The sequence below is a fragment of the Acipenser ruthenus genome, chromosome 59 (genome assembly GCF_902713425.1).
Source record: "Acipenser ruthenus chromosome 59, fAciRut3.2 maternal haplotype, whole genome shotgun sequence".
Lineage (NCBI taxonomy): Eukaryota > Metazoa > Chordata > Actinopteri > Acipenseriformes > Acipenseridae > Acipenser > Acipenser ruthenus.
In genome coordinates this window covers 780,043-912,301 of record NC_081247.1, presented here as the reverse complement: position 1 = coordinate 912,301, position 132,259 = coordinate 780,043, and the positions used below count along the sequence as shown (strand labels likewise).

Here is a 132,259-nt window from a genome sequence, read left to right as displayed (position 1 = left end):
GAAGAGGGAGAAGAGAGAGTGAGGAGGAGAAGAGGAGAGGAGTGAGGAGGGAGAAGAGGGAGAGTGAGGAGGAAAGAGGGAGAGTGAGGAGGAGAAGAGGGAGAGTGAGGAGGAGAAGAGAGGAGAAGAGAGAGTGAGGAGGAGAAGAGGGAGAGTGAGGAGGGAGAAGAGGGAGATGTGAGGAGGAGAAGAGGGAGAGTGAGGAGGAGAAGAGGGAGAGTGAGGAGGAGAAGAGGGAGAAGAGAGAGTGAGGAGGAGAAGAGGGAGAAGAGAGAGTGAGGAGGAGGAGAGGGAGAGTGAGGAGGAGAAGAGGGAGAAGAGAGAGTGAGAGGAGAAGAGGAGAAGAGAGAGTGAGGAGGAGAAGAGGGAGAAGAGAGAGTGAGGAGGAGAAGAGGGAGAGTGAGGAGGAGAAGAGGGAGAGTGAGGAGGAGAAGAGGGAGAGTGAGGAGTAGAAGAGGTGAGAGTGAGGAGGAGAAGAGGGAGAAGTGAGGAGGAGAAGAGGGAGAAGAGAGAGTGAGGAGGAGAAGAGGAGAGAGAGAGTGAGGAGGAGAAGAGGGAGAAGAGAGAGTGAGGAGGAGAAGAGGGAGAGTGAGGAGGAGAGAGGAGAGTGAGGAGGAGAAGAGGGAGAGTGAGGAGGAGAAGAGGGAGAGAGAGAGTGAGGAGGAGAAGAGGGAGAGTGAGGAGGAGAAGAGGGAGAGTGAGGAGGAGAAGAGGGAGAGTGAGGAGGAGAAGAGGGAGAGTGAGGAGGAGAAGAGGGAGAAGAGAGAGTGAGGAGGAGAAGAGGGAGAGTGAGGAGGAGAAGAGGGAGAAGAGAGAGTGAGGAGGAGAAGAGGGAGAGTGAGGAGGAGAAGAGGGAGAGTGAGGAGGAGAAGAGGGAGTGAGGAGGAGAAGGAGAGAGAGAGTGAGGAGGAGAAGAGGGAGAAGAGAGAGTGAGGAGGGAGAAGAGGGAGAGAGAGTGAGGAGGAGAAGAGGGAGAGTGAGGAGAGAAGAGGGAGAGAGAGAGTGAGGAGGAGAAGAGGAGAGTGAGGAGGAGAAGGGAGAGTGAGGGAGAAGAGGAGAGTGAGGAGGAGAAGAGGGAGAAGAGAGAGTGAGGAGGAGTGAGGAGGAGAAGAGGGAGGAGTGAGGAGGAGAAGAGGGAGAGTGAGGAGGAGAAGAGGGGAGTGAGAGAGGAGAAGAGGGAGAGTGAGGAGGAGAAGAGGGAGAGAGAGAGAGAGAGAGGAGGAGGAAGAGAGGGAGAAGAGAGAGTGAGGAGGAGAAGAGGGAGAAGAGAGAGTGAGGAGGAGAGAGGGGGGATGGAATTGGAAAGGAAGGGAGAGGGAGAAAGGGAGGAGGAGTAGGGAAAGAAGAAGCAGAGGACGGGGAGGAGAGGGAAGAAGAGAGGCGGGAGACGTGAGGGGGAGAGGGGGGAGTGGGTTGGAAAGGTAGGGAGGGGAGAAGGAGATATGAGTGAGAAAGAGATGTTGGTTAAAGGGGGAGGGGAAAGGAGGGAGGAGGAAGGGATAAACAACAAGAGGGGAGAAGTGGAAGAAACAGGTGAATGTGGTATTAAGAAAAGGTGAGAGGGGAGAAGGAAAGAAAGAAGGGAGGAAGTGAAAAGATAGATAGATACAATCGTGGCCTTTTTCTCTGTATCTTATTTTTCATACACTGTAAATATTTTGCCTCTGTGTTATTGCCAAGTTCCTGCAACCCAGACCACGCCCACATCCCAACCAGGGACCGCCCCTTTCTGTAATCCACACCCACAAATCCTTAAACTCACTCCAGTGGACCATGTGACCTACAGCAAAGGGACCAGGATGCAGCAGTTTATCAATAGTGTTGTATTTAAAATGAAACACCAGCCATGCAGATATTTCAAATACATACATAGTATTTAAAGAGAATAACCGCAATATTCTCAGCACAATAAAGGGGTCCTGTGTAAGTGGAAATAAATATATTTTAAAGGCTGGTTAAAGCTCATTTAAATTGGTGAGCAGTGATCATGTTATTTAAGCTAATAAGAGGTGAGAGAATGGATTTTAAAGATGGTCAGCGCTCCTTTAAAGGGAGGGGCCAGTGATCATGCTAATAAAGCTAATGATAAGTGAGAGAATGGATTTTAAAGATGGTCAGCGCTCCTTTAAAGGGAGGGGCCGGTGATCATGTTAATAAAGCTAATGATAAGTGAGAGAATGGATTTTAAAGTCTTAAGTTAGAACTTCTTTAAATACATCACTATAGATTTAAGAATTAGTAGCTTCAAATGTTCTTTGATTGCTTTTATTATCCCTGTGACTTTCGAGGTGTTTGCAATCAGTCAGAGTGCTTGTGCTGCTTCAGTATTGAAAGCATGTGACATTATGACCTTTCACCTGCTCTCTCTGTCTGTGTACCTGCAGAGTGGGCGGGGCTGGCAGAGGTGAGAGGTCGCACTGTCACATGATTTGAAAGGCATGAGGAAGGCTTAGTTTTGTGGTTTCGAATTCTCCAGACAAGCTCAAAGCAGATTTAAAGAAAGATTCTGATAACTTTACTGGAGCAACAGAACCACTGTGAATGATCCCAAACACCACAGTAAGGGAAAGGTACTGAATCAAAGCAATGACAGTTAATATTGAAGAGGATTAAACCGCTGCTCCCTGCTAAACCTGCCAAGCTGCCTATCCAGTATTTTTAATTGCACAGCAGTGGCTAAAAGTTTTGTGTCAACTAGAATTTTTGGATTGAGACATAATTTATATATATAGGAAGATCATTTATATATATATAGGAAGATAATATAGGAACATCATTTATATATTTTATTTAACATCATGTAACTACAAAATGATATCACAAAAGTCTACCAGAAGCCATAATAGTAGTACTTTTATTACTATTTGTTTATTTAGCAGACACCTTTATCCAAGGCGACTTACAGAGACTCGGGTGTGTGAACTATGCATCAGCTGCACAGTCACTTACAATTACGTCTCACCCGAAAGACGGAGCACAAGGAGGTGAAGTGACTTGCTCAGGGTCACACAATGAGTCAGTGGCTGAGGTGGGATTTGAACCGGGGACCTCCTGGTTACAAGCCATTTTCTTTAACCACTGGACCACACAGCCTCCTATGTCATAAGTACAGTAGTATTTCATGTTAGATGTCGAAATGTCACATTTCTCTGTTTTCAGTTTTTCATTAAGCATGTGGAAAACTACAAAGTGCTGTGTGATTCAGTATGTTAACGTGACATTATTCAGCTATTTTTATTCGACTTTATGATGCAGAACGAGTTCATTCTATAGGGTGGTGCAAAACTTTTGGCCAGAGCTGTAGTTTCAGTTTCATGTTTTGTATTAAAAAAAGTGTAACGTTCCAGTGATGTTAAAGCTGTAAAGCACCATAAGTATAACAAATATGTTTGTGTCGGTTGCTGTTTTACTTGCTGATCCTCAGAGAAACCACCTGCAAGGAGCTGTATCAGTCGTGTGCACGTGTATTAAAACAACTCAATGGGTTTTGCACACAAAACATCTTTCATTTACTGCAAACTCATCTGACATGAAGCTAATTCAAAACTAAAACCACAGCGATGTCTGAAGGTATCTTACATTCTAATATTTAGCATGGCCACCTTTGGCATCAGTAACAGTTTGGCATCTTTTTGGCATTGTGGTGTAATTTGATTCCATTGTTCCTGAAGTTGTATCCACAGACTTTCTTTTTGTACAGTTGGCAAGCTTGGAGTCCAATAAGCTACAGAAGCAATGAGGTGTTCTAGGAAATCTGCACATTACTGTGTATGCGTTTAATGATATAGAGAGTCAGAGCTGTGTGGTTACTCAGATCTTCCAAGTAATGCCTTTCAGCAGCTTTTAAGTCAGCAGGTATTCATTCAAATAGAAAGAAACCTGTTAAAATGGCGACACATTGCTAATGCTTTTCCCATGCTGTGCAATCTGCAATGTCAGTCCTTGATAATAAGACAGTGGGCTGGAGGCTCAAAGCTGTTCACTTGTTGCCACTGGCACAGCTTGCAATCATTCTGAGTTCTTCTTATTGCAGCTTCTCAAATATCAAGCCTTGTACGGTGCTTTGACCAGGCGCTCCTAGTTTCCTGCCATTGACATAAGCGAGGTAGGCTGGGTCAGCCAACCTTTATATTAAGCGCCAGCACCATCTAGTGCACAGCTAGAGTATTGCCCGCAAAACATTAGGAAATCCAAAGTGACAGATCACTAGGTGGCGCTGGCTTCAATAAGACGGTTTGTGATGTCATAATGTGATGTCCTGTCTGATGTCATAATGAACCTTCCACCTTTTTGCCTTTTTTGAGTTTAGTCTACAGCCCTGTCGCTCCTTCCTTCCTAGATTGTGTTTACTTTCCTAAACAGCGAAACTCGTTCATGTGTTCAACAAGACGGACAGCAGCATGGACACGAAGACTGTATTAATAAATATATGAATCAGTAAATATAAACAAGAATTGCCTTGTGAAATAAAGTGTTGCTGTTTTGTAAGAAACTGTGTCTGGGGTGCTGCTTCAGTGTCTGTAAAATATAGATAAACTACAACCACCTGTACACAAACAAGTGCAATCCACAATCCATTTACTAGTCTGGTATACAATGCCGTTGCAGTTCATGTATTGGAGCTTGTCTAGGGAATCCTAATCGCCTGCACTATACAGGCACCCTTGTTCCATTCCAGTCATTATTATTATTTGTTTATTTAGCAGACATCTTTATCCAAGGCGACTTACAGAGACTAGGGTGCGTAAACTATGCATCAGCTGCAGAGTCACTTACAACTACGTCTCACCTGAAAGACGGAGCACAAGGAGGTTAAGTGACTTGCTCAGGGTCACACAATGAGTCAGTGGCTGAGGTGGGATTTGAACCGGGGACCTCCTGGTTACAAGCCCTTTTCTTTTACCACTGGACCACACAGCCTCCTACAATGAAGGAATAATTTGATTTGGGGAATTCATTTTGAATGTTTTAGTTTGTTTCATTTGTTTGTCTTTTCACAGGTAAGCTAGACGAGTATTGCCCATGACCTGCAACACGAGGGACACACAATCAGGCCGCACCGCCATGATAAATGTACATATGCAGTCTATCTTTTCATATTTATGTTTATTACATTGTAGATTCTAGGAGGCTGTGTGGTCCCGTGGTTAAAGAAAAGGGCTTGTAACCAGGAGGTCCCCGGTTCAAATCCCACCTCAGCCACTGACGCATTGTGTGACCCTGAGCAAGTCACTTCACCTCCTTGTGCTCCGTCTTTCGGGTGAGACGTAGTTGTAAGTGACTCTGCAGCTGATGCATAGTTCATAATGGAAATTAATCACGTGTAAAACATGCCTTAAAGACTTCATTCATCCTCTCTGTCTGTGCTTTAAAGAATTACAAACAGTTTATTCACAGAGCAGACTGTTTTGGGCTCGCAATCCAAATGGGCTTTAAAGGGTTAAAAACGACATATTTTCTGGTATCATGTTGAGGACATTAATGAAGCCGCAGATAATCACGATGGATCCTCACACCCCACACAGATAGCAGAGTTAAGAAAAGGGTTTGAACCTCTGAACAGTTTGAGGGATTGGCAACTTATATACAATTAACCATTCGATTTATCAGCATCGTTATTGTAAGGATATTGTTAAAGAACAAATAAATATGTTTACAAAACGTATATAACAAAAAATAGCTAGCTAAACGTTGTAAGGCTACTCAAATTAACTTAATGTCAACTCAAAAATCTCAAAATGATCAATTCTAACCGTATTTGCATTAAATGGTGACGTAGGGTAACACACTACAACTCAAAATAACATATAATTACATTTAGGTCAATATATAATATCACGTATAAAACCAAATGTACATAATAAAGTATAAGTTAATCAACTTACACAAAATTGATGCTTTGCACCGAAAATGGCAGGTCAAATCCTGTGGGCGTGTCACAAAAAAAACCTGCATCGCGCATGCGCAGTTTGTGCAAATAATTCCGATTTCTATGTTTCTATGTAGCACAGATTTTCAGAACACAGCCGCTGCTTTTGATACTTCTGTCAGAATCTATTTAATTCGCAAAGGCGAGGCGATGTTAAAATTGAAAGGCTTAGTAATGTTTAGGTAAAACATCTCCGATCTCATAGTTTCCTTTGCGGTCTATATTGGATGAATTGTCAAACCGCACTGAACAGTTTGGCTGCGTTCACCGAAGTAACCTTTGTGCTCCACCAGCTTCATAATTTACAGCATGATCAGAAAATGTATAGTAGAAACAGTCCCTGCTATAAAGAGATCATATAAACGTATGTTTTGTGATGTGAGACACATTGATGAGTATTATAACGGGCAGGATTCCCCCCCTCCCCCCGCCCTCTCAGGAGCCCCCGCCCTCTCACAAAGGGGTTGTTAGACAGTACTGTATTTTGATCTGGGACAAAACATAGTTCAAATACTTGCACATGTGGTCACATATCTCACTTCAACTACCTGTTATTAAAGCTGATTTATTCTCCTTAATTCAAAGTAGGTTATTCCCTGTCCCTGATATTTTTTCATCAATAACCAATTACACCTGCTGAAAATAACAGAGTGGTTTAGGTTCATTTCAACCGTTTAGCATTATTTTATATATTTAAACCTTTAGAATAAATATCTGAATATTTGAAAAGTATAATAACTGTGAGGAAAAAGAGTCAAATCATTTTAATTTGTATTATAAATCATTCATAAGATAATTAATGGCATGACTCGAAGGCGAGGCACTCTGTATATATACAGATGGAGCCAAGGATCCAAAAACAGGAAGAGTGGCAATGGCATATTATATCCCAGAATTAGATATCTGTAAAATAGCGAGGATATCTGACCATTTATAGGTATATGTTGCAGAAATGGTAGCTATATTATTTGCAATAGTTAAAATAGCTGAAATAAAGCCTAAAAAACGGTCATATTTTCAGATTCATTGAGTGTTCTTATTGCATTAAAAGGGGAGTTTAATGATAGAAGAGATATCATGTTTGAAATAATGCAACAATATAAGGAATGCTCAATAATGGGGATCAAAGTGATTTTAGTTTGGATTCCTGGTCACTCTGGCATTCTGGGCAACGAGATGGTAGATCTGGCAGCAAAAAATGGGTTAAAAAGAGAGGAAATTGATGTGGTGATTTCTCTGGGATCGCAGGAAATGGGAGGCTATGTGAAAAAAAAATGATAGTAAAAGAATGGCAGGAGAGATGGGATGAAAGCATAAAAGGAAGGTTTTATCATAATATCCAGAAAGAGGTGAACAACAGCTGGGTGAACAAGAGAGTTGGTAAGGAAAGAGTAAAGAGCGTTGGATAGGTTAAGGATCGGGCAGAGTTCATTAAATGAACATCTTTTAAGACTGGAGAAACATGAAGATGGAAAGTGTGAACATTGTAAAGTAGCTGAAACAGAAGAACATTATTAATTAAAGTGTAAGAAATATGAGGAGCAGGGAAGGAAAATGGAGAGGAGGCTGAGAGAAATGGAGGTACATGAAGTCAATATAAAGAACTTGCTGGGAAAAGAGGAAGGGAGACTGAATAGAGAAAAGATACTGATGAAATATATAAAGGAAACAGGACAAGAAGGGAAGTTATAATAAATAAAGATGACAGAGAAATAAAACAATGACAAAGGACTACAGATAGAGGGCGCTAATCATCTAAAATAATAGATGGAATGCGCCCTACAGATTAACCAGAAGAAGAAGACTCGAAGGCGATTCACACCCCCTGACTCGGTGGCAGTCGCACATGGAGTGAGGATTGGATCTGCTTGTCTACACACTTCTTTATCAGCCAGCTCTCCTCTCTTGTTTTGAGCCCCGGCTGCTCCAGCGCAGGACCTCTTGAGAAGCTGCGCGGCTCTGCAGACTTTTAAACCCGTGGATGCGTGACCTGGTGACGTCTTTTCCGGGTGAGTTCACACAGGCGATGAATTTGGAAGAACAGGTTTTCTGCAAAATCTGCGCAGACTTAGCAAAGTCTGCGTATCGTGAACGCAGCACACTGTATTCTGCGATTGGTATATTCCTCGTCCCGCAGCGCCTCCCCAGTCCTGTGGAAGGCAGACCCGTTCAGACACTGAGGGAGAGGAGACAGGAGGTAAGCGAGTGTGCATTGAGTTGTACAATGTGTTTTAAAACTACAGAAACGTGTCTTGTGGTTTTGCTCGGAAAAGGTCGTGTTGTTGTGGGGTAGGAGCGCACTGTTTTGATATGTGTTGTATTTCTGAAGCGGCGTGGCAGTTTGTATTCACATGCCCCCCTCAGTTGCAGTCTCTGCGGGTCAATTGCAACGAACTTGCAGAGTTAGTACGGAGCTGCGTATACTAGCTAGTACGGTACCATCTCGGGATCATCATCCCCTGCTGCTTACTAAGTTAGTACCGATTGCTTTTTAAACACAAGCGGAACAAAGTTGGAGACTAGCTGATCCCCAGATTTAGTACGGTAGTAAGGATCAAACGTTGTTGTTGTTACCAAACAGGAACTGAAGGGAGCTCTGAATCATTCTTTCATTATCAGAATCGCTTCAGCCTTTTACACGGAGCCAGACACGGAGCAAGGCGGGGTGGCTCTGAATCAGAACATTTGAAATATTTGTAACAGTAATGTATGTATTTTACGATATTATGAGGTAATAATCATTTTTTACAATGTTACAAATAGGCCGATATTTATACATAACTATTAATTCGTCTCTAACATTTATATGTGTGCACGTAGTAATTTATTTATTTATTTAAGATATGTATGCATGGTAAAATACTCCCTATCAGGGCACACGGACTGGCTATAAAATACTCAGCCAAGTGCAACGCCATGAAATAAACTAGCAAAGCTGGTTTTTGACACTCAACACACACGGGCTGTTTCAACACCGCTCTCATTGGACCAGAACAAGTACAAAACAGGGAGGGGTGGTATTCCGAGTATCATAGATAATCACTTCTAAAAACACCCTGAGGAGAGCACTGTTTATTTTATTTTTCATTGTGCCCCCAGGTCCTATTACGTAAAATAACACTTAACTCACATTCTACCCACTGTGTCCCTACTACTCAATATCCCTGCTCGCCCCGAAGAACCACCAGTGTCGAGTCCCCTCAAATTAAAGGAATGAAGAGACTGGCTGCCCCCTGCTTATTTGTATCTATTTTCGAGTTTTATGTAAATCGTTTTTTTTTCGGGGCTTTCGTTTTTGATATACTGTATGAAATTAGTGTTATCGGTTACTTTTCAAAATGCTTGAGCGTTTTTGTTTTTTTTCTGTTAAAATATGTATCGTAACTCGACAGTACTTGCACACTTAAGTTGTCCCTTCTTTCCTTTGCTGTCTTCCACAGTGAAATCCCTCTGGTCACGGCACATTCTTCTGGGGTTTTTGTGTGGAGTCATTTTTGTACATTTCTCCACAATTCTGTTTTAAATCCTCTGTGTCTTAACTGTAATACAGCTTGAAATCCCGCTAACAAGCCTCCATCCTGATTGTAATCTCGTTTTAAATCTCGCAAGCGCAGTGTCCAATAGAAATGCAGGAATGTGCTGTCACTCAGTAGTTGGGGCGGGTTTAAAGTATTCAGAACGAATCAATGATAGATACAAGACAGGAAGGCGGGACATTGCCCAGCAGCACTGGGAAATGTATTTATTATTATTTTTGTAGTAGGTTTTATTTTTTTAAATGTGAAAAGGGGTTAAAGTCAACGTGAATTGATGAATCATTTCCACAGTTTTTTCCAGTGTTTTCCAGTGTTTATTAGATATCCACCGTTTTTTTTTTTTTCTTTGTATCGGGTGTTTTAGCGGTTTTTATCGGCTAAAACAGAAAATCAGAAGCCCTATACTGTACAGTCATGCTTGTTTAGCACAAATACAGGAGTCAGGACCCAGCGTATTTTTTTATCTGTACTTATGATCAATTTCCTCATTAAAAAAAGAGACAGATAGACATTACACTGCAAAAAAAATAGTCAAATATAGGCATTTAACATGCTAATGGAAACTTTACACATGTGTACATGTTTGAGTAAATTTACAAGTTGCAGCTTGATTTCTTTGACACAGTCGCCTTGGATAAAGGAGTCTGATAGTTGTGTGCGAGCAACAAAACCTCTGATTAAAGCTTCGTAAGGAATACCTTGGACTTATCATATTTGACTGTTTTTCATAATAAAATGTAAATAAATAAGTCATGCACACAATTTTCTATATGTATATGTGTATTCATGACCAGTATGGCCGCATTGAAACCATGGCAAAAAGTTTGTCTGGAGCCCTGCCTTTCAGGCACATCGATTTCTTCCGTGCGTAATAATGCAGTTTCAGAAACAGTCCAGAAGAAAAACCAGAAAGCCTTGCACAGTCTGCAAAAGAATTGCAAAACTTGATCATTTTTCAGTAGTTTTCGTTCATTAATAAGTTTTAGTTAAGGGGAATGGCCTGCTCCCACACTCATAACATTACCTGCTAACCAATCAGAAGATTTTAAATAAACCGCACACTGTCCACTCCCTATGGGTTCATTGATTTACATCCTGCCAAATCGCCACCCTTTTTTCTTTTCAACTGCCCCTTGGTTAAATCACATGGTGTTCTATCACCTCGTCCACATGTATCAAACTCCATAATCATAAATTTAAGTATCACTTCTCAAATTCGGTGTCATGTTGGATTGTCCAGAACTTCTGAACTTGAGGGAGAAAATGACAGAGAGAATAATTATTCACACTTTATTCTTACAGGTCCGGCACTGCTTTGGAGGCACCACAAAGAAACTTCATGCAAGGCAAGGATCAAAGATGCAGTCTGATAGAATTAAAGAGGAGGGGCTGGATGTGATACCTGTCCAAATTAAAGAGGAGGCCTCTGAACTGGAGCCTGTCCAAATTAAAGAGGAGGCCCCTGAAGTGGAGGCTGTCCACGTTAAAGAGATCTCTGAACTGGAGCCTGTCCACATTAAAGAGATCTCTGAACTGGAGCCTGTCCACATTAAAGAGATCTCTGAACTGGAGCCTGTCCACATTAAAGAGATCTCTGAACTGGAGCCTGTCCACATTAAAGAGATCTCTGAACTGGAGCCTGTCCACATTAAAGAGATCTCTGAACTGGGCTGGGTGCCAGTTACAGAACCGTACACAGATTACAGTCCCCCAACGTTTGATTTTGCCCCGGAGCATCCAGATATACACCCTGCCGTGGAAAGTTTGAGTTCGTCACTGGAATGCTTCCAAGCGTTTCTGCCTGAGAAAGTGATCTCCTTCCTTTGCACTTGCACCAACAAACGCGCAGCTGAGTACTTCACAAGCAAGCCAGATAAACAGAGAAAGGCCTTCGGACTGAAGTGGCGTGATGTGCTACCTGATGAGATGTACGTTTTTCTTGCTCTTGTGTTCTTGATGGGCATAAACCAGCTACCATGCATGGCCGCCTACTGGTCACAGAGCATTTTAATGCGAGGCCCCCCTGTCTTCTGTAAAGAAGTCATGAGCAGAAACCGCTTTCTGAGCATCATGAAGTTTTTGCGTTTCTCTGAACCGGATCAGGTACGAAAGGGCCAGCCGCGTACCAGACTGGAGCCGTTCCTGTCCATGATCAGAAAGACGTCAATGGAATCGATCGACCCGGGACAGCATGTCGCCATTAATGAGGTGCTCGCCCTGCGGAAATATATCAAAATGAAAAGGACTCGATCCGGAATGAAACTGTTCTGCCTGTGTCCCGGTGATCAGAGGCTAAGGGGTTACACATGGGATTTTCAAATACGCATCGACCGGGATGAAGACGACGTTGTCTCGCGTTACCCAGGGGCAAGCGAACTGTGCGCACCCGAGAGGATTGTTGTGTGTCTGGCAGATCGTGTGCTAAATCAAGGGCGTCACATTGTTGTCGGCAGTTGGCACATGTCCGACAGGCTCGCTTCATTCCTGCTTACCCAGAAGACACACGTCACTGGGAGTGTTCGATCAGATGTGGGGGTGCCAAAGGAAGCTGTAGAAGAAAAACTCGACAAAGGAGAGACGCGTTTTGTTAGAAACCGTGACTTGCTGCTGGTTAGGTGGCGGGATAAGGCAGATGTAAATATTCTGACTACCAAGTATGCAGCTGGATTTGTTCAAAAGACCCGTGTCCTAACCGGGGGAGCAAGGGTGGGTTACAGCAAGCCATTCCACATCGAAAAATACAGTGCGCTGCTGGGAGCGGTGGGTGCCTGCGATCAGCATTTGGAGACGTATGACCCTTGCAGAAAATCTCTGGTCTGGTTCAAAAAGCTAGGCATCCACTTCATCGCACGGATGATGCTGAATGGTCGAGTGTTGTACCAGCTGCGCATGGGGAAGGGGAAGAAGCCCTACTTGGAGTACCTCTTGCAGTGCTGCGATGAAATGCTTATGAAGCACTGCGCCGGATACGCGGGCTTGAAGCAGCTTTCCACCGCAAGAGAACGTCCCGCGACGCCTGCAGCGGACGCTCCCCTACACGCGTTCGTTTCGATTCCTCCCACGCAGGCTAAACGGAGGCCACAGAAAAGGTGCCGGGTCTGCTATGAAAACCAAACCCGAAAGGATACGAGGAAAATGTGCAGCGGCTGCCGTGGCAACCCCGGATTCTGCTGCATCGATCATTTCAATGATTGGCACAGAGTGACTCGGTGATCATGAACGCAAACGTTTTGTTCTGTGAATGCAAACAAGATTCCCAGTGGGCAGATTCCCAGGAGGGGGCTTCTATGATCTATGATTATTTGTTGTAAGTAAGAGTGTTGGGATTGTATAAATAAGAATGGGGTTGGTTTTAATGGGGAACCTGATGCTCTGTGTGTAGCAGCCTGCCTGCTGTGTTTGGTTGTGGGAACGAGCTGTGCGTGTGTGTGTTAACCAGCTGCGCGCTCCTAATCAGCAGGTGGGCGTGGCCCAGCAGAGCGTCAGGATTAAAAGGGTCCTGATTATACAGATTACGGCTGCTGAAAAGCCGTAGGGCGCAGAGCGCTGCTGCTGTCAAGGGACAAGGAGCTAGTTTCGGGATAGCAGACACGTGTAGCAGCGGGACCTCCATTTGTTAGCGGAGCAGCCCGAGCCATCTGCACGGCACCATTTTGTTTTTATAGTTTTTGTACAGTGTTCATTTTGCCTTTTGTACGCCGGGCCGTATGTCCCACGTGAGCCACCATTACTGGCAGTGTGACGTGGGGTTGTGTATGTACTGTATGTAAATAAACCTGCGCGCCTGCGGGGCGTGTCAGTCCCAACCTTCCAGTCTCGGTCTCCTGTCAATCACGCATCCACATCATCATCACAGCAGTCCCCTGTTGACACACACATTATATCGCAACCATAGCAACAGGAAAGAAGATCACTGATTGGCTAGAGAGGATGACAAGGCATACCAATCCCCCACTAGCAAAAGACAATGTGAGAGTGACGTTTCCTTTTCTGTTTGCTTATTTTTCAGCATTATTTTACAACGAAATTACATAACAGTAATAGAAACATTGTAGTCACGTTAAAAGTTGTGGCAACTATAAAAAGTTGTGGTTTGTGTTAAAAGTTGCAGTTTCCGCTACACATTCACGGACCGTGATTATCTTACACAGTATATATGTATACACAGTAGTTTGCAGAAGTATTCACCCCCCTGCAAAGTTTTCACCTTTTGTTGACACCTGAGCGTACTCCACGACGCTTTCAAATTAGACTTTACATGTAGAATCTACACAAACTACTCCACATTGATAAAGTTAAATAAATGCATATAGAATATAAATAAGTAAGATTTACAGAGAAAAGCAGATTAATCTCAGTTGCATAAGTATTCAACCCCTTTGCTACTGCAGCCCTAAATCAGCTCGGGTGCAAATGATTTGTTTGAAAGGTCACAAAATGTTATGGGGAAGCTTGTCAGGATAGAGGGGAGAATGGATGGTGCAAAGTACAGACGAATCCTTGAGGAAAACCTGTTTGAGTCAGCCAAGACTCTGAAACTGGGGAGGAAATTCACATTTCAGCAGGACAATGACCCGAAGCACAAAGCCAAAGACACACTGGAGTGGTTGAACAAGAAGAGAATTAATGTTCTTGAGTGGTCAAGTCCTGACTTGAATCCAATCGAAAATGTATGGTATAAGGGATTACAAGAACGCATGCACTGGTTTCTAGAAGTTTCAGCATTACTATTACTCTGACTCACAGCAACCCACTATACTGAATATTGTATCTAAAAATGAACATACAAAATGTATGGAAGTAAAATTATGGTAATTACACATTAAATAAACTTATTTTATTTATTTAAGATTTGTCTCAATGAAAATGTCAGTTTACATAAAAGGTTCAAACAATGAATGTATTGAAACACAGATTTACAATCTTAGTGACTGTAGCAGAGCAGGGCTCTGCCCTTGTAAATACTGGAGGGGATGGAGTTAAATTCTCCTCCCTGCCCAGGTTGATTGCGTCAGGTGGGAGCAATCAATGAATCAATGAATCAATTAGTCACCAGCCACCTGGCATAAAAGGAGGCCTCAGCCTCCCAGTAGGGTGAGAGTTCCAGAAGGAGGAGAGTAGCTGAGGAAGCAAGAGTGGTTTTCTTTGTGTGCGGGTTTTTGTTCACTGTGTGAGTTCTCTGGTGCCGGCTAAGATTGTGTAACCGATTAGAACTCTTCCCACATTCAGTACAGTGATACGGCTTCTCTCCAGTATGAATTTGTTGGTGTGATTTTAGGTTTCCTGAGTCAATGAAACTCTTCCCACAGTCAGTGCAGAGGTATGGTCGATCTCCAGTGTGAATTCGCTGGTGTATTTTTAGCCTTCCTGAGTCAATGAAACTCTTCCCACATTTAGCGCACAGGTATGGTCTGTCTCCAGTGTGAATTTGCTGGTGTCTCTTTAGGCTTCCTAAAATACTGAAGCTCTTCCCACAGTCAGTACAGTGATGTGGCTTCTCTCCAGTGTGAATCCGTAGGTGTGTCTTTAGTGTTCCTGACTCAATGAAACTCTCCCCACATTCAGTGCAGCAATACAGCTTCTCTCCAGTGTGACTTTGCTGGTGTGTTTTTAGGTTTTCTAACCAACTGAAGCTTTTCTCACATTCAGTACAGTGATATGGTTTCTCTCCAGTGTAAATTAGCAGGTGTGTTTTTAGGTGTCCCAGCACTCTGAAACTCTTCCCACATTCAATGCAGGGGTATGGTCGATCTCCAGTGTGAATTCGCTGGTGTCTTTTTAGGTCTCCTAACTTACTGAAGCTCTTCCCACATTCAGTACAATGATGTGATATCTTTGACTGGCATGAGTTCTTTGAATGTTTTAATAACAAATCAGTAGACTCTTCTTTAATGTGGACAGGTTCCAGTTCAGTCTCTTTAATGTTGACAGGCTCCAGTTCAGGCATCTCCTGTTTAATGAAGATAGGTACCAATTCCAGAACCTCCTCCTGTTGTAAACAGACTCCATCTTTGTTGCTTGGCTTTCACCAAGATAAGGCAGTCCTGAAAACAGAAAATAAAATAGTTTTACTGTCTGTTCTTTGTCTCCTTCAGTCTCAAGAACATACTTCCGTCAGTTGCTTTTGCACTATCAACCAAACACCCAAGTAATGATGGCGGATGAATACTTTGTAACTTTTTGGTTTTAATTAACTCATTGTTAATTAATTGCTTTGTTAATTGGTGCTTGTTCATTTCAATAATGTATATAATGTAATTTACCTAACTTTGAAATCAGTACAATTATTCTGTTAAGGAGCCCAAAAACCTTCTGGAGGGGCACCAGGAGTAAAACTGTCAATTGATAAACTCTACATGCCACAAAAGAAGGAATGTGAGCTGCAAGTCTACCTCCCGACCAGAAAGGACACTCTGTAAGGCTGGTGGTACACTTTCTCAGAGACAGCTTGACTCGATGGTAGGTTGGAACCGGAAGTTAGCCATTTTGGAGAAAGCATGAGACTGCTAAACAAATCCATTGTGATCAGCTGTGGGACACGCAATGATTGGATAGAGAGCAGCACCGGGCTGGTCACAGGGAGGAGTTGGGCAGTACCAAGGGGGCGCAGCTACCTGAGTACAGCCCCTTACGCTGAAGTACTAAACCGCCGGAGCGCTGTATTAGTGTTTTGTTTTTGTGTGAGTATAGAATAGTGGAGCACCACTACCCCTGCACAGCACACACACCCGGAGCACCACTACCCCATGCACAGCACACACACACCCAGAGCACCACTACCCCTGCACAGCACACACACACCCAGAGCACCACTACCCCTGCACAGCACACACACCCAGAGCACCACTACCCCTGCACAGCACACACACCCAGAGCACCACTACCCCTGCACAGCACACACACACCCAGAGCACCACTACCCCTGCACAGCACACACACACCCAGAGCACCACTACCCCTGCACAGCACACACACACCCAGAGCACCACTACCCCTGCACAGCACACACCCCCAGAGCACCACTACCCCTGCACAGCACACACCCCCAGAGCACCACTACCCCTGCACAGCACACACCCCCAGAGCACCACTACCCCTGCACAGCACACACACCCCCAGAGCACCACTACCCCTGCACAGCACACACCCCCAGAGCACCACTACTCCTGCACAGCACACACCCCCAGAGCACCACTACCCCTGCACAGCACACACCCCCAGAGCACCACTACCCCTGCACAGCACACACCCAGAGCACCACTACCCCTGCACAGCACACACCCCCAGAGCACCACTACCCCTGCACAGCACACACCCCCAGAGCACCACTACCCCATGCACAGCACACACACCCCCAGAGCACCACTACCCCTGCACAGCACACACACCCCCAGAGCACCACTACCCCTGCACAGCACACACACCCCCAGAGCACCACTACCCCTGCACAGCACACACCCCCAGAGCACCACTACCCCTGCACAGCACACACCCCCAGAGCACCACTACTCCTGCACAGCACACACCCCCAGAGCACCACTACCCCATGCACAGCACACACACCCCCAGAGCACCACTACCCCTGCACAGCACACACACCCCCAGAGCACCACTACCCCTGCACAGCACACACACCCCCAGAGCACCACTACCCCTGCACAGCACACACCCCCAGAGCACCACTACCCCTGCACAGCACACACCCCCAGAGCACCACTACTCCTGCACAGCACACACCCCCAGAGCACCACTACCCCATGCACAGCACACACACCCCCAGAGCACCACTACCCCTGCACAGCACACACACCCCCAGAGCACCACTACCCCTGCACAGCACACACACCCCCAGAGCACCACTACCCCTGCACAGCACACACCCCCAGAGCACCACTACCCCTGCACAGCATACACCCCCAGAGCACCACTACTCCTGCACAGCACACACCCCCAGAGCACCACTACCCCATGCACAGCACACACACCCCCAGAGCACCACTACCCCTGCACAGCACACACACCCCCAGAGCACCACTACCCCTGCACAGCACACACCCCCAGAGCACCACTACCCCTGCACAGCACACCCCCAGAGCACCACTACCCCTGCACAGCACACACCCCCAGAGCACCACTACCCCTGCACAGCACACACCCCCAGAGCACCACTACCCCATGCACAGCACACACACCCCCAGAGCACCACTACCCCTGCACAGCACACGCACCCCCAGAGCACCACTACCCCTGCACAGCACACACACCCCCAGAGCACCACTACCCCTGCACAGCACACACCCCCAGAGCACCACTACCCCTGCACAGCACACACCCCCAGAGCACCACTACCCCATGCACAGCACACACACCCCCAGAGCACCACTACCCCTGCACAGCACACACACCCCCAGAGCACCACTACCCCTGCACAGCACACACACCCCCAGAGCACCACTACCCCTGCACAGCACACACCCCCAGAGCACCACTACCCCTGCACAGCACACACCCCCAGAGCACCACTACCCCATGCACAGCACACACACCCCCAGAGCACCACTACCCCTGCACAGCACACACACCCCCAGAGCACCACTACCCCTGCACAGCACACACACCCCCAGAGCACCACTACCCCTGCACAGCACACACACCCCCAGAGCACCACTACCCCTGCACAGCACACACCCCCAGAGCACCACTACCCCTGCACAGCACACACACCCAGAGCACCACTACTCCTGCACAGCACACACCCCCAGAGCACCACTACCCCATGCACAGCACACACACCCCCAGAGCACCACTACCCCTGCACAGCACACACACCACTCAGAGCACCACTACCCCTGCACAGCCTTGTTCACCTGGTAGAGTTAACAGTGCCATGGGAGGATGCTGTAGATGAGGCGTATGAGAGGAAGAAACTGCGGTATGCTCAGCTAGCCGCTAAAGCGGAACAGCGAGGATGGAGAGTCTGGGTTTACTCAGGTGATGTTTCATGAAATGGTGACTGGACCAGACTGCACCCAGCTACCTCCAGACCCTCATCTCTCCCTACACCCCCACTCGACCTCTCCGCTCCGCCTGCACTAGAAGACTGGCTCTGCCTCCTCTACGCTCCCCTGCCTCCAGAGCCCGCTCCTTCTCCACCCTTGCTCCGCAGTGGTGGAATGACCTTCCTACAGATGTCAGGACTGCCCAGTCCCTGACCACATTCCGGCGCCTCCTTAAGACTCACCTCTTCAGACAGCACCTGTAGAACTCCTCTGTTTTTCCCCCTGGACACTTATCACCCTTCCTTAAATGCGTTTTATTTGCTCTTATCTGCCCCCTATTTTACTGCATTTAATCCTGTACTTCAGAGTACTGTAATCTGCCAAGTGTTTAATCTGTAGTATTTTATATTTAATCATATCTTGATGTAACTATCACTGACACTGTTATCTGCTGTATTATTGAATTGTATTTTGTCACACTTGTACTTGCTTGAACAAAAATTATTGTATTTCTTGCTCTTATTGTATTACTTGTATTGCAACACTTGAAATGTATTTGCTTACGATTGTAAGTCGCCCTGGATAAGGGCGTCTGCTAAGAAATAAATAATAATAATAATAATAATAATAATAATGTTGCCAATGAGATATTTGCATAAGCTTTTTAAAGAAATGCTTGACCCACATGAAGGTGGGCAGTACTAGTCTGACTTCTCTTCAAATTATGTTTCGCAGAATTGTAAAAATATCAAAAAATTACACTTGGTATGTTTGACTTCATTTTGAAAGAGTTTTAAGTTTATCAATTACTTTTCTTCTTCTATAGAGATATATAGATATACATATACTTATAACATGGCTTGGAAAAATAACAACCTCTGATTGGTTAAACAGCATCACATGACCGTGTGTATATATAGCGTATAGCACGGCTTGCATACTAATGAGCCGCTTCACACTGAATAAATCACTCCGCACCACTGCATTCTAAATTCCATGACAGACTGCCATTTTATTTGTTATTAGTTACAAAACCACTGCCAAAAATGAGTGGCATTTGACCGATTTCCTTTAATATGGAGTTTGTCCGCACTTTTTAAATTGGAAATCAGATTCTTCTCCATGTGTCCATATTCCAACTACGTCATCCACATAGGTGATGCATTCTAAAGGGTTCTTGTCTAGTTTACTCAGTTACATTGCATCCCATTTACCACGTGCTCCTCTTTTTTGAGGGAGTATATTTGGAGTGAGACACTTTTATTAAAGGAGATAATGTGGCTGTTTTTATTCCTCTCTGTGTGAATGCGGAAGCTCGCAGACTGGAACTGAGGGGATGTGAAAAAAAAAATTAAAAAAAAACGCTTCGGCACAGCCACGCCGCTTCGGAAATACAAACACACACATAAAACACCCCGGCCCTTTAACAAAGTGATACAATATAACAGCTTTTACAGCTCAATATAAACTCACTCACCTCTTACCTCCTCTGCCTCAGTGCCTGCTCTGAACCGACCTGCCTTCAGAACAGGGGAGCGGAGGGGCTGCGGAACGAGGAATACACCAATTGCAAAATACAAACTGTTCGGCAGTTCATCAAATATGGACCTCAAGGGGAATTGTCATGTTGTAGACGTTTTACATAAACACAGCTAACACTTTCAATGTTAACATTGCCTCGTCTTTGTGGCTTAAACGTATTATCAAAGTATCAAAAGTAGTATAGGAACCCCTCGCGGTCGAGTTGGTATAGCCCTGTGTTATCAACAGGAACTCCGTGACTGAAGATTGTTTTCCACTGATAGATGTGTTACCCACAGGGAGAGTAAAGAGAGAGACATACTGTACATTCACAGACAGACACACAGGCAGAGTACAGAGAGAGAGACGGATACTGTACATTCACAGACAGACACACAGACAGAGTACAGAGAGAGACACATACTGTACATTCACAGACAGACACACAGACAGAGTACAGAGAGAGAGACACATACTGTACATTCACAGACAGACACACAGACAGAGTACAGAGAGAGAGACATACTGTACATTCACAGACAGACACACAGACAGAGTACAGAGAGAGAGACGGATACTGTACATTCACAGACAGACACACAGACAGAGTACAGAGAGAGACACATACTGTACATTCACAGACAGACACACAGACAGAGTACAGAGAGAGAGACACATACTGTACATTCACAGACAGACACACAGACAGAGTACAGAGAGAGAGACACATACTGTACATTCACAGACAGACACACAGACAGAGTACAGAGAGAGAGACACATACTGTACATTCACAGACAGACACACAGACAGAGTACAGATACACATACTGTACATTCACAGACAGACACACAGGCAGAGTACAGAGAGAGAGACGGATACTGTACATTCACAGACAGACACACAGACAGAGTACAGATACACATACTGTACATTCACAGACAGACACACAGACAGAGTACAGATACACATACTGTACATTCACAGACAGACACACAGGCAGAGTACAGAGAGAGAGACGGATACTGTACATTCACAGACAGACACACAGACAGAGTACAGAGAGAGAGACATACTGTACATTCACAGACAGACACACAGACAGACTACAGAGAGAGAGACACATACTGTACATTCACAGACAGACACACAGACAGAGTACAGATACACATACTGTACATTCACAGACAGACACACAGACAGAGTACAGAGAGAGAGACATACTGTACATTCACAGACAGACACACAGACAGACTACAGAGAGAGAGACACATACTGTACATTCACAGACAGACACACAGACAGAGTACAGATACACATACTGTACATTCACAGACAGACACACAGACAGAGTACAGAGAGAGACACATACTGTACATTCACAGACAGACACACAGACACAGTACAGAGAGAGAGACACATACTGTACATTCACAGACAGACACACAGGCAGAGTACAGAGAGAGAGACGGATACTGTACATTCACAGACAGACACACAGACAGAGTACAGAGAGAGAGACACATACTGTACATTCACAGACAGACACACAGACAGAGTACAGAGAGAGAGAGACATACTGTACATTCACAGACAGACACACAGACAGAGTACAGAGAGAGAGACACATACTGTACATTCACAGACAGACACACAGACAGAGTACAGAGAGAGAGACGGATACTGTACATTCACAGACAGACACACAGACAGAGTACAGAGAGAGAGACGGATACTGTACATTCACAGACAGACACACAGACAGAGTACAGAGAGAGACACATACTGTACATTCACAGACAGACACACAGACAGAGTACAGAGAGAGAGACGGATACTGTACATTCACAGACAGACACACAGACAGAGTACAGAGAGAGAGACGGATATTGTACATTCACAGACAGACACACAGACAGAGTACAGAGAGAGAGACGGATACTGTACATTCACAGACAGACACACAGACAGAGTACAGATACACATACTGTACATTCACAGACAGACACACAGACAGAGTACAGATACACATACTGTACATTCACAGACAGACACACAGACAGAGTACAGAGAGAGAGACGGATACTGTACATTCACAGACAGACACACAGACAGAGTACAGAGAGAGAGACGGATATTGTACATTCACAGACAGACACACAGACAGAGTACAGAGAGAGAGACGGATACTGTACATTCACAGACAGACACACAGACAGAGTACAGATACACATACTGTACATTCACAGACAGACACACAGACAGAGTACAGATACACATACTGTACATTCACAGACAGACACACAGACAGAGTACAGAGAGAGAGACACATACTGTACATTCACAGACAGACACACAGACAGAGTACAGAGAGAGAGACACATACTGTACATTCACAGACAGACACACAGGCAGAATACAGAGAGAGAGACACATACTGTACATTCACAGACAGACACACAGACAGAGTACAGATACACATACTGTACATTCACAGACAGACACACAGACAGAGTACAGAGAGAGAGACGGATACTGTACATTCACAGACAGACACACAGACAGAGTACAGAGAGAGAGACACATACTGTACATTCACAGACAGACACACAGACAGACTACAGAGAGAGAGACGGATACTGTACATTCACAGACAGACACACAGACAGAGTACAGAGAGAGACACATACTGTACATTCACAGACAGACACACAGACACAGTACAGAGAGAGAGACACATACTGTACATTCACAGACAGACACACAGGCAGAGTACAGAGAGAGAGACGGATACTGTACATTCACAGACAGACACACAGACAGAGTACAGAGAGAGAGACACATACTGTACATTCACAGACAGACACACAGACAGAGTACAGAGAGAGAGAGACATACTGTACATTCACAGACAGACACACAGACAGAGTACAGAGAGAGAGACACATACTGTACATTCACAGACAGACACACAGACAGAGTACAGAGAGAGAGACGGATACTGTACATTCACAGACAGACACACAGACAGAGTACAGAGAGAGAGACGGATACTGTACATTCACAGACAGACACACAGACAGAGTACAGAGAGAGAGACGGATATTGTACATTCACAGACAGACACACAGACAGAGTACAGAGAGAGAGACGGATACTGTACATTCACAGACAGACACACAGACAGAGTACAGATACACATACTGTACATTCACAGACAGACACACAGACAGAGTACAGATACACATACTGTACATTCACAGACAGACACACAGACAGAGTACAGAGAGAGAGACACATACTGTACATTCACAGACAGACACACAGACAGAGTACAGAGAGAGAGACGGATACTGTACATTCACAGACAGACACACAGACAGAGTACAGAGAGAGAGACGGATATTGTACATTCACAGACAGACACACAGACAGAGTACAGAGAGAGAGACGGATACTGTACATTCACAGACAGACACACAGACAGAGTACAGATACACATACTGTACATTCACAGACAGACACACAGACAGAGTACAGAGAGAGAGAGACGGATACTGTACATTCACAGACAGACACACAGACAGAGTACAGAGAGAGAGACGGATATTGTACATTCACAGACAGACACACAGGCAGAGTACAGAGAGAGAGAGACACATACTGTACATTCACAGACAGACACACAGACAGAGTACAGATACACATACTGTACATTCACAGACAGACACACAGACAGAGTACAGAGAGAGAGACGGATATTGTACATTCACAGACAGACACACAGACAGAGTACAGATACACATACTGTACATTCACAGACAGACACACAGACAGAGTACAGAGAGAGAGACGGATATTGTACATTCACAGACAGACACACAGGCAGAGTACAGAGAGAGAGACATACTGTACATTCACAGACAGACACACAGACAGAGTACAGATACACATACTGTACATTCACAGACAGACACACAGACAGAGTACAGAGAGAGAGACGGATATTGTACATTCACAGACAGACACACAGGCAGAGTACAGAGAGAGACACATACTGTACATTCACAGACAGACACACAGGCAGAATACAGAGAGAGAGACGGATACTGTACATTCACAGACAGACACACAGACAGAGTACAGAGAGAGAGAGACATACTGTACATTCACAGACAGACACACAGACAGAGTACAGAGAGAGAGAGACATACTGTACATTCACAGACAGACACACAGACAGAGTACAGAGAGAGAGACGGATACCGTACATTCACAGACAGACACACAGACAGAGTACAGAGAGAGAGACGGATACCGTACATTCACAGACAGACACACAGACAGAGTACAGAGAGAGAGACGGATACTGTACATTCACAGACAGACACACAGACAGAGTACAGAGAGAGAGACGGATACTGTACATTCACAGACAGACACACAGACAGAGTACAGATACACATACTGTACATTCACAGACAGACACACAGACAGAGTACAGAGAGAGACACACATACTGTACATTCACAGACAGACACACAGACAGAGTACAGAGAGAGAGACACATACTGTACATTCACAGACAGACACACAGACAGAGTACAGAGAGAGAGACGGATACTGTACATTCACAGACAGACACACAGACAGAGTACAGAGAGAGAGACACATACTGTACATTCACAGACAGACACACAGACAGAGTACAGAGAGAGACGGATACCGTACATTCACAGACAGACACACAGACAGAGTACAGAGAGAGAGACGGATACTGTACATTCACAGACAGACACACAGACAGAGTACAGAGAGAGAGACGGATACCGTACATTCACAGACAGACACACAGACAGAGTACAGAGAGAGAGACGGATACTGTACATTCACAGACAGACACACAGACAGAGTACAGAGAGAGAGACGGATACTGTACATTCACAGACAGACACACAGACAGAGTACAGATACACATACTGTACATTCACAGACAGACACACAGACAGAGTACAGAGAGAGACACACATACTGTACATTCACAGACAGACACACAGACAGAGTACAGAGAGAGAGACACATACTGTACATTCACAGACAGACACACAGACAGAGTACAGAGAGAGAGACGGATACTGTACATTCACAGACAGACACACAGACAGAGTACAGAGAGAGAGACACATACTGTACATTCACAGACAGACACACAGACAGAGTACAGAGAGAGACGGATACTGTACATTCACAGACAGACACACAGACAGAGTACAGAGAGAGAGACATACTGTACATTCACAGACAGACACACAGACAGAGTACAGAGAGAGAGACACATACTGTACATTCACAGACAGACACACAGACAGAGTACAGATACACATACTGTGCATTCACAGACAGACACACAAACAGAGTACAGAGAGAGAGACGGATACTGTACATTCACAGACAGACACACAGACAGAGTACAGATACACATACTGTACATTCACAGACAGACACACAGACAGAGTACAGAGAGAGACACACATACTGTACATTCACAGACAGACACACACACAGGCAGAGACACATACTGTACATTCACAGACAGACACACAGACAGAGTACAGAGAGAGAGACACATACTGTACATTCACAGACAGACACACAGACAGAGTACAGATACACATACTGTACATTCACAGACAGACACACAGACAGAGTACAGAGAGAGACACACATACTGTACATTCACAGACAGACACACACACAGGCAGAGACACATACTGTACATTCACAGACAGACACACAGACAGAGTACAGAGAGAGAGACATACTGTACATTCACAGACAGACACACAGACACAGGCAGATACACATACTGTACAGTCACAGACAGACACACAGACACAGGCAGATACACATACTGTACAGTCACAGACAGACAGACAGACACAGGCAGAGACACATACTGTATATTCACAGACAGACACACAGACAGAGTACAGAGAGAGAGACACATACTGTACATTCACAGACAGACACACAGACAGAGTACAGAGAGAGAGACATACTGTACATTCACAGACAGACACACAGACACAGGCAGATACACATACTGTACAGTCACAGACAGACACACAGACACAGGCAGATACACATACTGTACAGTCACAGACAGACAGACAGACACAGGCAGAGACACATACTGTATATTCACAGACAGACACACAGACAGAGTACAGAGAGAGAGACACATACTGTACATTCACAGACAGACACACAGACAGAGTACAGAGAGAGAGACATACTGTACATTCACAGACAGACACACAGACACAGGCAGATACACATACTGTACAGTCACAGACAGACACACAGACACAGGCAGATACACATACTGTACAGTCACAGACAGACAGACAGACACAGGCAGAGACACATACTGTATATTCACAGACAGACACACAGACAGAGTACAGAGAGAGAGACACATACTGTACATTCACAGACAGACACACAGACAGAGTACAGAGAGAGAGACATACTGTACAGTCACAGACAGACACACAGACACAGGCATACAGATAGCAAACAGACACACCATCCATAACTTCACATCTATCTACCCAAATTGCTACTAACATTATTGTTGTCAGAAAGAACAATATTGTTGTAAATTCTAGAACTATAGGACACCTCTTTGCACTGCACACACGCTCCGGGTTGTTTGTCTCTCATCTAACTTTAATCAGGGGTGTGGTTTTACTATCTGAAAACATCACGCTGATGACATTGTGGGGTAAATATCTTTGAGAATCTATCCTTTCGTTTGTAATGCAACCAAACCCTTTAACTGCCAGTTCAAAAGGACTGAGTTTAGAATGAGAATTGATTATTATTATTTAATAGCCACTTTTATCCCAAGTGACTTACAGAGACTTGGGGGTGAACTGTGCATCACAACTGCTGCTGCAGAGACACGTCCAATAAGGCCTTGTTTGTTTTACATCTCGTCTGAAGGACAGAGTGCAAGGAGGTTAAGTGACTTGCTCAGGGTCACGCAGCCCAGTGACTCAGTGGCTGAGCTGGGATTTGAACCCAGACCTTTCTGGTAAGAAGCTCCTTTCTTTCACCACTGGACCACCAAGCCTCCTTTATTTCAAAAAGGAATTCAAATTGACCTCAACAAAAGCTATAAACACATGTTCTGTGTGCTATATCACTATACTATACATGAGCGACCCATCGTATCGATTTTAAAACACTCTTTATTGTGAGTTTACAGATTTCAACTGAAGGACTCCCAGGTTTTACAAAATCTATAGGTCGGTATATCAGCCAAAATATGGCTGAACTCAAGCACATGAAAATACTGATTTACACCCATGAGATTGCATTCAGTACGTACATTTATGTTAATAAAGATATCGTTTTCGTGTAATAGTTTCAGCGTATCCATTTGTACACACCTGATACAGGTTATCTCCACCTGCTTTACACGGTTTCCATTCAGAGAATAGAAGCAGCTGCTTTTCTGACCTTCCCTGAGTATTACCCCTGATATTTACCTGAAAAACTGAAATGAATTATTTTCACTAATTTTCACCCATTTTTTTTTGATAAACACTCATAAAAACCAAAAATAACAAGTTTGTTAAAACCTGACAAATCAGCCTTCACTTTGAGATTCACCAGTAACGGTCTCTTGGTAATTTCAAGAACTTTAAATTGTATTTTTTAAATTACAATTTGTATTGCAGATAAATTTAATTAAAAAGTTGTTAACTAAATGCTCAGGTAAACAATACCATACAAAAGCTATTACAGAATAAATCAACGATACTTAAGAATATGAAAATAAACGTCATTAATAAATACAAGAGTTATAAATATTAAAACAGAAGTCCTTCATTGAAACAATATATTCAGTTAATGTTTAAATGTACCCTTATAAAAGTTTCCCATAGTAAAAGCATAGCACAGTGAAAGCATTGTAAAGCATGGGTAAGCATTGTAAAGCACAGAGAGGTCTGGTAAAGCATAGGGAAGCATTGTAAAGCACAGAGAGGTCTGGTAAAGCATAGGGAAGCATTGTAAAGCACAGAGAGGTGTGGTAAAGCACAGGGAAGCATTGTAAAGCACAGAGAGGTCTGGTAAAGCATAGGGAAGCATTGTAAAGCACAGAGAGGTGTGGTAAAGCATAGGGAAGCATTGTAAAGCACAGAGAGGTCTGGTAAAGCATAGGGAAGCATTGTAAAGCACAGAGAGGTCTGGTAAAGCATAGGGAAGCATTGTAAAGCACAGAGAGGTATGGTAAAGCCTAGGGAAGCATTGCAAAGCACAGAGAGGTCTGGTAAAGCATAGGGAAGCATTGTAAAGCACAGAGAGGTAAGCCTTATCAATAAAGAAAGCAGGGTAAACTACAGTAAATGCACAGTATTGACATGGGAAAAGACTGTGAAAGCTGCAGGAATGCTGTGTTTTTCTAAGAGTAACACCTCAGATTAATGCAGTGAGTGCAAAGATAAAGTCTCTTATGCATGTGTGTTTGGTCTCGTTAGACTTTAGACACTTGAACTTATATCCGGAATCATATTAACAACATGCTTGAAACTAAACTAGATGAGAAGACTGATGCATTAGATGAAGACACGTTTTCTATAGTACAGCGGAACTCTATGATGCAATTCATTTAGAAACAATTCTGAGAACTTACAGTTATAGCATATAGTGCTGAAACTCACTTCCAGGTTCTATTAGGATTGCTGAGACAGTCAGCACCTCTAGAGCTTAGAACATTTGAAACTTTTCTTAGCAAGCAGTTGAGAGCTGTAGTCGGGTATACTAGTAAAGCGCCCTGGGACGCTTGTTCATAAAGGACGCTACATCCCCTTCGGTCACGACTTTTTTGTATTAGATCTTTAGAAATTATATGACAGTTTCTGTGAACTCTATGGAGTTCGAGATAATGCCCTGCCAAAACTTTGAAATTATAATTATATAAATTAGATAAATAAATAGGAACCCTAACAGTACAGTTATGTATACAGCCGTGACCAGATGGGATATACATACTGACTGACTGACTGACTGACTGACTGACTGACTGACTGACTGACTCACACACACACACACACACACACACACACACACACACAGAGTCAGGTTCACCCAGCATATGGACTTTGTACTAAGTTTACAGTGATCAGAGTCATTTCTGAGAATGTATTTTAAAAGAGACTTCCTGGTGAGAGAGAGAGAGAGAGAGAGAGAGAGAGAGAGAGAGAGAGAGAGAGAGAGAGAGAGAGAGAGCAACTACTGTAGTGATTGAAGACAGATGGGACCAAAAGAGACTGAATAAAAGGGGAAGGGTATTAGGGTAGTATGACAAGGAGACAGATAGGCACAGAGAGACGTTGAGAGAGAGACAGAGAGAAAGAGGAGCCCACGAGACAGAATGGAGTGGAATCTATCAGGGAGGGGCACTGATCGATCATCAGGTAAGGCTAGCAAATCGTAACACTGTCTGTGTGTCGTCTGATTGTGTTAGTCTGTGTGTCTGTCTCTGTGTGTGTCTGGCTGCTTGTGTTAGTCTGTGTGTCTGTCTCTGTGTGTGTCTGGCTGCTTGTGTTAGTCTGTGTGTCTGTCTGTGTGTGTGTCTGGCTGCTTGTGTTAGTCTGTGTGTCTGTCTCTGTGTGTGTCTGTCTGCTTGTGTTAGTCTGTGTGTCTGTCTCTGTGTGTGTCTGGCTGCTTGTGTTAGTCTGTGTGTCTGTCTGCTTGTGTTAGTCTGTGTGTCTGTCTCTGTGTGTGTCTGGCTGATTGTGTTAGTCTGTGTGTCTGTCTCTGTGTGTGTCTGACTGATTGTGTTAGTCTGTGTGTCTGTCTGCTTGTGTTAGTCTGTGTGTCTGTCTCTGTGTGTGTGTGGCTGCTTGTGTTAGTCTGTGTGTCTGTCTCTGTGTGTGTCTGGCTGCTTGTGTTAGTCTGTGTGTCTGTCTGTGTGTGTGTCTGGCTGCTTGTGTTAGTCTGTGTGTCTGTCTCTGTGTGTGTCTGGCTGCTTGTGTTAGTCTGTGTGTCTGGCTGCTTGTGTTAGTCTGTGTGTCTGGCTGCTTGTGTTAGTCTGTGTGTCTGTCTCTGTGTGTGTCTGGCTGCTTGTGTTAGTCTGTGTGTCTGTCTCTGTGTGTGTCTGGCTGCTTGTGTTAGTCTGTGTGTCTGGCTGCTTGTGTTAGTCTGTGTGTCTGTCTCTGTGTGTGTCTGGCTGCTTGTGTTAGTCTGTGTGTCTGTCTCTGTGTGTGTCTGGCTGCTTGTGTTAGTCTGTGTGTCTGTCTCTGTGTGTGTCTGGCTGCTTGTGTTAGTCTGTGTGTCTGTCTGCTTGTGTTAGTCTGTGTGTCTGTCTCTGTGTGTGTCTGGCTGATTGTGTTAGTCTGTGTGTCTGTCTCTGTGTGTGTCTGACTGATTGTGTTAGTCTGTGTGTCTGTCTGCTTGTGTTAGTCTGTGTGTCTGTCTCTGTGTGTGTCTGGCTGCTTGTGTTAGTCTGTGTGTCTGTCTCTGTGTGTGTCTGGCTGCTTGTGTTAGTCTGTGTGTCTGTCTCTGTGTGTGTCTGGCTGCTTGTGTTAGTCTGTGTGTCTGTCTCTGTGTGTGTCTGGCTGCTTGTGTTAGTCTGTGTGTCTGTCTCTGTGTGTGTCTGGCTGCTTGTGTTAGTCTGTGTGTCTGTCTCTGTGTGTGTCTGGCTGCTTGTGTTAGTCTGTGTGTCTGTCTCTGTGTGTGTCTGGCTGCTTGTGTTAGTCTGTGTGTCTGTCTCTGTGTGTGTCTGGCTGCTTGTGTTAGTCTGTGTGTCTGGCTCTGTGTGTGTCTGGCTGATTGTGTTAGTCTGTGTGTCTGGCTGCTTGTGTTAGTCTGTGTGTCTGTCTCTGTGTGTGTCTGGCTGCTTGTGTTAGTCTGTGTGTCTGTCTCTGTGTGTGTCTGGCTGCTTTTGTTAGTCTATGTGTCTGTCTCTGTGTGTCTGGCTGCTTGTGTTAGTCTGTGTGTCTGTCTCTGTGTGTCTGGCTGCTTGTGTTAGTCTGTGTGTCTGTCTCTGTGTGTGTCTGGCTGCTTGTGTTAGTCTGTGTGTCTGTCTCTGTGTGTGTCTGGCTGCTTGTGTTAGTCTGTGTGTCTGTCTCTGTGTGTGTCTGGCTGCTTGTGTTAGTCTGTGTGTCTGGCTGCTTGTGTTAGTCTGTGTGTCTGTCTCTGTGTGTGTCTGGCTGCTTGTGTTAGTCTGTGTGTCTGGCTGCTTGTGTTAGTCTGTGTGTCTGTCTGTGTGTGTGTCTGGCTGCTTGTGTTAGTCTGTGTGTCTGTCTCTGTGTGTGTCTGGCTGCTTGTGTTAGTCTGTGTGTCTGTCTCTGTGTGTGTCTGGCTGCTTGTGTTAGTCTGTGTGTCTGTCTCTGTGTGTGTCTGGCTGCTTGTGTTAGTCTGTGTGTCTGTCTCTGTGTGTGTCTGGCTGCTTGTGTTAGTCTGTGTGTCTGTCTGCTTGTGTTAGTCTGTGTGTCTGTCTCTGTGTGTGTCTGGCTGATTGTGTTAGTCTGTGTGTCTGTCTCTGTGTGTGTCTGACTGATTGTGTTAGTCTGTGTGTCTGTCTGCTTGTGTTAGTCTGTGTGTCTGTCTCTGTGTGTGTCTGGCTGCTTGTGTTAGTCTGTGTGTCTGTCTCTGTGTGTGTCTGGCTGCTTGTGTTAGTCTGTGTGTCTGTCTCTGTGTGTGTCTGGCTGCTTGTGTTAGTCTGTGTGTCTGTCTCTGTGTGTGTCTGGCTGCTTGTGTTAGTCTGTGTGTCTGTCTCTGTGTGTGTCTGGCTGCTTGTGTTAGTCTGTGTGTCTGTCTCTGTGTGTGTCTGGCTGCTTGTGTTAGTCTGTGTGTCTGTCTCTGTGTGTGTCTGGCTGCTTGTGTTAGTCTGTGTGTCTGTCTCTGTGTGTGTCTGGCTGCTTGTGTTAGTCTGTGTGTCTGGCTCTGTGTGTGTCTGGCTGATTGTGTTAGTCTGTGTGTCTGGCTGCTTGTGTTAGTCTGTGTGTCTGTCTGCTTGTGTTAGTCTGTGTGTCTGTCTCTGTGTGTGTCTGGCTGATTGTGTTAGTCTGTGTGTCTGTCTCTGTGTGTGTCTGACTGATTGTGTTAGTCTGTGTGTCTGTCTGCTTGTGTTAGTCTGTGTGTCTGTCTCTGTGTGTGTCTGGCTGCTTGTGTTAGTCTGTGTGTCTGTCTCTGTGTGTGTCTGGCTGCTTGTGTTAGTCTGTGTGTCTGTCTCTGTGTGTGTCTGGCTGCTTGTGTTAGTCTGTGTGTCTGTCTCTGTGTGTGTCTGGCTGCTTGTGTTAGTCTGTGTGTCTGTCTCTGTGTGTGTCTGGCTGCTTGTGTTAGTCTGTGTGTCTGTCTCTGTGTGTGTCTGGCTGCTTGTGTTAGTCTGTGTGTCTGGCTCTGTGTGTGTCTGGCTGATTGTGTTAGTCTGTGTGTCTGGCTGCTTGTGTTAGTCTGTGTGTCTGTCTCTGTGTGTGTCTGGCTGCTTGTGTTAGTCTGTGTGTCTGTCTCTGTGTGTGTCTGGCTGCTTTTGTTAGTCTATGTGTCTGTCTCTGTGTGTCTGGCTGCTTGTGTTAGTCTGTGTGTCTGTCTCTGTGTGTCTGGCTGCTTGTGTTAGTCTGTGTGTCTGTCTCTGTGTGTGTCTGGCTGCTTGTGTTAGTCTGTGTGTCTGTCTCTGTGTGTGTCTGGCTGCTTGTGTTAGTCTGTGTGTCTGTCTCTGTGTGTGTCTGGCTGCTTGTGTTAGTCTGTGTGTCTGGCTGCTTGTGTTAGTCTGTGTGTCTGTCTCTGTGTGTGTCTGGCTGCTTGTGTTAGTCTGTGTGTCTGGCTGCTTGTGTTAGTCTGTGTGTCTGTCTGTGTGTGTGTCTGGCTGCTTGTGTTAGTCTGTGTGTCTGTCTCTGTGTGTGTCTGGCTGCTTGTGTTAGTCTGTGTGTCTGTCTCTGTGTGTGTCTGGCTGCTTGTGTTAGTCTGTGTGTCTGTCTCTGTGTGTGTCTGGCTGCTTGTGTTAGTCTGTGTGTCTGTCTCTGTGTGTGTCTGGCTGCTTGTGTTAGTCTGTGTGTCTGGCTGCTTGTGTTAGTCTGTGTGTCTGTCTCTGTGTGTGTCTGACTGCTTGTGTTAGTCTGTGTGTCTGTCTCTGTGTGTGTCTGGCTGCTTGTGTTAGTCTGTGTGTCTGTCTCTGTGTGTGTCTGGCTGATTGTGTTAGTCTGTGTGTCTGTCTCTGTGTGTCTGGCTGCTTGTGTTAGTCTGTGTGTCTGGCTGCTTGTGTTAGTCTGTGTGTCTGTCTCTGTGTGTGTCTGACTGCTTGTGTTAGTCTGTGTGTCTGTCTCTGTGTGTGTCTGTCTGTCTGGGTCTGTCCTTGTGTGTGTCTGATTGTGTTTGTGTATCTGTCTCTGTAAGGATCTGAGTGTGTTTGTCTGTGTGTTGGTCTCTGTAAGGATCTGTATCTGCGTTTGTCTGTCGTGAGTCCAGTCAGGCGTTGTTCTATCAAGTAAAAGAGGATTCAGGCACAGAGAAACAAACAGAAGGCGTGCAATTAGGGATCTGCCTAATCCGAGATTTTGAAATTTAGAAATCGGAAAATTGAGGGGTCATTCATCTCTTTAGGGGCCAACGCATACCGGACTAGTACTGAGAGAAAAAAATGAATACACCTTATTCAAATGCAGTATTGCACATGGCAAGCGAGCAAACCACTTATCTGAATTCTGTGGACAGGGTTTGTTTATCCCTTCGACGTCATGTGTGCATTGCACTTACTCAGATAAAAAACCGTGTGGACAAATACAATTAAAACAAATACTCCAAAGGGGTTGACTTTCTTGTTTGCTGTTTACATGACAACGATGTTAGACATGACAACGATCTTTAAATCAGCCTATCAGTGCGCATACTGGCTTTCTGTGATCTGTACTTTACAGGTGGGATCGTACAATAGGAAATGGGACAAAGTCAGTGTTGCGTAGTTGTATTGATTTAAGGTTGCTAAAATCTAGTTTTCAGCATTGGAGTTAAAATTCAAAACAATGGACGACAAAGCAAAAAGATCAAAGTCTATTTCGGCTGAGGATCGTGTCAAGAAATCCCCCAAAGAAACTGTACATGCAGATGAAGGTAAATCTTATAATGTGACTGAATTATTTTCAGAAAAAATACGATCGATCGCTATTTAGCTTCAGAATCACACGTTAAACGAAAGAAGCTACTAAACACAACGTAAAACAAACAGCAGCTTTCAGAAAACGTGTTTGAAAGTCAACGCAGACAAACAGTATTACTATCGGGTATAGCCAAGTTCTGTACTACAGGTACGATCGAGCACAGCCGCCTCGCTTCAAACAACCTAATGCTTACTTTGCACCAATTCGGTGGATGCAGAACGTCAATGGACAAGCCTCCACACCACAGAGACAGGATCTCGGCGATGCTGGGAGGGTGTTGCATGCTTGCCTCAAACAAATGACATCCCCCCATTTTAGTAAGGAAACAAGTACCACTATTTTCAGGCTTTTATATCCTGTGAAATATTATCTGCTCAGGTTTATTTAATGTTTAAACAGGTCCGCGAAATCCTAATTTTATTCCGCAACCTACCCGAAAAACAGGTAAATTCTCCGCGATTTTCTCGGCTGCAGCCGAGAAAGTTTTAAACAGTAAAAGCACAGCAAAGTGTAATAAATCACAGTGAAAACGTGGTCAAGCATAGTGGAGCATTGTAAAGCGAAGAGAGTTATGATAATGCATATTTAAAAACAAGACATGGTAAATTAACACTGAATCTATTTAGCATCTTAGAAGGAGCTGATGTAAACAGCGTCGATATAAATAGTACTAACCCAGACTGTAGAAAAGTGTTAAATTTGTCCAGTTAATCTAACAATTTGACCAGTTAAGTGATTGAGATCTTGGGTGGAAGGAAAGCCAGAAGACACTGCCGCCCCCCAGGAGCTGAGTGTGACCCCCCTGCTCTGTTTATTCTGCTTTTAAGGAAGTTATCACAGCTCACTGTTGCTTTCCTGTACAGGTTACCAGTATCACTATCCAGACAGTGAGTCTCTCCGCTCCAGAACAAGCTCACACTCCTACAGCAGGCCTCCGTACCCCCCTGGAGCTCAAGGGGAGCACTCTCCCGGAGATGAGACAGGAGAGGGGGTGAAGGCGCTGAGAGAACTGCCCCTCTGCCTGGCCCAAAAACGGATCCTGAGGTAGGAATGCTGCTGGGCCTTCATAGAGCCCTGGACTATATTTCAACTTTGTACTTTATTTGGAGTGGCTGTTATTCTCCCCAGTGAAGGGGGATTTAGCAGAAGTGGTCTTACATGTGACATCTATGCATCTGTCAGACTTCAAACGTTTTCTCCATATATCTGGAGAACCACTTATACAATCGTCATGAAACCTGGTATTATTTAGCAGGCGTTATTTGGAGTATTGGATACATGGTATTATCTCTCTCTCTGTATATCCATCCATTTTTTAGTAAAATCCACTTCGCTGTCAGTGGGTGTCATTTTAGGGTAATAAAGGTGGGGCTTTGGTAATATTTTGGTTGTCAACAGTACCATTGAATGTGTATTGCATTAAAGGGGCTTTACAATGATTTTGCAAGATTTTAGAATGATATTACAGACATGTTGCAATTTTTCTTCCCTCATCATGGCCCTCCGGGTTTACAGCAGATGCAACTGGAGGTTTCTACTTCTGTGTTTTTGTATGTTTTGTTTTCATCTCAGAATGTGGTTGACTGTAATTCTTTGTTAAAAGTCTCTTGTGGAATTCCTAATAATGTACTTTTGACAATCACAGGGAAGCATTGATGTAGCTTTGTGCCCTTTCCCTGGTTGGCCTTATTTTTTGTTGATACCGAGTTTCATTGGCCCTTGTTTTATTTGTTCTGAAGTTGTGTGATAAGCATGTTTTAACACGAAACTTGAAACAAGATTGCTGACTTTATCTATTATTTCTATTGTTCGTTTTCAGTAAGGTCAGTCAGATGAAGATTCCCGTAGTCACTAAATGGCAGTCGTGGAAGCTGAGCAAGTCCAAATCGATGAAGAAGCTTGGAGAGGAAGTCAAAGAGGCTTCCCATTACCTCAAACTGTGGAGGAAAGCCCTGCTGAAAATCGGAGGTGAGGAACTGTTTCAATGGCAGGAGAGAACGGAGGTGAGGGACTGTTTCAATGGCAGGAGAGAACGGAGGTGAGGGACTGTTTCAATGGCAGGAGAGAACGGAGGTGAGGGACTGTTTCAATGGCAGGAGAGAACAGAGGCTGGCTCTATTGGGATTGGGAAGGAGGGAGTATTGCTCTGGTGGTTAGAGCTGAGAGACTGGGAGGGAGAGGAGAAGCTGGCACTAGTGGTTAGGGCTGAGGAACTAGGAGGGAGGAAGGGTGGCTCTGGAAGAGCTAAGGGACTGGGAGGGAGTGGGGAGGCTGGCTCTAGTGGTTAGGGCTGAGCAGAGACTGGGAGGGAGAGAGATTGGTTCTAGTGGTTAGAGCTGAGGAGGGACTGGGAGGGAGGGAGGCTGGCTCTAATGGTTAGAGCTGAGGAGGGACTGGGAGGGAGTGGGGAGGCTGGCTCTAGTGGTTAGAGCTGAGCAGAGACTGGGAGGGAGAGAGATTGGTTCTAGTGGTTAGAGCTGAGAAGGGACTGAGAGGGACGGAGGGAGGCTGGCTCTAGTGGTTAGAGCTCAGGAGGGACTGGGAGGGATGGAGGGAGGCTGGCTCTAGTGGTTAAAGCTGAGGAGGGACTGGGAGGGAGGGAGGGAGGCTGGCTCTAGTGGTTAGAGCTGAGGAGGGACTGGGAGGGAGGGAGGGAGGCTGGCTCTAGTGGTTAGAGCTGAGGAGGGACTGGGAGGGAGGGAGGGAGGCTGGCTCTAAGTGGTTAGAGCTGAGGAGGGACTGGAAGGGAGGGAAGGAGGCTGGCTCTAGTGGTTAGAGCTGAGAAGGGGCTGGGAGGGAGGGAGGGAGGCTCTTGTGGTTATAACTGAGGGACAAAGAGAAGTTTTGTCTGAGTAAATGACTGGTCTTCTCTGCACTAACAGGTAATTTTGGAAGTGGTATCCAATCCTATTTTGCCTTCCTCCGGTTTTTGGTGCTGCTAAATTTCATGACGTTTCTGCTGATCGGAGTTTTCGTGGTGATTCCCAACATCGTGTTCAGAACTCTGAATCTGACCTCTCTCGAGACGGGGAGCAATGCTTCAGGTAAGAAAATACGAGAGAGGAACTCCCTCACACTGTGAAACCAAGGGGGGTACTTTCAAAACATGAACTAATCTTTAATTAATGAGAGAGGAACTCCCTCGCACTGAGAAACCAAGGGGGGTACTTTCAAAACATAAACTAATCTTTAATTAATGAGAGAGGAACTCCCTCGCACTGCGAAACCAAGGGGGGTACTTTCAAAACATTAACTAATCTTTAATTAATGAAAGAGGAACTCCCTCACACTGAGAAACCAAGGGGGGTACTTTCAAAGCGTTAACTAATCTCAAATTAACGAGTCAGAACAGAAAAGCAGCAGGAGGGAGCGTGATCTGGATACTTTAAAACGTTTTCTTCTGTCGAATGCTACGGAGTAAATGTTGATGAATGTGCTGCCCAGTTGAATTATGACCCTGATGTGTGATTAAAAATGAGGCGGGCAATGTGTTTAACGATATAACGCTGAGTAATGCGCAGCGCGGGACACTGTGCAATGGTAAAGCAATGTGTTTAAAGATATAATGCTGAGTAATGCGCAGCGCGGGACACTGTGCAATGGTAAAGCAATGTGTTTAAAGATATCACGCTGAGTAATGCGCAGCGCGGGACACTGTGCAATGGTAAAGCAATGTGTTTGTTGTAAACACCGCAGTACACAGTCCATTATCGTGTACACCCTAGTAAGAGGGTGCATTTTGTTGCTGGCCAGTCAATGCATTCAGTGATATTGTTTCATTTCTACCTGTACGATCAGGATTTTAAAGCCTTGCTTAGCTCTCCTATCTTGGGGCTTTTGTTTTTATTTAAATATCTTCCTTCCTCCTTCCTGGTTCAGTGCCTCAGACACGTCTGGCTTTTGTTTTACCCAATCCCTAATTGTCAATGATTGTCTTAAGTGGTCAGAATTGCCATGTGTTCCAGGTATTTAGTAATTGATGATTAAGAGATCCCTACAAAACCTGCAGGATCTAGGAGACCAAACATGGACCTATGCAACTGCATTACAGGAACTGAAGTATAAGAAATACCTGAAGCTAATATTAAAATAATAATAATAACAATAATAATAATAATAATAATAATAATAATAATAATAATAATAATAATAATAATAATAAAGTATTTTCAAAAAAAAGGATTTGTGTGCTTATTATTATTATTATTATTATTATTATTATTATTATTATTATTATTATTAGACTGGTAGGCCCACAACTACTTTAAGTGTCAAAAAAAATAAAAATAATAAAAAAATTCTGATAAATACATCAACAATGATATTAATTATAGCTCCTTACAACCCCTACTGGAAAAATAAATAATACATACAATAAATAACCCCTTGCAACAAACACTAAAGCATTCAATATGAACCAATTCACCATCTTTAGTTTCACAATGACAGTTCAGATATTTCCAGAAAAATGCAATGTGTTTGTAAAAGCTACAATCCAAGTTAACCTTTGTTACCCTTCCTAGATATAAAGTTAGATAGATAGATAGATAGATCCCCTCCTCTCTAACCCCTCCCCCTCTCTCTCCCCTGCTCTCTAACCCCTCCCCCTCTCTCTCTCTCTCCTGCTCTCTAACCCCTCTCCCTCTCTCTCCCCTGCTCTCTAACCCCTCCCCCTCTCTCTCTCTCTCCTGCTCTCTAACCCCTCTCCCTCTCTCTCCCCTGCTCTCTAACCCCTCCCCCTCTCTCTCTCTCTCCTGCTCTCTAACCCCTCCCCCTCTCTCTCTCCTGCTCTCTAACCCCTCCCCCTCTCTCTCTCTCCTGCTCTCTAACCCCTCCCCCTCTCTCTCCCAGGCCCTGCTCTCTAACCCCTCCCCCTCTCCCAGGCCCTGCTCTCTAACCCCTCCCCCTCTCTCTCTCTCCTGCTCTCTAACCCCTCCCCCTCTCTCTCTCCCCTGCTCTCTAACCCCTCTCCCTCTGTCTCTCCCAGGCCCTGCTCTCTAACCCCTCCCCCTCTCTCTCTCCTGCTCTCTAACCCCTCTCCCTCTCTCTCCCAGGCCCTGCTCTCTAACCCCTCTCCCTCTGTCTCTCCCAGGCCCTGCTCTCTAACCCCTCCCTCTGTCTCTCCCAGGCCCTGCTCTCTAACCCCTCCCCCTCTCTCTCCCCTGCTCTCTAACCCCTCTCCCTCTCTCTCTCCTGCTCTCTAACCCCTCTCCCTCTCTCTCTCCCAGGCCCTGCTCTCTAACCCCTCTCCCTCTGTCTCTCCCAGGCCCTGCTCTCTAACCCCTCTCCCTCCCTCTCCCCTGCTCTCTAACCCCTCTCCCTCTCTCTCTCCCAGGCCCTGCTCTCTAACCCCTCCCTCTGTCTCTCCCAGGCCCTGCTCTCTAACCCCTCTCCCTCTGTCTCTCCCAGGCCCTGCTCTCTAACCCCTCCCTCTGTCTCTCCCAGGCCCTGCTCTCTAACCCCTCTCCCTCTGTCTCTCCCAGGCCCTGCTCTCTAACCCCTCTCCCTCTGTCTCTCCCAGGCCCTGCTCTCTAACCCCTCCCTCTGTCTCTCCCAGGCCCTGCTCTCTAACCCCTCTCCCTCTGTCTCTCCCAGGCCCTGCTCTCTAACCCCTCTCCCTCCCTCTCTCTCAGGCCCTGCTCTCTAACCCCTCTCCCTCTCTCTCTCTCCTGCTCTCTAACCCCTCTCCCTCTGTCTCTCCCAGGCCCTGCTCTCTAACCCCTCTCCCTCTCCCTCTCCCAGGCCCTGCTCTCTAACCCCTCTCCCTCCCTCTCTCTCAGGCCCTGCTCTCTAACCCCTCTCCCTCTCTCTCTCTCCTGCTCTCTAACCCCTCTCCCTCTGTCTCTCCCAGGCCCTGCTCTCTAACCCCTCTCCCTCTCCCTCTCCCAGGCCCTGCTCTCTAACCCCTCTCCCTCCCTCTCTCTCAGGCCCTGCTCTCTAACCCCTCTCCCTCTCTCTCTCTCCTGCTCTCTAACCCCTCTCCCTCTGTCTCTCCCAGGCCCTGCTCTCTAACCCCTCTCCCTCTCCCTCTCCCAGGCCCTGCTCTCTAACCCCTCCCTCCCTCTCTCTCAGGCCCTGCTCTCTAACCCCTCTCCCTCTCTCTCTCTCCTGCTCTCTAACCCCTCTCCCTCTGTCTCTCCCAGGCCCTGCTCTCTAACCCCTCTCCCTCTCCCTCTCCCAGGCCCTGCTCTCTAACCCCTCTCCCTCCCTCTCTCTCAGGCCCTGCTCTCTAACCCCTCTCCCTCTCTCTCTCTCCTGCTCTCTAACCCCTCCCTCTCTCTCTCCCAGGCCCTGCTCTCTAACCCCTCTCCCTCTCCCTCTCCCAGGCCCTGCTCTCTAACCCCTCTCCCTCCCTCTCTCTCAGGCCCTGCTCTCTAACCCCTCTCCCTCTCTCTCTCTCCTGCTCTCTAACCCCTCCCTCTCTCTCTCCCAGGCCCTGCTCTCTAACCCCTCTCCCTCTCCCTCTCCCAGGCCCTGCTCTCTAACCCCTCTCCCTCCCTCTCTCTCAGGCCCTGCTCTCTAACCCCTCTCCCTCTCTCTCTCTCCTGCTCTCTAACCCCTCCCTCTCTCTCTCCCAGGCCCTGCTCTCTAACCCCTCTCCCTCCCTCTCTCTCAGGCCCTGCTCTCTAACCCCTCTCCCTCTCTCTCTCTCCTGCTCTCTAACCCCTCCCTCTCTCTCTCCCAGGCCCTGCTCTCTAACCCCTCTCCCTCTCCCTCTCCCAGGCCCTGCTCTCTAACCCCTCCCCCTCTCCCTCTCCCTCTCCCAGGCCCTGCTCTCTAACCCCTCTCCCTCTCCCTCTCCCAGGCCCTGCTCTCTAACCCCTCTCCCTCCCTCTCTCTCAGGCCCTGCTCTCTAACCCCTCTCCCTCTCTCTCTCTCCTGCTCTCTAACCCCTCCCTCTCTCTCTCCCAGGCCCTGCTCTCTAACCCCTCTCCCTCTCCCTCTCCCAGGCCCTGCTCTCTAACCCCTCTCCCTCCCTCTCTCTCAGGCCCTGCTCTCTAACCCCTCTCCCTCTCTCTCTCTCCTGCTCTCTAACCCCTCCCTCTCTCTCTCCCAGGCCCTGCTCTCTAACCCCTCTCCCTCTCCCTCTCCCAGGCCCTGCTCTCTAACCCCTCTCCCTCTCCCTCTCCCAGGCCCTGCTCTCTAACCCCTCTCCCTCCCTCTCTCTCAGGCCCTGCTCTCTAACCCCTCTCCCTCTCTCTCTCTCCTGCTCTCTAACCCCTCCCTCTCTCTCTCCCAGGCCCTGCTCTCTAACCCCTCTCCCTCTCCCTCTCCCAGGCCCTGCTCTCTAACCCCTCCCTCTCCCTCTCCCAGGCCCTGCTCTCTAACCCCTCTCCCTCTCCCTCTCCCAGGCCCTGCTCTCTAACCCCTCTCCCTCTCCCTCTCCCAGGCCCTGCTCTCTAACCCCTCTCCCTCCCTCTCTCTCAGGCCCTGCTCTCTAACCCCTCTCCCTCTCTCTCTCTCCTGCTCTCTAACCCCTCCCTCTCTCTCTCCCAGGCCCTGCTCTCTAACCCCTCTCCCTCTCCCTCTCCCAGGCCCTGCTCTCTAACCCCTCTCCCTCTCCCTCTCCCAGGCCCTGCTCTCTAACCCCTCTCCCTCTCTCTCCCAGGCCCTGCTCTCTAACCCCTCTCCCTCTCCCTCTCCCAGGCCCTGCTCTCTAACCCCTCTCCCTCCCTCTCTCTCAGGCCCTCCTCTCTAACCCCTCTCCCTCTCCCTCTCCCAGGCCCTGCTCTCTAACCCCTCTCCCTCCCTCTCTCTCAGGCCCTGCTCTCTAACCCCTCTCCCTCTCTCTCTCTCCTGCTCTCTAACCCCTCCCTCTCTCTCTCCCAGGCCCTGCTCTCTAACCCCTCTCCCTCCCTCTCTCTCAGGCCCTGCTCTCTAACCCCTCTCCCTCCCTCTCTCTCAGGCCCTGCTCTCTAACCCCTCTCCCTCTCTCTCTCTCCTGCTCTCTAACCCCTCCCTCTCTCTCTCCCAGGCCCTGCTCTCTAACCCCTCTCCCTCCCTCTCTCTCAGGCCCTGCTCTCTAACCCCTCTCCCTCTCTCTCTCTCCTGCTCTCTAACCCCTCCCTCTCTCTCTCCCAGGCCCTGCTCTCTAACCCCTCTCCCTCCCTCTCTCTCAGGCCCTGCTCTCTAACCCCTCTCCCTCCCTCTCTCTCAGGCCCTGCTCTCTAACCCCTCTCCCTCCCTCTCTCTCAGGCCCTGCTCTCTAACCCCTCTCCCTCCCTCTCTCTCAGGCCCTGCTCTCTAACCCCTCTCCCTCCATCTCTCTCAGGCCCTGCTCTCTAACCCCTCTCCCTCTCTCTCTCTCCTGCTCTCTAACCCCTCCCTCTCTCTCTCCCAGGCCCTGCTCTCTAACCCCTCTCCCTCCCTCTCTCTCAGGCCCTGCTCTCTAACCCCTCTCCCTCCCTCTCTCTCAGGCCCTGCTCTCTAACCCCTCTCCCTCCCTCTCTCTCAGGCCCTCCTCTCTAACCCCTCTCCCTCTCCCTCTCCCAGGCCCTGCTCTCTAACCCCTCTCCCTCTCCCTCTCCCAGGCCCTGCTCTCTAACCCCTCTCCCTCCCTCTCTCTCAGGCCCTGCTCTCTAACCCCTCTCCCTCTCTCTCTCTCCTGCTCTCTAACCCCTCCCTCTCTCTCTCCCAGGCCCTGCTCTCTAACCCCTCTCCCTCCCTCTCTCTCAGGCCCTGCTCTCTAACCCCTCTCCCTCCCTCTCTCTCAGGCCCTGCTCTCTAACCCCTCTCCCTCCCTCTCTCTCAGGCCCTGCTCTCTAACCCCTCTCCCTCTCTCTCTCTCCTGCTCTCTAACCCCTCCCTCTCTCTCTCCCAGGCCCTGCTCTCTAACCCCTCTCCCTCTCCCTCTCCCAGGCCCTGCTCTCTAACCCCTCTCCCTCCCTCTCTCTCAGGCCCTGCTCTCTAACCCCTCTCCCTCTCTCTCTCTCCTGCTCTCTAACCCCTCCCTCTCTCTCTCCCAGGCCCTGCTCTCTAACCCCTCTCCCTCCCTCTCTCTCAGGCCCTGCTCTCTAACCCCTCTCCCTCCCTCTCTCTCAGGCCCTGCTCTCTAACCCCTCTCCCTCTCTCTCTCTCCTGCTCTCTAACCCCTCCCTCTCTCTCTCCCAGGCCCTGCTCTCTAACCCCTCTCCCTCCCTCTCTCTCAGGCCCTGCTCTCTAACCCCTCTCCCTCCCTCTCTCTCAGGCCCTGCTCTCTAACCCCTCTCCCTCTCTCTCTCTCCTGCTCTCTAACCCCTCCCCCTCTCTCTCCCAGGCCCTGCTCTCTAACCCCTCTCCCTCTCTCTCCCAGGCCCTGCTCTCTAACCCCTCTCCCTCCCTCTCTCTCAGGCCCTGCTCTCTAACCCCTCTCCCTCTCTCTCTCTCCTGCTCTCTAACCCCTCTCCCTCTCTCTCCCAGGCCCTGCTCTCTAACCCCTCTCCCTCCCTCTCTCTCAGGCCCTGCTCTCTAACCCCTCTCCCTCTCTCTCTCTCCTGCTCTCTAACCCCTCTCCCTCTCTCTCCCAGGCCCTGCTCTCTAACCCCTCTCCCTCCCTCTCTCTCAGGCCCTGCTCTCTAACCCCTCTCCCTCTCTCTCTCTCCTGCTCTCTAACCCCTCTCCCTCTCTCTCCCAGGCCCTGCTCTCTAACCCCTCTCCCTCCCTCTCTCTCAGGCCCTGCTCTCTAACCCCTCTCCCTCTCTCTCCCCTGCTCTCTAACCCCTCTCCCTCTCTCTCCCCTGCTCTCTAACCCCTCTCCCTCTCTCTCTCTCTCTCCTGCTCTCTAACCCCTCTCCCTCTCTCTCCCAGGCCCTGCTCTCTAACCCCTCTCCCTCCCTCTCTCCCAGGCCCTGCTCTCTAACCCCTCTCCCTCTCTCTCCCCTGCTCTCTAACCCCTCTCCCTCTCTCTCTCTCTCCCCTCCTCTCTAACCCCTCTCCCTCTCTCTCCCCTGCTCTCTAACCCCTCTCCCTCTCTCTCTCTCTCCCCTGCTCTCTAACCCCTCTCCCTCTCTCTCCCCTGCTCTCTAACCCCTCTCCCTCTCTCTCTCTCCTGCTCTCTAACCCCTCTCCCTCTCTCTCCCAGGCCCTGCTCTCTAACCCCTCTCCCTCCCTCTCTCCCAGGCCCTGCTCTCTAACCCCTCTCCCTCCCTCTCTCTCAGGCCCTGCTCTCTAACCCCTCTCCCTCCCTCTCTCTCAGGCCCTGCTCTCTAACCCCTCTCCCTCTCTCTCCCCTGCTCTCTAACCCCTCTCCCTCTCTCTCTCTCTCCCCTGCTCTCTAACCCCTCTCCCTCTCTCTCCCCTGCTCTCTAACCCCTCTCCCTCTCTCTCTCTCCTGCTCTCTAACCCCTCTCCCTCTCTCTCCCAGGCCCTGCTCTCTAACCCCTCTCCCTCTCTCTCTCCCAGGCCCTGCTCTCTAACCCCTCCCCCTCTCTCTCCCCTGCTCTCTAACCCCTCTCCCTCTCTCTCTCCTGCTCTCTAACCCCTCTCCCTCTCTCTCCCAGGCCCTGCTCTCTAACTCTTCTCCCTCTCTCTCTCCCAGGCCCTGCTCTCTAACCCCTCTCCCTCTCTCTCCCCTGCTCTCTAACCCCTCCCCCTCTCTCTCTCCTGCTCTCTAACCCCTCTCCCTCTCTCTCCCCTGCTCTCTAACCCCTCTCCCTCTCCCTCTCTCTCTCTCCTGCTCTCTAACCCCTCTCCCTCTCTCTCCCAGGCCCTGCTCTCTAACCCCTCTCCCTCTCCCTCTCCCAGGCCCTGCTCTCTAACCCCTCTCCCTCTCTCTCTCCCAGGCCCTGCTCTCTAACCCCTCTCCCTCTCTCTCTCCCAGGCCCTGCTCTCTAACCCCTCTCTCTCTCTCTCTCCCAGGCCCTGCTCTCTAACCCCTCTCCCTCTCTCTCCCCTGCTCTCTAACCCCTCCCCCTCTCTCTCTCCTGCTCTCTAACCCCTCTCCCTCTCTCTCTCCCAGGCCCTGCTCTCTAACCCCTCTCTCTCTCTCTCCCCTGCTCTCTAATCCCTCTCCCTCCCTCTCTCTCAGGCCCTGCTCTCTAACCCCTCTCCCTCTCTCTCTCCCCTGCTCTCTAACCCCTCTCCCTCTCTCTCCCCTGCTCTCTAACCCCTCTCCCTCTCTCTCTCTCCCCTGCTCTCTAACCCCTCTCCCTCTCTCTCTCTCTCCTGCTCTCTAACCCCTCTCCATCTCTCTCTCTCCCCTGCTCTCTAACCCCTCTCCCTCTCTCTCTCTCCCAGGCCTGGCTGAGTGTCTGCTCTCTAACCCCTCTCCCTCTCTCTCTCTCCCCTGCTCTCTAACCCCTCTCCCTCTCTCTCTCTCCCCTGCTCTCTAACCCCTCTCCCTCTCTCTCTCTCCCAGGCCTGGCTGAGTGTCTGCTCTCTAACCCCTCTCCCTCTCTCTCTCTCCCCTGCTCTCTAACCCCTCTCCCTCTCTCTCTCTCCCAGGCCTGGCTGAGTGTCTACACTATAACCCCTCTCCCTCTCTCTCTCTCCCCTGCTCTCTAACCCCTCTCCCTCTCTCTCTCTCCCAGGCCTGGCTGAGTGTCTACACTATAACCCCTCTCCCTCTCTCTCTCTCCCAGGCCCGGCTGAGTGTCTGCTCTCTAACCCCTCTCCCTCTCTCTCCCAGGCCCTGCTCTCTAACCCCTCTCCCTCCCTCTCTCTCAGGCCCTGCTCTCTAACCCCTCTCCCTCTCTCTCTCTCTCCCCTGCTCTCTAACCCCTCTCCCTCCCTCTCTCTCAGGCCCTGCTCTCTAACCCCTCTCCCTCTCTCTCTCCCCTGCTCTCTAACCCCTCTCCCTCTCTCTCCCAGGCCCTGCTCTCTAACCCCTCTCCCTCCCTCTCTCTCAGGCCCTGCTCTCTAACCCCTCTCCCTCTCTCTCTCCCCTGCTCTCTAACCCCTCTCCCTCTCTCTCTCCCCTGCTCTCTAACCCCTCTCCCTCTCTCTCTCCCAGGCCCGGCTGAGTGTCTGCTCTCTAACCCCTCTCCCTCTCTCTCTCCCAGGCCCGGCTGAGTGTCTGCTCTCTAACCCCTCTCCCTCTCTCTCTCCCAGGCCCGGCTGAGTGTCTGCTCTCTAACCCCTCTCCCTCTCTCTCTCCCAGGCCAGGCTGAGTGTTTACACTATAACCCCTCTCCTCAGGGACTGGTCTACTTCTACAGCTACCTGCTGGACTTGCTGTCAGGGACGGTAAGTGTCTCTCTGTTTGTATTTAAAGTAATTGTAGCAAAAAAAAAAGACAGTTTCATAAATCTTACCTGTCACTCTCTTAAATTAGCTACAGAGGTATCGGATGTGCAGTTTTGAAAGAAACACATTTTACATGATTTCCGTTTTTAAAAATGTGATATATTTGCTTGTAAATGTTGGATCTAATCATCTACAAAGGAAAAATAGTGGAAGCATTGGGGTGGCTATTAGCATGACTTGCAAAGAGAGATGTTTTAAAACGTTTGATATAACATGTGATTCTTTCGACGCTGCACATTTGAGACCTATATAGCAAATTGAAGTTCGTGACAGGTAAGATTATTTGATTTGCTAAAAATCCCCTTCTGTGTATTTCATCTATCTGTGTCAGTCTGTCTGTCTGGAATGTTAAATCTGTCATTCTAAGATTCCGACTATGCATCTGTTCTTCTGTCTCTCTTTTTGTCTGTGATTCTACTGGTCTATCTGTGTGTGTGTGAGGAAACTAATTTAATGTCTGCAAATGACTGCGCACGTTACCAATGGCTATGTTAGGAAGTTTCCATTTCTTGATTCCAATATTCAGAAGTTACACACATGTAGCTTAAACATTATCGTTAGACACAACAGTGTGGCAGCTAGTTTATAAACAGAAATCAGATCACGAGTGCCTAATGTTCTGAGAGAAACCTACGCTATGGAGCTGGTCTGTCGTCAGGAGAGGATTCAGGTAGCTTGTCTCACTCGCACTCTCTAATATCTTTCTTTTTTTTTATTTATTTTTTTTATAAATTTAGTCGTCGCCAATTATTTTTACCCCGGTTTTCACCCCAGTTTAGCATGCCCAATTATTATCTGTATCCCCGGCTCACCGCTCGCAACCCCCCCACCGACTCAGGAAACGGAGGCTGGAACACGCGTCCTCCGAAACGTGCTCCTTCCAAGCCGTCATTTTTCGCACTGCAGATCCACAGCAATGCTACCAGACCTATAGTGCCGGAGGACAACACAGATCTGGCGGCTCCGCTGCAGAGCCACAGGCGCCCTATCGGCCACAGGGGTCGCTGATGCGCGGTGAGCCGTGGATTCCCCTGCCGACCTAAGCCCTCCCTACCCGGGCAGCGCTCAGCCAATTGTGCGCCGCCCCCTAGGAACTCTCGGTCACGGTCAGCTGTGACATAGCCTGGACTCGAACCTGCGATCTCCAGGCTATAGGGCACATCCTGCGAGGAGCGCCTTTACTGGATGCGCCACTCGGGAGCCCCTCTAATATCTTTCTTAACTGTGTGTGTGTGAAGCTGAACTTTGTGAACTCTGCTTCCTCTCTGTTTTCCTAACAGTATCCAAACACTCTCAATTTCCTGGCGTGGGTTACAATGTTGTTCCAGACACAGAACACACATCTCTTCTACACAAGGTCAAACACACCCCACCTTATCAGTTCCTCGTTCCTGTATCCGGGCCTTAAATCATCAACTGTAAAAGACCTTGAAAAAACACCAAACATGTCCAATTAAACACATAATTCAATCAATGCAGTTACTTGAGAGCTGGGAATAGAAACCAGAAGACCCTGCTGCCCTCGAGGCCTGGCGTTTGACCCCCCTGTCCTGAGCCTTGTCCTTGCTTCTCTTGTGAACGTGCAGGGCTTCATGGAGCTGTCCGTCCTGTTCTACGGATACTATCAGAACTCTGAGGTGGGCGTCTCCTCACAGTTCTCCTACAACGTGCCCCTGGCGTACCTGCTCACCTGCCTCTTCTACATCCTGCTCAGCCTCACCTGGATCGTGCTGAGGTGAGCGCTCAGGGGGGCTCTTATATTTAAAAGCAATTTAGCTACTTTACCAAAATGTCAGGTAAATATTATCTCATGTGTGTTACTGTGACACTGTGTGTGTTACTCTGGCTCTTTTTATACATGTCGCCACGCACCAGTTACCTAACTGGGGAATGGCCACACCTGTGATTGCTGGCAGGGACAGATTTAACCCCATCCCTGCCACTCTTACATTCCCACACACGCACATGTACACATGCAGGCATTCTGCCCTGCCACAATTACCATCACTTCAAAGATCCCACATTTTCTTATAAGAAACAGGCACACATTATGTTAAAGGTGCATTAGATTTTTTTTTCATAGCATTTATAAATGAACATCTCTTGAGCTCTTTTCCGTGCTGCTCCATGGTGAGAGTAAGGAATGGGCTCCCTAGTCCTGTTGTTTAAACGTTAGGAGCTAGTCCTCTAATATAGCTGTAGAAATTACACCTACAAACCAAAGCAGTTTTCAGGGCGATGAATAAAGGCTGAAAGAACTCAATCTATCTATCTGAGAACAAAGAAGAATTGGGGAGGCTTGACTGAAGTCTTTAGAATCTAAAAGGAGCTGACGTAGTTACCCTGACCACTAGTTTAAGCGCAGCACATGCACTAGGACCAGAGGACACAGCTGGAAATGATGTAGACTTAGCAGAAATACAGTATTACTATTATGGCTTCTGGTAGACTTTTGCAATATCATTTTGTAGTTTCTTTGATTACATGCTGTTAAATAAAAGATCTAAAGTATGATGCTAAACTTTTGGCTGTAGCTGCAGATGGGCTGAACGGCTTCCTCTCATTCGAAGATTCTCCTGTGCTCTTAAATATGTGGAAGCTGCACTGTAATGAGGCTGCCATTGGTAGAATGGTATCCCAGTCAGAAGTGCTCCTCTCCCACTTTGCAGGTCTGGCTCTGGGTTCAAGCTTTCCGTGGTCACTGGGGACGGGGATCTGAGCAGCTACAGCATGAGCGTGTTCTGTGGGTGGGACTTCGGACTGGAAGGGGAGCAGGCAGCGAGACTCAAACAAAACAGCATTCGCTACGAGCTGCAGGTAGGATTGGCACAACTGTAAAACCGATGGGGGCCAAGGTTGCCCCAATTGTTTCTAGTAACTTGGCTTGTGTTTTTCATGCAAGTTTGATCCACTTTCATTGTAACGTTTTCATGTTTAGGAAGTAGTACTCAGGGAGACGGTGCTGAATTCTCAAAATGTTTGTTTTATTAGAAACTACAGTTTGTTTTATTTGAAACTACAGAGGGGCTGGAATTCAAGGCACCAAAATAATATCCCTATGTTTTAGTCACTTTCACTGTATGTTCTCTCCGGTCACAGCTCACACGCTCGCTCAGTCGCACCCACAGTTTCTCATTCAAGTTCAGCGCTGGACTGTCTCCAGTCCCCAGGCTCATGCACCTCCTTATATAACCTCCTGTCGTCTCCTGCCGCTGTCGGGCTCATCAGCCAGTCACATCCATGCTCTGCAACCCGCGAAAACAGCAACACACATTCTCCCCACTCATTCACTCAGACCCCTTCCCATAACATGTATAAAAGACAGACGAGACAAACTGAACAGACAACAAGTCCTGCAACAAAGCAATTGTCCAGGTCATTACAATATATTTTTATATTTGAAAGTAAAAATATATGAAGCATGACGACCTTTATGTACAAAAATCTTCACTAATATACAATTGAACAAGAACTGTTGAGTATTTATTTTCATTTCATACAGTATTAACTGGCAGTTTATATCTGATAGTGAAAAATAAATAAATAAAGACAGATAAAGAAAGAAATAAATGTCTTTGTATTGATTTATGTATTCATTTATTTCAATATTTATTAATGTTTTACTTAAATATATAGGCTATCCTTCAGCATAGCTAATTCTCTCTCTCTCCCTCTCTCTCCCCCTCTACCTCTCTCTCTCTTTCCCTCTACCTCTCCTCCTCTCTCTCTCAGGTGGAGCTGGAGGAAGATGCTCTGCGCAGGAACGCTGCTTCTCGCACCCTGGCTCAGAGAGTCTATCTCTACACACTGAGAGGAGTCCTCAACCTGTTAGTGGTGGGGCTCATCCTAGCTGCTTTCTACTGCATCTATAGAGCGTCTGAACAGTCTTCCATACTGCAGGTACCAGCACACTGTTAACTGGCTCACTGGTGGGAGCCTTATTGAGTGGATCAACACAGAATGACTCGCTCAATACAGTTTAATACTCATGCTTGATTAAACATCTAGATCAGCTTGCAATATGAACAAGGCATTTTATTAACATAATTACCAATTTGGGAGACAACAGCATGTGCAGTCTTTATCCAAGGCTGACTTACAGAGACTAGGGTGTGTGAACTATGCATCAGCTGCAGAGTCGCTTACAACAATGTCTCACCTCTCCCTCCCTCCTTCCTCTCCTCTCACACTCGCTCCCTCCCTTCCATTCCTCTCTCACACTCCTCTCCCTCTCTTCTCTCATGCTCTCTCCCCTACCTTCTCTCTCTCTCTGTCTCACAGGAAGACCCCTCAGTGAAGGACAATTTCTTCCTGCTCTTGCTGGTTCAGTACCTCCCCTCCATCGTCATCACAGCCGCCAACTTTTTGGTTCCCACCCTCTGTGACATCATCATCCGCTTCGAGCGCTACTCCATGACAATGCAGATCAAACTGACCCTGATCAGGTAGGAGAATAATGCCTCATTTCCACTGCCTGGTGCTACAGGCTTCAGCTGCCCACGGACAGCTTTTTTTTTCCCAAACCTGGCCAACCTTTGGAAATTCTTGCTGTGCTTCAAAGGTCACTGGGGTATTGTGGGATCGTATTGTGTTTTAAAGAAACCGGAGGTAAATCTGCTCTGGTGACATCATTCCTCAATGACTCTTCCTCATTATCACTGCTCTGGTGACATCATTCCTCAATGACTCTTCCTCATTATCACTGCTCTGGTGACATCATTCCTCAATGACTCTTCCTCATTATCACTGCTCTGGTGACATCATTCCTCAATGACTCTTCCTCATTATCACTGCTCTGGTGACATCATTCCTCAATGACTCTTCCTCATTATCACTGCTTTGGTGACATCATTCCTCAATGACTCTTCCTCATTATCACTGCTCTGGTGACATCATTCCTCAATGACTCTTCCTCATTATCACTGCTCTGGTGACATCATTCCTCAATGACTCTTCCTCATTATCACTGCTTTGGTGACATCATTCCTCAATGACTCTTCCTCATTATCACTGCTCTGGTGACATCATTCCTCAATGACTCTTCCTCATTATCACTGCTCTGGTGACATCATTCCTCAATGACTCTTCCTCATTATCACTGCTCTGGTGACATCATTCCTCAATGACTCTTCCTCATTATCACTGCTCTGGTGACATCATTCCTCAATGACTCTTCCTCATTATCACTGCTCTGGTGACATCATTCCTCAATGACTCTTCCTCATTATCACTGCTTTGGTGACATCATTCCTCAATGACTCTTCCTCATTATCACTGCTCTGGTGACATCATTCCTCAATGACTCTTCCTCATTATCACTGCTCTGGTGACATCATTCCTCAATGACTCTTCCTCATTATCACTGCTCTGGTGACATCATTCCTCAATGACTCTTCCTCATTATCACTGCTCTGGTGACATCATTCCTCAATGACTCTTCCTCATTATCACTGCTCTGGTGACATCATTCCTCAATGACTCTTCCTCATTATCACTGCTCTGGTGACATCATTCCTCAATGACTCTTCCTCATTATCACTGCTTTTCAGGTAACCAGAAATAAGGAATGTCTGTCCTTCTCAGTAACTTTCCACAGACTTATTTTTACATTGTAAAAGGTGACACAGTTCTTACCTTTACCACATCCTAATACAAAGTACACAGACACATTACGCTAGCCTAGCAACAGAGAAAATTGCAACCAGCGTTTCATATCGTAACATGCTTTATTATTTGCTTTTAAATAATAATACTGACTATACACAGCGATGTGTAAAGTCAGTAAAATCACGGGGTTCAGTCCCGAAATAATATCACACACTATACACAGACACGGTCACGAATCCCAACAGTGCGTGCTCCTTGTGTAAGTGGTGAATTATACAGCAACAGTGAAACAGCAGTGCAGTGTAGTCTGGGTGTGATGCTGGCTGAATAGCGACAGCTAATACAATTACAATTATTAATAGACAGACAAAAACAACACAAAAAACACTCACGGCTTAAATCACAGTACGTCCTTTACCGGTCTTTTCCATAACCATAACAAAGGAACAGATTGCTTGGCCACATCCCCTGATATACCTTCAGTCACGCCCCCTTCAGTAGCGAGTGCAATCACGTACCCTCCAATCCATGACTGACACCTCGCCTACCGCATTCGGGTGATGACTTCTGGTATTGTGGCTCCGCCCCCTTCTCAGATGGCCGACTTTCAACTGACCCTGAAATGAAATGTCAAACCATCCAGTCCGGGGCACACTGTTCCTGTTATACCGTGCCCTCACAGGTCGGTAGGGAGATTGTTGACTCGGATTCATTCGCTCTGTCACAGGCACCCACACCGATGTCAGTCAATATGGGAAGCAGCTGATTTGGTTATTGACAGGAAAAAAACAGTGAAGGGGTGGGGGCAATTTCACCTTCCAGGTGACCCAGGAAGTGCAAGACTCTAAAAGCATGGCTCGCAAACGGAGATGTTTCTGTTAACCTGGTGCAGTACCAGAGAGCATGTTTTAAAATCAAAATGAGTTTGGTGTGTTTGTTTCACAACTGCACATTTGAAACCTATATAATGAATTTATATGTGCAGCAGAGAAAATGTTTTGTTAACAGTACTTCCCTATCCCCTTCTCTCTCTCTTACTGTACACTTTACTTCATCTCCATCTCCTTCCCTATATAAATCTATAGTGATGGTGGTTCTCTCCCTCCCTCCTTTCAGGTCAGTGTTTTTGTTAACAGTACTTCCCTATCCCCTTCTCTCTCTCTTACTGTACACTTTACTTCATCTCCATCTCCATCCCTCTATAAATCTATAGTGATGGTGGTTCTCTCCCTCCCTCCTTTCAGGTCAGTGTTTTTGAGGCTCACCAGTTTGGGGGTGCTCCTCTATTCTCTCTGGAATCAGATCACCTGCGGCGGGGAACCCCGTGAATCAGCCTGCACACGCTGTGACTATAACTACGCCCAGTACCCGGCAAGTAGCACACTGCACCCCCATTCAGATCCCCACAATATAAGAGTACCCCGCTCTGTATAGCAGTTATGAAGGATTGTGCGTATAAACGTTTACTATGGAATTTTTGCATAGCATTGTTAGTTTTACAATGTTCATCCCATGGTTATCCTCTGCATGTATCATAGTTTACCCTGGTTTGCCATGATTATTAATATGCTTTACCAGACCTCTCTGTGCTTTACAATGCTTCCCTATGCTTTACCAGACCTCTCTGTGCTTTACAATGCTTCCCTATGCTTTACCACACCTCTCTGTGCTTTACAATGCTTCCCTATGCTTTACCAGACCTCTCTGTGCTTTACAATGCTTCCCTGTGCTTTACCAGACCTCACTGGTCTTTACAATGCTTCCCTATGCTTTACCATGCTGTCACTGACCTTTATTACACTTTGCTGTGCTTTAGCTATGGGAAATTTTTATAAGGGTTAGTTTACCATGGTTTGTTTTTTTAATACGCTTTACCATACCTCTCTCTGCTTTACCATGCTTTCACTGAGTTTTATTACACTTTGCTGTGCTTTTACTATGGGAGACTTTTCTCAGGGACAAGTGGATGATGAGATTTGTACAGTGCATATCCTGAGCAGCTCTCCCTCTTATTGTCAGTGCTTGGAGACCTGGGTGGGTTGGGAGGTGCTGGAGTTGATGCCTCCCTCTCTTCACTCCTCTCCCCTCTTGTTCTCTGTGCTGGGTGGGTTGGGAGATGCTGGAGTTGATGCCTCCCTCTCTTCACTCCTCTCCCCTCTTGTTCTCTGTGCTGGGTGGGTTGGGAGATGCTGGAGTTGATGCCTCCCTCTCTTCACTCCTCTCCCCTCTTGTTCTCTGTGCTGGGTGGGTTGGGAGGTGCTGGAGTTGATGCCTCCCTCTCTTCACTCCTCTCCCCTCTTGTTCTCTGTGCTGGGTGGGTTGGGAGGTGCTGGAGTTGATGCCTCCCTCTCTTCACTCCTCTCCCCTCTTGTTCTCTGTGCTGGGTGGGTTGGGAGATGCTGGAGTTGATGCCTCCCTCTCTTCACTCCTCTCCCCTCTTGTTCTCTGTGCTGGGTGGGTTGGGAGATGCTGGAGTTGATGCCTCCCTCTCTTCACTCCTCTCCCCTCTTGTTCTCTGTGCTGGGTGGGTTGGGAGGTGCTGGAGTTGATGCCTCCCTCTCTTCACTCCTCTCCCCTCTTGTTCTCTGTGCTGGGTGGGTTGGGAGGTGCTGGAGTTGATGCCTCCCTCTCTTCACTCCTCTCCCCTCTTGTTCTCTGTGCTGGGTGGGTTGGGAGGTGCTGGAGTTGATGCCTCCCTCTCTTCACTCCTCTCCCCTCTTGTTCTCTGTGCTGGGTGGGTTGGGAGGTGCTGGAGTTGATGCCTCCCTCTCTTCACTCCTCTCCCCTCTTGTTCTCTGTGCTGGGTGGGTTGGGAGATGCTGGAGTTGATGCCTCCCTCTCTTCACTCCTCTCCCCTCTTGTTCTCTGTGCTGGGTGGGTTGGGAGGTGCTGGAGTTGATGCCTCCCTCTCTTCACTCCTCTCCCCTCTTGTTCTCTGTGCTGGGTGGGTTGGGAGGTGCTGGAGTTGATGCCTCCCTCTCTTCACTCCTCTCCCCTCTTGTTCTCTGTGCTGGGTGGGTTGGGAGGTGCTGGAGTTGATGCCTCCCTCTCTTCACTCCTCTCCCCTCTTGTTCTCTGTGCTGGGTGGGTTGGGAGATGCTGGAGTTGATGCCTCCCTCTCTTCACTCCTCTCCCCTCTTGTTCTCTGTGCTGGGTGGGTTGGGAGGTGCTGGAGTTGATGCCTCCCTCTCTTCACTCCTCTCCCCTCTTGTTCTCTGTGCTGGGTGGGTTGGGAGGTGCTGGAGTTGATGCCTCCCTCTCTTCACTCCTCTCCCCTCTTGTTCTCTGTGCTGGGTGGGTTGGGAGATGCTGGAGTTGATGCCTCCCTCTCTTCACTCCTCTCCCCTCTTGTTCTCTGTGCTGGGTGGGTTGGGAGGTGCTGGAGTTGATGCCTCCCTCTCTTCACTCCTCTCCCCTCTTGTTCTCTGTGCTGGGTGGGTTGGGAGGTGCTGGAGTTGATGCCTCCCTCTCTTCACTCCTCTCCCCTCTTGTTCTCTGTGCTGGGTGGGTTGGGAGATGCTGGAGTTGATGCCTCCCTCTCTTCACTCCTCTCCCCTCTTGTTCTCTGTGCTGGGTGGGTTGGGAGGTGCTGGAGTTGATGCCTCCCTCTCTTCACTCCTCTCCCCTCTTGTTCTCTGTGCTGGGTGGGTTGGGAGATGCTGGAGTTGATGCCTCCCTCTCTTCACTCCTCTCCCCTCTTGTTCTCTGTGCTGGGTGGGTTGGGAGATGCTGCAGTTGATGCCTCCCTCTCTTCACTCCTCTCCCCTCTTGTTCTCTGTGCTGGGTGGGTTGGGAGGTGCTGGAGTTGATGCCTGCCTCCCTCCACTCCTCTCCCCTGCCGTGTCATTCTCTCTCCCTGACAGACTCTCTCCACTCTTGTTCTCAGTGCTGGGAGACTCGGGTTGGACAGGAGATGTACAAGCTGATGATTTTCGATTTCATCACAGGCGTGGTGGTCATCTTGCTGGTAGAGTTCCCTCGCAGGTCAGTCTATATGTGTATATAAAGATGATCTCTATGGATCTCTTATAAAGTCAGTATGTGTATATAGATCTCTATGGACCTCATAAAGTTAATCTCTAATTATCCCCTACAGGGATATAGTGCAGGCATTTGTAGATCGTATTTTTCATATATCTGGAAAACAGCTGATCCAACTGTGATGAAACTTGGTATTAATGTAGCAAAACCTATTTATATAGGGGTGTCTACACCATTCTATACCTACTGCCGTCATCCAATTCTGAATTTACAGTGATGACAGGAGATGTATGTTAGTGTCAGACTTGCTATTTTGGGGCACCAACATTTATTTTAAACGCTGCATAGAGAATGCATCCCATTTATATCAGCAAAAGCCTCAGTGTTTAAAATACTACCCCCCCCCCCAATAGATGGATGAACAAGTGCAAACACAATTCTAATTTATAAGAAAAAAAAAACCACACACACACACACACACACACACTTTTCTCCAAACCTTGGCCAGGTTGCAAAGCTGCACATTAATAGGAGACGTAAACCCCCACTATTATTAATTTCAATTCCCGAAGCCATCTCGTTCCCCAGTAAAACCCTGTATTCTTTCTCTCTCTCCAGGATGCTGGTTGATCACTGCTCCTGTAAGCCCCTGCAGCTCTGGGGTCGTCAGGAGTTTGTGGTCCCTGAGAACGTGCTGGGCCTGGTGTACGCACAGACGGTGGTGTGGACTGGAGCTTTCTTCTGCCCGTTTCTCCCTCTCATCAACACAGTCAAGTTCATACTGCTCTTCTACTTCAAGAAGGTGAGAGAAGCACTGTCTACCTATCCATCATCACCCGACCCGGTCTCTATCACTGTGTTGTGGACCAGAGCCTTCCATTGTCCCCCTCCCTCTCATGAACACAGTCATTCATACTGCTTTCCTACTAAAGAACATAAGAAAGTTTCCAAACGAGAGGAGGCCATTCAGCCCATCTTGCTCGTTTGCTTGTTAGCAGCTTATTGATCCCAGAATCTCATGAAGCAGCTTCTTGAAGGATCCCAGGGTGTCTGCTTCAACAACTTTACTGGGGAGCTGGTTCCAGACTCCCACAATTCTCTGTGTAAAAAGGTGCCTCCTATTTTCTGTTCTGAATGCCCCTTTATCTAATCTTCATTTGTGACCCCTGGTCCTTGTTTCTTTTTTCAGGTTGAAAAAGTCCTTTGGGTCGACATTGTCAATACCTTTTAGAATTGTGAATGCTTGAATCAGATCACCACATAGTCTTCTTTGTTCAAGACTGAATAGATTCAATTATCTTATCTGCATATGACATGCCCTTTAAACCCGGAATAATTCTGGTTGCTCTTCTTCAAGAAATAATAACTGTCTACATGGTTAGAAATACACTAGCCCTGCACCCAGTCCTGGGTTTCCAAACTACCATCAATTAAGTATATTATTTAAACAATTCAAGAGAGAAAACAAATTAAAAAAAAACAAACAACTGCTAAAACTTTATTTGTTTGGCCAACGCGCCTTTTGTTTGTTGTGTTGTTTTGTTGTTGGTTTAAACCTTTTGTTTTGTTTTATTATTTAATAAATACGCAGAGCGCAGTAGCGTTCAGCTTCACCCGCCCATCCATTGTTTTGTTTCTGGTATTTCCTGGTCCGTGACGTCACCACACACGCCACTCAACAGCTGCTCGACCACAAGTACTTATTCAAGCATGAACACTTCAGTGCAGATTTAGCAGGAGCCTGATTGTTCAAACTCCTGGCACCTGTTGATTTCAATAATATACCTAAACAAGGAGAGTACTGAAACCCAGGACTGGATGCAGGGCTAGTGCAAGTTTCTAAACCTAGTCTGTATAACCATTACCATCTGACCCTCTCTCTATCACAGTGTTGTGGTCCAGAGCTCTCTACTGCCCTCTCCTCCCTCTGGTCAACACAGTTCATACTGGAGCCACAGTGGATCCACTTCTATCATTCGCTCCTCAACAGTCAAGTTCATGCTACTCTTACAGCAGGGGTCTCCAACCCTGGTCCTGGAGAGCTGCTGGGTTTAGTTTCATCCGAGTTCTCAGTTACTTAATTGCACCAATTATTGTCTTAATTAGTCAAGATGAACAAGTGTTCCAGATCTTTAGCCACTGATGCTGTGAAGACACCTATAAAACCTGCAGGATAGGGGCTCTCCAGGGTTGGAGATCACCGTCTTACAGGGATTGTCTCTAATAAAATCATTCTCTAAATCATACCCATGTTGCTACAGCAAACATCTTCATTTTAAAACGTGACGTAACGTAAAAAGGAAGTTCTTATTTTTTTGCCTTCCAGGAAGTCTGTTACTGATTTACTTCCTCAGTCATTTCACCCCAGCAGTGTCTTCTGGGTCCTGCTACTGGCTGAAAGCATGTCAGTCAATAGGGGAAGCAGCTGATTGGGTATTGACAGAAAAGAAGCCTGTGAAGGGGTGGGGACAATTAAACCCTCCAGCTGACACAGGAAGTTAAAGATCATTGAAAATAATGAGAAAACAAAATGTAACATCTCTCTTGAATTATAAAGGGCATTTGGTGATTATAAAAGCTGAGGGAACACAAAACCACTTTTTCAGGAACAGTGGCTTGAAACTTGGTTCCAGGAGACCTAGTTTGAGGCAAATTTGCCGTATCAAACCCCAAGTCTCCCCTGGTGTGCCATGCAGTGGCCTGAAACCTAGTCTCCTGAAATCAAGTTCCAAGCCACAAAGTGGGTTTATGTTCCCTCAGCTTAACAGATTCCATCTGTCCATCTCTTCCTCTTCCTCTTTCCCCTCCCTCCTCACAGCTGACATTGTTCCAGAACTGTCGTCCTGCGAGCCGGACGTTTCGCTCCTCCACCTCAAACTTCTTCTTCCTGCTGGTGCTGCTGCTGGGGCTGGGGCTGGCCTGTGTACCCCTGGGGTACAGCGTGGCTGTGTGAGTACAATACAATACCATTCAAAATAATATTGAATTCCATAAATCATACCTGTTATGCACTTCCATTAGCTACATTAGTCTTAAATTTGCACGTAACATACTGGCTGAAAGCATGTCAGACAATCAGGGAAGCAGCTGGTTGGTTATTGACAGGGAAGAAGCCAGTGACGGGGTGGGGACAATTTCCCATCCACGTGACTATTATTATTTGTTTATTTAGCAGACGCCTTTATCCAAGGCGACTCACAGAGACTAGGGTGTGTGAACTATGCATCAGCTGCAGTGTCACTTACAATTACGTCTCACCCGAAAGACGGAGCACAAGGAGGTTAAGTGACTTGCTCAGGGTCACACAGTGAGTCAGTGGCTGAGGTGGGATTTGAACCGGGGACCTCTTGGTTACAAGCCCTTTTCTTTAACCACTCGACCACACAGCCTCTATTTGCAAGCAATTCCACACTAAGGAATTGCTTGCAAATAGATATTTATTTAACCCGGTGCAAGATTACCATTTAACTCCAGGTACACTAGACCAGTTTGGGGCAGTTCAGGTTTTTCAACTCACATCCCAATGCATTCTGGTAAGTGTAGTCCTGCTGTGAAAGGTACCTGAGACAGGTAAAACGTACCAGAATGCACTGCGATGCGAGTTGAAAAGCCTGAACTATCCCAAACAGTCCTAGTGCATATGGAGTCATATGGTAATCCTAACCCAGTGCACCACCAGATGTGTTAAAATGAGAATACATGCTTAATAAAGCATGCTTCTTTCACACTTGGAATGGATGTTCACGGAAGAGAACACGTATAAAACAGTTTTGTTAGCTGCAATGACTTTGAAGCCGAGTGAGAGTGGTATTGATGTCTCTAGCTGGGAGTCCCTGGGTGAGTGTGTGAAGTTCCCTCCTCTGCTCGTCTCTTTCAGGATTCACCCCTCGTTTGGCTGCGGTCCGTTTCGCTCACTCAGTCACATGTGGGATGTTGTCCCCCAGTCCTTGACCTCACTTCCTAAGACGGCACAATCCTTCTTCAACTTCCTGGGGTCACAGGCGTTCGCCGTGCCGCTCTTTCTGCTGAGCTGGTAACCGTGACAACCAAATATATGTTTGTTACTTGCATGCCAAGCCAGGTCCACAGCGAGTCTGCCAGCCAGGGCTGTGTGCATACCTGCAGTCAGGTATCTTCACTGTTGAAAAGAATACATCCACAAGATACTTTTACTTGGAGGTGGTGCTCAGCAAGTACAAGAGGATCTCAACGCAGCTTCGCAAATATGACAGTCAGAGATAAACTAAACACTTTCTCAATACAACTCAACAAATATGACAGAGGCAGTGAGATACTAACTACTTTCATAATAAACCTCCACTAATATGACAGGTCAGTGAGATATAAACACTTTCTCAATGCAACTCAACAAATATGAGTCGGAGAGATACTAACCATTTTCTCAATGCAATATGACAAGGAATCATAAAAATAACCTCCAGCTACATTCCCATGTTTGTTGTGGTGTTCTCCCCTCTCCCCCTCGATGCTATCATACTGTCTCTCGTCGTTTTCACAGCCTGGTGTTCTCCTACATGGCAGCCATGGCATCAGTGTATGGAAACAACGTGGCTCAGCTCAAAGCTCAGCTCAAACTGGTGAGAGAATCCACTGTCTGTTTCTGTGTCTGTTTCTCTGTGTGTATTTCTGTTTCTCTGTGTGTATTTCTGTTTCTCTGTGTGTTTGCGTCTGTTTCTGTGTTTCTGTGTGTGCGTGCGTCTTTTTCGTGTATGTGTGTTTCTGTGTTTGTGCATCTGTTTCTGTCTCACTGTGTGTGCGCGAGTGTCTGTTTCTGTGTTTCTGTCTCTCTGTGTGTGTTTCTGTTTCTGTGTTTGCGCATCTGTTTCTGTCTCAGTGTGTGTGCACGAGTGTCTGTTTCTGTGTGTGCGTGTTTCTGTTTCTCTGTGTGTGTTTCTCTCTCAGTGTGTGTGCACGTGTCTGTTTCTGTTTCTCTGTATGTGTTTCGGTTTCTGTGTGTTTGTGTATCTGTTTCTGTCTCAGTGTGTGCGTGTCTGTTTCTGTGTTTCTGTTTCTGTGTGTGTTTGCGCATGTTTCTGTCTCATTGTGTGTGTGTGCGCGCGCGTGTGTCTGTTTCTGTTTCTAAGTGTGTCTGCTCTGTATGAAATACATGTTTCTTTCAAAGTTGCATATTTGAGAACTATATAATGAATGGATGTGTATGATGGAGAATTGGATGAAATCATTTTGTTAGCTCCAATTTATTTTAACTGCTACACCTCACGAATTATAAGAAATCTGAACCAGGATTGGGTGCAGGAAGTGATGTGCCTAGCCCTGCATACGCTGCCTGATCTTGATCATAATTATAGATATTTATTAAAGGGTTCAAGTGTTCTGTTCACAGGAAGGCCGTGACAAGCAGTTTTTGGTGAAGCGGATTTCGGAGCTGACCCCAGCCAATCAGAAGAAGTCTGCGGGTCCTTCAGGCAGCGTGGTTGACATCTCTGAGACCAGGGAACTCTGGGAATGAGGGGGTGCTGTTTAAAACAGTTCAATATGACTGTGATAGAATTACATTGTAGTTGAGGAACAAGACTATAGTGACTAGAATTACATTGCAAATGCACTTTAAGATCCCTAGACTGCACTGTAGTAATAATATAACTAGAATATGTTTATCATCAAGTTGTACCATGTGTTTCTTTCTGACAGACAGCACAGGCGTCTACGGGGGACTGTTCTAAACAAACAAGGAATTATGTTAAAATCAATTTTATAAACAATCGAGCTCTAGGTGAAAGTATATTGGCTATACTCTCCATAGCCTTTCGAGCATTTTGTCAGAAATCAGGCTTTGTTGCCTTGCCAGTTCATTTACACCCTCTAAATGCAGTTTCAGCTGCAGCTTCCTCTGTGCTGGACGGCTTGCAGCAGCAGCAGGTTATGCTCTTTGCTGTTGTTTTTAATTGCGTATTCGGTGATTTGATTTTTTTTTTCTTCATGATTTAGTTGTGTACCTTTTGATTTCTTCAGAACTTGCATTGCAGATGTAAAAATAAAACTAAGAATATTTTAAAACATAAAATAAATATTTTCTGCCAACTGGGGGTTTTTGTGTGTTGTATAATATATGCTACAGATGTAATTTTGTGGGGGGTTTTTTAAGTCCACAAAAGGTGCCAAACCCACTAACATTTTATATAATTAGAGAAGAACTTACTAATATATGATTTAGTGTGTCTCCCCTCACTCCAGTCCTAAGTTCTTCACCTGGGATAACAGGAATCTTTATAGTCTTTCTGAAAGTTTTTGTATTTGTGGAGGAAATCTAGGAATCCGTCCTTTTGTATTTTGTGTGGCATTACATGAGAATAACTTCCTCTATACAAAACTGTTACGGCATTACAGGGTTAAGGTTAAATGACCTTAATTTAACATATTATTATTATTATTATTATTATTATTATTATTGGCAAGGGGTCTTGTGGACGTTTTTCCTGAAAAAAAAAATCTACCTTACACAGTGTTTGCTCCAGGACTTACAGACTGAGGGTCAATGTGGCCCCCACTCTAAATTTTAGGGGTACATTTTCTTCAGTGATTGGGTCAATGTGTTTGATAATTCAGAACCAACCACCATTTCTTATTTGTGTTTGTTTTTAAATATGCCAGCAGAGTTTACTGACCTTTTGTTTCTGAAGAACAAAAAATAAAACTGTAAAGCTGTCGATACAACCAAGGTGTCTCTACAATACTCACTGTCACTGTTGGGGAAAATATTGGGAAATGTGTCACAGTGATGCTGGTGTATCATGGAGTAGAGGATTGTACCAGATCACATTAGAACAGGGGTTTTCAATCTTTTTAAGCTCCATACCCCTTTCCAAAAAAGTAGTCCACCGCATACCCCCATCAGAGACAGAGTCATAATAAAATGAAAACAGAAAAAAAGGTTTGTACAATAACAAAACACACAAGCCTTGGAGTGTGTGATGGATAAAATTATAAAAGTTACACTATTATAATGGAAAAAAATATTACTTTTGGATAAAAATAGTCCCTCAGACAGGTTTCTAGTTGTCGGAAACATCATTTTATTGTAAATATTAATTAATTAAAATCAACGAAGCCTCCGTGCTAGTCTCATATCACTCAGAAATGACACAGGACTATTCCATGATAGCAAATGGCAATCATGTATTTTTTATTGATAATAAAATTACAGAAAAGAAGGCAAAGAAAAGTTCACTACCCACGCATCTCTACAGCTAACCTCATTACCAAAACATATTATTGGCATTTTTAAATTCTTGGTGACTAAAACGTACAGCACTGATGCTAATTAAAAAAACAATAATGAAACGTTTACCTAGTATGTGATGGATGTCCCTGCTTGTTACCACACAAATCACTGATGAGGGCAGGGAAATTGGAGAGAGCTTCAGTCGCAAGACATTTTTGGCGTTTTTAATCTCTGACGGTATTTCGTCTTGATCGCCCTTTGCTAGTAATGTTCTAGTATTGAGCCAACAATCCATATTTGTTCACTGGATTGAAAACTAAAAACTCTCACACCAGACGTAACGGCTTGTCAAACTAGACCGCATGGCAATACTTTGGTTTCTTATTGGCCATACATTCTGTATTTTGAAATGAACCAATAGTACTTAATAAACTTTAATCGGGTCATTGAAAAAAAAAATATATCGACTTGCAGGCATGAACGCACACAGGAAATAAAATGAGTTAAAGACTAGGCTTTTAGTTTTTTAAAATATGTTTGTTTTTTCACAAAGGCAGACTGCAGTAACTACCCAACTGGTTATATGACATTTAAACAACAGGGTTTATTTATAACGTACATATTTAATATGTAGATTAGTCGTGTGTGCACTGAACGCTGCGTCACAGCACAGCAGTCTGGTGTTAGAGATTAAACGTTGATTAAATGATAAAAGTTTGCAATAGATTGGGAAGTGGTACTAAGTATAATGCGTTGTCTGCCATTTCAGAATTTTTCTCGCGTACCCGAGTTTAAAAAACGCTGCTAGAAGAAACCACATTACCGACAGATACAGTTTAACAGTCGTATTTAAATGACATTGTCCTGACTGGTAAATTCTTACCTTCCAGCTCCCCCTTTATTTTGACAATTGCCATATTAAAAACGGCATTTTTTTTTTGTTTACATTTTTCATTCTTAGCCCCCCCAAGTAAATATTTTGTACAGTTTTCAAAGCAATTGTTGCTTTATTTTTACAACACACGTTGATGTTATTGATATGATAAACGCGTATATCTGCTTCAGGTACTGTGTATTGGATTTTTTTTCAAGGTTAAACGATGGCCCGTGTTACAGAGAACATTAGCAATTAAATGTCAAATATACAATATGTATTTCGTTGGTTTTGTGGATTTGCTATATTTTAATACTGCACATAATGATATGGTTTTGAAAATGCTACTTACCAAAACCATGCTGCACGTGAACTGTATTGCATAATAATTTCCTTTATTCCGATTCCAGTGGTGTTTTCTCAGTGCAGATGTATTATATAAAGTGTTGTATAAAATCACATACTGAATTATTTTGGGACATAATTTTACCATTTTTTTTTGTCATAGAAAAGACACATTTCACATATTTTATAACGTTACCGTAGTCTACTATTTATATATATATATATATATATATATATATATATATATATATATATATATATATATATATATATATATATATATATATATAATTAGCTCAAAGAGCCAGCTGCCCAACGTTTCAATATGTTGTCTGTCTCTTTCTCAAGGGAGCCTGTCTTTGAATCAAAACATTGGAGGTATTTATAGGTTTTTGACGGCATGACAACTACTTGTTATTGTTTACATTCAAATTCATGATTTATTCTTACATGATGTAATGCTGTTCTATATATTGTGACATCATTTTTACTTCTATCTTTGAATCTGTATTAATTCTAGTTAACATTACTTTATATAAACTTATATTTTTATTATATCATGCAATGCTGGCTCTGAGGATCAGTCTAGATTTGGCCTCCCCAGCGCATCAGCATGCACAACTTTTGAATGAATTTTGTTTATTTATTTAAATGTTATATATTTATTGAAGTTAATTATTTCATTCTTTTCTGTTGAGTCCCGCTGGCATAATCGTGTTCAGTCTATTTATCCATTTACTTATATATTATAATATATTATAATATATATATATATATATATATATATATATATATATATATATATATATATATATATATATATATATATATTATTTAACATCATGTAATCAAAGAAACTACAAAATAATATCGTAAAAGTCTACCGGAAAGCATAGTAGTCGTACTTCCTGTGACATTTCACAGTTTTTCCATTTTTGTCAGTTTTTCGTTAAGTATGCGTGAAAACTACAAAGCGGTGTGTAACTCAATATGTTAAGGTAACATTATTGAGCAGGTTTCCTTCGACTTTATGAAGCAACACTAGTTAATTCCAGGGTAATGCTAAACTGTTGTTCATAGCTGTATATTTAAACACTCACCATCCAGCCGCTCGAAGGAGGGGTTGGGTTTAATTTCACATCAGAGAGACGCGCAGCTTATCCAATCATATGACAAGATTACAATATAAGGGCGGGTACTAGCTAATCACCGCTCCAATAACAAACAACAAAAACTGAGATTGGCAGCATTTTAACACCAATCAATCCGAAGAGGGAGGCGGGTCTGAACCGGTTTTTCAGCCAATTGCGGGCTTCCCCCTGATAAACACGGACGCCGAGTGAAAGGAAGTTTACATTCACTCAGCTGTCGTCTTTCTGTTGGATTCGGTTTATTTTCAAGTCGAATTTTTTTTTTAAAAAAGGTTTTAATATCATTTAAAAGATGAATATTCTACCGAAGAAGAGCTGGCACGTCCGCAACAAGGATAACGTCGCGCGCGTGCGGAAGGACGAGGCGCAAGCCGCTGAGGAGGCGCGTGAGAGGCAGCGCAGAGTGGAGCGCGCCGAGCAGGAGGTAACCATGGCGATTTATTTATTTTGTGTTTTTAATTTTAATAAAAGTACATTTTAATAAACGTAATTTTAATAATCTTCGGGTGAGACATAAACCCCAGGTCCTATTGTAAGTGACTCTGCAGTAGCAGTTATGATGTATAGTTCACTCCTATAAGTCGTTTTGGATAAAAGCGTCTATTAAATGATTTTATATATATATATATATATATATAATCATTAAATTCAATGACAAACATTTTAACTATTGAAGACACTTAGTCAAAAACTGTACACGATTCTTTTAATATTTCTAAATATAACTATTTCTATGGATTTTCAAAGTTTATTTTAGTTTTTCTACATGGACCATTATTTACCATTGTGAATAAATAACATATATACATTAGTTGCAACATTATGACTGTAAAGGTTAATAAATAATAGATAACTTTTTTTTTAGTTAATAGTTGTTTTTTTTAGTTAATACTTTTCATAGCATTTACTCCAGTCTTAAATATTTCTTGAAAGGAGAACATTCCATGTAAATGATATAAAACTGAGACGCTAAATGCTTTAATGCATGTAAAAGCCTCTGAATAGTAGTACTTTAGTTGTTTGGTCCCAGTTTTATAAAATTAACAGCTTTATCCTCTGCTCTAAAGTTAAGTAAAGACTGGAGAAAAACCTTTGAAGATACAGCCCCACTAGTCTTGTACAATAGGAGACATGTGGGAGGTTATCTTGGCAGGTTCATTTATATCAGTGTGGATACTTAGTGTACCAAGTGGGTGGAATTACATACAATGTAAAGTTAATCCCAAATTTACCTATCTGTCTGTCTCTCTCTCTGTGTCTCTCTCTCTGTCTGTCTCTCTATCTGTCTGTCTCTCTATCTGTCTGTCTGTCTCTCTGTCTGTCTCTCTATCTGTCTGTCTCTCTATCCGTCTGTCAGGCCCGGACGAATTTCCTGCGCAATAAATCCCGCGCTTCACTTCCCGAGTCCGGGAATGCAGCGCTGGGAGGAGAGGAGGAGGGAGAAAAGGAGGGCGAGAGGCACCTGGACCTGTTTGGAGAGAGGGATCTAGGAGGAGGAGAGAAGAGGGGCAACAAGGAATACGAAGCGGACAAGAAGCAAGAGCAGGCGAGTGACTCTGCGTGTGTGAGAGCGGGAGGGGCTTGAGTGAACTGTCCTGCAAATGGGCGCATGGGCTTACACTCGGGTACACAGTGTTTTGTAAGACAATGCAGTTACTGTTTTGGTTTTATATACAAGTCCTTGCGGCAGACTCCTCGTAGTTTGAAAACTGTAAATATGTTATAGTATGTGATTCAGCAATAAATTATATATGAGAGAGAGAGTTCACAAATAGCAAACAGCTCTCTATCCAAGGATAATCGGGATCCAACAGGATACTCCCTTAAACTAGAAATACTTCATGAAGAAGAAAAGTAACTTAATAAATTGAAAACTCGCTGTTTTTAATACTTAAGCTACAGCGCTTTGAGGTTCGTATCCAGCCCTTGCCTTTCCATTCACACAGTCAGCAGGGCTGCAGATGAACCGGAGGCCTCATTCCTGCTGGAAAGCTTCACCAGAGCAATACATGTTGCCAAGCAACCCGGCTTGTGAAGTCTGTGCCTTAACTTGTCGGGCGTCAGGCCAGTGGGGGTCGCTGAAGGTGGATTATGAGGTGAACTTCCCTCAGCCAGTAGCTCGAAGGTTAATGCAGGGCTCCTTGTGGGCCACCAGCGAAGGTCTTCAAAACAGGATTCAAACCAGGAAGCTCCTGAGTGCCTGTCTGAGTATTTGGGTCTCTGTCCCAACTAAAACAGAATTGACGAGGTCACTGAGTGTCTCCCCTGATAAAAGCACTGCTGTGTGGCGTGCAGGGGGAGTCGTACAGTCAGGGGAGCGCAGGGGTCTCCGGGTGTCTCCCCTGGTAAAAGCACTGCTGTGTGGCATGCAGGGGGAGTCGTACAGTCAGGGGAGCGCAGGGGTCTCAGAGTGTCTCCCCTGGTAAAAGCACTGCTGTGTGGCGTGCAGGGGGAGTCGTACAGTCAGGGGAGCGCAGGGGTCTCAGAGTGTCTCCCCTGGTAAAAGCACTGCTGTGTGGCGTGCAGGGGGAGTCGTACAGTCAGGGGAGCGCAGGGGTCTCCGAGTGTCTCCCCTGGTAAAAGCACTGCTGTGTGGCGTGCAGGGGGAGTCGTAGTCAGGGGAGTGCAGGGGTCTCCGAGTGTCTCCCCTGGTAAAAGCACTGCTGTGTGGCGTGCAGGGGGAGTCGTACAGTCAGGGGAGTGCAGGGGTCTCAGAGTGTCTCCCCTGGTAAAAGCACTGCTGTGTGGTGTGCAGGGGGAGTCGTACAGTCAGGGGAGCGCAGGGGTCTCCGGGTGTCTCCCCTGGTAAAAGCACTGCTGTGTGGCATGCAGGGGGAGTCGCACAGTCAGGGGAGCGCAGGGGTCTCAGAGTGTCTCCCCTGGTAAAAGCACTGCTGTGTGGCATGCAGGGGGAGTCGCACAGTCAGGGGAGCGCAGGGGTCTCAGAGTGTCTCCCCTGGTAAAAGCACTGCTGTGTGGCGTGCAGGGGGAGTCGTACAGTCAGGGGAGCGCAGGGGTCTCCGGGTGTCTCCCCTGGTAAAAGCACTGCTGTGTGGCGTGCAGGGGGAGTCGTACAGTCAGGGGAGCGCAGGGGTCTCCGAGTGTCTCCCCTGTGAAAAGGACTGCTGTGTGGCGTGCAGGGGGAGTCGTACAGTCAGGGGAACGCAGGGGTCTCCGGGTGTCTCCCCTGGTAAAAGCACTGCTGTGTGGCGTGCAGGGGGACTTGTACAGTCAGGGGAGCGCAGGGGTCTCAGAGTGTCTCCCCTGGTAAAAGCACTGCTGTGTGGCGTGCAGGGGGACTTGTACAGTCAGGGGAGCGCAGGGGTCTCAGAGTGTCTCCCCTGGTAAAAGCACTGCTGTGTGGCGTGCAGGGGGAGTCGTACAGTCAGGGGAGCGCAGGGGTCTCCGAGTGTCTCCCCTGGTAAAAGCACTGCTGTGTGGCGTGCAGGGGGAGTCGTAGTCAGGGGAGTGCAGGGGTCTCCGAGTGTCTCCCCTGGTAAAAGCACTGCTGTGTGGCGTGCAGGGGGAGTCGTACAGTCAGGGGAGTGCAGGGGTCTCAGAGTGTCTCCCCTGGTAAAAGCACTGCTGTGTGGTGTGCAGGGGGAGTCGTACAGTCAGGGGAGCGCAGGGGTCTCCGGGTGTCTCCCCTGGTAAAAGCACTGCTGTGTGGCGTGCAGGGGGAGTCGTACAGTCAGGGGAGCGCAGGGGTCTCCGGGTGTCTCCCCTGGTAAAAGCACTGCTGTGTGGCGTGCAGGGGGAGTCGTACAGTCAGGGGAGCGCAGGGGTCTCCGAGTGTCTCCCCTGGTAAAAGCACTGCTGTGTGGCGTGCAGGGGGAGTCGTACAGTCAGGGGAGCGCAGGGGTCTCCGGGTGTCTCCCCTGGTAAAAGCACTGCTGTGTGGCGTGCAGGGGGAGTCGTACAGTCAGGGGAGCGCAGGGGTCTCCGGGTGTCTCCCCTGGTAAAAGCACTGCTGTGTGGCGTGCAGGGGGAGTCGTAGTCAGGGGAGTGCAGGGGTCTCCGGGTGTCTCCCCTGGTAAAAGCACTGCTGTGTGGTGTGCAGGGGGAGTCGTACAGTCAGGGGAGTGCAGGGGTCTCAGAGTGTCTCCCCTGGTAAAAGCACTGCTGTGTGGTGTGCAGGGGGAGTCGTACAGTCAGGGGAGCGCAGGGGTCTCAGAGTGTCTCCCCTGGTAAAAGCACTGCTGTGTGGCGTGCAGGGGGAGTCGTACAGTCAGGGGAGCGCAGGGGTCTCCGGGTGTCTCCCCTGGTAAAAGCACTGCTGTGTGGCGTGCAGGGGGAGTCGTACAGTCAGGGGAGCGCAGGGGTCTCCGAGTGTCTCCCCTGTGAAAAGGACTGCTGTGTGGCGTGCAGGGGGAGTCGTACAGTCAGGGGAACGCAGGGGTCTCCGGGTGTCTCCACTGGTAAAAGCACTGCTGTGTGGTGTGCAGGGGGACTTGTACAGTCAGGGGAGCGCAGGGGTCTCCGAGTGTCTCCCCTGGTAAAAGCACTGCTGTGTGGTGTGCAGGGGGAGTCGTACAGTCAGGGGAGTGCAGGGGTCTCAGAGTGTCTCCCCTGGTAAAAGCACTGCTGTGTGGCGTGCAGGGGGAGTCGTACAGTCAGGGGAGCGCAGGGGTCTCAGAGTGTCTCCCCTGGTAAAAGCACTGCTGTGTGGCGTGCAGGGGGAGTCGTACAGTCAGGGGAGCGCAGGGGTCTCCGGGTGTCTCCCCTGGTAAAAGCACTGCTGTGTGGCGTGCAGGGGGAGTCGTACAGTCAGGGGAGCGCAGGGGTCTCCGAGTGTCTCCCCTGTGAAAAGGACTGCTGTGTGGCGTGCAGGGGGAGTCGTACAGTCAGGGGAACGCAGGGGTCTCCGGGTGTCTCCCCTGGTAAAAGCACTGCTGTGTGGTGTGCAGGGGGACTTGTACAGTCAGGGGAGCGCAGGGGTCTCCGAGTGTCTCCCCTGGTAAAAGCACTGCTGTGTGGTGTGCAGGGGGAGTCGTACAGTCAGGGGAGTGCAGGGGTCTCAGAGTGTCTCCCCTGGTAAAAGCACTGCTGTGTGGCGTGCAGGGGGAGTCGTACAGTCAGGGGAGCGCAGGGGTCTCAGAGTGTCTCCCCTGGTAAAAGCACTGCTGTGTGGCGTGCAGGGGGAGTCGTACAGTCAGGGGAGCGCAGGGGTCTCAGAGTGTCTCCCCTGGTAAAAGCACTGCTGTGTGGCGTGCAGGGGGAGTCGTACAGTCAGGGGAGCGCAGGGGTCTCAGAGTGTCTCCCCTGGTAAAAGCACTGCTGTGTGGCGTGCAGGGGGAGTCGTACAGTCAGGGGAGCGCAGGGGTCTCAGAGTGTCTCCCCTGGTAAAAGCACTGCTGTGTGGTGTGCAGGGGGAGTCGTACAGTCAGGGGAGCGCAGGGGTCTCCGAGTGTCTCCCCTGGTAAAAGCACTGCTGTGTGGCGTGCAGGGGGAGTCGTACAGTCAGGGGAGCGCAGGGGTCTCGGAGTGTCTCCCCTGGTAAAAGCACTGCTGTGTGGCGTGCAGGGGGAGTCGTACAGTCAGGGGAGCGCAGGGGTCTCCGAGTGTCTCCCCTGGTAAAAGCACTGCTGTGTGGCGTGCAGGGGGAGTCGTACAGTCAGGGGAGCGCAGGGGTCTCAGAGTGTCTCCCCTAGTAAAAGCACTGCTGTGTGGCGTGCAGGGGGAGTCGTACAGTCAGGGGAGCGCAGGGGTCTCCGAGTGTCTCCCCTGGTAAAAGCACTGCTGTGTGGCGTGCAGGGGGAGTCATACAGTCAGGGGAGCGCAGGGGTCTCAGAGTGTCTCCCCTGGTAAAAGCACTGCTGTGTGGCGTGCAGGGGGAGTCGTACAGTCAGGGGAGCGCAGGGGTCTCAGAGTGTCTCCCCTGGTAAAAGCACTGCTGTGTGGCGTGCAGGGGGAGTCGTACAGTCAGGGGAGCGCAGGGGTCTCCGAGTGTCTCCCCTGGTAAAAGCACTGCTGTGTGGCGTGCAGGGGGAGTCGTACAGTCAGGGGAGCGCAGGGGTCTCCGAGTGTCTCCCCTGGTAAAAGCACTGCTGTGTGGAGTGCAGGGGGAGTCGTACAGTCAGGGGAGCGCAGGTTCGCATGCTGGCTGTAACAAAGTCGCCAGTCTTCATAGGGGACTCTGGAGGGAGCGTCGCATTGGCTCTGGTGCTCCCGGGGGCTAAGGAGACAAAACCTTCCCTTCACTTCCCCGTGCTACAGTGAACCCTGCTGGCCAGGCGCCCAATGAGCTCAGGCGGATGCTTACAAGGCTGGCAGCTCGCTGACATCTGCTCTCATTCAGTGGGATCGGAGGACGCCCACTGAACCTTCAGTTGTCCTGAGCTGTGTGGCGAATTGCGGCCGTGAGGGAATGTAATTTGACATTTTAAATTGGTGAGAAAATCTGGGTAAAATAATTGGGCAGTCTAAACTGTATAAAATAAATAAATGAATAAAACAGGATTGACAGTGTTTTGTGTTTCTCTCTTGTTCAGGAAAAACGTGAGCGTGCGATTGGTCTGCTGGTGTCTCTAGGCCCCGCCCCTGGCACTGCCACGCCCTGGTACCTAAAGGAGCAAGGGAGTGAGAAGGAGGGAGCGCAAACGACAGGAAAGCAGGAGGAGACAAACAGAGCCAAGAAACAGAGGACAGAGCCCGGTGAGATCGTACTGTTTTTTAGATACAGATCTTTAGTGTACTGAGTGATGAACTGAGGGACAGCCTTTACACCGATTAACCCCACTTGTACACCCAGGCTACCAAACGATGTGAGCTAAACTGCACAAACAGATTATATGATTATTTGGATAAGATCACCTCATGCGATGATCACTGGTGTTAATTTGGATGGTTTACCAATCAGAGTGAAACAAGTAAAGAAACTGCTGCTTGGGTTTGTGTGGATCACTGTTCTTCACAGAGTCTAAGAAAAGCAGCGATCATCACAAACCCAAGCAGCAGTTTCTCCACTCTTCACTCTGAATAGTAAATCCGTCCGATCGACACCAGCGCCCCTCCCCTGATTGTCAGCACCTGATTTCAGTGGAGCGGTCTATCCCAATAAACCAGGTTCATGCAGCAAAACAAATCCTCTGAAATGCTGCCTTTCAACTAGGGGTGTTAGATTCTGATTCACGTCCTAAACTTTTAAACTGTAGGATTAACAATTTAAACTTTATCATATTTGAAATGTTGGTAACCACTCTGCTGACTCATAACAAGAAGCACTCCAGTAGAGTTTAAAATAAATGTAATACAAGATCAATGTGTAGAAAGAGCCCTTGTAAAGGTTACCCATAGTAAAATCACAGCAAAGTGTAAGAAAGCATGGTAAAGCATAGGCAAGCATTGTAAAGCACAGAGAGGGATAGTAAAGCATAGGCAAGCATTGTAAAGCACATAGAGGGATGGTAAAGCATAGGGAAGCATTGTAAAGCACAGAGAGGTGTGGTAAAGCACAGAGAGGTCTGGTAAAGCATAGGGCAGCATTGTAAAGCACAGAGAGGGATGGTAAAGCATAGGGAAGCATTGTAAAGCACAGAGAGGTATGGTAAAGCATAGGGCAGCATTGTAAAGCACAGAGAGGGATGGTAAAGCATAGGGAAGCATTGTAAAGCACAGACAGGTCTGGTAAAGCATAGGGAAGCATTGGAAAGCACAGAGAGGTCTGGTAAAGCATAGGGCAGCATTGTAAAGCACAGAGAGGGATGGTAAAGCATAGGGAAGCATTGTAAAGCACAGAGAGGTGTGGTAAAGCATAGGGCAGCATTGTAAAGCACAGAGAGGTGTGGTAAAGCATAGGGCAGCATTGTAAAGCACAGAGAGGTGTGGTAAAGCATAGGGCAGCATTGTAAAGCACAGAGAGGTGTGGTAAAGCATAGGGAAGCATTGTAAAGCACAGACAGGTCTGGTAAAGCATAGGGAAGCATTGTAAAGCACAGAGAGGTCTGGTAAAGCATAGGGAAGCATTGTAAAGCACAGAGAGGTCTGGTAAAGCATAGGGAAGCATTGTAAAGCACAGAGAGGTCTGGTAAAGCATAGGGAAGCATTGTAAAGCACAGAGAGGTCTGGTAAAGCATAGGGAAGCATTGTAAAGCACAGAGAGGTCTGGTAAAGCATAGGGAAGCATTGTAAAGCACAGGGAGGGATGGTAAAGCATATTAAGAAACAAACCATTGTAAACTAACCCTTATACAAATTTCCCATAGTAAAAGCACAGTGAAAGCATGGTACAGCATAGGCAAGCACTGTAACAGAGAGGTATGATAAAGCATATTAAAAAACAAACCAAAAATGACTATGAATAAATACTAAATAGCAAGTAAATAACCTTACAGTGTATAGTTAGTTACTTGACATTTAGAGAACGTTTACACTTTTAAATTCTACACTATTAACACCCTTAATTTGAACAGGACATTGCCACTTCTTCCATTTAAGAACCTAGAGTCTCAAATCGCATCATTTTTACACTTGAAGCAAACATGCATTTTTACTTTGGAAATCAGTCTTCTCTGTCAGTTCAGCAATCACACCTATTGCATCCTGCCAGCTCCTGTTTGAAGGCACAGGTTGGTTTGTGTTTTCAGTTCTATGTAAGTTCTGTACTGTACAGTAATTCTGTGCGTTTGTGTCCGTCAGAGAGGGGGAGCGAGAAAGAGAAGAAAGACGAGAAACTGAAGGCTCTGCTCGACCCGCTCAGAGACATGGAGAGAATAATGAAGAAAAAGAGGAAGAGCGAGAAAAAAGAGGAAAGGAAAAGCAAGGAGAGGAGGAGAGAGGAAGCAGGGGGGAGGTGAGGAACTGGCTGAATATTGACAGCGTCTGTGTCCGTCTGTCTGTCTGTACAGGGTCATTCATAAACAGTGCAAGGTTTTTAATTTTTTATCCCAAAGTTATAAGCAAATTCTACAGTTTAGAAATGCAAAAAAAGACATTTATACAAACATTTCATACTGTACTTCAGTACATAAAACCTCTCGCATATACATCATCCCCACAATTTCACCTTCCAAGGAAGTGCAAGACTATCTGAAAGCAATGCAGCATAGTAAAGGATGTCGCATTTTAAAATTAAAATCATGTTTACTATAACATGCGTTTCTTTCAAAACTGCACATTTGAAACCTCTGTATCAGGGGTCACCAACCCTGGTCCTGGAGAGCTACTGTGGCTGCTGGTTTTCGTTTCAACCAATCTCTCTGTTACTTAATTGCACCAATTATTGGCTTAATTAGTCAAGATGAACAGGTGTTCCAGATCTTTAGCCACTGATGATGTAAAGACACCTATAAAACCTGCAGGACAGGGGCTCTCCAGGACCAGGGTTGGGACCCCTGCTCTATAGCCATCAAAAGAGCACAGCAGGTAAGACAAAACAAATCTTGTGAAGCACGCTTGGAACCCATAAGTGGCTCAGCACATCTGTAAAGGACGCAGTGGTGATAGGATATTTTCAACTCAACCAACCCAGGATACACAGAAACAAGGAACTGATAAAGTGGGGTGTGTTTGACCTTGTGTAGAAGAGATGTGTGTTCTGTGTCTGGAACAACATTGTAACCCACGCCAGGAAATTGAGAGTGTTTAGATACTGTTAGGAAAACAGAGTGGAAGCAGAGTTCACAAAGTTCAGCTTCACACACACACAGTTAGGCAAGATATGCAAGACAGGCACTCATTAGTGCGAGTGAGAAAAGCTTACCCGAATCCTCTCCTGACGACAGACCATCTCCATACCTGAGCTTTCTCCCAGAACAGGAACAGCAGTGTGGAGTAGTGGTTAGGGCTCTGGACTCTTCACGGGAGGGTTGTGGGTTCAATCCCAGGTGGGGGACACTGCTGCTGTACCCTTGAGCAAGGTACTTTACCTAGATTGCTCCAGTAAAAACCCAACTGTATAAATGGGTAATTGTATGTAAAAATAATGTGATATCTTGTAACAATTGTACGTCGCCCTGGATAAGGGCGTCTGCTAATAAATAAATAAATAAATAAACAACAACAACAACAACAACAACAACAACAACAACAACAACAACAACAACAACAACAACAACAACAACAACAACAACAACAACAACAACAACAACAACAACAACAACAACAACAACAGGCAATCATGATCTGATTTCTGTTTCTGACTAGGTGCCACGTTGTGTCTACCGATAATGTTTAAGCTACATGTGTGTAACTTCTGAATATTGGAATCAAGAAATGGAAACTTACTAACATAGCCATTGGTATTGTGCGCAGTCATTTGCAGACATTACGTTGGTTTCCTTGCAGAATTATTAGGCACAGCCACTTGCAAGTCTGGTAACTGGAGATGCACAGACTCGCAGCGATGGCCTCAGTTTTGACTTTCTCTCTCTTTTTTTGCCCGTTCTGTGCTCTTCAGCTCGTCCCTGGAGCGACTGCGCGAGGAGAGGAGACGGAGGGAGGCGACAGAGCGACTGCGAGCACAGGCCCTGCTGAAGAAAGGGAATGAGGCGGAGGGGAAAGAGAAGGGAGAGGAGGAGGAGGATGACAGGAGCAGACCTTACAGCAGCCAGTACCATCCAGAACTGTCCAGGAAGAGGCAGAGAAGAGACATGGGCAGCGACCCGTACGGCTTTAATATAAAAAAGAAATGAGGGGCTTCCAGAGCCCACGCTGTGTCGCTCCCGGCGCACTGTTCCACTGGAAACAGGTGCATCTCGTCTAGTGTTGAAAGTGTGATTTGGGCCACTGTAGCCCAGTCTGTTGCTTGTTATAATACAATGCTCGAGGACACCTCAGACAGCACAGTGTCGTATCTCATCCCCAACGGGGTCAGACTGCTGTGTGAAGCACGGCAACGAAAGGCGTGTGCTGAACAGACAAGCTGTTTAGAACAATGGCTGCTAGAAGCGAATGCAGCATTGAAAACAAACCCAAGTTTTTTATTTTTCTTATTTCGTGACGAAACCTCATTTAATAAGACATGTTTAATTAATATTTAGTGAATAAGACCACTGGCAGCTGCGTAAAGACCAAAAATAAAAAACAGCCACAAATGTTTGTTCAGCTTCAGCCATCTAAACTTGTTTGCATATATTTAATCAATCCCACAATCCAAGGTGACCTTTGACAGCACTGCAGCTGTGATAGACCAGCATCCTCTGAGCTCACTACATTCAGACCACATAGACAGGAGAATCATTCAGAGCTATTCAAATCAGAAATATATATATGTGAGCGCAGGCCCTGCTGAAGAAAGGGAATGAGGCGGAGGGGAATGAGAAGGAGGGGGAGGGGGAGGAGGATGACAGGATATACAGCTCTGGAAAAAATTAAGAGACCACTGCAAAATTATCAGTTTCTCTGGTTTTACTATTTATAGGTATGTGTTTGGGTAAAATGAACATTTTTGTTTTATTCTATAAACTTCTGACAACATTTCTCCCAAATTCCAAATAAAAATATTGTCATTTAGAGCATTTATTTGCAGAAAATGACAACTGGTCAAAATAACAAAAAAGATGCAGTGTTGTCAGACCTTGAATAATGCAAAGAAAATAAGTTCATATTGATTTTTAAACAACACAATACTAATGTTTTAACTTAGGAAGAGTTCAGAAATCAATATTTGGTGGAATAACCCTGATTTTCAAGCACAGCTTTCATGCGTCTTGGCATGCTCTCCACCAGTCTTTCACATTGATGTTTGGTGACTTTATGCCACTCCTGGCGCAAAAATTTAAGCAGCTCGGCTTTGTTTGATAGCTTGTGACCATCCATCTTCCTCTTGATCACATTCCAGAGGTTTTCAATGGGGTTCAGGTCTGGAGATTGGGCTGGCCATGACAGGGTCTTGATCTGGTGGTCCTCCATCCACACCTTAATTGACCTGGCTGTGTGGCATGGAGCATTGTCCTGCTGGAAAAACCAATCCTCAGAGTTGGGGAACATTGTCAGAGCAGAAGGAAGCAAGTTTTCTTCCAGGACAACCTTGTACTTGGCTTGATTCATGCCAAAGCTGCCCGATTCCAGCCTTGCTGAAGCACCCCCAGATCATCACCGATCCTCCACCACATTTCACAGTGGGTGCGAGACACTGTGGCTTGTAGGCTTCTCCAGGTCTCCGTCTAACCATTAGACGACCAGGTGTTGGGCAAAGCTGAAAATTGGACTCATCTGGGGGTGCTTCAGCAAGGCTGGAATCGGGCAGATTTGTCTTTGTGAAGGATGCATGAATCAAGCCAAGTACAAGGTTGTCCTGGAAGAAAACTTGCTTCCTTCTGCTCTGACAATGTTCCCCAACTCTGAGGATTGGTTTTTCCAGCAGGACAATGCTCCATGCCACACAGCCAGGTCAATCAAGGTGTGGATGGAGGACCACCAGATCAAGACCCTGTCATGGCCAGCCCAATCTCCAGACCTGAACCCCATTGAAAACCTCTGAAATGTGATCAAGAGGAAGATGGATGGTCACAAGCCATCAAACAAAGCTGAGCTGCTTGAATTTTTGCGCCAGGAGTGGCATAAAGTCACCCAACATCAATGTGAAAGACTGGTGGAGAGCATGCCAAGACGCATGAAAGCTGTGCTTGAAAATCAGGGTTATTCCACCAAATATTGATTTCTGAACTCCTCCTAAGTTAAAACATTAGTATTGTGTTGTTTAAAAATGAATATGAACTTATTTTCTTTGCATTATTCGAGGTCTGACAACACTGCATCTTTTTTGTTATTTTGACCAGTTGTCATTTTCTGCAAATAAATGCTCTAAATGACAATATTTTTATTTGGAATTTGGGAGAAATGTTGTCAGAAGTTTATAGAATAAAACAAAAATGTTCATTTTACCCAAACACATACCTATAAATAGTAAAACCAGAGAAACTGATAATTTTGCAGTGGTCTCTTAATTTTTTCCAGAGCTGTGTGTGTGTGTGTATATATATATATATATATATATATATATATATATATATATATATATATATATATATATTTATATATATATATACCGGATTCTGTCGTGTCAACGCCTCTGTTTTTTTATAGACACTGCAAGAGCTTGTAACTCGGGCACCTTTTTTTTTTTGTATTGAACATTTTAATACTATGGTGTTACTTTGGATGTTAATTTATTATTTTGTGTTTCCACACTGGACACTGCAGTTTATTACTTGCAGAGATTATGTAAAGTACTTGATTTTAGTGTAGCGACTTTTATTGCTTTTTGACGATGTGGGTTTGCACTGGACACTGCAGCTTTAGAGTTTAATGTTTGTTTTCTGAAAATATTTGAAATGACAAAACAGCAGACATACTGCAGCAGCTTTGAATTGTATCTCACCAGTCATTAAATATGTTAACTGCACGTCTTGATTCTTCATCGTGACTGTGTGCTGTGCTCTACTTTTTGAATTTTATGTTATTATTATTATTTATTTCTTAGCAGACGCCCTTATCCAGGGCGACTTACAATTGTTACAACATATCACATTATACATTATTTCACATTATTTTTACATACAATTACCCATTTATACAGTTGGGTTATTACTGGAGCAATCTAGGTAAAGTACCTTGCTCAAGGGTACAACAGCAGTGTCCCCCACTGGGGATTGAACCCACGACCCTCCCGTCAAGAGTCCAGAGCCCTAACCACTACTCCACACTGCTGCCCACACTGCTGCAGACATAGATTATGTCTGCACACCTAATTGCAGACATAATCTATCTAACTTCCTCTGCAGTAATGCCCCCCTCTCCCCTACTTTTGCCTTAACAAGTTTACACCTGCTGGTTGTTGAGTAGAGTCCCATCTCTGTCTATCTATATCATGTAATAATATACCCAATGATACATATTTAAAAGAAATTGAAAATACACACTTTGATATGGTAGCAGATCAGTGCCACAGGGATGAATATGGAAATAAAATATTTAAGATAGAGAAAGATGGCAATTGCTTTATTTTAGGTTTTTGAGTAGAGTTTTGTATGAAATACAAGACGATCACAGATTTGTAAGGGAGAATATTACTCAACACATGAGCAGAAGTGAAAGCAGGTACAAAGGATACCTTGATGAGGATTATAAAGAACACATGGAGAAAATGAAACGAAACAGTGGTGGCTTAGAGACCTGGGCTACAGAGCCAGGAAGCTGTTGCTGCTGTACATATTAATAGACCAATACATGTTTACTGAAACATTGTAGGCCAGAAATGCTTTAAATATGAATGGGAGGAAATGCGATTGAGTAAACTAGATAAGAAACCATAAAAATAAAGATATGTGGATGACATGGAAGGAATATAATATGGACACATGGAGAAGAATCTTATATGGTTTCATAAATTAGCAAATTATATCGACCCTAACATTTCGGTGGATTTAAGGTGGACAAAATCTGAAATTGAATTCTTAGACTCCTTGGTTAAACTTGATCGAGGATCTATTAAAACAGATCTTTACTTCAAACCTACTGACATGCATCAGTATTTACATATGTCATCTGCACATCCTATCTATACTAAAAGAGCCATGCCTAAAGGACTGGGTACAAGGATAAAAAGAATCTGTTCTGATGAAAATTACTACAAAAAAACAGAATGGAATTAAAAATAAATCTTAAGAGGATATAAAGAACGAATTATTTCTAACACACTTTCTCTTGACAAATGTATGTTAAATGTTGGCAAGTTGGCTCTGAGCAAAGAAATTGTAATAAAACGATAAACATTTCTACTAAAAGGCTTTCTCTGTGCCAGTGTTTTGAAGACTGAATAAGACTTCTAGTTGAAACATTTGCCATTGAATTTAAGTTTTAGTACACAGAAGGAACCACACATTTGAATATGCAAAGCATAAATAAATAAATAAATAAATAAAGCATGCAATTAATTGGTACCCTTGGGAACACTTGCACTTGGCAGCCAAAACACTCACCTTCCTCTTTACTAACGCGTGTAAATGCTCCCTCAGTAACCGGGCTCTTTGCTTGTTCCGTATCTGCAGGGAGACTCAATTTCCTCTCCGTTGTTGGTTTGCATGGTTTTCAATTCTGCTTAAATGTAGATACTATCGAACAGCCCTCTGGTGGTCAAATGGTGCATCACCGCGTCTGTCACATTTTAATTCACGTATCCTCCACCTTCCCTCTGGTTTTCACGACGCTCAGTCAGCGTGCATGAATTTTTAATCACCTGTGTACACAGCACGACTGAAGCAGGTAGCAGCGTGCCTGTTCTGTTCTATTGGGCTCACAGAGGGACTCATGTCAGCAGGTTTCCAAGGGGGGGGGGGGGGGGGGGGGACCTGTGTCCCTGCAGCTCAAAAACTATACCTTTAAAGTGATGCTACTATGAATAAAGGAAGACATTGGACTATAAAAGTACATGAACACTGGGAATTGTACCAATGTTTGTCTAATATAAATATTCTCAGCACAGATTTGTTTATTTGGTACAAACGGAACAAAATAAAATGAATCTGAACACTTTTTTTTTTTATGGAGTTTTCTATTATATTTAATTTCAGCTACAAGCCTTTCTTAATTGACGATTGACTGAAGACGCCGAGAAAGACTTCTAATGGAAACGTCTGTCCCTCAAATTTCCCTTCTAAAGTTTTAATGTGACTACATTGTATTTCATAGTTATAGACGAAGTTCAATCCTGCACATTATTTTATAAAATCTCAGTACCTAGCCCTGAGCACATTTCCAAATTAAGATATCTGTAAAAAGACAAGGATCTGTAAGTGATACTTTGGAAGTTTCACCTTTAACGGAACAACTATATAAAAAGTTACTTGCAAGAACTTGCCAGCTAATCTTTGCCATGTGCATGGGATCCTCTGTAAACCCACCTGTGGCCTCATTTTGTCTGGCTATTTCTTTCCAAAACAATACATTTAAAAATAAACAAAATAACAAAGTCCATTGTGCTTACTTTGCATCCATACTTGAAACAACTTCTGACTTCCTGAGGTTTTTTTTTTTAGCATTGAGACATGGAGAATATTAAAAGATTGTTTAAAAATGTAAATTAAACAAAATAGATGCAAAGCAGAAACGTTATGAGCAAAATTGCATTTGAATGCAAAGAGTTTCATAGTAAATATTTTTTTGGCTGTCTCCTGTAGACACCTTCCCTTCGTAAGATGGGCTGAATGGTCTCCTCTCGTGTGTAAACTTTATGTTCTTATAAATTCTCAAGCCAATCCAAGTCGCTCATGTAGACCCTATTTTGCTGACTAAAGTGCTGCCTGAAAAAAATTATAACAGCATTAAACTACGTATGGTGTTTATTTATTTTAAATAAAACATATTATAATAAGTAAATATGTACAGCCGAAAAGCTGGTTCTAGTTTCGCACGCTGGGTGACTGGCCCATTCATAGTACGAATGAGAAGACAGGTATACCAGGATACAGGGTTAACCACACGATACACAGGCAACTTGCATACCAATCGAAGCTTATCCAGTTATACCCACATTGAACGTAAAAGGCCTATAAGGAGGCTAAGAATGTATGATAAAAGTTCAGTGAAAATATTCATTGCAGATGAAGTGAGACAGACAGACAGTTCATACATTTAGAATGATAACCCTTACAGAATCAAGGGAGACGGTTGCTGTAAGTCTTTGAAAATTAACTCTTTTATTATGATACAGCCATTTACTTTCAGTTATTTATTTATTTACGTGGTCTTTCTTTAGCCCTCATTTTTTTCGGGCGATCTTTCCAAAACGGAATTTAAAAAAAAAATAAAATAAAAAAACAAAAGAACTGTCAAAAAAACAAAAAGACCATCGTTCTCTTGCTGAATTCCTCGCTATTCATATTTCTTTTTAAAATCGCGTCTCTCAAACAAGGAGGGACGACCCACTTTTGATCCACGGTCCGTTGAGAGGGGGGAAAAAAAAAAAAAAACTGGGAAAAATAATAATAAAAAAAAGGTCAGAATATTCACATTGATATTTTATGGGTTCATGCCCTTTCCCAAAAGTTGCGGTTTTGTACCCAGCTTGTCTGTTTAGCAGTTTTCTGTAGTGCTGCATTTGCACTGGATTTAGGGGAATAAACAGATCACTTCAGAAGACGTTCTTCCATAACACACAAGCCATGTTCCTTTACTTGCAGATAAATCAAAATAAAAGGTTGCCTGAAAACTTGCCCAAGTATTTTACAAAAAAAAAAAAAAAAGGAATTAATGCAATACTCAGTAAGCTGTTCTAGTCTGAGGTTAAAGAAACCAACAGTCTACAAACTTTAATGAAGTATTAAGAGAAATGTACCTAGAACGTTTGAAAGCACAATCAGAGTTTAATAGTCGGCCGCCTCAGCTTTCTGATTCATCAGTTATGAACTCGCAGGTCTCGTATTAGAAGAGGCATCATTGGCATGGTTTGAGCAGACAGCCCAAACTGAGCAAGATCTGTCGTACAGTAAAATACACTCTATAAAACGTGTATATGAAACTGGATTTCATCTCTAAACGTTTTTAACTTGAGTTTAATTTTTGAGTCGAGTCCTATCTTTCATAATTCTCCACCGCAGTGGGACGATCACTCGGTTCCAATTGGAATAATAAAGTAAGCTGGTTTGCTGTAACCTGACGTTTAAGGGTCTTGATAAAGTAGGATGGATATTTAATCAGTCCTCTGCTTAGCTAAATTTGTTGTAAGGGTTTGCTGGTATTGTATGAAGAGAACGTATGCTGCTTTACTTGGTGCTTGTGTCTTTCGATCATTTTCATTACTCATTTGGGTCTTCACTTCCATCTGTATTCAAACTTCTTGGAGCTTCTCATTGAACTTCCTGCATTCCCAGCTAAACCAGCAGCACATTTTGCCAAGCTAAAAAGGGCGTTTACAAAGGAGTGTAATAATGATTGGAATTGCGTTTGAATTGAAAAAGAAGCCATTCTGTGTTTGCCTTGATCTGGTAAATGCAGAGATATTGCAAGAATCTGTTTTGTCATGTTTGTCGAGTGGATGATACAACGCTGTCTATGCAGTCAAAAACAGGAGTACAATTAGCACCAATCTTGGACTACCTAATGTTGGGTAAGGCAGTTTAAGATTCACGCTTAAAAATCAGGCTCTACTCCGAGCAAGAACAACATACAAAAAGAACTACATCAAGTAGTGAAGCATTAGCAGAAAACTACAGAAAAAGACAAGTGTTAAATTACTATTTCTGCAGAAGGGCATAATACAACCACATAAACGTCACGGTAATATTTTGACTTTTTTTGATCTTTTTTTTCCCTCCCGGACACAAACCAAGGAGCAAAAACTGAGCTTTCTCTCCTCCGAATCCTCCTGGTTCATCTTCTGGTAATCCCCTGCGGACAGGCAGGCAGGCAGACAGACAGGACAGGCGGGTGTGGTCTCCCTGCTCAAACGGACTCTGAAGTTGGAGTTCTCTGTTTAGTTCAGTGTAGCTGTGCAGTTATTTCTTTGTTCACTCTCTCTCCCCCCCCCACCCCACCCTCTTGCTCATATTCCCATTGCGATATTCCGGTGCATCTCCTGGTTTTTCCCCGGATTTCTGCGGCTCAGTCATTGTAAATCCCGGTCTTCCAAGTATCGGTATTCGAAGGTGAACCCTTCCTTCTTGCGCTGTCCCCACTTCTCGTAATCGAAGTAAATGTACGTCCCCTGTGGAGGTAAGATGAAGAAAGAGAGGTCAGTAACTCTTAGGTTAAGGGGGCAAAATAATAAACTAGGCAGGGATACTTTTTTGAGAAATAATAAAACACATACGCATTACCAAATTGCTAATGCTAAACACCTATTTGTAACAGACTAAACATTTTATATTTAAAAAAAAAAAACAGAGAAAATCAGGTTGAATATGACAGTGCAGAGATGTTCAAACTTTTAAAAGGAACTGTAGCTGATTGTTTGAAAAAAAAATAAGTTCTATAGTTCTGTATTTATACCTGTGATTATTGCTGGGTTATTTAGCAGACAGAGTAAACATGTTAAAATGTAGCTGTTTGTTACTTTCTGCTGTAATTGCAATTACTGCAGCATAATTGTAATTGAACAAAATTTCATTGTAATGGTAATTCTGCTGTAATTGTAATTACACACAAACCAGAACCACAGGGCAGAGTTGGAAATTACAGAGGGTAGGAGAGTGGAGAGTGTATGGAATGGGCTGCCTAGTCATGCTGGAGGCAGAATCGCTTGACAAAGTTCAGAGATCAATCAGCTACTCTGAACCAGACAAGCTCAGATGGGCCGAATGGCCTCCTCTAAACAGTAGCAACGACACGGCTAGTGTGTTAATACAGGGCACGCTTAGAACAGCACTTCCATTCTGCTGACCTGCTCAAACTCATCCGTGATGGTTTTGGGTTCTTCGTGTCTCTGAAACCACATCATGTACTTGGTGTGGAACCTCCAGGACTGCTTCTTCAGGGCTTTAGCTGCCAGATACTGAGCCTTCGTACCCTGGAGAGGGAGAGACGGAGATTAATGAGGGACAGATACCTCCTTAACAGAGAGACAGGAAGCATTTAATACAGGGCTACCAGTGTCAGATACTCTAGATGAGGCCTTACTAATGCATTGTAGAGTTTTAACATTACCTCCCTTGATTTAAATTCAACACTTCTCACAATATATCCGAGCATCTTGTTGGCCTTTTTTATAGCTTCCCCACATTGTCTAGATGAAGACATTTCTGAGTCAACATAAACTCCTAGGTCTTTTTCATAGATTCCTTCTTCAATTTCAGTATCTCCCATATGATATTTATAATGCACATTTTTATTGCCTGCATGCAGTACTTTACACTATTCTCTATTAAATGTCATTTGCCATGTGTCTGCCCAGTTCTGAATGCTGTCTAGATCATTTTGAATGACCTTTGCTGCTGCAACAGTGTCTGCCACTCCTCCTATTTTTGTGTCGTCTGCAAATTCAACAAGTTTGCTTACTATACCAGAATCCAAGTCATTAATGTAGCAGAGGACCCAATACTGATCCCTGTGGTACACCACTGGTTACCTCGCTCCATTTTGAGGTTTCTCCTCTAATCAGTACTTTCTGTTTTCTACATGTTAACTACTCCCTAATCCATGTGCATGCATTTCCTTGAATCCCTACTGCTTTCAGTTTGAGAATTTATCTTTTATGCGGGACTTTGTCAAAAGCTTTCTGGAAATCTAAATAAACCATGCCATATGCTTTGCAATTATCCATTGTCGATGTTGCATCCTCAAAAAAGTCAAGCAGCTTAGTTTGGACTTAGTCAGCATGGTTTCCTAAAACCATGCTGACTGTCTCCCAGGATACTGTTACCATATAGGTAAATTTTCCATTGTGGATCTTATTATAGTTTCCATAAGCTTACATCTTGTATTTCAGACACCCACACAGTCCTGTGCAGTACAATATAAACAGCATTGGATATGACAGACACACACAGAGTCCTGTGCAGTACAATATAAACAGCATTGGGTATTACAGACACACACAGTCCTGTGCAGTACAATATAAACAGCATTGGGTATTACAGACAGACACACAGTCCTGTGCAGTACAATATAAACAGCATTGGGTATGACAGACACACACAGAGTCCTGTGTCTGCATGCAGTAGTATATAAACAACCTCAGGTATTAGACACATACACAGTACTGTACCTCCAGGTAGTAGAAGATAAAGAAGAGTGTCTCTGTGGACAGGCGCTGGTAGAACTCCACAGAGTCCGAGTGCGGTGGAGGCACTTGGTGATGGTAGGGCGGGGTCGGGCAGGGGTTCCTCATCAGATACTGCCTGGAAGAACCAACGAGAAAACAGGACGGGGGTAAAAACGACAAGAGAACACATCCTTACAACACCTCCCTTCCACCAGGGGGAGTCAACACAGCAAACATCTCTCCATGTCTATGAAATGGCCAAATTAATATACTTAACTCTCCTATTGCACAGCAGATTTTACAAAGTGATTAGTCACAACTGATCAGAGCAAAAACAGTACAAGTCACAATCACAGGTGAGACTGTTCAAGCTTATACTGTAATATTCACAGAAAACTGAATTCTCTGCCATGTGTATCAATACTGTTCTCAAAATGTGCAGTTTTGAAAGAAACACATGTTACAGAAAACATGTATGTCTGGTACTACACCAGGTTAAATAAATCTGTTTGCAAGCCATGCTTTGACAGTCTTGCACTTGATGGTGAGATCGTCCCCACCCCTTCACTGGCTTTTTTCCTGTCAATAACCAAATCAGACTCTTCCCTACTGGCTGACACGCTTTCAGCCAGTAACATGCTTTGACCCAGAAGACAGAGGAGGTGAAATAACCCTGGAAGTGTGCATGCAATCAGACATCCCGAGACTAAGGCACAGAAACACAAACGATAGTACATTTCTGGATTTGTACCTGCTTTTACTGCTGGGTTATTCAGAATAAGCATGTTAATGTGTGCAGCTGTTTGTTAGTTTCCAGTGCAATGGTGTTTACCGTATCCTCTCCGAGTCCGAGGGGTGAGGCATGTGTGTCCAGGCCGACTCCTGCATGGCCTGCTGGTACAGCTGCTCTTTGGACAGGGGCACCGGCCCCAGCGGACACACTCCCAGTGAGGGAGGGATGTTCACCTCCGAGAGCTGGGTCTGCGGGGGCACAGCCGGGCCTCCGGGGGGCGCTGTGGAGCTGGAGAACAGGTCTGGGGACGAAGAGGAGGAGGAGGTCAAGGGCGAGCTCGGGAGGAGAGAGGGGGCTGGGGGCCATCAAGGTTGTACATGCTCTCTTTGTAGAAAAAGAAATTCAGAAATTACTTCTTGCAAATTGTAATTTTACCAGATGGAGCAACCAGATAAAAATGACACATGGAGGATAGTTAAACAGTTTTTGAAATGTTACTCAAACCTTTTACATGGATGCCCAATTCACATAACATAAAATTTAATAAAACCTCAGCTGCAAAAATTATACAATCTGCTTAACTCAATCAGATGTCGTAAATACAGGGTTCATGCAGTTAGGGTACAAAATTTCAAGGACCGTTTTCAAAGACCTAATTTAATGAGTTTGACAATTTTCTATGACAACTAATAACAGAAAGCTTCAGCATTAACAGTTTATTTAACTGTATAATAAATAAACATCTCAATTATCAGTATAGAGAAGCTCTGGACCACTAAACTTTCTTATTCAGTAACAGTCAGTTTTGATATCTATAGGTGTGTGTTTCATTCTAAAAGCAGCACAACAATTCAGTGTGTTAATGTCAGGAGCAATAGTCCAATCACTGTATCTCAGTCGCAGGCGCTTAATTTTGTTAAAGTTGGAGGCAAACTGAAGGACAAACTGCTAAGTGTAAAGTTTTTTATTCGAGATGACATTTTCTAAAGAAACCATATTGAGAGCTCCACTGGGCTACCGAGTCATTTTAAAACACTGCTTTGACTTTTTTATTTATTACATTTTAAACCGTTTAAAGGCAAAATCATCGCAAAAACAGAACAGTGTGTATACACTGAGCAAAAAAAAAGTACAGGGCCAAAATATAGGTTTGCCTCCCCTGTGCCTACGGTCTCAATCAAGTTACAATTCACAGTTTTAAAAAAATAAATAAATAAAACACAAACAACCACCTCTAAAAAGGTCACAAAATCAAGTACATGTGAAAATATTTAAAAGGTTTACCACGATAAATATAAATCCCCCCGTCCCTCGATTCTTTTGGCATTTCTACATGAATCATGGGAATGGACGTAGGAGAGGTCATTCACAGAATTGCATCTCTGGACTGAGAACTTTCACCCATGGCTGCATGTCAGACAGTTCCACTGTACACAAGCTGACAGGGGTAATGGGCAGCAATGCCACCATGGGATGTACACATTCATTACAACTTCAAAAAGGTTTGCTGAAAATTAATGGGAAACACTTAGCTGTTGTAAAAACAATTTGCTAGTAAAAAAAAAAACACTCCACTTTTTCAACTGCTTTTTATAAAGGAAATGATAGATTCATGAGTAAAGCCCAGCCGTGTCACACTCTGGGAACCTTTTTAAAACCCTCATTCCATACAAGGTCACGTACGTCACTCGGAAACTTTAATTGCAAACTACGCATACATGACCGAATTCTGGCTTCCGACTGGCAACACCACAAAACTGGCTCAATTTCAGACCTCTAGCAGTGCTGTCATAAACCAGTTTCCTGTGGGAGTGCCGCACCCACCTTTAGAGACTAGGCTACTTCACCTATACGGTGTCACAAGATTAAGGTTGGAGGGAAATGTAACAGGTTACATACGATTGGCTTTGTTACATGGGATTCCTACTATTCAGGAATGCACGCTGAACCCCTCTGATCGAAGCAGAACCAGGATCTAGGCTGGTTTAATATCCAGCGCTCATCTCCACAAGGCTGGTTTCTTATCCCCCTCCTCCGACAGTGAGACGCTTATTCTACCGCGTGTGGCCAGTTTAAGCCGTGGTTCCTACCTCGGTCTGTGAGGCGCAGTGACGGGATCTGCTCTTCCAGTCCTGACCCCAGTGCTGCTCGTTCAGCCATCGATTTCAAGGAGCTCAGGGGCTCTGGAGGCTAGACAGAGAGGGTTCAAAGTCTTGGTTAATACAAGAGACTGGCAATAAATGAATGATCCTGCGGAAGTCACTTGGTGCTCAGATAGAAACAGAGGCGCAGGTCCCGATAGCTACCTTGATCTCCGGCTGCGTGTAGTTGAGAGGTCCGTTCAGCAGGTTCTGGCTCGGTTTGGTCTCGCTGAAACTGGGACTGGGTGAGCTGGGAGGGTTGATGGGCATCTGGACCAGTAAACTGGAGTTTGAACTGGAACCAGTCACACTGGGTAACTGGGAGCCACCGACACTCTCCTTCCTGATAGGGAACATGGATATCAGTGTTCGTGAACCAAATTAGAAGAAGTCATTCAGCCAAACCCTCTGGCAATCCCAGCTCCCCGCAACAGTATACAAGTGTAAAAGTATATTCAAATGTCACTTTTATATTTATGTATTTCTTCCACACCTCCCCTTTTATGGTGATTCTCTCTAAGTTTGCCTTTACCTGGCTTTGAGCTTGACTGGAGAATCCTGCTGGGACATTCCAGTCAGCTCTGCTGGCCCACGCTACTCTACATATAGAGAGGTGGGACCAGCCAATGAGGACAGCTACACTGTGGCTCAACAGAACCCAGAACCACACAATACAATTGCAAACATCGTAAACAAAGACGAGGGAAAGGTAAAACAAATAAAACTTCATTTGAACATATGATTAGAATGATATGATTAGAATGATCAGAAGCCAGGATTGAAACAGTCCCCCGTTTTATTTATTTAGTGTCCCCTCCTCTAAGTTGTTATTATTTATTTCTTAGCAGACGCCCTTATCCAGAGTGACTCATAGTTGTATACAAAATAAAATACATAAAGAATTACAGTACAATTAAGAGCAAGATACTAAATGCAGTGACTTCTGTCCTAAATTCATGCAAAAAGTTGCATGAACTCCTAATAAACCTTCAGATATGATATTAGGACAGAGGGAAGGAGACACTTCAGAGTGGTGAGTGTGGAACGGGTGACCTAGGACTGCTGTTCAGGCACAAAGCACTTGGATCCTTCAAGACCCAACTTGACAAAGTTCTGAAATCAATCTGCTACTAGGAACTGGACAAGCACCGACTGTCTGAACAGCCTCCTCTCGTTAAATTTACTTATGATCAACCGAAATCTAGTAATCTATTCTTGCTGTGACAAGTACAAATTAGTTAGGAGCAGATGGATCGAAGACATTAAAAAAAGACTGATGAAACTTAAAAAAGATTTAAATATTTTTAGTATTTATAAATCTTGCTGGGAAGAACCTTTTGAAATAAACTGTCAAGTTAAAAGTATAATTTGTAAACCCAGTACCCCATCAAATTACATATAAAATGAGAAAGTCTTCTGTACAGTAGAACGTATCTTTTTGATCTTGTCATTTATAAAATTCTGAATACAAACATGGTCATTTTTACCAAGTAGCACATTTCAAAATAGCGTTTGTCTGAAGGGCAGCAGTGTGGAGTAGTGGTGAGGGCTCTGGACTCTTGACCGGAGGGTCGTGGGTTCAATCCCAGGTGGGAGACACTGCTGCTGTACCCTTGAGCAAGGTACTTTACCTAGATTGCTCCAGTAAAAACCCAACTGTATAAATGGGGAATTGTATGTGAAAAATATCTGTATACCGTGTATAATGTGATATCTTGTAACAATTGTAAGGTCGCACTGGATAAGGGCGTCTGCTAAGAAATAATAATAATAATAATAATAATAGTCCAGCATTAATTTATAATTTATATTACTCAAATTCCTAGCATCTTCCTGATCAAATAATATCAGTTAACAATGAGAGTTCTGGACTGAAGTCAAACTACCCTGCTATACTCCCCACTGCTTCTTCACTACACCCCTGATCAGAGCAGGTGATGGGTACTCACGCTGCATTGGCTGGTGTGTTGTGTGAGCCAGGCTGGCTGCTCTGTGATTGGCTTGTGCTATTGAGGGCAGAGTCCTGAGTGCTGTCAGCCACCACTGCACTGTAACCTGCAAGAGACACAATGCAACAGAACATATTAAAACATATTTAAATTGTTCATTCAAATAAAGAACCAGGACAAACATTCTAGAAAGTATTAAACTGCTACGGAACAAGATTTAAGCAGTATTAAGTGCTACAAAACATGCAGTAAGACAATTTAAGTAATTTGAAGCTAATCAAATGGAGCTACCGATTAAGTTGCACAGCAGGTATGATTTATGGAAATAGTCACTAAGAGAGTAAAACAAATTTGCATATGAATCACTCAGAATGATCGCACTCAAAGACAAGACAATAAAAGAAAACACATCATGGCTTCACTCACTTGTGGCGCCGTTCTGTTTCTGTCCACTAGGTGGCCTCCCGGGAATCCCGCTGGAGCTGCCTGTGCTGTTGCTGCTGCTGCTGGCGCTCCTCTCCCTCTCCCCAACAGCTCCCCCCTGGGCCGAGCTACTGCTGCTGCTGCTGCTGCTGCTCCCAGATCCTCCGTTACTGCTGCCCCCGCTCCCGCCCCCGCCTCCGGGGGCGCTGCCGATCGGCCCGTGCCCCCCCGAGGACACCCCCATCATGGTATTACTGTTAGAATTAGAGTTCCCGCCAATCAAGCCAACGTTCCCTGAAGCTGCAGCCTGGGCGTAGGGGGTGGGGGGGTTGCCTAGGCCCCCCAGACCCATGGAGCTCAATCCACCCATCCCCGTTATATTACCCAGACCCAGGCCAGCCAGCTGAGCCAAACTGGAGCCCGAGACAGACTTCCCCAGCCCTAAACCCAACCCCAGACCCAGACCCGAGCCGCCGTTGCCCCCGTTATTTCCGATTATGCCCGGCTGCATGCTGGAGGACATGAGGCTGCTGTGAGAGCCAATGATACTGCTGCCGACGACACCCAGGTTGGCCATCGCGGTTGAAATGCTGTTGGTGTTGGCGCCCCCTGCTGCCGAGTTTGAGAGCAGCATGAGGGACGAGGGGCTGTTGAGGGAGAGGGAGGAGGCGGCCGTGGCAGTGCTTGATGTTTTGGGGTTCTGGTGGGGGGACTGGGTGTTGAAAGTGTGGGACAGGGAGCTCGAGGTGATGATGTTCCCCAGCAGGGTGCTGCTGGTGCTGCTCCCGGATCCCCCTACAGGAAACAGGGCGCTGCTGCTGTTGCTGCCGCTTCCTCCACCCCCTACTGTGATGACGGCGCCAGAGCTGGAGCCACAGCTGGGGATACTGGTACTGCTGCTGGTGCTGCCGTTCTTTACTGGGGACTGTGGGAGGGAAAAAGGAGAGAGATTGTGGGAGGTGCTATGGGGAGAAGACAGCTATGCTGGAGGAAATGTGTTAGTTGGGAAGTAGAGTTGAAATTTGATGCTCTACACCAAGAAACTTTAAAAAAAAAAAAAAAAACAACAAAATTCTGATTTATATTCTACCATAAAATTATATTAAAAAACAACACACACAACACTGCCTGGCCACTTTGTTAGGGCCTGAACCCAATATCTGGTTGGGCTGACGTCTGCCCTGATCACAGCCTTGACATGACATAGACTCCACAAGGTACAAGTTAATCCATTCAGGTTATTAATATTTGTGCAGAGGACAGTGATGATGAACACATCAATCAAGAACTACCCCAAACCAGGGGCTGTGGTGGCTGAAGTCTTAGTCTTGCTCCTCCTATTCGTGGACAATTCTGGCCCAGTGGATGGGTCGCCATCAGGGTGCAAGTGCAGCACTGCTGAGTGGACCTGCTCTGCAGCGATGCTGAAGTAAACCATGGCATTCTAGAGTAATCAAGGGACCCAGCGTATACCAGAAGAACAAGCCCCACACCGAGGCAATCCAACAGGGAAGACAAGGTCTTACAAAGTGGCCAGACAGTGGACTACAATGTATATGCAAGAATCATATTAAGGTTTCAACTTCTTTCAAATATCTATCGGGAGACTTGCTGGTTGGATAATTCCTGGGAGTAAGTCGGTGTGTATTTGCCAAGTCTGACAGGTAAAGGGCAGCAGTGTGGAGTAGTGGTTAGGGCTTTGGACTCTTGACCGGAGGGTCGTGGGTTCAATCCCAGGTGGGAGACACTGCTGCTGTATCCTTGAAAACCCAACTGTATAAATGGGTACTTGTATGTAAAAAAAAAAAAAAAAAAAAAAAAAAAACAATGCAATATAATTGTAACAATTGTAAGTTGCCCTGGATAAGGGCGTCTAAGAAATTAATTTAAAAAAAAAAAAAGAAGAATGGATTGAAGGAGCTTCTCATCGCTACCTGACTGATTTCACTGTCCGTTGAACGGCCTCGCTTTTTATCATCTTCAGAGTTCTCCTATTTTAAAAAAAAACAAAAAAAAAACAGTTAAAATATTGTATTATCATGACATTATCAATTGTTTAGGAGTTGATTATTTATTGCAATGAAATGAACAAGCATGTCAGCGACACACCCCCCCCCACCCCCCCCTCCAGTCTGTATGCGGAGGGGTGCTCTCTTACCGTGGTGCAGTTGGCTGGACTGGGAGGAATGGGAGAGCTGGAAGTTGTCGAAGTGGGCGTGCTGCTCGACTGGTTGAATATTTCATCCTCCATGTGCGAGACGCCAGGAGGAGAGGTAGCCACCAGGGGCAGAGCTGGAATCAAACCAGACATTCATCATCATACAGAATAAACTTGGTGTAGCGGCCTGATAGAACAGAGAACATTTTAAAAAGCAGCACAGGACAGGGCGATTCACAACATGCTCATTGTTATGACCGCGATTACGATATTTCGTAATCGCGGTCTGCATCGGTATACCACAAAAGCACAACAGCACAGCTTGTAGTTCACCCAACGGTTCTTGTATGAAGAATCAGTGTTTCCCAATCCCATTCATTCTTCTTATCATCTTAACACGACCATTTGATGTTTCAGGCATTACATAAGCCCTTCAGGACCATCACAAATCAGGAATGAAAATCAGACTCTTATTGCACAGCAGTTTCACCCATTCCAGGTTGTGTGTATAGGTGTGTCATTAAATTCATAGTAAAACCAGGAATGGATCACACTGCTGTGCAATGTGAGCCTTATTTCCATCCCCGACAAGTTTCACGATACATATCATACCGTGACCTGCATTTAGCGATGCGTGTCATATCACGACAGCAGTGCATCGTTCGTCCCTGAGCTGCCTGCGATGCCCGACTCCTGGGACACCCTGTACTTCAGCGCCCATCAGAGTGGGGGTCAATTCATGTTTTTTTCAATCTCAACTTTAAAATCAATTTCTAGCTCGAATTACCATTCCCTTTCAGCCCATTGCAACTCCTTTCATGACACAAGCTTTACTGAGCAAACATAAGATAAATGTACAAGTCAAACACGTGTTTGACAAGTTGTACACGTTTGCTCAGTAAAGCCTGTGTCATGAAAGGAATTGGAATTGATTAAAAAGGGAATTGGGGTGGGGTTAAAAAGGCTGTGTGGTCCAGTGGTTAAAGAAAAGGGCTTGTAACCAGGAGGTCCCCGGTTCAAATCCCACCTCAGCCACTGACTCATTGTGTGAACCTGAGCAAGTCACTTCACCTCCTTGTGCTCCGTCTTTCGGGTGAGACGTAGTTGTAAGTGACTCTGCAGCTGATGCATAGTTCACACACCCTAGTCTCTGTAAGCCGCCTTGGATAAAGGCGTCTTCTAAATAAATATCAAAATAAATTAAAGAAAACCCGCAACTCGCGTCTCAAATACTTTACTGCTTAGAAAACCCCATTCGAAGTGTGGGTTTGTGTATTGTGCGATCTGCGAGTCGCGGGGCGTTATGAACAGCAATCTGAGCAGCAGCAGTAATGATGGAGGGGTGCGTACGAATGTCTTCCAGGTCGATGTCGTCGTACAGGAACTCGTTCTCCTCGAAGTCGGGGTCCTGCGAGGAGTCCACGTAGTACTCCACGTCGTCCTTGATCTTGCGGATGGAGTCCACCTGGATGGAGTCATTGTCCAGCATGCGCAGGATCGTCTCCAGCATGCAGATGTGGTGCCGGTGCTTCTCGATGAAGCCCTTCAGCTCCTCAATGCGCTCCTGTTTGAGAAAGAGCACAACCTCAGCGGAATGCTTGCTTTTAAATATCATTCACGGCTCCATGGTGCGTTTCACATTGAGAAGACATCCTTCTTGTATTTTCACCCATTTTTAGTAACTGCATTTGAAAAAAATGCTGGAGTATGTTTCTGAATTTGCACCTGTGATTACTGCTTGGTAGAATAAACTTAGGCAATTCTAAACTTCAGTTTGTTTTTTTTATAAATTTAGTCGTTGCCAATTATTTTTATTATTTTCTCCCAATTTAGAATGTCCAATTATTTTATTACGCTCAGCTCACCGCTACCACCCCTGCGCTGACTCAGGAGGGGTGAAGATGAACACACGCTGTCCTCCGAAGCGTGTGCCGTCAGCCGCCCGCTTCTTTACACTCTGCGGACTCACCGTGCAGCCACCTCAGAGCTGCAGCGTCGGAGGACAACGCAGCTCTCGGGCAGCTTACAGGCAAACCCACAGGCGCCCGGCCAGACTACAGGGGTCGCTGGTGCACGGTGAGCTGAGGACACCCCGGCTGACCTAACCCTCCCTCCCCCCGGGCAGCGCTCGGCCAATTGTGTACCGCCCCTTGGAAGCTCCCGTCCTCGTCGGCAAAGGAATAGCCTGGACTAGAACTCGTGACGTCCAGACTATAGAGCACATCCTGCACTCCACATGGAGCGCCTTTACTGGATGCGCCACTCGGGAGCCCCGACTTCCCAGGTTTTAATAAAGTTGGAATGTTTTTAACTATTTACACCCCTAACAGCAAGAACTAAATATGCCATCAAGAACTGTGTGTGTGTGTGAGCGGCAACTATCGTTCACTTACTGCCTTAAAACTACAGCTATGGGCAACAGGTTTGCATCACCTGGAATTTTAGGACTATACGAACATAATTTAGATTGTATTGATCATCATGTAATCAAAGAAACTACAAAATGACATCACAAAATTCTACTGGAAGCCATAATAGTAGTACAGTATTTCATGTGAGATTTTGAAAGGTCACATTTTTCAATTTGTCAGTTTTTCATTAAGTATATGGAAGACTACAAAGCGTTATGTAATTCAATATATTAACGTAACATTATTCAGCAGGTTTCATTCGACTTTATGAAGCTAAATTAGTTCATTCTATAAGGGGATGCAAAACCTTTACCCATGGCTGTACGGTCAACCACCACCTCACTATATCCCCTTCACAAGGGAGATTTCACCCCCAGCTGGGAATAATAATAATGACATGAACCTGGAGAAAATAAAGTGGTATTGAGGGACCCTCCAGCACACAAAGCCCAGACAGGCTCCTTGCACAGAGGATGCAAGTTAGTAAAAGGTTAAGTGCAAAATGAAAGGGCTGTTATTTCCTGGTGCAGACACACACACACACACACAGGGAACAGGGGCTCACATCTTTGTCTCCTTTCTTTTTCCTCGTCTGCACAGACAGGGACTCCACCTCGCTCTCAAACTGGTCCACCTGCATGTTGAGAGTGTCTATCGTGTTCTAGAGAGGGAGAGAGACCAACAAAGCAGTCAGGCTGAAGTTCAACATGTTATAATGTCATGTCTTGCTCTTATTGTATTACTTGTATTGTAACACTTGAAATGTATTTGCTTACGATTGTAAGTCGCCCTGGATAAGGGCATCTGCTAAGAAATAAATAATAATATAATAACAATAATAATAATAATAATAATAATTATTTAGCGGACGCCCTTATCCAGGGCGACTTACAATCATAAGCAAATACATTTTAAGTGTTACAGTACAATAATACAACAAGAGCAAGATAAATACAATGAATATGTTAAAAAAAGAAGGGGGGGGGGTTAAAAAAAGTGTTACCCACAAAATGAGGATCACGCAACAGCGGTGACCAATGACAACGTAACAGAATAAGTAACAAATACATTTGTAAAAAATTGTGCCTCAAAATCGAGAAGATGGCAACACAGCGAAACGCTCTGCCGCCATTTTAGGTTAAACCTAAAATCCAGAAAGTCTACTTGAATCAAACGAGTTGTCCTCTCAACAATGCATTAGAATGCAAGTGAAGACGCTGTGTGAAGGGCGTCTTATGTGACATGTGACCTCTTGCAATTTAGGAGAGAGGACCACAAAACAGAGGCTATCAACAGAATAATGTATGGGTCACGATATATTATCACAAACTGGTGTTGGGCAGTAATGTATAAGAAGCACGCCCAACTTCAAGACAACCGCTTAGATCGAAGTTGGGCACATCTAAAAAGCACAGAGACTTGGTTTATCTATGAAAATGTATTCTCAACACAGTGTATATAAAACGAATGGATGGTTAATTTGGTGCTGCTGCAACTCACAGTGAGCCACTGCCCCACTTCCTCCTTCTCTTTCTGTGCCGGATCCACCTTCAGAGCCAAGCCCAGCCCCTCCTTCGAGTAGGCCTTGGTCTTGGTCTCTCGCTCCACTACCTTGAAACGCTCCATTTGCTGAGAGAGCGTAGAGAGCAGAAAGAGAGAGAGGAGAGAGCGGAGAGAGAGAGCGGAAAGAGAGAGAGGAGAGAGCAGAGAGAGAGACACCTTACACACACAGAAGCTTTTCAGTTTACGGATGGATGTTGACAATGGAAAATGCAGCAGTGTACCCTGAATCTTATTCTATTTTTTTTTTTTTTGTATCTCAAAGTGGGGTGTTGGGACCCCCTTGGGGGAGTCACAATAATGTTTCAGGTGGGGGTCACGAAGCATCACATCAAAAGCAGGCACACTATAAAATATGGATACAGATCAGTGCAGCAAGTTTTATACTAGACGACATTACCTTTTATATTATTTTGCTTTGTTATTCATATTTATAACACTGCTTTGATTTAATGTATTTATTTAATAGGAACAAAAACAGATAATTAATTAACAGGGGAGCGTTCCAACTGGAAAAAGTTGGAGAGCCACGGTTTATAAGAAAATGCTTAAATCTAACCAATGTGAAAATGCCCAATTTTATATAAAGATTTTGCATTGAAATCATATTTTCAAAATGGTTCTCATTTAGTATCCTGATAACAGCTCAAATCACTGTAATTCAATAATGCCAATGTAGTTTTCTCAATTCTTACCGTTTCTATTAATTTTCGGTTCTCCACTAGCTGCCTTTTGTCTTTTATCTCATTGGATGCCACCCACGTCTTAATTTGGTCCCGTAATCTCTGAAAGAGGAGGACACAACGAGATCACTAAAGCTGAAAACAGAACAAGCAAAACAGCCTTCTCACTAGCACAGTGAATTAGTCCGGTCCTTTCCTGGTCTATCATGGTAAAAACCAAAAAAAAATTATTTTAACCAATATAATCTAAACTAATTCAAGCAAATCTGCTCCTTTAATGGTAAGACTATTCAGGGATGGAGTTAAGACTCCCTGCTGCACAGCAGTTTCACTACGAGCTTGATTAGACACAGTGTGCAGGTGACAATATCAGGGGTGTCAAACTCATAAGGAAACCAGGAATGGGACAAACTGCTACGCAATGGGAGTCTTATTACCATCCCTGCTATTGTCTCCTCAATAATATTAACCACTACAAACTAGAAGCCTGTGCAGTTCAACCATCCCCAGTCTCACAGTACAAATGAATCCTTGAATGTCTGTTACTGCTTAGTTTTAATTCCTCACCTGTAATTTTTTAATTTCCTTTTTGAGATCGGCCTCATACTTTTCTTTCTGATTTGCATTCGCCGCGTTGTGGAGCTAGAGAGAGAGAGCGACAGAGAGAAATAAATGAAGTCTGCCCAAGTTTCTCCCCAGTTTAGACTGACCTCATCACAGAAACTCCTTACACCAGCTCAGGAGAACTGAAGGTCAGTGGGTGTCCTCCGATCCCCAAGCCAGTTTCCTTTTTACCCCTGGGAGCTTGAGAGCCGATGTCGGCGAGGTACCGGCCTCTGGAGGACAAAGGCCAGCTCTGCAGGCGTCCGCTTGAGCTCCCCGGGCGCCTGGCCAGTAGGGTCAGCTGCTGAAGCCAATGCGACGCTCCCTCCCGAACCCCCAGCGAAGACAGGCGACGTCACACAGCCAGGACGTGAACCCGGATCCCCCGACCACTCGCCCTGGACACCACGCAGGCGTGCTTTCACCTGGGGAGCCACTCGGGGGACCCCTGTACCAGATGTTTTAAAACTGAAATCCATCCGTGAGGCTTTTGCCTCCCTAGTCCACACCAATGCTCCCTGTGTAATCCCCAGCCAAGATCTGCAATTCCACACAGCCAGGACACAAGCCTGCATTCCCCCCGAGCACAAGACTCCCCCCAGCACACCAAGCAGCCGTGGGTCACGTGAGAGAATCTGTACGCAGATTTAGACCTCAGAATCAGAATTTAACTGTTAAAGGGATCAAGTGTTTTTCAGAGGGATGCTCCCCCCAGGACCACAGTTCTTCTGGCTGTAGTTTTTTTACAGTAGCATCTTGGAATTGGTGTAATTTTTTTCAGAAACCATACTAATGGATTTTTTTTTTTTTTTAAATAAATAAAGTATTTTTTTTTTAATTGTGCTTCGAGATGCATGTATAAAAACGTGTTATTTTATGACCCGAGGGATCTTGCAATACTTCCTGAAAGCTTTGTTTTTGAAAAATAATGATGTTTGGGCAAATTACAAGACATCGTTTCACCTGAGTGATTGCAATAACATAATATGTTTATTCTCAGGGTCTTTAGAAGCAATACATGGACACTACTCGATTATTTACTCAAAATAAATATTTATAAATAAAATGGTTAGTTCCATTAACAGTAAGAAGGGAAAAAAAAAACGTACCTGATTGATTTAATACATGAAATATCTGCTTATATCCACTCGTTTCTTGATATTTATAAGTGTTGTCAAAACACACTCCTGTGCAAAAGTCTTAGCCGTATTGCATTTTTCTACTCTGTTGCATTATGAGCATTAACAATTTACTCAAAGCCTCCACTCGTGTTTTCTACTATTATAACAACCTTGACTTGCATAAAGAAGGAAAAACATTGTGAGTGAAATAGCTCGCATCACTTGATTTTCAAGGTGTGGTATCTGAAGCATAATCAACAAGCATAGAGAAACATCATCTGTAATTGACAAACCCAGGACTGGAAGACCCAAAAAGCTGTCTAACAAGGATGAGCAATACTTGAAGATAATATCCTTAAGGAATAGAAAGATGACAAGCGTTGAATTGACAACAGAACTGGCAGAAGGCACAGGTGTCGTTGTCCATCCATCAACAGTCCAAAGCACCTTTGACCATTGTTCCATAGTCCAATTTCTGTGTTCTTGTGCAGATTTTAGCCTTTTAGTCTTGTTCCCCTTTCTTAACAGAGGTATTCTTACTGCAACACATCCTTTAAGTCCTGATTTCAAGAGTGACCTTCGTACTGTTGATTTGAACTAATTCAAACACAGATTTACAGTTTTGTTTTTTTTAGCCATAAACAAGTTTGAGTTATGTTTTGTTTCTGCGAGTTGCTGAGAATGTTTAAGTGACAAGGAAAAAATAAATAAAAAGCAGGCAGGAAGTGAAATCCAATCCCTCCCCTATGCGAAGACATGCATTAACAAGCTGTACTGCAAAGTATGGCGTCCCAGCAAGTGAAAGAAACGAAGTGTGTTTTAATCGTGTTTACCCGATCACGGGCCCAGAATGACACTTCAGCGTGATCGTGCTTACACGGTCACAGCCCTTAAAGGGTTAAACAGCTCAACAGGGCGGGGGGCAAGCCTTGAGAGAAAGCAGTTCATGTTTCTTACCTTCTGCCAAATATCTTCAAATTGTTCGACACCTTCTGTAACCTTCTTCAGACACCGATCTATTTCACCTGATAAGAACAGGCACAGGGGGGTTAATCACTGCATGAGGGCATGAGAGCCAGGTCTCGACCTCTCCAGCACTGCGAGAGTATCCCAAGAGAACACACTACAGCAACGCCACTCAGATCAGCCACGTCTGATGCAAAGTATTTACTGCCACATTATATGACATGGTGCAATTGACAACCTAGTTCTTAATCCATTATCAAATACGAATTTAAAAATCGACAATAAATCGATCAACATTTTATTTTTCTGAATAAACATTAGGATTTTTATCCAAAGAACGAATATTTCTTTATCTTTAAAACTGAAGTCATTTCAATCTGAAACATGCTTGTTAAAGTAACATCACTGTTGCCATTATCAAAAGCATTTACCCTCTACACAAAATCCAATAAACTCCCCCCCAACATCTCTCTCCTTCCATCCTCCCTTTACTCCAACAAATCTTAATATCGGATGGTACCATTTTAAATGTATTGTGCAGCTTTAAACTTTGAAATCAGGAAAACGTAACTAAAATATTTAATTGACGTGAGTTGTCCAATGCGAATCCTGAGGTAACACACGGACATTGGCTACCATACTGGCACCAACATAAGCACATCACATACTCAATGTTTTAATGCACACTGGCACTTTATTATTATTATTATTATTATTTATTTATTTAGCAGACGCCTTTATCCAAGGCGACTTACAGAGACTAGGGTGTGTGAACTATGCATCAGCTGCAGAGTCACTTACAACTACGTCTCACCCGAAAGACGGAGCACAAGGAGGTTAAGTGACTTGCTCAGGGTCACATAATGAGTCAGTGGCTGAAGTGGGATTTGAACCGGGGACCTCCTGGTTATAAGCCCTTTTCTTTAACCACTGGACCACACAGCCTCCTATACACTGTGAGTACATGTACTGCTTAATAGATGTGAAGTACTGGTGGATTTATTAAAATAGCTTTAAGGTTTAAGCTTTTGAAGCCTGGATCAGTGTTTGAAGGTGCGGGGGGTGCGTTACAGTCAAAACTTGAGACGAGACTGACCTTGCAGTTTCCTCTTATCGGCCATGACGCTCGCACTAGGAGAATTTCTTCATACCTTCAGACACACTGAACGCAGCTGGGCAGGAGACAAAAAACAAAAGAAAGCAAGTTAACTCGGAAATGCATACTTCACAACCGACTGCAAATCAGAATGCAACCCGCAGCCAATCAGAACGGCAGATTTCTAACCTTTCAAACAGGTCTCCGGCAGCACCCCAGTCATTGCCAATACAGACCTCTGACTTGAAAGAATGCTGCACAAGCCAACACGCAAGTAAAATACATGGAAACAGACGTGAAGGAACATCCTACCACTGCCGCTCTCCACTGTGCCAGCCACCACAATGACAGAAGCCCTTCTCTAGCTTGTGTGAGATGGGTGCGTGCAGCTTGTATATGCTGATAAGCATTATTACTTATTTATTTAACAGCCCAGGGCGACTTGCAAAGAATTACAGCACAACAAAACATCCAAAAGGGACTACAAAGACAGATCACCTGCCATGACAAAGCACATCGGACTTACACATTCAGACACAGCATGTCTAATCCCCACGTGATCAGTTCTATTACTGGTTGATAGGAGGCTTGTAAAACTTGCACCAGTATGTAATTGGCTTTTAAGAAAAAAAGGGCGATGTCATAAGGGAAGCCTATAATTAAAATATTGTATTGTCTTGTGGATTCTTTGCAACGTGTTCTTGAGGGGAAAGGATTCCCAGAGCCTCCAATATATTTATTGCAACTAGACTATAATTATTTTTACTAACAAATGCACAGAAAAGAAAGGAAGGAGTCACCCACTTTTATTCCAGTTATTCGACTGCTAGTCATTTTTTACGGAAGGCATGTTAACACAAAATCGTAAGCAATAGTTAAAGATATTATAGCTACAACAACGAGGACTAGAAAACTAAAACCTAAATCAAAGCTCCACAATTGTACACACAATCCCCTGGTGTCAGTTTATGCTTCTGTGCACCATAAAAAGCAGACCTTGTTGACTGTCCGGTTTGTAAGCAGTACTCCAGTGTGATTTCAGCTGTACAAGGACACTTGCTTTCACCTTCGTAAGACCTCTGCCACTGCAGGTGCGTGTCAAACAGGACAGACCTGCTCCTGCATGCAGCAGGATCATACTAGGTTAGAAATACAAGCTGTTACAGCTCAGGGAACAAAACAGCTTTCAAAGGGAGGGGGGGCTTAAATGATTTAAGAATCTCAAGCTAAACCCCACCCAGTTTAATTTGCTTCCATTTAAAACATCAGTCCACCGATAATAACGTTGGTAACTAATGGCAAGGACGGAAATAAGTGTGTACAGGTAACAATCTCAGGTGCGTCTTATTAAACTCGGTGAAACCAGGAATGGATCAAGCTGCTATGCAGTAGGAGTCTTATTTCCATCGCTGAAATGGGCATGAACATAGTTTCAAATTTCAAAAGCGGTCATTTTGATGGTGCCCTCACTGAAACGAGAATAAACTGCACGCAAGTAAACCAAAAATACCAAACTGTAACTTCGAGTCACGCTTCCTTTGAAACCGAGAAAGGACTGCATTAAAACGGACCGCAGAACATAGTACGACACATCACCAATTAGTACCGTGTTAGATTTAATAAAAATTGAACTTCTGCAGAAAGAAGCCATAATGTTAAATAAAAAATGCAATATTTAATCCAACATATTACAACAGAGTTTAGGTCAATGTGAATCTAAACGATATAGTAGAATTCGAGGTTAAAAGTAAAATGTAGCCTGTTTTACTAACCAGATCAAACTGTCAGTGCAAGCCGTTGTGCTCCACCACTTAAAACTAACTTTGCACCAGCACAGGTACATTTGGCATCATTTGCAGACCCCTCTCTTGTTTACGTCTATATGCATCCAAATTGAACGGCGACAGGGACACAAATAGAGAAATTATAAAAAAAAAAAATAATAATAATAAAAATAAATAAAACACATTTTTGCATTTAAGACATATACACATTAGCGTTCCCATCCCAGACTCTAAAAATCGACAATCAACACACACACACGAGAATGTATTTGCCCGATATTTGTAGTATGCGTGTGTGTGTGTTTTTAATCAAAGCAACGTGCCAAAACATCCCTTGGTACAGAAATGATACATTTTTTAATTACAATAATACTTGCTTACGTGTGAACGGTTGCTTAACCGCCGCAGATTAACAGGAATCAGCGAAACGGTCACTTGCTGCAATGCAGGCTCACAAAAAGGGCCTTTTTTAGGGGAAAATAAAAATCGCTTTCAAAAAATCGCTTTTCTGTACCAAACCCATACATTTCACCCGGTTCACACAGTGTAAAGGTATATTTAAAGACCTCCTACCCGAGTTTATAGCGTTTTCTCCTCTATTTTCCTTTATTCTGCTTTAATTAATTATTTTAATTTTAATTTTTTTCTCTTCCAAACAACAGCCTGCAGATCCAAGATGGCCGCCAGGAACCCCCGCATCACGGATCTCCGGCGGCCCGCCCCTCACTTCTCGCATTGGCTACAAAAGCACTCCCGTGCCAGAGGATTGGCTTACAGCGTTGTCCGTCAGCAGGATGATTCAGCCTGCAGTTCGTCATGATTCGTGAAGATCGACGTCACACACAGACCCGCTCAGAAATCCCGTGTTCTGATTGAATAACTCTCCTGTCATTCAATAATTGAAAACCCGGTCCCCGTTAGAAGAGATAGAGCGAATCCTAGTGACGTCAAAAAGCAGGCGGAACCGGGGAAAGACCAGACAGGGTCATTTAACAGAATATGTTATGCTTGCTAATATATACTGAATAATAATAAATACGTTGATATTCGACTAAAATGTCTACATTTATTGATTGTTTATCTATCTGCCTCCTTTAAAAGAGTGCTAATCACTGTTTTAAAATTAATGTTCTAATTAGTATCAGCAACATTATCACTGCTCCCGTTTAGACTGCTAACACTATACAGATAACCTGATATTCTCAATAACTCCTAATGTTAATACCAGGGCAGCAGTGTGGAGTAGTGGTTAGGGGCTCTGGACTCTTGACCGGAGGGTCGTGGGTTCAATCCCAGGTGGGGGGGACACTGCTGCTGTACCCTTGAGCAAGGTACTTTACTTAGATTGCTCCAGTAAAAACCCAACTGTATAAATGGGTAATTGTATGTGAAAATAATGTGATATCTTGTAACAATTGTAAGTCGCTCTGGATAAGGACGTCTGCTAAGAAATAAAATAATAACAAAAGTCTACCAGAAGCCATAATAGTAGTACAGTAGTATTTCATGTTAGATGTCGAAATGTCACGTTTTTCATTAAGCATGTGGAAAACTACAAACTACTAAGTTTCACGACAATGGGATAAGCGGTCCCAGATATATGGAAACATGTGACAGACGGACATAAGACCGCCTCCACTATACCCCCTTTGGAGGCTATTTTATGCCCAGTGGGCGATAATTACGTGTGCATAGGAGTTTGTTTCTGTACCAAGTTTCATCGTAATTTGATGTGTCGTTCTCAAGGTATGGCCAAAAAGGATGAGTGTAAATAAGGAATGTGCCCCCCAATTTTATAAAATGACGTCTGAATATCCCCACAGCACGAATCATTGCTGGGGTACAAAGCCGGGTAGGCACCTGTCCCTGTCTTCCCTGGATCGCCCAGGTTTTGAGGAAGGCGTCTCCTGGGATTTCGATATGCCTTCTCAGGACACTGAATATCAGAGCCGTAAATCAGGATACAGAATCACTGCAATAGACACACAATATTAACTGGTTGTCAATTCTGTAATAGTAGTATTATCAATATTTCCTATTGGACGAATATAAGATTGTTAGAGAGAGTTTAAATTTTTATCAACAACCTCTTCTGTTTGGAGGTCCTGTATTTTTGTAGGTTTAGGAGGTCAAGATTAATGCTAACCACACACCAGCAAGGGTGGGGGCGGGGAGGGGGGGAGCTAACTGAATTTCCTCACGTTCCATTGGCTCCCACATTTTACTCTAACTCGTACACATCAAATCATATTGCTGCAGTGATTAGGGAACAATACGCTTCTCTGATATGACTCCCCCCCCCACCCCCCACCCCCCTCTGCAAAAAAAAAAAAACAAAAAAAAACAAAAACACTATGGATTTGAGAGCTAACGCCCTAGAGCTCTGAAGAATTTCCAAGGATAATAATTGGGACTTCCTATGTATTCGGACGCGGGACATTTGCTCGTTAATCGGGACTATCCTGTCTATATGGGGACTGTTGGCATGTATGTAATCATTTCGCAGTCTGTGTAACCAGTTGCATCTAGTCCAGGGCTGTTTCTACCGTCAAAAACCCAATTTTGAACCCCATTCTCCATGAGCACTGTGCTGTTCCAATGATTAATCTCCCCTCCCTCTGCAAGGTTCATTCATGTCTCAGTGTGGAGAATGGGTAGTAATGCACTGTGCTGTTCCAGTGACTGCCCTCCCCTCCCTCTGCAAACAGGTTCATTCATGTCTCAGTGTGCAGAATGGGTAGTAATTTATTATTATTATTATTATTTATTTCTTAGCAGACGCCCTTATCCAGGGCGACTTACAATTGTTACAAGATATCACATTATACATTATTTCACATTATACAGATATCACATTATTTTACATACAATTACCCATTTATACAGTTGGGTTTTTACTGGAGCAATCTAGGTAAAGTACCTTGCTCAAGGGTACAACAGCAGTGTCCCCCACTGGGGATTGAACCCCCAACCCTCCGGTCAAGAGTCCAGAGCCCTAACCACTACTCCACACTGCTGCCCTAGTAATGCACTGTGCTGTTCCAGTGACTACCCTCCCCTCCCTCTGCAAGGTTCATTCATGTCTCAGTGTGGAGAATGGGTAGTAATGCACTGTGCTGTTCCAGTGACTGCCCTCCCCTCCCTCTGTAAGCAGGTTCATTCATGTCTCAGTGTGGAGAATGGGTAGTAAAGCACTGTGCTGTTCCAGTGACTACCCTCCCCTCCCTCTGCAAGGTTCATTCATGTCTCAGTGTGGAGAATGGGTAGTAATGCATTCTCAGGACAGGTTGAGTGAGCACACAGCACTTAAGTAATCATGTCTGTTTTCACTGTACAATATATACAATTACAGCTATTGAAACTTAGGGGGACTGTCTGAATCATGTTTGGTGCCACTGCTTTATAATATATAAAACTATGCAGATTGAAACTCAGGGGGACTGTCTGAATTGTGTTTGGTGTTGCTGTATAATATATAAAACTATGCAGATTGAAGCTCAGGGGGGCTGTCTGAATCGTGTTTGGTGTTGCTGTATAATATATAAAACTGGAGATTGAAACTCAGGGGGACTGTCTGAATCGTGTTTGGTGTTGCTGTATAATATATAAAACTATGCAGATTGAAACTCAGGGGGACTGCCTGAATCGTGTTTGGTGTTGCTGTATAATATATAAAACTATGCAGATTGAAGCTCAGGGGGACTGCCTGAATCGTGTTTGGTGTTGCTGTATAATATATAAAACTATGGAGATTTATGTATGAATCGTATTTGTCCTTGACTGCATACCAGTCAACAGAGAATTAAAACAAAAAATAAAATTAAAAAAAAACACACAGTACAATGCCAGGACAAGTTATTTATTAAAAAAAATAAGGTTTGACACCAATATTTAAAACTTAAATACAGGACATGCTTATTAAAACAATGAGACCCAGATGTGAAGCTGATCTCAGGATAGTGAAGTCTGTAAGGTTTGAAAACCCCTTTCACCTCTCCAGTACAGTAAAACCTGAATCCTCAGAACACCTCCGCTATCTCGCGGTGCTCTTCTGTCACAGAGAACGAGTGAAGCAGCCCCCAGTCTCCACACAGTACAGTAAAACATGTTTCAGTTACATTTAACAAGATGCAGGTTTGATTGAGAAAGTCTTTATCAAATACAGCTAGATCTCCATTACCTGAAACTAGTGCGGCACAAACGCATTATTAGGATCGAGCTCTCCACAGAAACAAGGGGAGGGGCGCTGGTGTCGATCAGGCTGATTCACCATTCAGAGTGAAGAGTGGAGAAACTGCTGCTTGGGTTTCTGATGATCCCTGCTATTCTTAGACTCTGTGAAGAACAGCGATCCACACAAACCCAAGCAGCTGTTTCTCAGCCCGATCCACACCAGTGGCCTGTGGAGAGCGCTATCCAAATAATACATGGGTTTGTTCAGCACTATCCAAAACAAATCCACTTTACAGGTTAACAGCCAGTTTGAATAATAAAGGTTACTGCCTGAACCACGGGGCTAATTTCACTGCTCCCCTGATCACTGTGGATCTGAATTTCGTTTCCCAATATATTTTCTACTTGCTAGGTCAATCCATATCTCCAAACATCGATGCAGCTTCATTTTCATGACGCTGGAACCACCATGAGTAGTTCTGATGGCAGTTATTTAAATACTGTTCTTACAGTTTGGTAAAGTGTGTGTTAAAAAGTGCTTTCCTGCCACAGACATGCGAAACACAGAAGTTCACATATCAGCGATGAGGAGAAGCAGAGAGAAAGGTACTGAAGTGGATTTAATCATCTTATTCACAGTGGTAAAAATGCAATCTATTTGTATCCCATACTAAACAATGGCTTCTGGGAACTGCAGAATGTAACGAAAAGGATTATGGGCTGTGTGTCAACTTCTTTTGTGACCCACAGCAAATATTCTGTTTTCCCCCCAAACTGTGCAATGGCTTCTGGGAACTGTAGTCCGGAGCATGTGTGAACTTGTGTATCTGAACGGGACTCTCGGTTGTGGGGCTGGCGAGGGAGCGGTTATCCGGGTGGAGCAGTGCACTCTGGGAGCTGTAGTCTCAGGGTTTGCTGTCAGCTTCTCGCTTCACCTTTAGGAACTCGGCCATGTTTGAGAAGTACTTCTGGTTGGCTTCAGCAACCTTCTTCTCAGCAGCTTGAGGGTTAACAATCTCCAGACCCTGTAGACCAATCGGGAGGAGAGAAAAAAGGGTTCATTCAGGAACAGGGGAGAACATGCAATTTGATAGAGAACTGGCGAAGAAACAGAAAGCAGAGTGAAGGAGGTGTAAAAGGACATCGGAGGTTCGACTTGGACCCTCACTGTTCCTCAGTCTGACCTGTAGGGGGGTGAAGGCCACACTGGAGCTGGTCCCAGAAGATCGGTCTCTCACTGTGGACTTGCCTCCGTACACCATGCTCTGCTTCTGCAACGTGCGCTGAGAGAGACAGGAAGAGACACAATACTATCAATGCCCATCTGACACGGAGATCACCATCAACACACAAGAGAAACAACGTTTTACCCAAGCATTTTGCAGCACCAATGCAAAGTTAACCCTTTGCGGTCCATTTATTAATCGCACGTCAGGTCTAATTTATTTTCACACGCGCAGTTAATTTTAGACGCGCTGTTTAAAAGTATTTTTTTCCACAGTCAAACGGGTTTAAATGGCCCTGCATATCAACAAAGCACTCACTAGGCATCTCCAGCCCCGCCCCACCCTTTCGTTCGCTATAGCTTTCACATATGCTAATAAATAAATAATAATAATAATAATAATAGTCGTACATACCGATCAATCATCTCCTGATCTCTCGTTTTATCACCAAACTCCTCAATAATGCAATCCAAGTCATTATTTTATTACTATAACATCTCAAAAAAGCTCTGCAAATGTCCGTGTTCTCTGTGCGCTGACGCACTATCAGCCAGCTTGTTTACTATGACCGCCCCGTTATCTGATACCAGGGCCATGTATGACTATTCATGAAATACGCCTTTTTTTTTTTTTTTTTCGACTTGTCTTGGCTACTGTCGCTCCCACTCGGCAATAGAATGGTTTTCTCGACTTTTTCCGGTGAAAAAACGACTAAACACCCGTTTATTGCGTTGCTATAATGATGTCGGACCCAGTCCGACAAAGGACCTGAGAGGAATAATTGCAATGTCGGACCCAGTCCGACAATGGACCGCAAAGGGTTAACTGATTTTTAATTAAGTTTAGGAGTGCCCAATTATTTTACCCCCGATTAGCTCCCCAGTTTAGAACGTCCAATTATGTTCCCTCATGCAGTGATTCCCCGCACAGCGCAGGAGAACTGAAGGTTCAGCGGGCGTCCTCCGATCCCACGACCGAGCCAGCTTCCTCTTCTACACCCAGGAACTCGAGAGCTGATGTTAGCGAGCTACCGGCCTCTGGAGGACGCTCTGAGCTCACTGGGTGCCTGATCAGCAGGGTTCACCGTAGCGCGATGATGAGTCAGTCCTGGTGCCTCCATAACCCTGCGGGAGCACCAGGGCCACTCCCTCTGGTACAGTACGATCGTACGACTGGGATTCAGCGAGTGTACAGTGCGATTGTATGATTAGGGTTCAGTACTACTGGGGCTCAGCTCCTGAAGTTCTTTAGAGGTCCTGGCCTTGACATTTGACAGTGGGTTTGGATCAGGTGTCAGTGGTATGATGGGGTTCAGGAGGGACTGGTCAGTCTCTGGGGTTACCTGCAGTGATTTGGAGATCCTGGCCTTGGTGACCTCGTTGACCTGCGCCTGTCTGACTCGTCCGCTCCCTGACTTGCCCAGCTGACCCAGACTGAAGCCCAGATCCTCTTGATAGGCATCCTCTTCAATCTGCAACGAACAAACGAGAGAGAGAGAGAGAGAGAGAGAGAGAGAGAGAGGTTATAAACTTACTGCACACAGACATGCCTCTATCAATGAATAGCAATGTACAACAAAAGAGAGGCTTTAGCAAACTTCCTGCACAGACAGACATGCCACTGTACCACTAACAACGTACAACAAGAGAGGCTTTAGCAAACTTACAAAGACAGAAGCACACAGGATGGCCAGGTTTAAGGGAGTGCTAATTAATGCTTTAAAAAGCTACGTGTGATCAGTTAAGAGTTCACAAATTCCTGCCATCTGCTCATTTTTAATGACAATTTTATTTGTATTTGATGTGACATCAATTGTAAAGAATAAGGCTATTCAAACTGTTTTCCAATCAAATCAGTACTTTGGTTTGACAAGTGGAAAGACAAGATCTACACCCAATCATTTTTTTTTATTATTGCATCTGTAATCTAGAACAGCCCTCTTTTGGAACTCGGTGATCCATCAAGTCGGAAAGCGTTAATGCAAACTATTACCACCTCAGGGTAACGCTGCATTTCTCACACAATGATTGAAATGACTGCGTCCGTATCTCAAAATAAGGCAGTCTGGATATGAGGGGTGCGCTATAAAGACAGGCGTTTAGCTATCCTGATCCCAGACAGACAGATCAGCAAATGTCATGTGGTTTGCTTGCTTCCTGATCTCAGACAGACACACAGACACAGACAGACTGACCTCAGCGAACGTCATGTGGTTTGCTTGCTTCTTGATCTCAGACAGACACACAGACAGACACACAGACAGACAGACACACAGACACAGACAGACTGACCTCAGCGAACGTCATGTGGTTTGCTTGCTTCCTGATCTCAGACAGACACACAGACAGATACACAGACAGACAGACAGACAGACAGAGACACAGACAGACTGACCTCAGCGAACGTCATGTGGTTTGCTTGCTTCTTGATCTCAGACAGACACACAGACAGATACACAGACAGACAAACAGACACAGACAGACTGACCTCAGCGAACGTCATGTGGTTTGCTTGCTTCTTGATCTCAGACAGACACACAGACAGATACACAGACAGACAAACAGACACAGACAGACTGACCTCAGCGAACGTCATGCGGTTGGCTTGCTTCCTGATCTCAGTCAGACCCAAGCGCTCCTTCATCTTTCGATACCTGAGAGGAGGAGAGGAGATCACGGTTGAAACCATTTCCTCCGCTAGCAGTGCAGAGCTACTGGAGTCGACCTTAAATCAATTAACACCCCTTGTAACCAATTATAATTGACCCCGGGTCTGGGTGGGGGGGGGGGGGGGGGGGGGCGGTGACACTGACCTGCGGCCCCCTCTCTTCTTTCTCTGCCCGTCCAGGGGGGCTGGCAGAGGCTTCACCTGCTTGACTGGTGGGGGCTCCTGCCACTTATCAAACTTCCTCTCGATCTCCTCCTTCAGGTCATAGCCCACCTAGCAGACAGGACAGCGAGACTCAACACAGAGCTCAGAGACTCAAATCTCACCTGGTCTGCAAATCCATTACTTCTCTCTAAATGTCCAGTTTTGAAAGAAACATGTCACGGCAAACATGTATTTCTCTTTTAAAACACAGTATCTGGTAGCTGACTTGGTTAAAGAAGTCTGTTTGATACAAATGCTTTGAGATACTGTTGGGAGGGTGAAACTGTCCCCAGCCCTTCAATGGCTTCTTGTCTGTCACAAACCAACCAGCTGCTTCCCTTATCGACTGACATGCTCTCAGCCAGTAACATGCACCCAGGAAGTGTACATTTCATCTGAAAGGCAAAGAAAACTGAAACTTTCTTTAAAGTAATAGAAGTGTGCTGTAACATGCGATTTTCAAAACGGCACACGTGGGACCTACGCAACTAACAGAAAGGAGTGCTGCTCACACCTATTACTCAGATCAGTCTCTCCACAGGTGAGGGTCATTGGTGGCGATCAGGCTGATTTACCAGCCGCGTGTTTGGATCGCTGTTCTCCACAGAGTCCAGGAAAAGCAGCGATCATCACAAACCCAAGCAGCCGTTTCTTCACTCGTTTCACTCAATGGTAAATCAGCCCAGTCAACACCAATGGGGTCACACAGTTGCACAAAGTCAAATATTATTTGAAAATATTTAATTTTTTTGCAGAACAAATACTATTTGAAAATATTTAAAATATATGCGTTATATGAATATTTTTTTTTTTAACTATTCCTAAATAGTTAATGAATAATCAAAAACTAAAACCGAATTACCCGAAATGTTTAATTATGTACCAAGTCTTGCAATTACCACATGGTGGTTGAGGAGGATTTCTAACGAGGAAAATGATAAACATGCTCAATTCAATAACTTCAAAACAGACCATTAAAACCAGTGGTTAAAGATGTTTCATTGTTTTCAAACATTTACCCACTGAAATAAAATACTCAAATATTTCAACTAATTGATCAAATTAAATCTAATTGAAAGAGCAGTTTCCAAAACATAATTGAGTGGTTAACAAGGACAAGACTATACCTGCTTAGAATGCAGGATACTAATTAGGCTGCTGTATGTGACAGTCACATATTTATGAAGAGTTTAAAGTATTTCAATATATTTCAACTACTTTACTCCCATTTAAATATTTTCAAATAATAATTGCTTTCCACATTATTATTATTTATTAGGGTGTGTGAACTATGCATCAGCTGCAGAGTCACTTACAATTACGTCTCACCCGAAAGACGGAGCACAAGGAGGTGAAGTGACTTGCTCAGGGTCACACAATGAGTCAGTGGCTGAGGTGGGATTTGAACCGGGGACCTCCTGGTTACAAGGCCTTTTCAATATGTTTTTAATTATTTTCAAATAGTTACTTTTCACCAACCATATTTATAACTATTTATCCCAGACCTGATAATTACAATGACACAGGTGTGCCAGTGTTCAACTACAGTCACACTGTAATTGCAATTTCAATTGTAACTGACCCCAGGTCTGATGCCCATCTCCAGCTGGGAGCTGTGTGGAAGCAGCCTCACCTTGCCATCAGTGCTCTCGTGGAAGCTGTCCACTCGTGCTGCCAGCGTGCACTTCGCAGACACCAGACGAGCTGCTTTGCGACGCAGGTCCTGGAAAACAAAATCAAATCACTGGCTGAGGAACCGCACTGAAGCAGGGAGGCGGCCATATTGGTAAAGGCCGTGTTCAGGGTTACCAAAGGACTCCCTGTTCATTTGGGACAGGCTTTTCAACTCACACCCCAATGCATGCTGGTACCTTTCACTTGTTTCTTTGAGAAACAGGATTACACTTACCAGAATGCATTCGGGGCAAGGCTCAAACCTGAACTGTCCCAAGTGAACATGGAGTCATATGGTAATGCTAGCCATGTTATTTGTTTATTTAGCAGATGCCTTTATCCAAGGCGACTTACAGAGACTAGGGTGTGTGAACTATGCATCAGCTGCAGAGTCACTTACAACTACGTCTCACCCGAAAGACGGAGCACAAGGAGGTTAAGTGACTTGCTCAGGGTCACACAATGAGTCAGTGGCTGAGGTGGGATTTGAACCGGGGACCTCCTGGTTACAAGCCCTTTTCTTTAACCACTGGACCACACAGCCTGCACAGAAATGACTGTACAGGAGATGCTAGACACAGTCTTACCAGCGGCAGGGAGTGAAGAACGTCTCTGTGGTAGAAGTACCGAGTTTGGGAGGACAGGCACATTGTAAATGGGGGAGGGGTTCCACTGTGGTAGATGCAGACAGAGTGAGGGGACAGACAGACAGACAGACAGACAGCCTCTTACCGTTGGCAGTGCCTGCACAATGTCGCTGTGGTAGATGTATCCAGTGTGAGGGAGCAGGGAGGTGGTGCTGAACCCAGACAGGGATCTCCTCTGGGCTCCCAGCAGCATCAGGTTACAGGCCGGCATCTTGGACAGGTTAGTCAAGCCTCCTGCTACCCCTGCGGAGGAGAGCGGAGTGAACATGAGAGAGCTGGGCTGGGGGGCTCATGGTTTAGAGCAGTGAACATGGGAAGAGCTGGGCTGGGGAGCTCATGGTTTAGAGCAGTGAACATGGGAAGAGCTGGGCTGGGGGGCTCATGGTTTAGAGCAGTGAACATGAGAGAGCTGGGCTGGGGGGCTCATGGTTTAGAGCAGTAAACATGGGAAGAGTTGGGCTGGGGAGCTCATGGTTTAGAGCAGTGAACATGAGAGAGCTGGGCTGGGGGAGCTCATGGTTTAGAGCAGTGAACATGAGAGAGCTGGGCTGGGGAGCTCATGGTTTAGAGCAGTGAACATGAGAGAGCTGGGCTGGGGGAGCTCATGGTTTACAGCAGTGAACATGAGAGAGCTGGGCTGGGGGAGCTCATGGTTTAGAGCAGTGAACATGAGAGAGCTGGGCTGGGGGAGCTCATGGTTTAGAGCAGTGAACATGAGAGAGCTGGGCTGGGGAGGTTTGGCTCTAGATAACACGAGCTGGAGCGGGGAGGGACGGATGGACGGTGCTCAGTTTTAATATGATTTGTGTTAGTGTATATTTTATATGTTTCAAACATATTCTACCTTAGCACTTCTCTTACACTGTCTCGTACACGAGGTATTCAGGACATTTTACTGAAGCTCTACAGCCACTAGAGGCACGAGCCCACTGCTTTGGACAGTATACCCTACTCCAGTTGTACATAATGTATAACAATATGGCAGCGGATTTTATTAACAACTTTTGTTTACGTAATATGCATTATACAAATCAAAAGATCGAATTTTGCATGCAAGGGACATGTAATGTGTGATTTATAGTATTCACACATTGTCAAACAGTTTCTGTTAACAGGAAGAAAAAACAAAACAAAATCAAGTGCGTGAACCCGTCTGACGAACCTTTGAAGGTTTAAAACAATCTTCGAATCCCTGGCTAGCGAATGAATCTTTGGACACAGCCCAAGTACACTGACATTCTTCTTTCAGAAATGGGAATTATCAAGGGGAGCTACATATTACACTGCAATGGGTACATTTCACAGACACCCCCACTCGACCTCTCCGCTCCTCCTGCACTAGAAGACTGGCTCTACCTCCGCTACGCTCCCCTGCCTCCAGAGCCCGCTCCTTCTCCACCCTTGCTCCGCAGTGGTGGAATGACCTTCCTACAGATGTCAGGACTGCCCAGTCCCTGACCACATTCCGGCGCCTCCTCAAGACTCACCTCTTCAAACAGCACCTGTAGAACTCCTCTGTTGTATCCTGGGACACTATCACCCTTCATTTAAATGTGATTTATTTTGCTCTTATCTGCCCCCTATTTTACTGCATTTAATCCTGTACTTCAGAATACTGTAATCTGCCAAGTGTTTAACCTGTAGTATTTTGTATTTAATCATATCCTTATGTAACTATCACTATTTAATCATATCCTGATGTAACTATCACTATTATCTGCTGTATTATTGAATTGTGGTTTGTAACACTTGAACAAAAGTTATTGTATTTATCTTGCTCTTATTGTATTACTTGTATTGTAACACTTGAAATGTATTTGCTTGCGATTGTAAGTCGCCCTGGATAAGGGCGTCTGCTAAGAAATAAATAATAATAATAATAAATTGTGAAATCCACGATAAACGTGAAAAAATGCAGCCTTAAATCATATGGCATTGGAATGCAGGCAGACAATCATGAAGCAGGCAATTACTGCATAGGCGGTTATATAGATATATCACATAGATGTAAATCTCAGTGTGACATACAGACACCTCTGGTGATACACATTTCCAGCAGGGGGTTGATAAAAACACTACAGGCAGTTTGATGGTCACAGCAGACAGACAGGCACTGTTTAGTTACCCATGATTTTGGCAGCAGACGAGGCCCCCACAATGATTGACAGGTTGGGCGCGATGAAGGACATCCTGGACTCCACATACTCGTAGATCCTGTGCTTCGATTGGTTGAGCTCCAGGGCCATGTCACAGGCTTCCACCAATCGGATCAGCTCATCCTCCGCTAGCATCGTACTGAGAGAGAGAGAGCCAACAAAATCATTCCGTGCTCTCGAACCAATTCTGCACTTCCATGAGCCACACAGGCCCCAATGTGGAGTTTTTAAAGTAATACATATTATAGCAAAACACGTATTATCATTTTAATACATCTGGTACTACACAGGGTTAGAGAAAGTTCTCTGTTTGTTTGCCTTGCCTTCCAGGAAGTCTGTTACTGGTTTACTTCCTTGGTCAAATCATGTTTCTGGCTGAAAGCAAGTTATTCAGTAAGGGAAGCAGCTACGTGGTTATTGACAGGAAAGCAGCCAGTGAAGGGGTTTGCACATTCATTTTAAAACTGCACATTCCAGGCCTCTATAATGAATGGATTCACAGCACTTTGTCATCTACAATCACCGAGGTTTAAAAGGTAAATCAGCAAAGAGAAATCCTAAACAGGGTTGTATTTTACAGAGCGTTTAAATGAAAATGTCCAGTTTTGTGTGCACGGATTTTAAAGTTTTATCAGAGTGTCTTTAAGGACTCGCCCAGACCGGCCAGCTCAGCTATCCCCGGGGAAGGCAGTTTTGTCCAGCCTCTTTCACACACTCACCCCTGCGTGGTGGACGCAGTCACGCTGACCACCATGATGGTGGCGTTGGTCAGGATCTGCTGCAGATTCTCGTTGTTCTTGCACTTATCCAGGTTATTACCCAGCTCCTGAGGAAAGGGAACAAACAGAGTTGGAGACTAATCGGAGATCTGTACCGACGACTAGATACAAATCTGCGGATAACGGAACTCCTCAGAAATCACAGAATTTGCAGGATGTGCTATTTCCCCATATTTTGCAGCTGCATCGTTATAATTATCATAAACAGACTGCTAAAGTGATCTGAAATATATAACTTGGTTTTTCTTTTCTGGTTTTGTTAAATTAACAGATGTTTTGTCTTCTTCAAAAGGTAGTTCATTAAAAAAGACTGGAGTTGAGGCTTTGAAAATGCGGTCCAATAAGGTGGCTCATGTGATGTGATGTTTGAGTTTCTAAAGATTTCACTGACAAATGGATATCAAACAATCTATACTTCCAATTTAATATAGGATTGTGTTTGATTTTCATTTTTAGAAGCCATTAATACAAATACTAAAACACACAAGATGCAGAACACTCTGCAGATATCTACTCAAAATGTAAACCAATACATTGAAGCGTGCCTCTTATCAAGAATGTTAATGTCACTCTCCTCTTATCACTGGACTGACATGCCCAGCCACAACAGAATGGGAGTCAATGGGGACCGGCTTCTGATAAGAGCACATTGGTTACCATCACAGTCACACCACTGAATTGTACCGCACTAAATATCACTCTGGGAATGACCAGGCAGGCGATTAGAAGTGTGACAAGGAAGTGGCTGCACTGTACTTAAAATATAAAGCTTTACAAACTTTAGGGTGGCCGAGTTGGGTGAATAGAGGGCTCTCATTGTGTCCATTAGGTGTATGCTGGAAATGCTGCAAGTTACCTTACATCTCTGTTAGAGACATGTGACTAATGCACCAAGATTTAAAATCCTTCAACTGAGCTCCACTATGGGCCAACGTGCCTTTGTAGATCAGGCATCTCATCTTAGCAATTCACTGCCTTCAATAAAGATCAGCCTCTTCACAATATATTTTTAAACCATTCATAAATATGTATTTTTTTCTGCTTTAATAAATAATGCTTAAAATCGTGAAATACATATTTAGACTGTGAAATAAGCTATTTTTCCTGCAAAAAAAAATACAGCCCTAATTTCACTGTGCTTGTGAGCTGGATTTGAACCCAGAGTGAGTGAGTGAGGGTTAGGGTGGGTTAGGGTTTGAGTGAGTGAGGGAGGGGGGGAGGGTGTGAGGGAGGGGGGGAGGGGGGGAGGGTGTGAGGGAGGGAGGGGGGGGAGGGTGTGAGGGAGGGAGGGTGTGTGAGGGTGGGAGGGAGGGTGTGAGTGAGGGAGGAAGGGAGGGTGTGAGAGTGAGGGAGGGAGAGAGTGAGGGAGGGAGGGAGGGTGTGAGTGAGGGAGGGAGGGAGGGTGTGAGAGTGAGGGAGGGAGAGAGTGAGGGAGGGAGGGAGGGTGTGAGTGAGTAAGGGAGGGAGGGTGTGAGTGAGGGAGGGTGTGAGTGAGGGAGGAAGGGAGGGGTCTCACCTGCACAGTCCTGATGTAGTCCAGCGAGTTTGGCACCAGTGATTCTAACTCCGGGAAGCGCTTGGAGTATTTGTCACGAACAAACTTGTGGATGATATCTGAGAAACAAACAGAAACAGAGTTTAGAAACCTTCCAGTCTCTCAATCTACAGTGATCTTATTGACCGTGGGTCTGGTCTTGATTTATTGAGCTCTTAACCAAAAAGCTCTGCTCTGTTACACATGTGGCATGTATATGTAGAGACAGGGACAGGCAATCTGTAGGGATGGGAATTTGAAACTCCAAAGAAGTGGTTCATCGTTGAAGAATACGCTAGACGTATAATCAGTCACGTACACAAATTTCACCAAACGCATATTTGAATGGATTAATTTATCATCAGCAGTCCGTCGCGTATCCGACTGCTCTAGTGCCACAGGAAGGGCAGATATTATAAAAAGGAAGGGGTTTGGCAATCGCCTCCAAGTAGTTTTTCTAATTGGTGCAACAGAAATTTTGACACAGGGGCGGGTTTTGTTCATTGGTGCACTGTGTGTTCATGCAGAGAGATAGATATAGATATATATAGATATATATAGATATATATAGATATATATATATATATAAAATAAAATGGCATCTCTAAAACAAAGGAACGAGGCGAAGTATTTTGAGGAACCGGACTAGAAAACCGTGGTATTATTATTATTATTTATTTCTTAGCAGACGCCCTTATCCAGGGCGACTTACAATTGTTACAAAGTATCACAGTACAAGTTATCACATTATAAAATATCACATTACAGAATATCATAATACAGATAAGAGCGGTTATGAAAATACAACAAGATCAAATTCAAGTAAGAGAAAAATAAATACAGTAAATTATAAGTAGAGCGAGTTTGACCAAGAGCAGTTAAAACTTAATAAATATTTGCTTATGAGTCAAGTCCTGTATGAGCACGCAGTAAGGATGATAAATGGGCGAGAATGATTTCAAATAAGAGCAAATACAGAAAACGTGAATGCGGATACCTACAAGAGTAAAATCAAATACAAGACACAGTAAGTAGTTGTAGCTAGGAGAGTTGAATGCAGCAAGATATGGAGCAGTTCAGTGCAAGCACAAGCTGATGCAAGTACTGGTACAGCTGGGTGCCGTCCAGTCCAGCATAGTGGAGAGTGGTGAGGTTTACAGATGCTGTCTGCACAGCTGTGTCTTGAGGAGGCGCCGGAAGGTGGTCAGGGACTGAGCGGTCCTGATATCCGTGGGTAGGTTGTCCCACCACTGAGGGGCAAGGGTGGAGAAGGAGCGGGCTCTGGAGGCGGGGGAGTGGAGGGGGGTACAGCTAGCCTGCCAGAGGTATGTAAATAATTGTCAGACAATTGTCATACCACAAAACCACAAGTTCAATGCTTCACCATTTGAAATGAAAACATTCAGAATTACTGTGGATGGAGTTACTGCAGTAAAAAGCAGACATCCATAATACAGAACTTTCCAGATGGCGACCGACATTTATTTAGACCCTTGCATCCCTGTGAATACGTATAACACGATTTTAAAAGGAATTTATTTATTTATTTTTTAAATATTAATTCAGGGAATGCAACTGAATAACTAGATTATGTATAGGCTTTAATTTATCAGTACTCTTTTACGCAAGAATGTATTGGAATCTGTGCATTTATTAGATTCTGCAACGTGTAACTTTTTTTTTTCTTTTAAATTATTGGTTTTGTTTTTTTAATATAATTTTTAAAAAAAAGTATATTTTATTCACTTTGTGCTCACAGGGCCTGCACAGATACATCAATAGTGCAGTACAAACACAAAGAGAGACATTTACTAAGATGAAAACAGTACAAATGCTTTTAGAAAGACTATATTTCCATTGGGATTTTTTTTAAGATTCTATAGATTTTTACATTACATGCAGGACGGCCGCTAGAAGACCGTTACCTTTATTAAAAATGTGCACGGATGAATCTACTGGTTTAATCAACTAATGCCTAAAAACAAACCGATCAAAAATTTGAATCGAGTGACAGTCCTTATTTCAATATATACTTTGATGCGTACGTGTTTTTGTAGCGTTGTAGTTGAGTCTTTGCGATGTTAAAACGTTATTTGCTTATTTAGGGTTTATTTGCTTATAAAATCCTAACCAGGGCTGTCTGTATACATCAGAGTGCAATATAAAAAGTGTGAGTCTGCATGTAGATACGGTTTAAAAACGCTGACACCTGCACAGCATTTAAACATTCATAAAAATGAACCAGAAGCACACCCCTAGCAATCTGGTTTGGGACAGTTCTCTCTCACTCACTCAGCTCGTTATCAATCTCCACAGTCAGGTTGTTGGCATCGACAATCAGTCTGTACTCAGGGTCCGCTTCAACAGGACCAGTCACTAGAGGGAGACAGAGAGGACACAGATTATTTTATAAAATAAATCAGCTCACATAAATCAAATGGAAAGCAGTTATCAGTTCACCAAAATCCTAAACATACAGGAACTCCCTTGTGTCTCTCTAAACCCCGTATCCTTGCACTACTATAATGTCATTGTAGATACAAATTGTTTTATTCCTAACTTGTTACTAATTCGAGCAGTATTTGCACTTAGTGTAAAGTACACTTTTTAAATATTGTTTTTGCCCTGTAACACCTGTTAGTCGCCTTGGATAAAGGTGTCTGCAAATAAACTAATAATAATGCTAATAACATTAATAATAATAATAATAATAATAATAATAATAATAATAATAATAATAATAATAATCAACAACAACATAGAAGAAAAATTTGGGAATTAAAAAAGACCATTTGGCCCATCAAGGCTCTTCCCTTGTTAGCACACCATTGTCTACTGGAGGGATCTAAATAACCATTAAAAATAAAAAAACAGAAGTATTCAGACATATTGCATGGGCTGTTCTGCTGTTTAAATTTTAATTTAGTACTAGTTATTACAGTTATTAAAGGTCTTATGTGATTACAGAAGGCTGTACTGTTCTCCTTTAGATTACAAGTCTATTCACTGTGAGAAAAGGTATGAAAATAAAAAGTGGAAGACATAGTCTCAAGAGACTGGAGGAGCAGTAAAGCCACAGCGACCTCAGAGACTGGAGGAGCAGTAAAGCCACAGCGACCTCAGAGACTGGAGGAGCAGTAAAGCCACAGCGACCTCAGAGGCTGGAGGAGCAGTAAAGCCACAGCGACCTCAGAGACTGGAGGAGCAGTAAAGCCACAGCGACCTCAGAGACTGGAGGAGCAGTAAAGCCACCGCGACCTCAGAGGCTGGAGGAGCAGTAAAGCCACCGCGACCTCAGAGACTGGAGGAGCAGTAAAGCCACCGCGACCTCAGAGACTGGAGGAGCAGTAAAGCCACCGCGACCTCAGAGTCTGGAGGAGCAGTAAAGCCACCGCGACCTCAGAGACTGGAGGAGCAGTAAAGCCACCGCGACCTCAGAGACTGGAGGAGCAGTAAAGCGACAGCAAACTCAGAGACTGGAGGAGCAGTAAAGCGACAGCGACCTCAGAGACTGGAGGAGCAGTAAAGCGACAGCGACCTCAGAGACTGGAGGAGCAGTAAAGCGACAGCGACCTCAGAGACTGGAGGAGCAGTAAAGCCACCGCGACCTCAGAGACTGGAGGAGCAGTAAAGCCACCGCGACCTCAGAGACTGGAGGAGCAGTAAAGCCACCGCGACCTCAGAGACTGGAGGAGCAGTAAAGCCACCGCGACCTCAGAGACTGGAGGAGCAGTAAAGCCACCGCGACCTCAGAGACTGGAGGAGCAGTAAAGCCACCGCGACCTCAGAGACTGGAAGCTGACCAATCACGTCACAGGATTGTTCCAATTTACAACAGATAATATTACTCACATATAGTGCACAAACAAAGTGCTATGAAATGTTCACAAAGAGCTCACAAAAAGAGGACTGGTTCATATTTCTGAAAGTGGCGACCAGTCAACCGATTTGACTGTGTCTACCTCCACTATTCCACTTGCTGTACCCCTCATGTGATCAGCATGCTTTATGACAACCTCGGAAACGTTTGTTACCTTCAGAACTTTTCCGTTGTTTCTCGACATACTCTCCAACCTTCTCCATGATGTCTGAAAACTGTGGACAGACAAGAGGGAGTCAAGAAACTGGCATCTGCTCATTTCAATAATACTACTATATGATGTCTGAAAACTGTGGACAGACAAAGAGAAACTGGCACCTGCTCATTTCTCCTGATCATTTCATTATTAATAATAGACTTCATTGAGGGGAGCTCTGAACCCCAGGACTGGGTGCAGCAGCAGCAGCAGCAGGGCTAGTGTGAGTTTGTAACCCTGCTCAAACTCCTGGCTCCTGATCATTACAATATTAATAATAATAATGCTAGACTTCATTGAGGGGAGCTCTGAACCCCAGGACTGGGTGCAGCAGCAGCAGGGCTAGTGTGAGTTGGTAACCCTGCTCAAGCTCCTGGCTCCTGATCATTACAATATTAATAGACTTCATTGAGGGGAGCTCTGAACCCCAGTACTGGGTGCAGCAGGGCTGGTGTGAGTTTCTAACCCTGCTCAAACTCCTGGCTGCTGATCATTTCAATATTAATAGACTTCATTGAGGGGAGCTCTGAACCCCAAAACTGGGTGCAGCAGCAGCAACAGCAGGGCTAGTGTGAGTTTGTAACCCTGCTCAAACTCCTGGCTCCTGATCATTTCAATATTAATAAACTTCATTGAGGGGAGCTCTGAACCCCAGTACTGGGTGCAGCAGGGCTGGTGTGAGTTTCTAACCCTGCTCAAACTCCTGGCTGCTGATCATTTCAATATTAATAGACTTCATTGAGGGGAGCTCTGAACCCCAGGACTGGGTGCAGCAGCAGCAGCAGCAGCAGCAGCAGGGTTAGTGTGAGTTTGTAACCCTGCTCAAGCTCCTGGCTCCTGATCATTTCAATATTAATAGACTTCATTGAGGGGAGCTCTGAACCCCAGGACTAGGTGCAGCAGGGCTGGTGCGAGTCCTGCTTGATAAAGTTTAGGAGTGGAGAGGCAGGAAGGCGCCGGTGGCAGATCTGGGGTCAATTCCAATTGTAATTGTGCAATTCCAATGTAATTGAACCTCGACACACCTGCGCAATTGAAATTGTACCACATCATTGATCGATTACACTTCAATTAAGCATTTATTTGTCATTCGACCCCATCTGTTTGATAAAGTAAGTGATAAGAGTATATTTCTGCATTTGCACCCGTGATTACTGTCTGGTTATTTAGAATAAAGAGTAAACATGTTCATGTGTAGTTTGTTACTTTAGTGTAATTGTAATTACTGTAGCAGAATTGCAACCAACTGTAGCTGAACAAAACAGCATTGTAATTGCAATGCATGCAAACAGTGCTGCTGTAATTGTGATGCTCTGCAGTGTCCTACCCCCTGGCTGTGCCTCAGCTTGGCAATGCTGCTGTAATGGAAATTCAACCCGTCAATCTTTATGATAGCACCCTTCACAACAGAGTTCTCACAGAGAGCTTCATAGGGTGAAAATTAAAAAACATTGTCAATTCAGATCAGAATCCAGCAGGCAACAGGAATACAACATTTAATCCAATAAAACAGTAAGAACAGAATAAAAGGTGCAGACAAGTCATTTTTAAGATAAACAGGCTAGGTTATAAAAATGTGTCTTTAGTCTTGTTTTACAAAGGGCAATGGCTGGTGCTTCCCTTATGGAACGAAGCAGTTTATTCCAAAGTTTAGGAGCCCTGTAGCTGGAAGCTCTACCGCCTGTATTTAAATAAAATCATCTTCTGGGTAACGAGCAATCCAGCGCCTTGTGATCGGAGTGGTCACCTGGGAACATATGGGATCAGCAACTCATTCAAGTAACATGGGACTGAAGCTTTTATGGTTTTGTAAGTTATTAACAGGACCTTAAAATCAATCCTGAACCGAACTAGAAGCCAGTGTAGGGATGCTAAGATAGGTGTGATATTGTATTTTTGTTGAGTGCGGTGCAGTGTCCTACCCCCTTGCTGTGCCTCAGCTTGGCGATGCTTGTGACGCTCTCCGCTCCGCTGAAGTCCGTCTCCATCTCCTCCTGGATATCCTCCAGCTCCGGGCCGCTCTCCTCCCCCAGCCCGCTGCCTCCTTCCCCGTCTCCTCTCTCCTCTTCATCACGCGCTTCCTCGAGGTCAGCTAAGAGCTCGTCCGCCAGAGACATCCTGACAGGGCTTCACGCTCACAGGGTCCTTCAGAAGAGACAACACCGTTACTGGAGTTACAGTCAGGGTTCAGCCTCACACACTCACAGGGTCCCTCAGAAGACACAACACCATTACTGGAGTTACAGTCAGGGTTCAGCCTCACGCTCACAGGGTCCTTCAGAAGAGACAACACAGTGACTGGAGTTACAGTCAGGGTTCAGCCTCACACTCACAGGGTCCTTCAGAAGAGACAACACCGTTACTGGAGTTACAGTCAGGGTTCAGCCTCACACTCACAGGGTCCCTCAGAAGAGACAACACCGTTACTGGAGTTACAGTCAGGGTTCAGCCTCACACTCACAGGGTCCCTCAGAAGAGACAACACCGTTACTGGAGTTACAGTCAGGGTTCAGCCTCACACTCACAGGGTCCCTCAGAAGAGACAACACCGTGACTGGAGTTACAGTCAGGGTTCAGCCTCACTCACAGGGTCCTTCAGAAGAGACAACACCGTTACTGGAGTTACAGTCAGGGTTCAGCCTCACACTCACAGGGTCCCTCAGAAGAGACAACACCGTGACTGGAGTTACAGTCAGGGTTCAGCCTCACACTCACAGGGTCCCTCAGAAGAGACAACACCGTTACTGGAGTTACAGTCAGGGTTCAGCCTCACACTCACAGGGTCCCTCAGAAGAGACAACACCGTGACTGGAGTTACAGTCAGGGTTCAGCCTCACTCACAGGGTCCTTCAGAAGAGACAACACCGTTACTGGAGTTATAGTCAGGGTTCAGCCTCACACTCACAGGGTCCTTCAGAAGAGACAACACCGTTACTGGAGTTACAGTCAGGGTTCAGCCTCACACACTCACAGGGTCCCTCAGATGAGACAACACCGTGACTGGAGTTACAGTCAGGGTTCAGCCTCACACACTCACAGGGTCCTTCAGAAGAGACAACACCGTGACTGGAGTTAGTCAGGGTTCAGGTCAATTCCTTTTAAAATCCATCCCCAATTCGAATTCCCATCTAAACAATTCCAACACATCACTGATTAAAACAGCAGTTCGCAGGATTAGCTTCTCACAGTGGCAACAAATTACTTAAAACTGAAGTCACTCTTTGTTAGTCAATTAAATTGCTAATCACAACAATTGTGTCTCTAAAATATAACTACCAAGTCCTTCAAAAGGAATTGAAAGAAGAAACTGGCCCTCAACCCTGTTTACAGTCAGAGCCACGTTATATAACAGCTTGTCATCATACTGAAATATCCTGGCCAGAACATAAAGGGATTCAATGTACAGAAGGAAAGTAGCGGATACCAAATACAATGAAACGACTGCATCTTCACAGCACAGACTCCCGCATTCATCATGTCTGTGTTTAAGAACTGTGAGTTTGCTTTGTTGTAGACCTGCGTGTACAGAAGTAGACTAATAAATGACAACGAAATGCAACTTTATCTGAACGAAGAAAATAACTACAGTAAATAATAAAGCACAGTGAGAACAAACATGTTTTGATATTTGAGGCCAAAGATTCCTCAACTGTATTTTATTTTTCAAAGCATGGGGGTTTAGAGTTCTTTGAAAGGACTTTACAATGGCTATTCTATTAATATAACTTAATACAGACATGGTAATAGATAGAGCCTAGGATTTCTGTTTGTGTCGTCGACAGAAATAGATCGTCTTCTCCCGTTAAAATGTTAAAATTCAACAAACCGAACCCCATACATACATTTATAGAAGTTTCATTTGAATTCTGGATTTTTTACCTTTTCAACGCAGGGTTGCTCTTCTCTCAAATCTTTCCACTCGCAGGAAGGACTGACAAATCAACTATCACCTGTTTTTATTTTAATTGGATTGCCAAAAAATAATAATTTGCAAACGTGCTCCTCCTCGCTTCTCACAAACACAAGCACTACGTTCCTGCTGTTGGCGTGAGATTTATGCGTCACACTCCTTCGCGGCGCCACTGCAGGATGTTCCATAGAGTTCAATGGAATCTATGGTAGGTACAGACCTCCCGTGATGATCGCCCCCTTCTGGTTGAAACAGGTATTGCAATCCACTGAAACAGTGTACTGTATTGCTGTTCTAACTCAAAATGTAATGGTCAAAACAAAACGTTTACCACAGCCCCCTGTCTTAGAACTTTCACATTATATTTGGGTATAATCTGGTTTATTTTATATACATTTTACATATATGCCTTGACCAGACTGCACCCAGCTACCTCCAGACCCTCATCTCTCCCTACACCCCCACTCGTCCTCTCCGCTCCGCCTGCACTAGAAGACTGGCTCTACCTCCGCTACGCTCCCCTGCCTCCAGAGCCCGCTCCTTCTCCACCCTCGCCCCGCAGTGGTGGAACAACCTTCCTACAGATGTCAGGACTGCCCAGTCCCTGACCACATTCCGGCGCCTCCTTAAGACTCACCTCTTCAAACAGCACCTGTAGAACCCCTCTGTTTTTCCCCTGGGACATTATCACCCTTCCTTAAATGTGCTTTACTTGCTCTTATCTGCTCTCTATTTTACTGCATTTAATCCTGTACTTCAAGTACTGTAATCTGTCAAGTGTTATTTAATCTGTAGTATTTTGTATTTAATTATATCCTGATGTAACTATCACTGACACTCTTATCTGCTCCGTTATTGAATCATATTTTGTCATACTTGTTCATGGTAGAACCAAAGTCATTGTATTTATCTTGCTCTTAATTGTATTATTACTTGTACTGTAACACTTGAAATGTATTTGTTTACGACTGTAAGTCGCCCGGGATAAGAGTGTCTGCTAAGAAATAAATAATAATAATTGACTCGCCTACCCTTGAATGCTAATCTTATTTGATTTTATTTCTGTAGTAGGTGCACTGAAGACGATGTACAGTAGATACTAAGGAATTCGATTTTTATGTTTACCACTAAAGCAGTAAGTGACAGATACAAAAAATACCTTTCTTTCTTTCTTTCTTTCTTTCTTTCTTTCTTTCTTTCTTTCTTTCTTTCTTTCTTTCTCTTTTTCTATTTTTTCTTGCAGAATGTATTAAACAGATACACAGACTATATCTGATAAATAAGCTCTTCATATACAGCAGGCTGTGTGGTCCAGTGGTTAAAGAAAGGGGCTTGTAACCAGGAGGTCCCCGGTTCAAATCCCACCTCAGCCACTGACTCATTCTGTGACCCTGAGCAAGTCACTTCACCTCCTTGTGCTCCGTCTTTCGGGTGAGACGTAGTTGTAAGTGACTCTGCAGCTGATGCATAGTTCACACACCCTAGTCTCTGTAAGTCGCCTTGGATAAAGGCGTCTGCTAAATAAACAAATAATAATACAGATAGACAGTTCAGTATAAGACATAACATTTTATTTTTTTTCCAAATGCTTTTTTTTTCAATGTTTCACAGTTTTTTATTTTATTTTTTTTTACAGTATTTTGTTCAGTTTTGTTAAAATGTTCAACTATTTCATTAAAACAATACAGCTTTTCGCTAACAGTAAACATACACATTTTTATGAGAAGAATCAAAACATAATTTCAGATTATTCTTCTTGTTTTTTTATGTTTTGGAAATGTTGGCTAACCGAAAAAATTCAAGAACACGCTTTAAAAACACAATCAATGTAATTCCTTTTTGTTTTAACATGTTGGCAATTGTGAATTCATAGCTGGTGAAACCTAAAGCAGAACTTTGAAATAATGGTCTCACGTTCCTAATGAAGCCCGTCTGACTCCCACAGGAATAACACCTGACTATCTTCTGCACTTTTTGAAATCATTCATTTTGATGCACTGTTCCAGCAAATGGGTAATCTGGTGCCTCACCTGATTAAAGTGATCAGTTTGCAAGCCTTGCTTTCAGATAGTGTTGCATTTCTTAAGTCACATGGAGGGTTCCCCGCCCCTTCAACAGCTTGTCATTAACCAATCAGCTACTTCCCCTACCGACTGACATGCTTTCATCCAGTTACATGCTTTGACCCAGAAGACACTGCGGAGGTGAAATGACCTAGGGAGTGCAGGTGTAATAGATTTCCTTGGAGGAAGGCATGGAACTGAGAACTTTATGCAATCTACTGTAATACCAGATCATGTCAATAAAAACTCATGTTTTTTATAACATGTGTTCCTGTCAAAACTTCGCGTTTGAGGCAGATGTAGCTAAATGGGTGAAAAATGGGTGAGAAGTGCTAACAAATTATATAAAATCCATTCTCTTTCCTCTATTAGCTTTATTAACATGATCACCAGCCCCTCCCTTTAAAGGAGCACTGACCATCTTTAAAATCCATTCTCTTGCCTCTTATTAGCTTTATTAACATGATCACCAGCCCCTCCCTTTAAAGGAGCACTGACCATCTTTAAAATCCATTCTCTCACCTCTTATTAGCTTTATTAACATGATCGCTGGTTGTCATGTACTCTGATGAGAATCGTTTAGTTCTTCAATTAGTTTTCTCCGTTATTCTTCATTATTTTATGATATATATATATATATATATATATATATATATATATATATATATATATATATATATATATATATGTCATATTTCAAACCCAACGCTACAGATGCATCATTGTATGCTGCATCATTGTAATCTCTTTGCATTTCCTTTACTATGGTGTTCGCAATCATTCAGAGTGGTTCTATATGGAGTTATCATGTTGCTCTAAATCTTCCTTTCAGTTTGCCTGTACAATCCTACATGCCTTCCTCAGTCCATTCAAATCACGACCTTTCAATTAGCCCCGCCTACCCTGCATATAAACAGGCGGAGTTGTGAGGTCACACTGTCACATGATTTGAATGAAACGAGGGAGGCTGTTTGACACGCCCCCAGACGAGCTCAGAGCCGGGTAGAGGCAGATTTAGAGAGGAATGGCTGTAACTCAACACTGGAGCCGCCGTGCTGGCTTTCTGTTCCCACAATACACCACTCACTCGTTCCAATCAAACCACCGCATCTTCATAGGAAATGCTAATAAGAGGGAAGAGAATGGGTTTTAAAGTCTGGTGAGCGCTCTGTTAAAGATTTAACATTTGTATGATTTGTGTTTGCAGTGGCTCGGAGTGCTTCTCATGGCAATTCATCAAAGGCTGTGCTTTTAAGTCTGCGATAGACATGTGCAGCACAGACTACGTCAGTGTTGCTGTAGGGGTAAGAGCCATCTAGTGATCTGCCACTTTGGATCAAGTTTCCGTTTGTTGTGCTGGCAATACACTCGCTGTGCACTAGATGGCGCTGATGCTTACTAACACAAGGACACTTTGGCCCATCTAGCCTAAGTTTCATATATCTATGGCAGGCAGGTTTGGGGTAATTTCCTGTTTTTCAGTTCCAATTCGAATTCCCTTTTAATCAATTCCAATTCCCTTTCATGACACAGGCATTATTAAGCAAACATTTATACAACTTGTCAAACACATGTACAACTTGCACTGTATCTTTTCAGTTTTCCCCAGTGCTTTCCCTGTGGTTATACTATACAGTTACCATAGTTTACCCTGGTTTGTTTATTAACATGCTTTACCACACCTCTCAGTGCTTCACAATGCTTCCCTATGCTTTACCAGACCTCTCTGTGCTTTACAATGCTTCCCTATGCTTTACCAGACCTCTCTGTGCTTTACAATGCTTCCCTATGCTTTACCAGACCTCTCTGTGCTTTACAATGCTTCCCTATGCTTTACCAGACCTCTCAGTGCTTTACAATGCTTCTCTATGCTTTACCACACCTCTCAGTGCTTTACAATGCTTCTCTATGCTTTACCATGCTTTCACTGTGCCTTGTTACACATGGCTATGCTTTCACTGTGGGACTCTTTTATAAGGATTGACCTGTGCTATTTCACAATGTTGGGTTCAATAGAAAGTGCTGCGTGTTGAATTTCCGATCAGCCTGAACACAAGGAGATAAAAACACAATGACAAATAAGACATTATTATTTTCAATCCCTCACCCTCCCAACCCCCCCAAATATATATACACTCCCCTCAGGTTTTGGGATGCATGAATCAATACAGAACACTCAGGCATCTCGCTGGGTGCCTTAAATCTCTTGGCATCTCTGAACAGATCATGCTGCCCCCTCTTCAAACACATACTGTAGTGGCTGCTGAAAATGTGAAAGATGAACGTGTCTCAGAACCCCCTGCAGTGTTTTCAAGAAACTCCTTACTTTATCTGTGCTGTGTCTCGTGGTGTTCTTATTGCAGCAATATATTGTTTCGATATATTTTATTCACACGTCACAGGGAGAGTGATCTGGATACACGGCGATCCTTCGAAGAGAAACTGAGTAATACACATTTTTCACTAAATCTGCTTTTAACCGGCTTTGAGCTCACCTGGAGGCGTCAACCCACCTCCCTCGTTTCATTCAAATCATGTGAATGTGGCCTTTCCACACAGCCTACTCTGTCGAGGTCAGGGGTAGGCAACCTTGGCTCTTCCGATCCATTCCACTGCAGGACTTCGCTCCAACCAGACCTTATTTAATTGACCCTGTTGGAGGTTAATTACATAACTATAGGTCTGGTTGGAACCAAGTCCTGCAGTGGAATGGATTGGAAGAGCCAAGGTTGCCTACCCCTGGTCTAGGTATATCTAGAGTAGGCAGGGCTAACTGAAAGGTCATGATTTGAATGGACTGAGGAAGGCTGGTCAGGTGGCATTTAGGATTCGCCAGGCAAGCTGAAAGGTAGATTTAGAGCAAAATGATGAATATAAATTCTCAATATTGTGGCAACAGAACCACATTTAGAATGATTGTAAGCAGAGGGTCGTGGGTTCAATCCCAGGTGGGGGACGCTGCTGCTGTACCCTTGAGCAAGGTACTTTACCTAGATTGCTCCAGTAAAAACCCAACTGTATAAATGGGTAATTGTATGTAAAAATAATGTGTAAAAAATTATGTAATTGTATGTAAAAATAATGTGATATCTTGTAACAGTTGTAAGTCGTCCTGGATAAGGGCGTCTGCTAAGAAATAAATAATAATAATAATCATAGTAAAGGCAATGTAAAGAGATTCAAATGATCCTTGAAGCTACTTTGGGGTGTATTTAGAGTGAGGATGATGATCTATTTAAGGATACCAGGTTATTTAGCAGACAGCTTCTCCTGTTCAATTAAACGTAGGTAGTTCTTTCATCTCTCAGTCCTCTCTTGAACGCAGTGGTATCCCATACACAAGG

General features: G+C 44.9%; 6 protein-coding genes and 1 long non-coding RNA gene across 12 annotated transcripts; 4 read left to right on the top strand and 3 right to left on the bottom strand.

The window, feature by feature from the left end:
- Positions 1-1,448: 1,448 nt before the first annotated feature.
- On the top strand, positions 1,449-4,492 carry LOC131725040 (uncharacterized). The gene is made up of 2 exons (XR_009320402.1): positions 1,449-1,555; positions 1,602-4,492. It is a non-coding gene; the product is annotated as an uncharacterized LOC131725040 (long non-coding RNA).
- A 3,225-nt stretch (positions 4,493-7,717) lies between these two features.
- On the top strand, positions 7,718-13,273 carry LOC131725037 (piggyBac transposable element-derived protein 4-like). 2 transcript variants are annotated; one of them, XM_059018422.1, is made up of 2 exons: positions 7,718-7,938; positions 10,768-13,273. In XM_059018422.1, the coding sequence occupies exon 2, from the start codon at positions 10,825-10,827 to the stop codon at positions 12,676-12,678; it is 1,854 nt and encodes a 617-aa protein (XP_058874405.1). In that variant the 5' UTR covers positions 7,718-7,938; positions 10,768-10,824; the 3' UTR covers positions 12,679-13,273. The 2 variants fall into 2 exon arrangements, with proteins under 2 accessions (XP_058874405.1, XP_058874404.1); XM_059018421.1 differs by lacking the exon at positions 7,718-7,938 and adding an exon at positions 7,945-8,126.
- Positions 13,264-20,050, bottom strand: LOC131725038 (gastrula zinc finger protein XlCGF7.1-like). Its single transcript, XM_059018423.1, has 2 exons — positions 19,942-20,050; positions 13,264-15,509 (listed from the first exon to the last, which is right to left on the bottom strand). Exon 2 carries the CDS (start codon positions 15,410-15,412, stop codon positions 14,507-14,509), a length of 906 nt encoding a protein of 301 aa, XP_058874406.1. The 5' UTR covers positions 15,413-15,509; positions 19,942-20,050; the 3' UTR covers positions 13,264-14,506.
- Positions 20,051-33,878: 13,828 nt separating this feature from the next.
- On the top strand, positions 33,879-62,023 carry LOC117409950 (transmembrane channel-like protein 7). Its single transcript, XM_059018424.1, has 16 exons — positions 33,879-34,109; positions 35,020-35,200; positions 35,976-36,124; positions 37,039-37,200; positions 46,233-46,318; positions 47,965-48,113; positions 49,048-49,195; positions 50,111-50,278; positions 50,660-50,823; positions 53,230-53,356; positions 55,872-55,969; positions 56,585-56,768; positions 58,785-58,915; positions 59,844-59,999; positions 60,486-60,564; positions 61,332-62,023. The coding sequence occupies exons 1-16, from the start codon at positions 34,022-34,024 to the stop codon at positions 61,455-61,457; spliced, it is 2,196 nt and encodes a 731-aa protein (XP_058874407.1). The 5' UTR covers positions 33,879-34,021; the 3' UTR covers positions 61,458-62,023.
- Positions 62,024-65,696: 3,673 nt separating this feature from the next.
- LOC117410037 (leukocyte receptor cluster member 1) lies at positions 65,697-76,819 on the top strand. The gene is made up of 5 exons (XM_059018426.1): positions 65,697-65,964; positions 66,898-67,086; positions 72,032-72,194; positions 74,178-74,331; positions 75,937-76,819. Exons 1-5 carry the CDS (start codon positions 65,833-65,835, stop codon positions 76,169-76,171), a joined length of 873 nt encoding a protein of 290 aa, XP_058874409.1. The 5' UTR covers positions 65,697-65,832; the 3' UTR covers positions 76,172-76,819.
- Positions 76,820-82,152: 5,333 nt separating this feature from the next.
- Positions 82,153-104,520, bottom strand: LOC117410222 (CCR4-NOT transcription complex subunit 3-like). 3 transcript variants are annotated; one of them, XM_059018313.1, is made up of 18 exons: positions 104,380-104,520; positions 102,023-102,098; positions 100,918-100,985; positions 98,804-98,878; positions 98,249-98,338; positions 97,494-97,622; positions 96,559-96,654; positions 94,933-95,146; positions 93,583-93,716; positions 93,359-93,415; positions 91,428-92,349; positions 91,002-91,107; positions 89,218-89,395; positions 89,002-89,101; positions 87,011-87,212; positions 86,170-86,314; positions 84,859-84,984; positions 82,153-84,183 (listed from the first exon to the last, which is right to left on the bottom strand). In XM_059018313.1, the coding sequence occupies exons 2-18, from the start codon at positions 102,045-102,047 to the stop codon at positions 84,085-84,087; spliced, it is 2,766 nt and encodes a 921-aa protein (XP_058874296.1). In that variant the 5' UTR covers positions 102,048-102,098; positions 104,380-104,520; the 3' UTR covers positions 82,153-84,084. The 3 variants fall into 3 exon arrangements, with proteins under 3 accessions (XP_058874296.1, XP_058874298.1, XP_058874297.1); XM_059018315.1 differs by having other exon boundaries at positions 86,182-86,314; XM_059018314.1 differs by having other exon boundaries at positions 100,918-100,976.
- Positions 104,521-107,651: 3,131 nt separating this feature from the next.
- Positions 107,652-127,016, bottom strand: LOC117410033 (U4/U6 small nuclear ribonucleoprotein Prp31). Of its 3 annotated transcripts, none has more exons than XM_059018379.1 (14): positions 126,822-127,016; positions 124,865-125,087; positions 122,901-122,961; positions 121,159-121,242; positions 118,849-118,946; positions 117,273-117,379; positions 116,523-116,692; positions 114,483-114,640; positions 113,659-113,799; positions 112,018-112,145; positions 111,786-111,858; positions 110,548-110,676; positions 109,164-109,262; positions 107,652-109,004 (listed from the first exon to the last, which is right to left on the bottom strand). In XM_059018379.1, the coding sequence occupies exons 2-14, from the start codon at positions 125,057-125,059 to the stop codon at positions 108,885-108,887; spliced, it is 1,563 nt and encodes a 520-aa protein (XP_058874362.1). In that variant the 5' UTR covers positions 125,060-125,087; positions 126,822-127,016; the 3' UTR covers positions 107,652-108,884. The 3 variants fall into 3 exon arrangements, with proteins under 3 accessions (XP_058874362.1, XP_058874365.1, XP_058874363.1); XM_059018382.1 differs by having other exon boundaries at positions 113,710-113,799; XM_059018380.1 differs by lacking the exon at positions 126,822-127,016 and adding an exon at positions 125,212-125,223.
- Between the last annotated feature and the right edge of the window lie 5,243 nt (positions 127,017-132,259).

Coding starts and splice junctions, on each gene's coding strand:
- LOC117410222 (XM_059018313.1), bottom strand. CDS start 102,047: ATGGCCGATAAGAGGAAACTGCAAG. Junction 100,986..102,022: donor CGATAAGAGGAAACTGCAAG/GTCAGTCTCGTC, acceptor TGTTCTTATCAG/GTGAAATAGATCGGTGTCTG. Junction 98,879..100,917: donor TTGAAGATATTTGGCAGAAG/GTAAGAAACATG, acceptor CTCTCTCTCTAG/CTCCACAACGCGGCGAATGC.
- LOC117409950 (XM_059018424.1), top strand. CDS start 34,022: ATGGACGACAAAGCAAAAAGATCAAAGTCTATTTCGGCTGAGGATCGT. Junction 37,201..46,232: donor GACGGGGAGCAATGCTTCAG/GTAAGAAAATAC, acceptor TCTCTCTCCCAG/GCCAGGCTGAGTGTTTACAC. Junction 48,114..49,047: donor CTCACCTGGATCGTGCTGAG/GTGAGCGCTCAG, acceptor CCCACTTTGCAG/GTCTGGCTCTGGGTTCAAGC.
- LOC131725037 (XM_059018421.1), top strand. CDS start 7,956: ATGAATTTGGAAGAACAGGTTTTCTGCAAAATCTGCGCAGACTTAGCA. Junction 8,127..10,767: donor TGAGGGAGAGGAGACAGGAG/GTAAGCGAGTGT, acceptor TTATTCTTACAG/GTCCGGCACTGCTTTGGAGG.
- LOC117410033 (XM_059018379.1), bottom strand. CDS start 125,059: ATGTCTCTGGCGGACGAGCTCTTAGCTGACCTCGAGGAAGCGCGTGAT. Junction 112,146..113,658: donor AGATGGGCATCAGACCTGGG/GTCAGTTACAAT, acceptor CCTGTCTGCTAG/GTGGGCTATGACCTGAAGGA. Junction 111,859..112,017: donor AAGAAGAGAGGGGGCCGCAG/GTCAGTGTCACC, acceptor TCCTCCTCTCAG/GTATCGAAAGATGAAGGAGC.
- LOC131725038 (XM_059018423.1), bottom strand. CDS start 15,412: ATGCCTGAACTGGAGCCTGTCAACATTAAAGAGACTGAACTGGAACCT.
- LOC117410037 (XM_059018426.1), top strand. CDS start 65,833: ATGAATATTCTACCGAAGAAGAGCTGGCACGTCCGCAACAAGGATAAC. Junction 65,965..66,897: donor TGGAGCGCGCCGAGCAGGAG/GTAACCATGGCG, acceptor TCCGTCTGTCAG/GCCCGGACGAATTTCCTGCG. Junction 67,087..72,031: donor CGGACAAGAAGCAAGAGCAG/GCGAGTGACTCT, acceptor TCTCTTGTTCAG/GAAAAACGTGAGCGTGCGAT.